Genomic DNA, 144,179 nt, shown 5'->3' on the forward strand with positions numbered 1-144,179 from the left:
CATATGGCAGGGGAGTGAGATCCTGTTAGACCCGTGCTGTGCTTGGCAGGAGCAAAGGGCGTGAATGTCTGCTCACTTAGTTCTTCCCACCCCCTCAGATGTGAATCTTAGCAGGAAGGGTACCTGTCATGCTTCCTGAAGTCCTGTAAGAAGGACAAACAGACAAACTACAACCAGAGCCATAGCTAAGAATGGATACAATATCAGGGCATGAGAGAGAGTTCTTGTGCTGAGAGTGGACCCCAAGACCCCAAGAAGGAAGCTTCATGGTCTCCTTCCAGGTGCCAAGGAGTGGCTGTTTTGATATGCTCATGGCTCCAGGAGTCTTGTGGTCTTTCCTGCCCATCAAAAGCCAAGTTCTAAATTCAATCTCCTTCTACACTCTCTGTTCTTGATTTGATAACCAACGGAAATGTGGTTTTAGGATTTGAAATGTCAGAAATGTGGAAGGCTGTTCCTTTTGCTGGGATGCTCTACCTCTCTCAGTAAGTCCCAGTTTATGTATCAACTGTCCAGGGAATAGGCACTGATTTCTTTTGTTCCCTATTTATTTATATTTAGCATGTGTGTGTTGCCTCAGGCATTATGTTGGTATGCAGGGCAGAGGACAACTGGCAGTAATAGAGTCTCTCCTGGCATGTGGATCATGGGAATTGAACTCAGGTTATCAGACCTGGCAGCAAGTGCCCACTGAGCCATCTTGCTGGCCCCAATTTTCAAGTCGTTACAATCCTTACTGTTAAAAAAAAACGTCTAGAATTTTGCACATTTTGTTTACTGTGACTGCTTAATACTTTTCCTCACTAAGTTACATGAGGCTTTTGGGGGGTTCACTATCATTTTCCTGAAGCCCATAAAAATACCCAGTGCATAGGATTTCATATGTTTGTTGACTATTTGGCAATCCAGTATTAACCTGCTTGAAACATCATTGGTTTATGAGTTTTCAATTTTGTTTTTTTGTGTGTTTGTTTTTTAAGAAAATGGCTTATTCTTGAAAAATGGAAGGGTTATGTTTGTTTTTTAAATAGATGTGACAGTGCTTGCATTTAATCCAAGCACTAGGGAGGCAGAGGCAACCAGAACTCTGTGAGTTGGAGGCCAGTCTGGTCTGTTTTGTTTGCAAGTTTCAGGTCAGCCAGGGCTACCTAGTGAGATGCTGTCTCAAAATAAAAAGAGTTTATGCGCTGGTGAGATGGCTCAGCAGGTAAAGGTACTTGCCTCTAAACCTTGCAACCTGATTTAACCACCAGGTCTCGCATGAAAAAAGGAGAGAACCAACTCTTACAAGTTGTCCTCTGGGGGCTGGGGATTTAGCTCAGTGGTAGAGAGCTTGCCTAGCAAGCGCAAGGCCCTGCGCAAGGCCCTGGGTTCGGTCCCCAGCTCTGAAAAAAAAAAAAAAAAAAAAAGAAAAGAAAAAACAAAACAAAACAAGTTGTCCTCTGAGTCCCACAAGTGTACTGTGGCATGCACATGCCCAAACATACACACAAAATAAATAAAAATGGAATTGAAAAAGATGAAACATTTCCTCAGATTTCATTTTACTTAGGAATTGATTTGTTTTTATTTCATGTATGTGGGTGTTTTGTTTGCATGCATGTCTGTGCATCATGTGCATGTCTGGTGTCCATGAAAGCCAGAAAAGGGCATAGAATTTCCTAGAACTGGAGTTACAGATGGCTGTGACCGTTCATCTGGGTGTTGGAAATTGAATCCAGGTCCTTTGGAAGAGCAGTCAGTGCTATTAACTGCCGAACCATCTCTCCAGCCACCTCATGGAGCTAATTTTTAAAATCCACACCATTCTCATTAAAAATACACAAAGGAAAGGAAGGTAATGAGGAGGGCAATTCAACAGAAAATGGGGATGGATATAAAGAGGCAATTTATTAAAGAAATCCATGTGGCCAACATGTAAGCAAAAAGATTAGTAAACAGGGAAACTTAAAATTGCAAATAGTATTTCTAGACTTCTATAGATAGCAGATTAGAACCTACATCTAAGTGATTCTGTGAGTGAGAATCCTGGTAAGAAAGGACAAATTATTCCAAAAAGAAAGAGAAGAACATTGATTGTCAAGAAAAGGATGACAGAGAAGCACACAGAAACAGAAAGGCTGCTGCAAACATAGGAAGAAACTTCTGGATCCAGTGCTGGATTCAGCCTCACTCTACAGGCAGAGAAACTGAAGCTATAGCCAGAAGGTGGGCCAGGCAGCCCTGGTCACCACAGACTGGCAGGGAGCTCCCAACGTGCAGTCAGTTAGTCTGTGGTGCTCATACAGATTGGCAGTCTAAACCACAGGACAAGTGCTGTTGGCTTAAGTCTTCAATCCAGTGGGGGACTTGTGACAGTGAGTTCTCCTGTGTGGCAGACCAGATATCCACTTTGTCACTCTCAGTGACATTTTCTTCTTGAGAGGGAGCCTATTGTTTGAGACTTAACATTTTCTGAAGACCTGAAAACAAGGGGCACTTGTAAGGTGGAAGCCTGGAGGCATTTCTAGAGTGATTGAGGGGGAGACAGCCACACAAGGCAGTGAGTGGAGGGAGAGGCAGACAGAGCTCTGTAAGTTCCAAGGTCAGACTTGTCTACATAGTGGGCTGTAGGACAGTCAGAATTGCATAGAGAGACCCTATCTCAAAACACACACACACACACACACACACACACACACACACACACACACACACACACACACACACAGAGTGCATGGTTTGGTGGTCCTAGCCCATAATCCTAGCAAAAGAGAGGATCTCAACGTCAAGGTCATCGTGGCCTATAGAGTGACACTGTCTTAAAATGGAACTGAGAAAGCAGCTCATGACGGGCTCTTTTGAGGTGTGAGGCCCTAGACTATAATGCTCAGTAACCACATGAAACAAAATACAAGATAAAAGAAAAATGCCAGGGATAAGAACAGAGAAGCAATATTAAAATCTGCAGTGGGTGAAAACGCCAACTGACGGTAGTAAAGTCATTAGAATAATACCAGATCATTCAGGAGAAACTCTAAATGCCAGGAAAACAATATGGAATGATACATTTCAAGTTCATAAAGTAACTGCCAACAAAGATTATTGTAGTTAGCAAAGTTATCTTTTTAAATGCATGGAGCAATAAAGACCCTTCTAGGATGTCTTAGGGTTTCTATTGCTGTGATAAAATACCGTGACCAAAAACAATTTTAGGAGAAAGGATTCGTTTCATTTTACACTTTCAGGTAACAATGCACATCATCCAGGGAAGTCAGTACAGGAACTCAAGGCAGAAGATAGGACCCGACGCAGAAGCCATGGAGGAGTACAGCTTCTGGCTTGTTCCTCCAGGATTGTTAAATTTGCCCAGGGGTGGCACTGCCCACAGTGGACTGGGCTTTCTTACATCAATCATTAGTGAAAAAGATTGCCATACATGCCAATGCCTTCCTCAATTAAGATTCCTTCTTCCCAGATGACTCTACCTGAGTCAAACAGACATAGAACGTAGACGGTTTGACAGAGCAAAGGTTTTTCCATTTTGTCTCAGCTGAAGCCATCTTTGGTTTTTACCCCCTGTCTTGAAAAGTCTCATGGGAGACACACAAACCTGCCCAAGAAATTCAGGGTTCAAATGTGCCAGATAAGGCATATTCTTGGCTCTTGTTAAACTTCTCGCTTGTTTCCCCAGCAACTGCCAATCAAGATGTAGTTTTTCTGTTTTTTTTTTTTTCTATAAGAATATCATCCTGAATGAGGTAACCCAGACTTAAGAAGGCAAGTACGGTATGTACTCATAAGTGGACATCAACCATAAAATGCAGGGTAATCATGCTATAATCTGTAGACCCAAAGAGAATGAGAATAAGGAGGACTCAAGGGAGGTTGTATGGATTTCACTCAGAAGGGGAAGCAAATAGTCATCAGAGGTGGATGGAGAGAGGGCTGGGTGGGAGAGGAGGTGAAGAGGATGGGGATCAGGTAAGAGAAGGGGGTTCAGGAGAGGGTTGGGAGATTGGAAATCAGTGGGGGCAGCCATCTTTAGGACTAGCTGGAGACCTGGGATGGGGGAGCACCTGGGGGATCTTATGGAGGTGACCCTAGCTGAGATTCCTACCAGCAGGATATGGAGACTGAAGTGGCCACCTCCTATAGTCAAGTGGGATTTCCAGTGGAGGGAAGGGGACATCAACCCTCCCACAAAACCTTCAACCCAAAATGCACAGGGATAAAGATGGAGCAGAGATTGAGGGAACCGCCATTCAATGACTGCCTTAAGACCCATCCAGTGAGAGAGCCAGCCGGCTCCTGACACTATTAATGATGCTCTGCTATGCTTGCAGACAGAAGCCTAGCATAACTGTCTCCTGAGTGGCCTCATCCATCAGTGGATGGAAAGAGATGCAGAGACCCACAGCCAAATACCAGGTAGAGATCGGAGAGTCTTGTGGAAGAGTGAGGAATAGAATTGATCAAGCTGGAAGGGCAAAGGTCACCACAGAAGGTACACACAGGCTGGACCTAGGCCCCCTGCATGTTTTTGTAGCAGATGTGCATCTTCATGTGAGTTCCCTGACAATTAGAGAAGGGGCTGTCTCTAACTCTGTTGCCTGCCATTAAATCCCCCTTCCCCTAAACAAACTGGTCTCAGTGGGAGAGTATGTGCTTAGTCCTACTGCAACTAGAGATCCCAGGGGAGGGTGGTACCCAAGAGGGGCTTCTCCTTATCTGAGAAAGGAAGAAGCTAGTGAGGAAAATTATTTGTAAGGGTGGGACTGAAAGGAGAGGAAAAAAGGGCTTTGTTCAGGATGTAAACTGAATAAATTATTGAAAAAAAGAAGAATTCCTCAACCAAGATAAGCCCAAGACCAGATGGATTTAGTGCTGTACTACTTGGCCTTTAAAGAAGAATTAACAGTCATGCCCCTTCCTACTTCATAAATAGAAAGAGAATGATTATCACTAAATTCATTCTACACTGGTAACAAACACAGATAAGGACAAAACAAAAAAGGAAAACTACTGACCAGCTTCCATGATAAATGCAAATGCAATATTTCCTTAGAAGATACTTGCAAACTGCCTGGGTTTGGTCTGCTGCCATGTATACAAATGCTGAATTCTGAACCCCAAGATCTGGTTGCCGTCTAGATGAGTGCGTCCTCACTTACACCTTTGTTGTGTAACTTTACTTCCCAGTTTAAACCTATTGGTTAATAAGGGAATAAAGCCTGTGATTGGGCAATAGAGAGAGAGGCGAGACCTGAGAGTTAAGTGAGGGCTCTCAAGAGAGGCCATGAAGCAAAGGAGAGAGAAGAGGAGAGAGTAGGAGGCAGTCTCCGTTAGACTCGATGGATCGGCAGCATGCGGCCAAGAGAAGTGCATCCTGAGGACAGACTGATGAAGCAAAAGCGGCCCACTGAGACTCAAACCACAAGTAACAAGGGCATATGGTATGGATTTGGTGAGAACAGCATGGAACCTGACCAATCTAGGCTTACAGCTTGTAATTAAAATATCAATGTTTTGTGTCTTTTATACAGGCCACATATTTAACAGCACATTAAAAAGTTCATGTGCGGGGCTGGGGATTTAGCTCAGTGGTAGAGCGCTTACCTAGGAAGCGCAGGGCCCTGGGTTCGGTCCCCAGCTCCGAAAAAAAAAAAAAAAAAAAAGTTCATGTGCTTGAGTATTTCTCAAGTTAATAAAAAAAAAAAAAGTTCATGTGCTGTGATCAGGTTGGTTTTATTTCAGGGATATAAGAAAATTTCAACCTATGCCAATCAGTCAGTGTAATAGAGCATGTAAATAGACTTGGGGCTAGAGGTCACATGGCCATCTCAATTGATGAGAATGCCTTTGGCAAAGGTTAGTGTCTCTTCATAATAAAAGTCCTGAAGAAGTGAGGACTATAACGGAGGCTAAATATGAGAAACCTGTAGCCAGTATTATACAAATGGGAGAAGGGTGAGAGAAAGTACACTAAATCCAGCAGCACGTAAAGTATTTTCTGTGTTCTTATTCATTGTGGTGCTTGAAGACTTAGGGAGAACAATAAGCAAGAGAAAGAAACAAGTGAGCCAAAAGTAAGAAAAAGTCAAATTATCTGTACTTGCCGATGATACATTGCCGATGATACATTGCTGATGATAGCATCTAATACTTAAAAATTCTAAAGACCACCAGAAAACCTTTATATCTGGTTAACATTTTTAGAAATGCAGAAAGAGGGGCTGGGGATTTAGCTCAGTGGTAGAGCGCTTACCTAGGAAGCGCAAGGCCCTGGGTTCGGTCCCCAGCTTCGAAAAAAAGAACCAAAAAAAAAAAAAAAAAAAAAAAAAGAAATGCAGAAAGATATAAAGTTAACATCCACAGAAGTCAGTAGCTCTTCTCTACAATGGTAGTAGTCATGCTGAGAAATATCTTAGGGGTAAAGTTTCCATTCACAATAGCTTAAGAAAAATAAAAGACAAACACCTAGAAATAAACCTAACTGTGCTGGTTTGAAGGAGAATGATCCTCATAGGTTCAGATGTTTGAATGCTTGGTCCCTAGGTAGTGGACTGTTTGGGAAGAATTAGGAGGTGTGGCCTTAGGGCTGGAGAGATGGCTCAGCAGTTAAGAGCACTGACTGCTCTTCCAGAGGTCCAGAGTTCAATTCCTAGCAACTACAGGGCATCTCACAACCATCTGTAATGAGATGCAATGCCCTCTTCTGGTGTGACTGAAGACAGTGACAGTGCACTCATATAAATAAAATAAATCTTAAAAAAAAAAAAAAAAAAGAAGAGATGTGGCCTTGTTAAAGGAAGTGTGTTGTTGGGATAGACTTTGAGGTTTCAAAAGTCCACAGCAGGCCCAATCTAGTTTGCTCTCTGCCTACAGCTTGCTGATTAGATGTGAGCTCTCAGGTACCACTCCAGCACCATGCCTGTCTGTGTGCTGCCATGCTCCCTACCACGATGGACATGGACTAACCTGAAACTGTAAGCAACCCCCAATTAAATGCTTTCTTCCAAAAGTTGCCTTAGTCATGATGTCTTATTACAGTAATAGAACAATAACTAAGACATTATCCAAGACAACAAAAATTTAGAACCCTGAAAAGGGAAAACAAAGGTCAGTGAAAGGGCTCTAGTGGACCTGACTGCAAGCTCAGCTCTGGTAGACCTGGCCCTTCCCCCATTTCCTCTTCCTTGCCAAAAATGGTCAGATTACATTCCTCAAGCTAACCTCCAAGTTCTATTCCCTAATTTGGCCACTTCCTCCTCGAGGCTAAATACCAAGGTCCAACTATCAAAGTACCGAAATCCAGCAATCAAAGGCTCCCTTTGGCTCACCTAAGTAACATGTCCAATCAAACAAGGCAAGTCATCCTAACACAGAGTTTTCCCTTTATACACTGCCATTTTCCTATGTGTTGCATGTCTCTTCTCTATCCAGAGGCAGTCCTTTGTCCTCTGAGACAAATATCCCTGCCCCCTCTCCCTTGTTCCATTTCCTTTCTCCTTTGTCCTCTATCTCCTGTCTTTGTTGCTTATTCCCTTACCTTTGTTCCTCTGAGGCAAATAAATCTTTGTGCTGAGAACTTGGTCTTGGAATATCTTGTGCTATTATGGTCTTTTCAGAGAGATCAAAGATAGAAAGACTTTCAGTGCTCATGAGTCCACAAAAATATTATTGTGTTAGTTCAAATGATCAATTCAATTCCTGACCAAGCCAGTTCAGTTAGTCAACAGGGTCTCAAAGGGAGGGAATGAGGATTGAAAAGGAAAAGACAATTAGGTAACATTATAACAGGACTCCAGCCAATGCGATGATGAAGAGGCTTTATTATTTTTTTTCCAGTCTGCTTTTATATCAATCTAGGTACATTCAAAGAATACAGTCAGTTCTCAGATCAAAGACAAAGTGAGCAAGCAAGGCAAAGAACAAAAAGATCACACCAGGTAGTAATCAAGCAAAGCAATCAGGTCCCCAGAGTCGCTGGGTCTGGGGGCTTAACAGGATTATCAAGACAAAAGGTAAGTCACACATTCCTTGGCTGTGTTTACTTTGATCTTTGCATTAGCCCAAATGTGAATATTCTTATCTGAGCCTACTTCCTTGAGCCCAAGTGACAGGTACTTGCCAAAATTTCTATGAGGGGAACCAAAAGCTCTCCACAAATTCCTATCAAAATTACAATGATATTGCGCAGAGAATTAGGAAAAACAATCCTAAATTTCATGTTATGTGACAAAACTTTTCCTGGGGAGATAAAACACAAACATCTTCTTACCTCAGACAGACTGCCTGCAACAGACCAAAGTACAAATACCACTGTGGTGATTTGAATATGCTTGGCCCAGTGAGTGGCACTATTAGGAGTCTAGGCCTTGTTGGAGTAGGTGTGGCCTTGTTGGAGGAAGTGTGTCACTGTAGGGATGGGCAATGAGACCTTCCTTCTAACCACATTGGGGCCAGTCTTCTCCTATTAGCCTTCAGATGAAGATGTAGAACTGTCAGTTCCTCCTGCACCATGCCTGCCTAGACACTGCCATAACCTCTGAACCTGTAAGATAGCCCCAATTAAATGTCGTCCTTACAATAGTTGCTTTGGTCAATGTGTCTGTTCACAGCACTAAAACCCTAACTAAGCCAACCACCAAAGTCCATCTTTGTGAACCTGAGTTTTATTGGAGTTACATATAAGAGTGTAGGTGAGAGGTTACTTATAGGAGCAGAAATAACTCAAAGACAGCTGCATTACCCATCCCAGCATTGGTGACAGCTCACAAAGCTGGAACACACTGTGCAGATTGGACAGTGTTCTTTTCAGATGCCTGAGTTGGTCTAAACCTCTTCTTGCCCCTTAAATGGTTTCTACTTCTTCCAGTCTGGTCTGAGAATTTTCTTTACAACTCGGTTTGTAAACTGAAAGTCTTTGCTGCTTTTACTGCTTTCTTTGGTAAGGAGTGGTTTAGTGAATCTGGTCAGTTTTAGGGACCTCCTGAAACTACAGAGTTTACCTTCCAGGTAACACAGCATCATAAGGACATAGAATTAGTTAAGGCTATTCTAAATAAAAATAGCCCAGCTAGAGATGTCCCCTACAGGATTTCAAATCACAATATAGATGCATAGCAATGTAAACAGCCTCACACTGGGACAAAAACAGACATACAGAGCAATGGACTTCAATAGAAGACAGGGAAAGACACTCATACACACAAGTACAGTTATCTGGAGCCCAGAGTATGCTTTGTTAAAAAACCATGTCTTATCAAACAATGGTGCTAAGAAAATGGAGAGCCACATGCCAAGGAATGAAAATAGATTCCTATCTCTTGCCTTGCACAAAAGTCAAAATGGATCATGGACCTTATTAGAAAACTTGAAACATTTAGAGGAAAATATAGAAAGAACACTTCAAAACATCCAGAAAATCTTTCAGTAAAGGACTCCAACCAGCCAGGAAATAGTTGTGATATCTGACAAATGAAATTGCATGAACTGATAAAGGTCTTGTATATCATAGGAAATACAGACTAAAGACATGGTCCACACTATGGGAGGAAACTTTTAACATTTCTACACAAGAGTATATCAAAGAACTCAAAAAATTAATTCAGGCAGTGTTTAATCTAAGAATGGGAAGGCAGAGGCAGGACAACATTTATGAGTTCCAGGCAAGCCAGGGTTATATAGTGAGACTCTAACTCAACAAACAAAAATAGGAATTCAAAAACGTAAACACACACACCAAACCAAGGAAAAACAAACCACGCCCAATGAACAAATGGGCAAATGAACTGAACGTAGTATTCTCACATAGGAGAAAAATGTCAAATCCTTGGACATTAATGACCTGTGAATTAGAACTACATAGAGATTTCTTCTCACAGCAACTGGGACAACGTTCTCTCAGAAAACACAGAAGTACCACCATGACACTACTGTTAGATATATGCAGAGCAATCTTAGCCTACCATAGCGATGCTTGTATGTCTCTATTTATTACAACAATATTAAAATAAACAGTTTACACAGTCAGTAGATGCCCACCAATGGAGCAGTGGACAAAGAAAATGTGGTGTAGATGCTCAATATAGTGTTACCAGCCATAAAGAAAAGCAAAACTAAATCATCAGCAGGGAAAAATGTATAGAACTGGAGTAATCTCACCCTAAACAAACATAATCAACCAATCCAAACAGCACAATCGCCCCTAAAAAACACACACACACACACACACACACACACACACACACACACACACACAAAACACCCTGAGTCTGAAACACAAACACAAGTCAGTCTCTCTCTCTCTCTCTCTCTCTCTCTCTCTCTCTCACACACACACACACACACACACACACACACACACACACAGAGAGAGAGAGAGAGAGAGAGAGAGAGACAGACAGACAGACAGACAGACACACAGACAGGCATGGCTCATAGGAATATGACAACTCATAAAGGTACAAGGGGAAGCCCTGCATTGCGTTAGATGAGGTGTTTAATTTTAATTGGGGCTTTTGATTGCTGGATTTCAATACTTTGATATCTAGACCTTAGTAGCCAGTTTCAGGAGGAGGGAGTGGCCAATTAAGGGAATAGACCTCAGTGGCTAGCTTTAGGAATGTAGTCTAATGGTTTTTGGTTTTTATGCAGAGGGAAGGGGGGGGGGAAGGGCAAGGCCTGACAGAGCCACGTTCATCACCCTCAAGCTGGCCAGAGTCCTTTCAGTAGGAAGGAATCACGAGAGAGAGAGAGAGAGAGAGAGAGAGAGAGAGAGAGAGAGAGAGAGAGAGAGAGACAGAGAGAGAGAGAGAGACAGAGAGACAGAGAGACAGACAGAGAGACAGAGACAGACAGAGACAGAGAGACAGAGACAGAGACAGAGAGACCGAGAGACAGAGAGACAGAGAGACTGAGAAAGGGAAGACAAGAGAAGCCAATGGGGTGAATATGAACAATTCTTATGATTCATTCACCTGAAAACATAAGAGTGAAGCCCCTCAGTTTGTAAAATGAACATATACTAATTTAAACATGTAAAGAAACACAAAATAGTATTTATGTTCACAGATTAGCAATACTGAAATGTTCTTTGAAGTTTCATTCATTTGTGTTTTACATGAAGGTTATTTTGCTTGTATTTACATCTGTGTGCTACCTGCCTGCTTGGTACTCTGGAATCCAGAAGAGGAATCTGAATCCCTGGGACTAGAATGACAGATGGTTGTGAACCATCGTGTGGGAGCTGAGGATTAAACCTGGGTCCTCTGGAAGAGCAACCAATGCCCTGAGCTGATGAGTCATCTCTCCAGACTCCAACACAGAACAGTTTCTTTCTTTCTTTTTTTCTATTGGATATTTTACTTGTTTACATTTCAAATGTTATCCCCTTTCCAGTTTCCCCTCAGGAAACCCACTATCCCATCCCCCCACCCCTACTTCTATGAGGTGCTCCCCACCTCCCTACTCATTTCTGCCTCCCTGCCCTGGCATTTTTCTACACTGGGGCATAGAGCCTTTCCAGGACCAAGGGCCTCTCCTCCTATTGTTGCCTGACAAGGCCACCCTCTGCTACATAAGCGGCTGGAGCCATGGGTGGCTCCATGTGTACTCTTTGGTTGGTGGTTTAGTCCCTGGGAGCTCTGGGGTGTCTGGTTGGGTGATATTGTTGCTCTTCCTATGGGGTTGCAAACCCCTTCAGCTCCTCCAGTCTTTTCTCTAACTCCTCCACTGGGGACCTCATTCTCAGTTCAGTGGTTGGCTGCCAGCATCTAACTCTGTATTTGTCAGGTTCTGGCAGAGCCCTCAGGAGACAGTTATATCAGGCTCCTGACAGCATGCACTTCTTGGCATCCCCAATAGTGACTGCGTTTGGTGACTGCATGTGGATAGATCCCCATGTGTGGCAGTCTCTGGATGGCCTTTCCTTCAGTCTCTGCCCCACCCTTTTTCTCCATATTTCCTCCTTTGAGTATTTTTGTTCCTCCTTCTAAGAAGGAATGAAGCACCTACACTTTGGTCTTCCTTCTTCTTGAGCTTCATGTGGTCTGTGCATTGTATCTTGGGTATTCTGAGCTTTTGGACTAATATTCATTTATCAGTGAGTACATACCATGTGTGTTCTTTTGTGACTGGGTTACCTCAATCAGGATGGTATTTTCTAGTTCCATCCATTTGCCTAAGAACTTCATGAAGTTAATGTTTTTAATAGTCCTATTCATTGTTAGCAAGGACTGGGAAGGTAGGGGGGAGAAGGTATTCCAAGTCCTAGTTTAGAAGGTCATAATATTATAATGCATATGTTCAGGTTACCTCTATTCCAAATAAATCTGTGATGGTTTCACTATGTCAAAGCCCTCGAAGAAAAGATAGTATAGCTTAAAATTTCAGCAGTGTCTACACTTTGAACAGTATTTAGTCAGGTAAAAATGGAAATAAGGTCATCAGGGAAATAATTAAATCATACATTTTCTTATAGAGTCATATAGCTATAAATATTGACATTGATGAAAACTTATGTAAGCAACTGAAAGAGACACAGAACACACACACACATGCACATGCATAGCACATGCACACACATGCACACATGAAAACCACCCTCCTAAATAAACATAAAATATTTAATGGGCTAAAAATGAGAATTTTGGGGGTAGGTAAGGTTTAATATAGATTTTTTCCAGTTTTGAAACTAGACTTAAACACTTCCATTATACCAAATAATGAGAAAATTGTGAAGTAGTCAAAGGCTAAGAAGGTTTGACACAGTGTATACATTTTCCTCATTAACTTCCTGTCCTTTACTGGCTCCACAATTTTGACAGCTTCCCAAAGCTCTGCTATGATCTCTTTTATCTAGGATCCCGTCTTTTCCTTTCTCAGATGCTTCTAAACTGTAAGTAGCATAGTCTGTCTGTGTCTAGTACTACTGCTTAGGCTCCTAGCTGAGGGCGAAGTCAGGAGCGACTATCACATGTTCTCCCATCCCTCAGTTTTTAATTGATTTTAAATTGATGTAACACTCAAACACAAACACCCTACAGTGTCAAATGGCAGCTTTTAACCAACTATTTTCTCTTTCTTTGATTTTCTGTTTCTCATTTTAGTGTATTTTTTCCTCCCTGAAAATTATAATTCTTATGTTAGTTGGATGGGCCTGTATTTTGGGTCAGATTTCTACATCAATTATAATCATAGCTGAGGTAGGTCTCAGCCTCAGGTGAGTTTTTTCAACAGTGTGTAGAAGTTAGATCTGGTTCTTCCCCCCAGACCCAAATGCCCAGTAATATGACTCAGACTCAAAATATATTCACACATACCTTGGCCATATAGCTAGACTCTTATCTGACTAGATCATAACTTAAAATAACAATTATTTTAACCTATATTCTGCCATGTAGCTGGTTACCTATACTCAGGTACCATGAGTCAGTGTGGTCACCTCTTCCCAGGTCAATCTCCCTTGCCTGGCTCTATCCCAGAATTCTTTCTGCCTCCAGGACATCCCATGTTCTACCCTACCCTGGGCCACAGATTTTTAACTGACAGGTGGTGCACCCATACGACACATAAAACAGCATCTCAGATTTATCCTGTAAATTTCATGGTATATAGAGGGGCTGAAGACAATGTGGTCATCCCCTATATGTGTCTTCCCAGCTGAACCAATATGGTGGTTCCTTTGAAGCAGAGCTGGGACTCATTGTCTTGGGCTTCTCCTTGAGGCTAGGACTTGTGCTGGGGAGACTCTTCTGACTCTCCCTTTGTTGCGATAGAGTAAGACGAATGCCTCATATCTGCAGTGTCTTTAAGATTAGGCACGGATAGACTTTCCAAATTAAAAGAGGCAAGTTTGCTATAAGTAGAATTAGTTGTTGGAGTAGGAGGAAACGGCTGAATTGGCAACAAATAAACAAATGCCCTAAAAGCAAGCAAAAGTAGACAAATCCTCCACCTGCATGCACTGAGAACAAAATAACAGGGCATCCAACCAGTTCAGAATGAACCAATGGCTCACGGACAAAACACAAGGACGGCCCAGACTTAGGAAGAATTCAACACCCACCTGAAGCGGTAGGGCAGCTAGGCACAGAGGAAAGCTTCGTGTTGCTACCTGGTGCCCATTCGGGTGAAAGTGAAAACTAAAATGGACAGCGCGGACTGCAGCTGGGTCCATAAACATGCCAGTTTAGTTCCTTTGTATTTTAAAAGAAATTAGGACACAAAAATCAGTAAAGGCCAAGGAAGGAGTAAGAGGAATGGATGTGGACAACACATTACATTCATGTATGAAATCTTCATAACAATACATTTTAAAACATGATAAAGAAAGGAGTCTGATTTCCTCTCCACCCAGACAGTGGCCATATTAGAATTTAAAGAAAGCTACGATACAAAAGCCAGAACATATGCAGACTTAACTGTAAGATACACTAACTTGTTCCTTTCCAGAGGAAATATGATGATGGCCCCAGGTTGCCTCTGTTCTGTTAGAGAGTATTTATTTTTATTTATCATTAAGGTTTCGGTGAAGAAAATAGGGTTTTTAAAGTTTTCTCCATTGTACTGGCTAGTTTTATGTGTCAACTTGACAGAAGTTGGAGTTATCACAAAAAAAGGAGCCTCAGTTATGGAAATGCTTCCATGAGATCCAGCTATTAGACATTTTCTCAATTAGTGATCAAGCAGGTAGGGTCCCTTGTGGCGGTACCATCCCTGGGCTGGTAATCTTGGGTTCTATAAGAAAGCAAACTGATCAAGCCAGGAGAAACAAGCCAGTGACATCTCTCCATGGCCTCTGCATCAGCTCCTACTTCTTTTCCTGTGTGAGTTCCAGTCCTGACTTCCTTTGGTGATGAACAGTAATGTGTCTGTATTCGTAAGAAACCCTTTCTTCCCAACTTGCTTCTTGGCCATCTTGGCCATGGTGTGTGTGTGTGTGTGTGTGTGTGTGTGTGTGTGTGTGTGTGTGTGTGTTTTAAATATTTATTTATTTTGTGTATGAGCATTCTGTCGCTGGGCATCAGATCTCATTACAGATGGTTGTGAGCCACCATGTGGTTGCTTGGAATTGAACTCAGGACCTCTGGAAGAGCAGTCAGTGCTCTTAACCGCTGAGCCATCTCTCCAGCCCCATGATGTGTTTTTTTAATGAGAGGCAGTAGAAGTAGCTTCCTCTTCTTCCAGGGACCCAAGTTCCCTTGCACAGTTCCTTGTCAATGAATCCATTTCTTCGATAGGTGCAGAATGGAAGTCTTTTGTGGTATCTTATTTAAAAGTTAGTTTCAGCTGGACTTGTGCAGGTCTGTTTAACCTTAATCTCACAAGTGTAACAGATGTTACAATCTGTTGAATCAATATTTCTTTTATGGCTTTAGCATAAGCTCATTGCTAGAACTTTTGAGACTTCCTAAAGAGGGGAAAGAAGGTGATGGTCAAGTTTTCGAATAGGTGCTAAGAGGAGTACAGATTTGCAGTCTGTGAGATGATTCCTAGCCATAAAGAGAAACCCATCCACAAATATCTGGGAAGTGACTGTAAATATGCGTGACAGCGTTGAGATACATATTTCTGGATTAGGTGACAGATTTTGGGTGTAGGCAATATATATCTTATATTAAGCCGCCCTCATCAAGCGCAACGGTGTCCCCGGCCTGTAGAACCCCACCCAACTTAACTCTGCGCCTGCGCTGCGCGCGTGCGTACTACCCTTGCTGCCGCCGCGCCCTTCTCTGGGCGTCTGATTCCCTTCCTCGCAGCCCCGCCCAGGCGGCTGCCCGTGACCTGCCTGGGCGCAGGGAACGGAAAGTCGGAAGGGATAGGAGGAGTTCAGTTCATCATGGGGCTGTTTGGAAAAACCCAAGAGAAGCCTCCCAAAGAGCTGGTAAGGGCCAGCGACCGGGGAAGCTACGCGCTGGGCAGCGGAGGTGGGAATAGCTAGCTGCGCTCTCCGGCTGGCCCCCATTTCCGGGGCCTTCCACTTGGCCGAGGGGCCGAGGGAAGAGTTTAGGATTGGGCTGTGAGGAAGAGTGCGCATTTGCTGCTCCGCGTCCAACCCGGGTGCGTAGGGCCGGAGTTAGCACCCCGGCCTCGCTCCTAGGCGCTTGAGGCGCCACACAGCCCGGCCCTGAGGAAGCACTCTCCCCTGCGTGCAGTGGTACGGGCCGCCCGGAACCTTTCTCAAGCGCAGGCCCCGCCCCCACGCCGGTCTGCAGACCACCCGGAGGACCTGCCCCGACCGGAAGGTTGTGTGCGTTGAACCGGGTCGGATCCCCAAAAGGTCCAGGCATTTGCTGGGCAGGTCCGTTTCGCATTCACCTCTTAGTGCAGGGAAGCCCGACTTTCTGTTTACTCCAAAAGCTCAGTAGTTCTGTCAGGATCCTACCCATAAGAATGCTACCGAAAATAGTTCTGCCCCTACTCTGAATTCTTAGATCTGCTTGTAAATTGAGTTATTTTAGGAACCAATAATCAGCCGCCTAAGTTTGAGTCCTACTTTCAGAGGTCTCGGCTCTCTGATCTCGAGAAACTTGTCCGAGACTTCTTCTCGCATGTCATGTAAGAAGAGTGCTACTGCAGTAATTGGCCATTAAAAGCCATGCAGCTTGAGCTGTGGTAGGGGTAGTGAAGGTGCGTTCTTTACACTCAGCCTAATTACTGAGTTGCTCCAACAGTACCTACCAACACCCAGCATATTGAACGTGTGGGGTCCCATTCCAGACCCATTGAATCAGATTTTAAATTAGGACTATCCCCAGTGCTTAGTATGTGCCCTGATGTTTGACAAGCATTGTGCAGAAGTCAAACTTGTCCTTCAAGTACTTTAGTTTGATTACGGAAGTGTAGCTGTCAAGCCAGCCTCATTAACTCTGCCATTTTCTAGTGCATGTTTTATTTTTTTAGATGGGTACTCTACCAGAGGAGAAATTGACATCACCTCCTTAGCATTCACATTTATTATTATTTAAAATAATGGAAATGTTAAACAAGTAATGTACATACCAGGCATAAATTTAAATAGTCATGAGATTGTTTTCTTTAGACTCTATCTCAACTTACGGATGACAAAGCTAAATCCATATCTTCAAGAAGAGTATACAAATACCACAAAATGGTCTACATAATGTTCTAACGTGAAATTGTATGCTTGTCTCATTTAAGTTCCACACGCTCAGTTTTATACTAGAGAGCAAAATGTAACAGGGAATGAATATTCTTAATAAGAAAAGGTTTTAAGAGATGCAGTGCGGCCTGCAGTTCAACTACTTGGGTCGTCTGGGAAGGAGTCTTCCTGAATGCAAGAGTTCAAGGCCAGACTGGACAGTGGCTCAGAACGCAAAGATTTTAGGGAAAAGTTTGGGTGTTGTAGAATTTTTGAGACATTACCATGCATTCATTTTAAAAATATAATCCCCACATTTAAAAAAAAGGTAACATTTAAAAAAAAAAGTAAAGACTTTAAAGTTGACCATTTATCATCCTGCAAGGTCTGTGCCTTGCTTTTAGCTTTTTCCTGTGTCATTTTATGTGAAATGGAAGTTGGCTATAAACTTGATGAGATCTAAATTAAACAAGTTAATCAAGAATTTCTCACAAGGAGGCTGTGAACTTTATACTATATACATGTTAAGAATTAGTTCTGGGTAGAAATGAAAGAGATCACCACCACTCCTGAAGCTTGTCATGTCTGGGCAAGGCAAACTTCTATTATCAACCACGAAGGTATGCTCAGAAGAGTCAACCAACAGAGACAGCAAGTGCAGCTGGTTCTTATTCTAACTCAGGTGGTGACTGTGTCTTTTCCACATTGGCTAGGGTCTGACTTCATAGTCTGATTCACTCAGCTTGTCTGAAAAAGAATTGTCACATCAGAAATGAAAGAAGAAAAGGATCACTGCTTTGTCTACTTCCTGGAGTGCAGTAGAAGGCCTTTGTGTAAACAAAGGTGTTGAGATGGGAGTTTGAAATATTTGTATAAAAGTCTTACAAGGTGGGGAAGACTAAAAGATTTGAATTCCTTCGAAACACAAGTTTAATATTTCTTTAATAATTTTATTACTAATATAACTAATAAATTATAATAAATTATAATTGATTAAGACTTATTTAATATTTCTAGCATATTCCATTAAAAGGCATATGATAAGTAGTTTCATTTTGTTTTTTGTAGACAGGTTCTTGCAAGTCTGTGGGGTATTGTAATGATGGGTGTGGGAGGCCTAGCTCTCTGAGCTATGCCCTCCCTAGACAGGTGGTCATGGGTGGTCCTCCATGGTCTCTATTGCAGTACCTGCCTCCAAGTTCCTTCTCCTGACGCATTACAACTGTAAGCTGAAAAGTGTACCCTTTTCCTCCCTAAGTTGCTTTTGGTCATGATGTTTATCACAACAATAGAAACCAAACTAAGACATCATGTATCCCCGCCTTGCTTGGAATTATTGATCCTTCTAAGATATTAAGAAAGCTGATATTACCAGTGTGTACCACTGTATTTGGCTGCTTGTCTCATTAAAAATATTCCTAGTAACTTTGGTCACCTGCTTTCAGGTCATGTAAACCAGGTATCTAAGGCATGGTTTTTCTTTTGCTGCTATTCAATTAAATAGCACAATGGGACATGGACTTGCATTGAACATCTAAATTGGACCCATTAGATTAGCATCTACCAAATCAATATAATTTAATCACAGTTTGATTAATTGTAAGAGATACTAAAGCCAATTAACTAGCAAAGTGGTAACCAGTTGACTTGTTAAGAAACTGTAGTACCTGCATAGTTTTCTGGCTCTCCTCCGTTTTCTGTAAATGTCATCTGATCATATTGGTTAGATTTCTCAGAACTTGCTCTTCTTGGAGTTGCCTGATTTGTGATTGGGTTTTGTTTTGCTTTACTTTAATAAACTGAATTTGATTGGTCTAAGGAGTTTTTCTCTAGTATTAGAGAGCAACTAAGGGCTGCACATGGATTGGCTCTGTAGTTTCTCATTAACACTTTCTTGAAATTCCTTAGCATCTATCTGTACCTCTTTTCTGAATTGAACTGTCTTTTAATGGTTTCTGATTGGTAATTTCTTTTCTAATTTCATCATTCCTGTCTTAGTTGTTAGCTGACAGTCTTCAATAATATTGTTAGGCATGCTTGGTTACCTGGACATGCCTACTTTGTGCTGAAAAGGCAAGAGAAGTGAGTGCCCAATTGCTCTTTCTTTAATCACTAATGTTTAGAATAAGGGACTGGCATAATGCTTTCCAGAGATGTGACATGCTTTTTCTCTCCAGTGCCATTTTAGTGTAGTAGATTTTACTATGTGTATATGTCATAGTCACTTTTCACCATTATTTTGTGCGATGTTGAAATACAAGTTGGTCAGTGGTGCTAAAGAGTTTCTGTCACTTTTAAACATAATCTTAATGATCTCTGAGTGTTTCCTTGCTTCCTAGTGCAATATATATCTTGGTGTGATTTGTATGTTCCCATCTTGGAACCCAAAATCCACTATTTCTTATAGTGGCACTTATAATGGCAGTGCTGTTTAGACCCCAGAGTTTGGGTGCATATATGTTTCTTGCTACTGGAATGTGTTCAATTCCAGGTCTTTTTATGAAACATGAGTTGGATGTATTAAATTAAAAAACTGTGATGGCAATTATGAATTATATTAAACTAACCCTTTGCCAAAAACAGCAGAAGTCAACAAAAAATACAACTAGTTGAAAGCATTTAAAGCAGTGGGATAGCATTATAGTCAGGGTCATAAAAGACTGGGATGCTCAGTGACAGGCGCTCTCTCATGCTTAGTGCATTGACCAAGAAATGGAGACTCTGAGGAGACCTGTTGACAGACTCTGCGGCTAACAGATTGAATTTTGTGATGAATCAAGGACTAAGGATTCTGGCACATAACTCTGAAAAAAAGACCTCAGAAGTGACTGGAAACAGACTGGCATTCGTAAATACTGGAGCTGGTTGTAGTCAATCCTCAGCAGATAACCAATTGCCAGCCCACTCACGTTAGATGTTTGGTAGAAGAAATAGAAGATTTCTCTGGAAGAAGATGAGGTCATGTTCAAAGACTTAAATTATCCTGAAAATTCCCACATATAATGTTCAGAATTGATTTTTTAAAAGAAGACATTTATGTATAAGAGACTTTCATATATCCTGGATGCAAATTTTTTATAAGTTTTATTGGGGACTTGTTCAGCACACACCTCTAAATAGGTTATATCTCAAATTCCTTACCTCAAGCTCAGGGAACCCTGTGAAAAAGGAGGCAGAGGGCATAGATAGAGGACACCAGGAGAACAAGGCCCTCTAGATTAACTGAGCCAAGCTCATATGACCTCACAGAGATTGAATGAAGCGGCAAGCACAGGGCCTAAATGGGCCTGCCCCAGGTCCTCTGTGTGTCTGTTCTAGCTTTCTGCTTAGTATTTTTGTGGGACTTGAGTGTGTGGTAAGTGAACTAACTGATTCTTGTGCCTTCTCTTAGGCTCTTTTCCTTCTGTTGTTGGCCTGCCTTGTCTAATTTCAATATGATGGTTTTATTTTATCTTACTATATATTTTGTTATATTTTGTTATCTCTGGGATAGTCTGTTCTTTTCTAATGAGAGAAAAGGAGTGGATCTGGATGGGAGAGGAGGTGGGGAGAAACTGGGAGGAGTAGATGGAAGAACCTGTAATTAGGATAGTGTATGAGAAAACTTATGTTGAAACTATATATTTATATGTTATATATTATGTAATAATATATTTATTATACACACAGATATATAGTACTTTGTTTGGTTCTCAGCTTTCTCACATGATACCTACAACCATCCCTAACTCTGGATCCAGGAGATCTGATGTCTTCTTCTGAACTCCTTGGGCACCAGGCATATATGTAGTACAAGACATGTAGGCAAAACACTCATACACATAAATCTAAATTTTTTTCAAAAACTAAAAAAATGTTTTTTTTATTTATTATTGGTATGGTTATATCTTTTTCCCATTTGTGTTGTTTTTCTTTAATTATAGTCTTATGCAAAATAAAAATTCATACCTTCAATTTAAATAAAAATGTCAGCCCTTTTTCTTTCTGATATTGCTTATGTTTTTTAAAACTTAATTTTAAAAATTATTTTTAAGTTAAGTGTGGGTGTCTGGGTGTGGGTGTATACATATAAGTGAGGTGGATCCCAGGGCCTTGGCAAGAGCATGTATCCTAACTAGGGCCAACTCTCCAGCCCCATTTCTTTGCTTTTAGTTTGTTTATTTGCTTTTTGTTTTGTATTTTTTGTGTTTTGCTTTTTTGTTTTGTTTTGTTTCTTGTTTTAAGAAATCCTCTAACTTGACAACATCAATTCTTAGACCTTGGGCTTGAAGAGAGGACTTCATGTTGTGTGGTAGGCAAGCCTTCTATCACTGACTGCGTCTCTAGCCTTCCAGTTAACACTGGTGTAATGAGTTTTATTTCATGGTTGTGTTTTGAATCCACCAGGAATTAGCTTCAGAGATTGATGGAACTAGGATTTGGACAATCAGTTTCTGTACGTCTTTTGTTTCAGCACTGGTTGTAGGTGATGCCTTCTTGCTGGTTTCAGTTTCCTTCACCTAGTTTGTATCTGGCATATAATAGCCTCAGTGAATGAATCTGATGGTCTCAACCATTCTGTAGGTTCCTTATGGTTTTCACAACATAGTCTAACTTACTATTGATTTTAAAAACCTTATTACTACATTCCTACTTATTTAAATACCTTAGATTTGTTAGTAAAGTACTGTTGAAACTAAATAAATATTTGTCTAAATTTCTTTTTTTTTTAAAGATTTATTCATTTATTATATATAAGTACATTGTAGCTGTCTTCAGACACACCAGAAGAGGGCATCAGATCCCATTACAGATGGTTGTGAGCCACCATGTGGTTGCTGGGAATTGAACTCAGGACCTCTGGAAGAGTAGTCGGGTGCTCTTAACCACTGAGCCATCTCTCCAGCCCCTAAATTTCTTTTTATCTATTTTGAATTTTCTTTACAGTATGTTTATATTTAGGAAACCTGTTTGTAGATTTTGTTGAACTCCTGGTCTCAGACTGTGTTTCTTAACCCTTAAGGAATATTAGAGTCATCTGGAAATGTCTAAAATGCTAAGTGTCATTTGGGCTGCCCCAGTCTAGTTAAATTGGTATTTTTTTTTTAAGATTTTATTTATTTGTTTATTATATATAAGTACATTGTAGCTGTCTTCGGACACACCAGAAGAGGGCATCAGATCCCATTACAGATGGTTGTGAGCCACCATGTGGTTGCTGGGAATTGAACTCAGGAACTCTGGAAGAGCAGTCAGTGCCCTTAAGCTGGGGAACCGAACCCAGGGCCTTGAGCTTCCTAGGCAAGCGCTCTACCACTGAGCTAAATCCCCAACCCCTAAATTGGTATTTTTTTATACATAAATATTAACAATAGCTAAAAGGTGGTGGCAAACTCAGATGACCATCAGCAGGTGAAGAGAGAACCAAGTTTGTGGTGTATGCATATAATGAGATGAAGGTAAAACATAAAAAAGATGACTTACATGCCACAACATGGGTGAACCTTGAAAACATACTATGAAGTGAAAGAATCTAGAACCAAAGGGCATGCACTGTATAAATGTTTTTATATCAAATAATCAGAACAACCAGTTCTATAAAGACAGAAAATAAAATCCTGGTTATCAAGGAGTTGGTAGATGGGGAGATAAGGGGTTATTTAAGGTGTGTACTATGTATGTTCCAAGGTGATGAAAAGATTTTAAGGGTTGGTAGCAAGTTGTACTAAATTTCACCATCAATTATATACTTTAACATGATTAGTTGCATATTATATAAATTTTGAATGTTAAACTTGAAATTTAATAGAAACACATCTAACTGATAGGAATTTTGAAACTGTTTAACTCATGTACTTGTGTGTGAATGTTACAAAGTTTTGTGTTCTGTTCCTTTACAATTAATATGGAATTTTTGATTAGATATAAATACTGAAAGCCCTTTCAGGAAGTGGCTGGTGGTGGAAGGGCATTGAAGTAGCAAAGCCACTCAGTTCTTCTGAGTCATGCACCAAAACACATCCAGTAATTTAATATAAATTTTACTTTTAATTATCCATCAGTGGACACCTCAGATTTTTCTTCAGTATGTTTGAAAAAAAAAAAAAAGAATTGGAGGGGTTGAGGATTTAGCTCAGTGGTAGAGCGCTTGCCAGGCAAGCACAAGCGCAAGGCCCTGGGTTCGGTCCTCAGCTCTGAGGAAAAAATAAATAAATAAATAAATAAATAAATAAAAGAATTGGAAAGCAGTTCTCTGCATGAGAATGTGTTAGTTATTAGAGTCCCTACACCCAGTATCTCCAGTTGGCTACATTTAGTGCCTCAGCGTTACCATGACAGAAGAAAAATAACATATAAAAAGATAAGTTCCCAACACAGGCAGAGTAGTTTTAAAAATAATTATGTATAAAGGATGAAGATCTTCTGCTGTCCTAAGGTTGTTCTTGCCCAGGTACCATGTAAAAAATACTAGCATACCTTCAAGTCTTCTAAAAGTGTTCTTCCTCCCTGCCAGACTGTAAACAGTTTGGAGTGCCTGTGTGCTGTGATCGAAGAGTTAGTTAAAAAGAAAAAAGAGGGGGCAGGAGAGATGGCTCAGAGGTTAAGAGCACCCGACTGCCCTTCCAGAGGTCCTGAGTTCAATTCCCAGCAACCACATGGTGGCTCACAACCATCTGTAAAGAGATCCGATGCCCTCGTCTGGTGTATCTGAAGACAGCTACAGTGTACTTATATATAATAAATAAATAAATAAACAAAGAAAGAAAGAAAGAAAGAAAGAAAGAAAGAAAAAAAGGAAAGAATGAAAGGAAGAAATGGCCCTAAAGATCTTTCTGCTGAATTAAAATAAATGTGTCTATACTCAATGTAGAATTAATATAGAATTTTTAAGAATGTGCAAAATTGTCTAGGAATGTTTGCTTTTCTGATGATTCCCTTTTAAAATTTTCCCCAGGTTAATGAATGGTCACTGAAGATCAGAAAGGAAATGAGAGTTGTAGACAGACAAATAAGAGGTAAATTACTATTTTAAGTTTTCTATTCTTATATTCTTATTCTTAATGCTCTGTTTCTTTTCAGTACATAAAAGTAAACTCACCTCTACATTGTAAGACACGGTTTATTCCCATACTGATTATGTGTAGATGTCCTCATTATTTTGTTTTCTTATTCTATACTCAGGATAAAAAAGATAATGATTGACACAAACTATTGTGAGGGAACAAAAGAAAGCTCTTGGTGCTTGCACATTAAATAAGTTGTGCATAAGAGAACAGCGCAATCCTATTATCTCTACTCTCTGCATATTTTAATATAACTTTAAATTCAGAACAATATATTTCAAAATAAAAGTTACTTTTTTTAGTACCATTTGAAATTAAGGTAAGTGACCAAGAAATGGTCATGCTTAAATTAAGGTTTTTTTTTTAAGTTTTATTTATCTTTGACAATTTCCTACATATAAGCAATGTATCTTGATTATACCTAACCCCAGATTGCCCTCCCATTCCTCTCAGGCAGTCCATGTCATCTTCCCCCATTTCATACTCATATCCACACTCCTCCCTGTAACCCATGGGGTCCAGTCAGTACTGTTTGTTGGGATTCTGACTGGTTTGATCTGTGCAGGTATACTTAGGCATCCATAGCTGTAATGAGTTCTGTGTGCAGTGGCTATGTCACATCCAGAAGAAGTATTTCACAGCAGTCCTCCACCTGCTTATATTCTTTCTACCTCTTCTTCTGAGGTATTCCCTGAGCTTTGAATGGGATGTTGATTTAGCTGTCATTTAGGGCTGGACACTCAGTAGTCATTTGTTCTCAGCATTTTGACCAGTTTTGAGTCCCAAGTTATGAGGCTATAGGAGAGTTCACTATTTATCACAAATCATGGTAGAATATCACTAATCTATCAACATGACTGTTTAGCAGGCCATCAATAGTTGGTTACCCTGTAGGACCTCAACATCCTAAGCCATAGTCTTTTGCCCAGGTGTAAAGTACCAGCTATGAATTCCCTTCTATGGATCAGATGACAAATCCAATTGAAAAGCTATTGGCTACCCCAGTATCCTTAAACTAGTGAGTGCTTTTTCTCTGGCAGGTCAGTATTGTAGTATGTAAGGTTTGCTGCTGAATAATGATATTGATGGCTTCCTTCCCTCCCCAAAGTGGCCTGTGTAGCACTTTCCAACACTGTAAAATTAGCCAGTAGGGAGGAAGTTCTCAGGTCAGTTATAGCTTGATTCCTCTATGTCTCATGGCCAAAATATCTCCTGCCTCAGCAATATGGCCTTACCATCTTGTTCTGGTGGGCAGCCAAAAGATAGTGACTATAGCCTGTGCTATTATAGTGCTTCTAGGGTCTCCCTGTTACCACAAGAAGTCATGTCTTCTGAGAGAAGTATTGTCGATCAATGCAGGTTAATCTGCATTTATATTTTTTGGAAATTAACTTTTAATTAACTTATAAAGTAATAAGGGTTTTTAGAGCCTTAGTTTTGGCTAATCACCTGCATGCTACTTCCCTGGTCTGTCCTATCCTTTCTTAAACCTCCAATATTCCCTTGCCTCTACTATTATACTGTAGGGGTTCTACTATCCTCTTCCTCCTTAAAGGATTTTTAAAAAAAAAACCTTGATGACCAGAAAAGTGTTGCAGGATTATTGTATCACGACTTTAAAAAAGAATTAAAGATGAGAATTCTATTCCCAGCTGTGTTCATTTTGGCTTTAACATTTCTACTTCAATTGTAAGTGAAAGTTTGAATGCATCAACTATGAAATAACTGCTTTTCACGGTAGACAGATGACCGTGAATACTGACAGAAGAAACAGAAAGAGAATCCTCATAGTCTTATCTTTTTGCTAGAGATACTTTCTTGAATGTGGCACATGGGAGGGATTCCAAAAAGAACATGGTGGTCTCGTTAAATTGAAGATTTGGAGATCAGGGCAAGGGAGGCTAAAATTTGTGGTAATGAGTAATAGAGAAGAGGAATATAACCAGGGAAAGAACTCAGATGATCTCCACAAGGTATGAGTCTGTGGCTGAATATGTACTTAGAGTGGTATTTGCAGAGACTGACAAAGAATAATTAACCAGACAGAACAACTACTAGGAAGTTTTAAGCTAAACAGTTCCTAAAGCTAACAAAGGGTTGGAAGATGGTTTAATTTTGCAAACACAGTAAAGAGATTTTGTTAAAATCTGGGACATTCAATACAGATTGAATTAAGGTAAGAATAAAGGCATATTTATGAGGAAAGCTTATGAACAGGTCTTGAAGTTGATCTGCAAGTGACTTAGCTGCCAGTCAGAATAAAACTTAATGCTCTTTAAAGGACAACAAAATTATGTCAGCTAACAGTCAGTCATTCTCAGTGCCAAGTAAAAAGGCTACTGCAGGGATATAGAAAAATGACCTACACAAGCCAAATAAATAAATTGGAAAATAGTAATAGATCAAAAAAAACCCAATTAAGCTTAAAAGGGATAAGAAAAATGAGGGTTTTTTCTCAGCCCTACTTTTAATAATGGTTCATAAATGCTTTTACCTGTCTTCTAGCCCACCACCCATCTCAGGTAGTGGAAAAGAAAGGTTATTAGGATACAGGGGCAGTGGACCGTTTAGAAATTGTTCTTTGGAGCCAATCCCATCTGTGTTGTCTGGAAATCAGCAGTTCAGTTCACAGGAATCATCATGGGCAGTTTGGTTTACTCACAAACCCTTCATGACTATACCAACAGTCCAGTTTAGTAGTGTCAGGATAGCAAACATGAACCAGCGGCAATAATACACTTAGCAGAGACAGCCAGGCTTCAGTGAATTGGCACAAGTCAGCAGGAGGGGCTAGGACCATCAGGGATGCCAGGAATTATATTGGCTATGTATCTCAAGCGAAGACTCAAGACCAAGAAGCATTGCAAAGCAAGCTAGATAAGCAAGCCAAGACCCATTCACTCTCTGTTGGTTCCTATTTATACCACCTCCAAATATGTGTCCTCCATGGGTCTTGCCTCACTGTTGTGTTGTGTCTCAGCATATGAGTCTGTATCAGCCAACATCACTCTGCCAATTGGCCTAAATCCACTGATGCAGCAAGAAGCAGCAAGAAGCAACAAGAACCTCCTGAGAAGTTTTTTTTTGGTGTGTTTTTATGGAGTTACAACAAATGGAACTCAGCAATGCATGTAAGGCAAACCAATACATCTGTATCATCAGTGAAGAATTGTTCATTACGTGTCCTTTCACATGTTTGCTTTAGCAGAACATCCTTTCACCTGTGTCTGCTTCAGTGAAACATTCTTTCATGTGTTTGCCCCAGCAACACATTATCCAACACACTGATTTTCTAAAGAAACCAGAAGTTTCCACTTCAGATATCTGTTAAATTTTGTTAATAAAACAATATAAAACCATAAGCCAAAAAAAAAGGAAAAGAAAAATTCCTAAGTTAAAGCAAAACTTCACTAAATGGATACAACAATATATTAGACACTATAAAAAAGATTGAAGATTGTAACACAAACTATGGTACCAAAAAAAAAAAAAAATCAACAAAGTTACTGTGCCTTCTGGATGTGGATGATGCTAAGTGGTTAATGTGTATAACTTGAGTATCAGAAGAATCAAGAGATCAGATGAAATTATAGCTGAATATTTTCAATAGGCCCATAGAGCCAAAAAAAATTATTCCAAAGCTGAATCAATTAGAGAAAACAACATTGAAGCACAGCATGTTTAGTTTACTGACTCATAGGACAGACAGCCTAAAAAGAAGCACATTAAATATAGGAAACCATGGTAGAACATTTGTTGCCCGAATATGTGAGGCTTGGGTTCAATCTGTAACACTGTAAGTAAATAACTACAGAAAACAGTAAGAATGGTTAAAACTTTATCAGAAATTATGTGAACCAGAGTATCTTCAATATGGTAAAGGAAGTTTTTTTTTTCTTTTCTTTTTTTTTTTGGAGCTGGGAACTGAACCCAGAGCTCTACCACTGAGCTAAATCCCCAACCCCTAGAAGAAAGTTTTATATTAAATTTCTATATATAAGCTGGGTGGTGGTGGTGCATGATTTTAATCCCACTAAATGCACTTGGGCTGCAGATGCAGGTGGATCTCTGAGTTCAAGGGCAGCCTGGTCTGCAGAGTGGGCTCAAGGACAGCTAGGCTTGCATGGAGAAACCATATCTTGGAAAAAAGAAAAAAACATTATATTCAGAGAGAATATTCTTCAAAGGTTAAAGTGAAGTTAAATATTTTTAAGCTAAAAGCCTGGCCTTTTGCCAGCATAAGAAATGTTAAAGAAACTGTAGCCTGGGACTATAGAGATGGCTCGGAGACTAAAAGCACTTACTGCTCCTGCAGAGGATCTGGGATTGGTTCTTGGCATCTATACTGAGCAGTAACTCCAACTCCAGGGATCTGATGCGCTGTTCTTGCTTCCAAGGGTACCTGCACACCTGATACTCAGTAGGCAAATATGCATATATGTAAATACAAAAAATCTTGCCCATGTGCTAGAGCCCAGGATCACAGGTGAGGAGACCACAACAATTGTCCCAACACGGTAGTAACTGGGACCCCTAGGATCCAAAGATGCATGAACTCCCGCTCAGCCAGTGGCACAGGTTCCTTCCAGTCTGAACCAGAGCCCTGAACAGACCTTGGGCACTGGCTATGCATCCACTTCTACCACATCTACAGGGAGCTTGACTCCCAGGTGTTCTGATAACAAGTAAGGAGGCCAAAACAACTGCCCCAACACCCAGAGCAACTGGGTCCCCCAGTATCCAGGGACCCAGGAACACCCACCCAGCCAGCAGTGCCGGTTCCTTCCAGTCTGAATCAGGACCTGGAGCAGACCTGGGGTGCTGGCTTTGCATCCACTCTTCTAACAACCAGAGAGCCTGACTCCCAGGTGCTCTGAAATGCCCAGGCTCACAAAGGAAGCTCAACTCCCAGGAGATTATACACAACCAGGAGTATTGGAGCTCTGACACACTCAAGATCACAGTTAAGGCCATAATATCTTTCCCAACACCCAGCATAACTGGGACCCCCACAGGAACCAGGGAAACCCAAACCCTGCCCAGCCAGAGACATGGTTCCTTCCAGCTTGCACCTGTGCCCAGAGCAAACCTAGAGCTCTGGCTCCCCATCCAGTCCTGTAGTACCCTGAGAAAGCTTTACTCCCAGGAGCTCTTGACACAACAGAATCTCAGGAGCTTGGTCACATCAGGATTTCAGATTCTAAGAGCAGCTTGACTCCCAGGAGCTCTGACACATTCAGGATCATAGGATCCCAGAATCACAGGATCACAAAGACAGCTAGAATCTGAGGAGTTCTAACACAACCAGGATCACAGGAGGGACAGGGTTCAGTCAGAGAGAGCAAGGACAGTAGCACTAGAGATAACCAGATGGTGATAGTCCAGTGCAAGAACATAAGCAACAGAAACCAAGGCTACATGGCATCATCAGAACCCAGTTCTACTACAGCAAGTCCTGGATACCCCACCTCACCAGAAAAGCAAGATTTGGATTTAAAGTCACATCTCATGATGAGAATAGAGGACTTTAGGAAGGACATAAATAACTCACTTAAAGAAATACAGGAGAACACGGATAAACAGGTGGAAGCTCTTAAAGAGGAAACAAGAAAAGTCCCTTAAAGAATTACAGGAAAACACAAGCAAACAGGTGAAGGAATTGAATAAAACCATCCAGGATCTAAAAATGGAAATAGAAACAATAAAGAAATCACAAAGGGAGACAATCCTGGAGATAGAAAACCTAGGAAAGATTCAGGAGTCATAGATGCACACATCATCAACAGAATACAAGAGATCGAAGAGAACACTCAGGTGCAGAAGATAACATAGAAAACATTGGCACAACAGTCAAAGAAAATGCAAAAGGAAAAAAACTCCTAACCCAAAACATCCAGGACACAATGAGAAGACCAAACCTATGGATAATAGGTATATGACATAGCAAAGATTCCCAATTAAAGGGCCAGTAAATATCTTCAATAAAATTATAGAAGAAAACTTCCCTAACCTAAAGAAAGAGATGCCCATGAACATACAAGAAGCCTACAGAACTCCACATAGACTAGACCAGAAAAGAAACTGCTGTCACATAATAGTGAAAGCACCAAATGCACTAAACAAAGGAATACTAAAGGGTAAGGAAAAAGTTCAAGTAACATATAAAGGCAGACCTATCAGAATGTCACCAGACTTCTCACCAGAGACTATGAAAGCCCGAAGATTCTGGGCAGATGTCATACAAGACTTTAAGAGAACACAAATGCCAGCCCAGGCTAATATACCCAGCAAAACTCTCAATTAACATAGATGAAGAAACCATGTTATTGCATGACAAAACCAAATTTATACAATATCTTTATACAAACTCAGTCCTACAAAGGATAATAGATGGAAAACTCCAACACAAGGAGGGAAACTACATCCTAGAAATAGCAAGCATGTAATCTTTTAACAAACCCAAAAGAAGACAGCCACACAAACATAATTCTACCTCTAACAACAAAAATAACAGGGAGCAACAATCACTTTTCCTTAATATCTCTTAACATCAGTGGACTCAATTCCCCAATAAAAAGACATAGACTGGGGTTGGGGATTTAGCTCAGTGGTAGAGCGCTTGCCAAGCAAACGCAAGGCCCTGGGTTCGGTCCCCAGCTCAAAAAAAAAAAATACATAGACTGACTGGATACATAAACAGGACCCAGCATTTTGCTGCATACAGGAAATGTACCTCAGTGACAAAGACAGACAGTACCTCAGAGTAAAAGGCTGGAAAACAATTTTCCAAGCAAATGTTCCCAAGAAGCAAGCTGGAGTAGCCATTCTAATAATGAATGAAATTCACTTTCAACCAAAAGTTATTAAAAAAGATAAGAAAGAACGCTTCATACTCCTCAAAGGAAAAAAATCTACCAAGATGAACTCTCAATTCTGAACATCTATGCTCCAAATGCAAGGGCACCCACATTCATAAGAGAAACTACTAAAGCTCAAAGCACATATTGCACCTTACACAGTAATAGTCTAATCAAGGGACAGATCATGGAAACAGACACAGTGAAACTACCAGAAGTTATGAACCAAATGGGTTTAACATATCTATAGAACATTTCACCCTAAAACAAAAGAATATACCTTCTTAGTTCCTCATAATACCTTCTCAAAAATTGACCATATAATTAATTGGTCACAAAACAGTCCTCAACAGATACAAGAAGATTGAAATGATCCCATGTATTCTTTCAGATCACCCCAGACTAAGGCAGGTCTTCAATAACAACAAAAACAACAGAAAGCCCACACATACATGGAAGCTGAAGAACACTCTACTCAGTGATATCTTGGTCAAGGAAGAAATAAAGAAATTAAAGGCTTTATAGAATTTAATGAAAATGAAGGTACATCATACCCAAACTTATGGGACACAATGAAAGCAGTGCTAAGAGGAAAACTTGTAGCTCTGAGTGCCTCCAAAAGGAGACTGGAGAAAGCATACACTAGCAGCTTGACAGCACACCTAAAAGCTCTAGAACAAAAAGAAGCAAATACACCCAAGAGGAGTAGATGGCAGGAAATAATCAAACTCAGGGCGGAAATCAATGAAGTAGAAACAAAAAGAACTATAAAATGAGTCAACAAAACTAGGAGCTGGTTCTTTGAGAAAATCAACAAAATGGGTAAACCCTTACCCAGACTAACCAGAGGGCACAGAAAGACTATCCAAATAAACAAAATCAGAAATGAAAAGGGAGACATAACAGAAACTGAGGAAATTAAAAATATCAGATTCTTCTACAAAAGCCTATATTCAACAAAACTGGAAAATCTGGATAAAATAGTCAATTTTATAGACAGATATCAAGTACCAAGTTAAACCAGGATCATATAAACCATCTAAACAGTCCCATAACCCCTAAAGCAATAGAAACAGTTATTAAAAGTCCCCCGACCATACTGGAAAAAATTTCCTGAACAAAACACCAATGGCTTATGCTCTAAGATCAAGAATCAACAAATGGGATCTCATAAAACTGCAAAGCTTCTGTAAGGCAAAGGACACTGTGGTTAGGACAAAACAGCAACCAACAGATTGGGAAGAGATCTTTACCAATCCTACAACAGATAGAGGGCTTATATCCAAAATATACAAAGAACTCAAGAAGTTAGACCGCAAGGAGACAAATAACCCTATTAAAAAATGGGGTTCAGAGCTAAACGAAGAATTCACAGCTGAGGAATGCCGAATGGCTGAGAAACACCTAAAGAAATGTTCAACATCTTTAGTCATAAAGGGAAATGCAAATCAAAACAACCCTGAGATTTCACCTCACATCAGTGAGAATGGCTAAGATCAAAAACTCAGGTGACAACAAATGCTGGCGAGGATGTGGAGAAAGAGGAACACTCCTCCATTGTTGGTGGGGTTGCAGACTGGTAAAACCATTCTGGAAATCAGTCTGGAGGTTCCTCAGAAAATTGGACATTGAATGGCCTGAGGACCCAGCTATTCCTCTCTTGGGCATATACCCACAAGATGCCCCAACATATAAAAAAGACACGTGCTCCACTATGTTCATAGTAGCCTTATTTATAATAGCCAGAAGCTGGAAAGAACCCAGATGCCCTTCAACAGAGAAATAGATACAGAAAACGTACATCTACACAATGGAATATTACTCAGCTATCAAAAACAATGTCTTTATGAAATTCATAGACAAATGGTTGGAACTGGAAAATATCATCCTGAGTGAGGTAACCCAATCACAGAAAAACACACATGGTATGCACTCATTGATAAGTGGCTATTAGCCCAAATGCTTGAATTACCCTAGATGCATAGAACAAGTGAAACTCAAGATGGATGATCAAAATGTGAATGCTTCACTCCTTCTTTAAAAGGGGAACAAGAATACCCTTGGCAGGGAATAGAGAGGCAAAGATTAAAACAGACACAGAAGGAACACCCATTCAGAGCCTGCCCCACATGTGGCCCACACATATACAGCCACCCAATTAGACAAGATGGATGAAGCAAAGAAGTGCAGACCGACAGGAGCCGGATGTAGATCTCTCCTGAGAGACACAGCCAGAATACAGCAAATACAGAGGCGAATGCCAGCAGCAAACCACTGAACTGAGAATAGGACCCCCGTTGAAGGAATCAGAGAAAGAACTGGAAGAGCTTGAAGGGGCTCGAGACCCCTTATGAACAACAATGCCAAGCAACCAGAGCTTCCAGGGACTAAGCCACTACCTAAAGACTATACATGGACTGATCCTGGACTCTGATCTCATAGGTAGCAATGAATAGCCTAGTAAGATCACCAGTGAAAGGGGAAGCCCTTGGTCCTGCTAAGACTGAACCCCCAGTGAACGTGATTGTTGGGGGGAGGGCGGCAATGGGGGGAGGATGGGGAGGGAAACACCCATAAAGAAGGGGAGGGGGAGGGATTAGGGGGATGTTTGCCCGGAAACCGGGAAAGGGAATAACATTCGAAATGTAAATAAGAAATACTCAAGTTAATAAAAAAAAAAAAAAAGGTCTCCCAACCAGAAAAAGCCCAGGACTAGATGGGTTTAGTGCAGAATCTATCAGCCTTTCAAAGAAGACCTAATACCAATATTCTTCAAACTATTCCACAAAATAGAAACAGAAGCAACACTGCCCAATTTGTTCTATGAAGCCACAATACGCTGATACCTAAACCACACAAAGACCAAACAAAGAAAGAGAACTTCAGACCAGTTTCCCTTATGAATATCGATGCAAAAATACTCAATAAAATTCTTGCAAATCAAATTGAAGAATACATGAAAATGATCATCCATCATGATCAAGTAGGCATCATCCCAGGGATAGATGGATGGTTCAGTATACGAGATCCATCAACTTAATTAACTTATAAACAAACTCAAAGAAAAAAAAAACCACATGATCATCTCATTAGATGCTGAGAAAGCATTTGACAAAATTCAATACCCCTTCATGATAAAAGTCTTGGAAAGATGAAGAATTCAAGGCCCATACCTAAACATAGAAAAAACAATATACAGCAAACTAGTAGTCAACATCAAACTAAATGGAGAGAAACTTGAAGCAATTCCACTAAAATCAGGGACTAGACAAGGCTGCCCATTGTCTCCCTACCTATTCAATATAGTACTTGAAGTTCTAGCCAGAGGAATTAGACAACAAAAGGAGGTCAAAGGGATACAAATTGGAAAGGAAGAAGTCAAAATATCACTATTTGCAGATGATCTCAAAAATTATACCAGAGAACTTCTACAGCTGATAAACAACTTCAGCAAAGTGGCTGGGTATAAAATTAACTCAAACAAATTAGTAGCCTTCCTCTACTCAAATGATAAATAGACTGAGAAAGAAATTAGGGAAATGATACCCTTCACAATAGTCACAAATAACATAAAATACCTTGGTGTGACTCTAACCAAGCAAGTGAAAGATCGTATGACAAGAACTTCAAGTCTCTGAAGAAAGAAATCAAAGAAGATTTCAGAAGATGGAAAGAGTCCCATGCTCATTAATTGGCAGGATTTATATAGTAAAAATGGCCATCATGCCGGAAGTAATCTACAGGTTCAATGCAATCCCCATCAAAATTCTAACTCAATTGTTCATAGAGTTAGAGCAGTTTGCAAATTCATTTGGGATAACAAAAAACCCTAGGATAGTGAAAACTATTCTCAACAATAAAAGAACTTCTGGGGGAATCACCATACCTATTCTCAAGCTGTATTACAGAGCAGTCGTGATAGAAATTGTATGGTATTGGTACTGAGACAGGCAGGTAGATCAATGGAATAGAATTGAAGACTGAGAAATGAACCCACATACCTATGGTCACTTGATCTTTAACAAAGTAACTAAAACCATCCAGTAGAAAGAAGACAGAATTTTCAACAAATGGTACTGCTTCAACTGGTGGGCAGCATGTAGCGGAATCAAATCAACTCATTCTTATCACCTTGTACAAAGCTCAAGTCCAAGTGGATCGAGGACCTCCCCTTAAAACCAGATACATTGAAACTAATAGAAAAGAAAGTGAGAAAAGCCTCAAACACATAGGCACAGGGGAAAATTTCCTGAACAGAACAATGGCTTATGCTCTAAGGTCAAATGGGACCTCATAAAATTGCAAAGCTTCTGTAAGGCAAAGGACACTGTCATTAGGACAAAAGAGCAACCAGAAGATTGGGAAAGGGTCTTTACCAATCCTACATTTGATAGAGAGCAATATCTAATATATACAAAGAACTCAAGAAGTTGGACTCTAGAAAATCAAATAACCCTATTAAGAAATGGGGTACAGGGGGTTGGGGATTTGGCTCAGTGGCAGAGCGCTTGCCTAGGAAGCGCAAGGCCCTGGGTTCGGTCCCCAGCTCCGAAAAAAAGAACCAAAAAAAAAAAAAAAAAAAAGAAATGGGGTACAGGGCTCTACAAAGAATTCTTAACTGAGAGATATCAAATGGCCACCAAGCCCCTAAAGAAATGTTCAACATCCTTAGTCATCAGGGAGATACAAATCAAAACAACCCTGAGATTCCACCTCACACCAGTCAGAATGGCTAAGATCAAAAACTCAGGTGACGGCAAATGCTGTCAAGGATGTGGAGAAAGAGGAACACTCCTCCATTGTTGGTGGTACAACCACTCTGGAAATCTTTCTGGTGGTTCCTCAGAAAATTGGACTATCTGAGGACCCAGCTATACCGTAACTCCTGGGTATATACCCAAAAGATGCTCCAAAATATAACAGGGCATATGCTCTACTATGTTCATAGCAGCCTTATTTATAATAGCCAGAAAATGGAAAGAACCCAGATGCCCTTCAACAGAGGAATGGATACAGAAAATGTGGTACATTTACACAGTGGAGTACTACTCAGCTATTAAAAACAATGACTTCATGCAATTCTTAGGCAAATGGATGAAACTAGAAAATATCCCGAGTGAGGTAACCCAACCACAAAAGAACACACATGATATGCACTTACTGATAAGTGGATATTACCTCAAAACTTGGAATAACCCAGATTAACTTCATAGACCACATGAATCTCATGAAGAAGGAAGACCAAAGTGTGGATGCGTCAGTCCTTCTTAGAAGGGGGAACAAAATACTCACAGGAGGAAATGTGGAGACAAAGCGTAGAGCAGAGACTGAAGGAAATACATCCAGAGACTCAATTCCCCAATAAAAACCTCATAGACTAACAGACTGGATATGTAAACAGTACCCAGCACTTCGTTGCATATAGGAAACACACCTCAGTGACAAAGACAGATACTACCCCTAGAGTAAAAGACTGGAAAAAAAAAATCTAAACAAATGGTTCCCAGAAACAAGCTGGAGTAGCCATTCTAATATAGAATAAAATTGACTTTCAACCAAAAGTTAATTAAAAAAGATAAGGAAGGACACATCATACTTTTCAACGGAAAAATCTACCAAGATGAATTCTCAATTCTGAACATCTGTGCTCCATGTGCAAGGGTACCCACATTCATAAAAGAATCCAGGGGTTGGGGATTTGGCTCAGTGGTACAGCGCTTGCCTAGCAACCGCAAGGTCCTGGGTTCGGTCCCCAGCTCCAAAAAAAAAAAAAGAATCCAGAGACCACCTCACTTGGGGATCCATCCCATATACAGACTCCAAACCCAGACTCTATTGTGGATGCCAAGAAGTGCTTGTTGACAGGAGCCTGATATAGCTGTCTCCTGAGAGGCTCTGTCAGAGCCTGACAAATAGAGATGCGGATTCTCTCAGCCCATCATAGCCCACCATTGGACTAAGCAAGAGGTTCCCAATGAAGGTGTTAGAGAAAGGACTGAAGGAGATGATGGGGTTTGCAACTTATAGGAAGAACAACAATATCAACCAACTAGACACCCCAGAGCTCCCAGAGGCTAACCCAGCAACCAAAGAGTACACATGGAGAGACCCATGGCTCCAGCCACATGTGTAGCAGAGGATGGCCTTGTTGGGCATCAGTGGGGGGAGAGGTTGTTGGTCCTGTGAAGGCTCAATGCCCCAGTGTAGGGGAATGCCAGGGTAGAAAGGTGGGAGTGAGTGAGTGGGTGGGTGGAGGAGCGTCCTCATAGAAGCAGGGGGAAGAGGAATAGGATAAGGGTTTTCCGGAGGGGAAACCAGGAAAGAGGATACCATTTGAAATGTAAGTAAAATATCCAAAACGAAAACAAACAAAACAAAACAAAAATCTTTAGAAATTGTTGGGCAAAGAAAAATCAAACCTAGAAAAATACAAAGAATGAAACATTCTGGTCATAATTAAATGCAATTAAACAATGTTTTTTCTTTCATTATTTAAAAATGTTTATAATAATGTATTGTGGCATATAATATACAGAAATAAAATATGTGATATTAGCACAAATAGTTCATTGGTATCATATACAGCCTATGTTACTGTTGATTTTTTTAAAAATTATTTTTGGGGTTGGGGATTTAGCTCAGCGGTAGAGCGCTTGCCTAGCGAGCGCAAGGCTCTGGGTTCGGTCCCCAGCTCCGAAAAAAAAAAAAGACATAAAAATTATTTTTATTTTATGTATTTTTGTGATTTGACTGCTTTTTGTCTGTGTGAGCATATCAGACCCATGGAATAGGAGTTATAGACAGTTATGAGTTGCTATGTGGGTGCTAGAAATTAAACCTAGGTCCTCTGGAAGAGTGGCCAGTGCTCATAACCTCTGAGCCTTCTCTCTCTGTTGCAGCTTATTTTAATTATGTACATACTCAACATACATAAGCATGAGCATTTCTTTTCTGAATGTTCACTCAGAAGACAGTTTACCTTACTATTATTCACACCCAAAACTAGTTCTGGACTGTGCCTTCAGTGCCTGGCTCTGTCCTGGTATATATTTGAACGGAAGCTGTTCACAAAAGGGGTGTTATTAAAGGCTGCTAAGGAGATAAGACTTATTGCATTGTTTGGAGCAGTGTGATTATGCAGCTTAATGCAGATGAGGGTCTTTCCTGGTTTGCTAGGTGCTTTGTTAGGAGAGGGATGTGTGCATAGCCCAAGCAAAATAGATGCCCAGCTTGCTAAGTTTTCCATATGCTTGCCTGTCTGACTTCTGCCTCACTCTCCAGTGCGCTGGTATTATAGGCATGAATCACAATATCTGTATTTAATTCATTTTTAAATATAGATGAACTAAACTATTTAATCAAAAGCATTAAAGGACAATGTTGAAGTATATGTGGTTTTACAGCAAATTCTGTTTAAATCCAAAACCACAAATAGATTGAGAATACAAAGTTAGAAAAAGATACTACATCACAGATTTAACCAAGAGGATGGGTGTAACTTTACATCATGGTAAACCAAACTCTAAACCATTAAAAATTTCCTGAGAAAAAGATCTTATTATATTAATAAAACTTCTAATATAATCTAATATGTACCTGATCATATATATTTTCCACCTAACTAAACCCTTAAAGAGAAAAGGGAAAAAGAATGGAAAGAATTAGTAGGATTTCAATAATAGTAGGAGACTTCACTTGTTTCAAATGGTTAAGTAAAGAAATGTATTAGGACAATGGAAGAAACCAGCCATATCTATTTAGATATGTATAGAATTTCCAGCAACAGCAGAATATGCATTTTCTTAGATGTGCATGGAACATCCTCTAAATAAGATTGCTTGTTTGTCCCTAATTCAAGTCTCATTTCTTAATCAACCTTGATTATTGAATCAATGATTACAAAAAGCCTTTCAACCACAATACTATCTTTGAATCTAATGGTTTCACTGATGAATTTTACCAAACATTCATGGAAGTGCTAATATTAGTTTGTGAGCTTATAAAAATGTACAGAGGGCTTTCTGACTCACTCCATAAGTCAGTATATCCAAAGATAGTTATAAGAAACCTGCCGTCTGATAAACCTTGTAAAGGTACTTAATATAATTAAGAAGTCAAATTTAACACCATCTTGAAACGATTCTACCTCCTGGCCATGTTAGACCTATCTTAGACTTCCTGTTCCTCTCTGTATTTGTTAATAATCTCGGGAAAGAGCAATGAAGATGGTGCTTCTTGTCCCATTTCAGGGTTTCAGGACAGAGTCTGAAGATGGAGAATATAGAGCTCCTTCACACATTCTTTCTGATTTTCACAACATACAAAGCAACTGCACCTAGATTTTTTCAAGCAACTTTTTTGGGAGTAAGTTAGCCCAAGTTGATTTAGAATTATCCTTCTCCCTCTGTCTTTTGAGTGCTGGGATTATAGGTGTGTACCACCATGCTTAAACCTTACAAATAATTTGAATTTCCTTTAAGTCTTGTCCAGTGCTGTAGAATAGGAAGTTGCCACTGAATAGTGCCCAATGTAGGAGTTGCTTTCTTTTTCCAAATATAAAATACTGTGTTTTTGTGGTACTTCCTCCTCCAAAATGAAGGTTGGTCTCCTTAGCTAACATTGATACAATCTTTCATCAGGTTCATTATCTCTGCCAGTTAAATAATTAAAATGCAGAAAAACAATCTGGTGTGTGGTAGGTAGTAGTGGAGAAATTACAAACACAAAGATAACAGCAGACAGACACAGGTATGTAGCAGATATACAGGGAAAAAGACCTGCAAAGCTGAGGGGGAATTTAGGAAGCCAGAAAATCCACTGTCTTCTTGGGTGTAGAGTTTCTGAAGTCTCTCAAGAGCTTTCCTCCCCTAATTTAGAGTTGCTCAGTTTAAAGAAAGGATGGGTGATTGGCCCACATCTCTGTCCTGATCCAGCCTTGGATTTACTCAGCCAGTTTATCATCAGGGAGCCCACTGGAGGGAGATGGGGGCCTTTGGTTTCAGATCCTGAGAAAGCAACTCTTCCCACTGCAAAAGAGCTGTGATTATCATTCCCAAGGCTGTTGTGCACTCAGTCTGTAATGTCCCATATGTGCAGCATTGTTTGATTAGTTTCTTGGTGGCCTAGTCCCACTCTACTAGAGCTCCTGCTGATGGTTTAATTTTTCTCCTAAAAATAGTATGTAAGATGCTGTACTTCTTAATAAATTTGGTTGTCATGAGACATAGCTTGTGTAAGACCTGGTCACAAATTTTATTATCTTCTATCTTTATCTTCTGATCTCCTAAACTTCCCCCTCATGACCCTGTCATAGAAGAATGACCTGCTGGTCCAGATCGCTGTTTAATTGTAGAATTATGAGTGGCCAAGATGGTAAATTGTGTTATATGTATTTTGATACAGTTTCTAAAATCCAGAAGTGTTTACTGGTTTATATATGGTATAAAGCATACTAATACAGACATGTCTTCACTCTAGTTGGTGCTGATACAATGCTTTAATGTGTTTGGCTTCTCTTTAAGTTGTAGATTTTTAACAATTACTGTTCAGAGATTGTGCTCACATACTAGTAAGAAAGCTCCATACGTCAGAGTAAGCTCCGAGATACGTGCACAGTGTCTTCTAAAGCTCCTTAGTACAGATAGGTACCAAGCAGTGTTAGAGCAGCCTCACAAAGGCTTTTAAGGTATTATACTTCAGGATTGTACTTCTGCTTATTGTCAAATTATGTTAGTCTTGTTTCAGGGAGTAATAAATACCCATGTATTAATATTTTATTTCATCTATATCCTCAGATAGTTTTCTACTTACAGATACATTTAGATTATAATAAAAACAGTTTGAGTGCTACCAAGCCCAGTTTGCCCTTCCCGTGTGTGTGTATGTGTATGTGTGTGGTGTGTGTGGGTGTATGTTTTTATATAAGTATGTGGGTGGCCAAAGAGGCCATAAGAGGGTATCATATTCCTTGGAGCTGGAGTTAGGTACTGTGAGCTCTCTGTTGTGGGTTGTGACTTCTGAACTCTGGTCTCAAGATTGGGAAGCAAGTACTTAATTGCAGAATCATCTCTCCAGCCCCTACACATGGCTTTTGACATTCTGTTCTAAATTTAGATATCCAAAGAGAAGAAGAGAAAGTAAAACGGTCTGTGAAAGATGCAGCCAAGAAGGGCCAAAAAGAAGTCTGTGTGGTTCTGGCCAAGGAGATGATCAGGTCAAGGAAGGCTGTGAGCAAGCTCTATGCATCCAAAGCACACATGAACTCTGTGCTCATGGGCATGAAGAACCAACTTGGTAAGGCCCAGGTACCTTACATCCCCCAATAATGCTGCTGCCATTGTTACGCCAACACTGGTTTCCTTGCATAGGAAGATGAGGCTCAAAGCTGCTTGTTTATTGTTGTTAACTTTTTACGTTGTCCTAAGTAGGGTACTGTACAAACGTAGAATATAATTGTTACTATTATTGTTAATCACTTTTTTGCCAATGGTTTTTGTAATAATAAATCTACATAGAAATCTTTGTTTAGACATTAGAACATATTGAATGTATATGTTCAGTTGCAATCCATACTCCACCCAGCCCTTGACGCTCTTCATAAATAACATCTGCTTTTGAGTATTCCGTTTAGGTGTTATGCCTTCTCATAGCATTTGATTAAAATTCAGATTTGGTTTGATCTTGCAAGTCCTATGTACTCGGACTTGATCTCTTCCTTGTCTACTTTCTTCCCTATATCCATCTGTACTGCTCTTTCTGTCCCTGGAACTGGATCAGCTTATGCTAATCTTAGAGCCTTTACATTTGAGGATCTCTCTGCAAATACATGGTGTCCCCATCTCTTTAAACGATTAGTTCTTGTCTTACAGGTCTCAATTAAGATGTTAGGCACACAATAAAGCCTTTTCTAAAGCTTCTGCCGACAACTTAACTCTCCCTCTCCCTCTCCCTCTCCCTCTCCCTCTCCCTCTCCCTCTCCCTCTCCCTCTCCCTCTCCCTCTCTCTCTCCCTCTCCCTCTCCCTCTCTCTCCTCTCCCTCTCTCCCTCTCTCCCTCTCTCCTTCTCTCCTTCTCTCCCTCTCCCTCTCTCCCTCTCCCTCTCTCCCTCTCCCCCTCCCCCTCTCCCTCTCCCTCTCCTCGTCCCTCTCCCTCTCCCTCTCCTCATCCCCCTCCCCCTCCCCTCCCCCTCCCCCTCCCTCTTCCTTTCCCTCTCCCTCTCCCTTCTTAATAGGATTTCTCTATGTGACAGTTCTGGCTGTCCCACAACTCACTTTATAGACCAAGTTGGCCTGAAACTCAGAGAGATCTGCCTGCCCCTGCCTCTCAAGTGCTGGGATTAAAGACTTGTGCTGCCAAGCCTGGCTTCTAAGTATTGATTTCTAATGAAATTAACTTGTTTGGTTAGTTTTTTAAAATAGTGCTAGGAATTGAACATAGAACCTTGTATTGGCTAGGCAAGTGATAGACCACTGAGCTATATCCCTAGTCTTGTTTATTTGTTTGTTTGTTTTGAGTCTCAATTGTGTAGACCTAGTTGGCCTTGAATTAAAAAAGGTCCATTTGCCTCTGCTTCCTGATTGCTGAATTGAAGGAATGGACCACCATGCCCAGCATGTATTCTTAATGTATACATTGTGTTCTACTGGAGCCAGACACCTTGTCTGTCTAACCATGGGTGTATCTCTAGCTTAGAAAAGAGTGTGAAGAGCACACTCAGAGGCAGGTTCAAACACTATTACTGTTTCTCTGTAGTATGTAGTTGTTTTCTTTATATACTTTTAATATTAAATGTGGAGCAGAGAACACTTGATTCATTATTTCACTTTTCAGAGACTTTTATTATATATTTTTAAACATTTTATTTAGCTTTCCTTTCTGTATGTGATTGTTTTGCCTGCATGTATGTCTGTGCAATATGTGTGTGGAATACCTGCATAAGAGGACATCCTGTCCAGTGGAACTGGAATTCTATAGACTATTAGTTGCCGTGTGCATATTGAGAATCAAACCCAGGTCTTCTACTATTGCAGCCAGTGCTTTAAACCACTGAGCCATATCTCCAGCCCTCTTTTATTTTATTTTTATTTATCTGTATATCTATGCACATGCTTGTGAGTGCTGGCAAAAGCCAGAAGAGGGTGTCTTATCTCCCCTGGGGCTAGCTAGAGTTACAAACAGTATCCTTTGCAAGAACAACAGATGTTCCTAACCACTAAACCATCCCTCCAGCTCTATTTATTAGTTCAGTTTTTCCAGCCAGTTTCTTTTTCTACCTCCCAGTTTTGATTTTATAACTCCTGAGTTTCAGGAAACCCTCTCAAGAAATGCAGACTATATGGTATCTCATTTTAGATCCCTTATCTACCAGGTGTCTAGGTCTAAATGTTCTGTACTAACCCTGTTTCCAGGTGAGACTTCCTTAAGTCACCTGGGCTCAGGCACCTTCACTGCCCATTTTCATTATAATTGCTTCTCATGTACATTGTCTGCTTATTTCTTAGGTATTTGTAAGATTTCTCAGCAATAGTGTGATATCCCCGTATTAACTAAAAGCTAAAATCTTGAATAGTGCCTTTGTACCTTTTCATCTCTTTGACTTAGGTCAAATGCATTAGGCTTAATTGGGGGGGGGTCGTCAGTCTTGTTAATGATGGTTGTCTTTGTTTTTTAAGATTTATTTATTTACTTTATGTATATAAGTACATTATAGCTGTCTTGAGACATACCAGAAGAGGGCATCAGATCTCATTGCAGATGGTTGTGAACTACCTTGTGGTTGCTGGGAATTGAACTTTGAAGGAACAATCAGTGTTCTTAACTGCTGAGCCATTTCTCCAGCTCCAATGATAGTTGTTTTTGAGACAAGGTCTTACACTGGCACGGAACTCATGATTTTCCTGCTTCCTCCTTTACCTTTTTTTTTTTCCTTAAATTCAGTTCAGTGTATTTGCTTCTGGTTTTCAAGTATATTTTGCTTACTGTGCACATAAAGCATTGTCATCCTAGAAATTCTAATATTTAGGCAGCTAAGAGACTCATATTCAGAAATAGCATGTATCTTTTTACTTTGAATTTTGAGTTAGGAAATTAGGAAACTATATCCTGCATTTAAATCTGCTTTAGGAATCCATCTGTTTTGCTAAAATAATTTCTGAATGGACCAAATATTGAAGATAAAAAATAAATTCACAGGGGTTGGGGATTTAACTCAGTGGTAGAGTGCTTGAGGCCCTGGGTTCGGTCCTCAGCTCCAGGAAAAAAAAATCACAAAAGCACTAGAAGAAAATATATTTAACATTTATAAGAAGATGAAATGAAAAAAATGTTTTCAGAGTCAAATATTAAATCTTATAAAGGAAAAGGTTGATAAATGGAACATAAAATGTTTTAAAGTTTCTGAACTAGTTTAAAATTATTCTCTACAAAGTCAAAAGAAGATGTGACTAAGCAATTGTAATAAGCAAAAGCTGATAGAGTGCAATCAAAAGCCTTCTGAAAACCATTTAAAAAATTACACCAAGACAGAGAAGAGTAAATGGATATATAAAAAATTCTCAATTCCAATAAGAAATTCAAGCTGTGCTGTTGGCTAGAGGAGCTCATGTAGCCCAAGCTGGCCTTGAACTCCTTATGTAGAAGATGACTTTGTACCTCTGTTCTCCTGCCTCTGCTTTTCCATAAGTACTGGGGTCACAGAACATGTGTCTCTGCGCCTGGTTTTATGTGAAGCTGGGGAATGGAACTAGGGTTTTGTGCGTCCTCAGCAAGTACCATATCAACTGAGCTATATCCCTAGCCCCCAAATATGCTTTGAAATGAAATAATCACATTTCTGTCCAAGGGTATAGGTTTCTGGAGGCTGGTGAGATGGCTCTCAGCAGATAAAGGTGTTTGTTGTCAAGTCTGACAACCCAGATTTGATCCTAAAAGTTATTCTCCAACATCCATCACTTACCAAGGTATAGCAACCTAAAGTAGACTCATGTGAAACATGACTTTCCAAATCAAAATCAACAGAAATGTCTTCGAGTCTGCGTTTACTCATCTCAATGTAATTAATAATTGATTCAAAATTTATGAAAGTCATTTTGGCTATATTAGGTTTTAAATATATACCTTCTTTCATGTCAGACATGCTCTCAAGCATGAAAGTATTTATAGGAATTGTTAGGTAGACAAGGTGCCACAGTGCCTGTAATGTCAGAACTTGGAAGGTAGAGACTAGTCAGTGAATTCACAGTCAACCTCTTCCTTTCCTTTCCTTTCCTTTCCTTTCCTTTCCTTTCCTTTCCTTTCCTTTCCTTTCCTTTCCTTTCCTCTCCTCTCCTCTCCTCTCCTCTCCTCTCCTCTCCTCTCCTTTTACTTTCTTTCCTTCCTTCTTTCCTTCCTATCCTATCCCCTCTCCTCTCCTTTCCTCCCCTCCTCTCCCCTCTTCTATATCCTCTCCCCTCTCCTATTTCCTCTCCCCTCTCCTATTTCCTCTCCTATCTCCTCTCCACTATCCTATCCTATCCCCTATCCTATCCTATCCCCTTTCCTATCTTATCCCCTATCCTATCCCCTATTCTATCCTATCTTATCCTATCCTATCCTATCCTATCCTATCTCCCATCCTATCCTATCCTATCCTATCCCCTATCCTATCCCCTATCCTATCCTATCTCCTATCCTATATCCTATATCCTATATCCTATATCCTATATCCTATATCCTATCCTATCCTCTATCCTATCCCCTCCCCTATCCTATCCCCTCCCCTATCCCATCCCCTATCCTATCCTATCCCCTATTCTATCCTATCCTATCCTATCTCCTATCCTATCCTATCCTATCCTATCCTATCCTATCCTATCCTATCCCCTATCCTATCCTATCCTATCCTATCCTCTATCCTATCCCCTCCCCTATCCTATCCTATCCTATCCCCTATCCTATCCTATCCTCTATCCTATCCCCTCCCCTCCCCTCCCCTCCCCTATCCTATCCTATCCTATCCTATCCCCTATCCTATCCTATCCTCTATCCTATCCCCTCCCCTCCCCTCCCCTATCCTATCCTATCCTATCCTATCCTATCCCCTATCCTATCCTCTATCCTAACCCCTCCCCTATCCTATCCTATCCTGTCCTGTCCTGTCCTGTCCTGTCCTGTCCTGTCCTGTCCTGTCCTGTCCTATCCTATCCTATCCCCTATCCTATCCTATCCCCTATCCTATGCTGGAACTGACTGTAGATCAGGTTGGCCTAGAACTCATAGAGATTCATCTGCCTCTGTCATCCAGTGCTAGGATCAAAGACATGGGCCATCACTCCTAGTAAGGCCAGCCATTTTCATTCTGGTAGATTTTACAGAGGAGTCAAAGAATATATTCTTTGTCTTGTGATTTTTCTTTGAGCATTAACCAAATTTTAAGTCATTTTTCACAATTGTTTATAAACTTGACATATGTGTCTATGGGTCATCTTAAAATCATTTACTTTCATGAAATTTTAACTTCCTCATTTGCATTTTTGACTTGGTACCAATTTTAATCATGGTAGTGTAACATGGAGAGAGCAAAGTTCTGACAGGCATGTTGGTGCACACCTTAATCTCTATACTTCCGATGCAGAGGCAGGTGGATGTCAGCGAGTTGGAGGTGACCTGGTCTACATAGCCAGTTCCAGGACAGCCAGGGCTGCATAGAAAGATCCTGTTTCAAGAAAATAACAATTAAAAAGAAAAAAATGGAGTCAAACCTACTGTATTTAATGGCCTTGCCAAGTAATTACCATTGAATGCAAGAATTTTCAGTAGTCATAAAAGAGAAGTGCAGTCAAACATACAAGACTTTGTGTAGACAGGGCTCTCCAGTGTTTTCCCACAGGATCACCCTCACTAAAGCAGTAGTTTAAGTGAAGCACCACATCATATACAATTTTTGTCATTCATGTTCATTTTACTTTAAATTTTTTTGATGTTTCTTTTGTTTTGCAATAATTTTGTAATTGTATATATTTGTAAACAGGAAAATTTACCGAGTGAGTAAAATGCAGATACTTAAAGCCAACACTGCAAAGACATTGCCAATAGTGGAACTGATAGTATTTTGGTTTTCTTCAGTGAGGGATTGACCCAATAAATTGTGGCATATTCAAGCTTGACATGCCACTTGGCAGCAGGAGGGTACTAGGAAAGCCATTTTCCTAGGAAAGCAAGGTTGAGGGCTGTAGGTATAGCATGTGCTGTGAGGGTAAATGGGAGAATGTGTTTGTGCAAGTGTGTAAATAAGTACAAGAGGGTCAACACATCAGAAAAGATGCTTCAAACTGAGGGCTCAGAATAAGGGAAGAAGAGTTTCACTTGTTCTGGTAAGTATTTCTGTGTTGAGCCTTTCTGAATTGTTTTTTAATATAATTCTTTATTATGGTAAAATGTAAGTCTACAAAGCTAGAGTAAACAGCCAGGTAGATTAGTAAGATCTGTCATTAGCTTACCAATGCATTTCCTGTCTGGTGTCCTCACCCAGTCCCTGTGTCCCCCCTGGCAATCTAGGTTACATTGCTTCTCTCCTCCTTTGGGTTTTCTAAGGGAAGAGTCCCATAGCTATTCCTGGATGTTATTTCCATTTGGGAACTTGAACCTTTCAGTTCTTTTGTATATGTTTCCTTTTACTGTCTTTTCTTCTGAAAGCAAGTGACTTTAGTCATTTGTTGGATTTTTCAGACTAACGTTTTCATTTCCTTTCATAACATTTGTTTTGTTTTGTTTTTAAGACAGAGTTTCTCTGTGTAACAACTCTTGCCTGACCCAAACCTTACTTTGTCAACCAGGCTGTCCTCAAACTCACAGAGATCCACCTGCCTCTACCTCCTTAAAATTTGAGGAGATTGAGGGAGGAATCTGAGTGGAAGGAGTAAGTGCACAGAGACAGCTGAAGTATTTCAGGCTGTGTTCAGGACACATGAGTGCACTAAGGAGAAAGTGGAAAGTGGGGCTGCAAAGGAAGGTTGCAGTCAAAGTTCTCACAGTTAGGTAAGGGAAGTAACTTCATACTGTGGGTATGGAGAACTAAGTCTGGGCTATTTGAACACTAACTACAGGCACAGGGAAGTCTCATGCCAAAGATGGAGGCCCTAGGGCCCGAGAGGAAATGGAATGGAATGAGTTTCTGAACCAGTGTGTGGACTGGAAGGTGAATCTGAATGCAGAGTGGAAAAGCCTTAGTGACGACTAAGCAAGCTTGAGGGAGGGAGCCTGGAAGACAGCAAGGACACAAGAACTCCGGAAGAAAACATGCTACAACAGAAAGGTTTACTTGGGACTGGCCAGGCCAGCTCCTTGAGATCTGTGACTGTGGTGGAATGTTTTATGTTGGGAGATTTAATACAGTTGAGGGGTAGCAGGATCAAATCCGAGAAGGAAGCAAAGGAAAGGCTCCATCCTAGGAGTAGGGAACAAGCAAGGCATATAACCAGTTTCTAAGCACCATTTGCCAGTCTTGGCCCTAGAGCTCTGTATCTAGCCCTAGTCTGTGACTGCTCGGAAGGGATTTTTTCCCCCTTAACATGTTCTCTTATTAAAATATAGCTGTCCCCAGGTGGGTGATGTTACCCTTTGCCAGCTATTAATATATTGTTGTGATTAGATACTTGGCAAGTACAGCTTTCTGACAGCAGCTGCTTGCAGAAAGACAGATGATGAGCATGTTTGAATGGGAGCAAGAGCTAAGGAAGAGGTTCAAAGGTGGGGCAGGAATAGCATTACCATGTGATCTCGCAGTTCTGCTTCTGGGTGTGTACTTGAGCATTGGAGGCAGAGGCATAAACAAATATGTGTACATCACATATCCGTATGTGATTGTAGTAGCCAAAGGGTGAAGCAGTGTAAAGGTCCATTGGTGGATGGAGAGATAAATAAAATGTTGCATATACATATTAGAATATTATTCAGTCTTAGGGCAGGGGAGATGGCTCAGTGGGTCAGAGTGCTTGCTATTCAAATAAGAGGACATGAATTTGAATTCCCAGCACCCATTAATAACTGAGCATGGCCACTCATGCCTATAACCCTAGTATGGGGTTGAGGGTGTTAAGAGACAGGGAGATCCCAGGAGCTCTCTGACCTGCCAGCCTATCCAAAACAGAAATGTTTAGTGAGAGACCCTGTCTCAAAATATAAAGTGAATAGCAATAGAGACAAAACCCGGTGTCTTCTGACTTCCTTTTGTACTCAGGGGATACACAACACACATTTGTACATACATACCATGTGCATACAAAATAATGCTCATCCTTAAAAATGGGGAAAACTCTGACGTAAGTTACAGTGCATGAGCCTTAAACAGACCTTCTAACAAAGTTTAGAGAATATCTGCACATATCTAAGTACTTGGAGTATGGGCTTATTTTAAAATACAACAGAAATACATAAAATGAAATGTTCATACTTTGGGCATCAACCCCACTTTCTCTGTATACAGAACCACTTTCTTGTTACAGAAGAGGAGGATGGTCCTACTGGGGTGACATTGTGGAGTAACACATACATAGTATAGGTCTATGATGTCCTTGGCTCAGGAAAGATGACCGTGTAAGTAGAAGACCACTGTCTCATTGGACTTTTACTTCTGGCATAGGCTGTCCTAGGAAGTCAGCTTCTCCATTTCCTGTGTGATTTTGAAATAGATGCAGCTATTGTCTACTTCCTTTCCTGTAAGTAATCACAATTTTGTCACCACATGTAAAAATGTAGTTCTCTTTGTCAGAGATGTCACCTTCCTGGCAGAATCTTACCTGTGGGGGCCACAGCCCCTTCTTAGTCATAACTCCTTTCAGGACAACATCCAAATTACCCTGCTATATTTTGATTTTACTCTAACATTTTTCACATGCACATGCACATACACACGTGAGCATATGCCTATGATTACAGAGCCTCAAATGAAATGCTTTCCCATGTACTTGGCATGCATTTATTTTCTGATTGACAGACCATAATTACATTTCCAGGATAAAATGTGGTTGTGATCTGCTAGGTCAGATAGTGTATTCTTCATCGCTCTTGCCTGGCTTTTTAACACAGCGACAGTGCTGAGGCTTGAACCCCAAGCTGTGCACATGCAAAGCAAGCCTCGACCCCTGGACTGTGCCCTTAGCCCCACCGCACATTACTGTATATGTTATTGTTGACTTATTACCCTGCTGTGCAATACATTCCAAAGCTGATTTCTCCTGACTCTGACCCTCACTACCTTTGGTCAGCAGTACTCCATATATCCCCTTCAGAAGTCCCTTCTGCTGGCATCTTCTGTAAACCACTATTCTCTACTTCTGTGATGTTAGCTCTATTAGAGTGCACATGTAGGTGCTCCGTGTGTCATCTGTTTTCCAGTCTGCCTTGTTCCACTGATTGTTATGTTTTCCAGACTCATCCATATGGTAATGAGTGACAGGACTTCCACCCCTTTAAGGCCTGTATTATTGTGTGTGTTATATTACTTTGGTGTCACTGTGACCAGGATACCTGAGTTATGGATGACCAGTTTATTTTTACTCTCTAAGACATTTCAGTCCATAAGGCAGAGAGGAAATGGAAGAACACATCAGAGTAAAGAGGTTACAGAGAGTGAGACAGAAACCAGAGGCTGGATCTAACCTGCAAAGGACTTCTCTTAGTAACCCGCTTCTGCCAGGCAGGCCCCAGTTCCCAGTCCAGTTACTCCCAAATAGTGCCACTACTAGTCACCTAGCATTTAAAACTAAGCTGAAACATAGGCGCTGGGGTTGAGGGTCAAGGTGGGAGAATGGCATTTCAGATTCAAACCAAGTAAGTGTGTAGTTTCTTTATCCATCTGTTTGTTGAGCATGTAAATATGCTTCCATGTCTGTATCATGAGGCTGCAATGAATGTAGGGATTCATATAGCCTTTGACCTTTTCATTTCACTAATTTTAATATATACCGGGAGTGGGGTTACTAGGCCACCTGCTCTTAGTTGTTTTTAAAGAATCTTTATATCATTTTATTGTTTTGTTGTTGTTGTTTGAGACTGAGTCTTTGTGCTGGCTAGTTTTATGTCAACCTGACACAAACTAAAGTTATCTGAGAGGAAGGAATCTCAATCAAGAAAGTGCCTCCATAAGATAGGGCTGTATGCAAGCCTGCAAGGCATTTTCTCAATTAGAGATTGATGAGGGAGGGCCAGCTCATTATGGGTGGTGCTATCCCTGGGCTGGTAGTCTGGAGTTCTATAAGAAAGTAGGCTGAGCAAGCCCACAAGCAGGACTCCTCCATAACTTCTCTATCAGCTGCTGCCTCCAAGTTCCTGTCCTGATTGAGTTCCTATGTTGGCTTCCCTCAGCAGATTATGACAGGATATATAAGCCAATTCAGCCCTTTCCTCCCCAAGTTGCTTTTCTTTGTTTCATGACAGTAATACTATCCCTAACAAAGACAGTTCTGTAACCTGGCTATTAGGTAGCCTAGTGGCCTAGGACTTACTGTGTGAGTTTAGGCTATCCTCAAGCTTAGGGTGATCCTCCTATTTCCACCTCCCAATTGCTGGAATTATTAGTTATGTGCCAACAGGGACAGCCTCCATACCGTTTTTCATAATAGCTGTACTAATTTGCATTCTTATGGTAAAAGTGCCTAAATACTTGAAATTTCATATTGCTGTTGTAAATGAGATTGTTTTATTTCTTTTGGGTGGCTCATTATTTGTTTGTAGAACCAGAATTGTTTTATTAGGATGTTTATTTTGATTCATGAATCTGGAGGTTTTTGTCCTTGGTTACTTGGCCCTGTTGGCTATGAGCTTTAGGTGAGACAAAACATTGGCCAGAAGCCAGGAAGCAAAAAGAAAGAACTGCTACAGATTTTTATATGTTGATTTTTTAATCCTGCAAGTTTACTGAATTTGCTAGTTCTAATAGTTTTCTCAGTTAAGAATTTCCCAGGATAAGATCATGACATCAACATACAGAAACTTCATTTCTTCCTTTCCTATTGGGTTGCATTATATTTTTCCCTTCAGTGTGAGCGCTAGGCTCTCAGTGCTATGCTGAAAAGTAGTGTGTGGGCATGGTGCTCATGCTTGGAACCCGAGCACCTGGGAGGCTAAGACAGAAGGGTTACCATGAGGTGAAAGTGAGTTCTGGGCCAGCCTGAGATATATAGTAAGACCGTGTCTATAAACAAAAACAAACTAAAACCAAAACGCCTCCAAAAGAAGCATTTCCCAGGCTGAAGCTACAGCTCAGGAGTACAGCCTGGTGTCCCAGAGCGCTAGTGTTAGCTAAGGGAGAGAGTGGGGAGAATGGACCTGTCGGTCTCCTTTTTCTACAGGTTTGCCATACATGGCCTTCATCCTCCTACCAAATCTCTCCCAGGTTTCTGCTGGTTTGTTTTTACCATGGGAGAGAGTGCTTTTCTCCATCTGTTGAGTTAAGTCCCCTTTTACCCTTTGTTTTATTAATACATGGTGTCACACTGTTTGTGTATGTTGAACTGCATCCCAAGGATAAATTCCACTTGATCATGGTGAACAATCTCATATGTAATCACCTCTGCTTTCTTCTTCCTTCTCTTCTTCCTCCTGCTCATATGTGTGCTTGACTTTGATTTACAATATTTTGTTGAGAAGTCTTGCATTTCTGTTTACTGGTGAGATTAGCTTATAGTTTTCCAGAAGTGCCCTAGTCTGACTTTGGTATCAGCTAAATAATTCTAGCCTCATAAAATGTGTTTTTACTTATTCACTTTAATTTTAAGAAACTTTAAAAATAGCTAACTCATCCAACTCTTGAGTAGAATATAGGAGTTAAACTGTCTAGTTCTGCGTGTTTCTATAGTGGAAGACATTTTATTACTGACTAAATCTTCTTGGTAAGTCATGTGTTGAGACGTTATCATGTTCATGGGTTACGTGATCTGAAAGCACACAGGTGGTATTGACACGCACTTCTTAGGAGTTTGTGTGTCAGTGGTATCTGGGCAAACATACCCCTAATCCCTCCCTATGAGGTCAGAGTCCAGGGTCAGTCCATGTATAGTCTTTGGGTAGTGGCTTAGTCCCTGGAAGCTCTGGTTGTTGGCATTGTTGTTCATATGGGGTCTCAAGCCTCTTCAAGCTCTTCCAGTCCTTCTCTGATTCCTTCAACAGGGGTCCCGTTCTCAGTTCAGTGGTTTGCTGCTGGCATTTGCCTATGTATGTGCTGTGTTCTGGGTGTGTCTCTCAGGAGAGATCTACATCTGGTTCGTGTCACCCTGCACTTCTTTGCTTCATCCATCTTATCTAGTTTGGTGGCTGTATATGTATGGGCCACATGTGGGGCAGGCTCTGAATGGGCGTTCCTTCAGCCTCTGTTCTAAACTTTGCCTCACTATTCCCTCCCAATCTGGCCTCAGATTTTGTGGCCTTAGTCACACTACTTTTATATATGTCTTAGTCCAGGGTATCTGAGGTGAGTACTTCATAGAGAGGTTTATGTAGCTCGTAGTTTTGGTGTCTGGCCTCTGGGAAGGCCTCATGATGAATGGCTTCATAAGGAGCAGTATGTCTCAGCAAAGCCACTGGGGAGCTGAGGAGCCAGGACTGCTCTGTTTTAGAGCAGCTGACTCTTAGAGCTAACATACTTCCTGAGTCCTGCACTACCCCATTACAGCATTACCCATACAGTCCACGGGCACTCCTTGCCGCCCCATCAGCTCAGCTCACCAAGCTCCACGTTTCCTGAACCAGCACAGCTATTAGCCTCCCCTTTCTTACATTCCATATCAATCATTAACCATAGTGTGTTGTACTCTGTGCTGCAAAGGTACAACAGGCCACAGAGACAACCACACGGGATTTGCCTCTCTCTCTCTCTCTCTCTCTCTCTCTCTCTCTCTCTCTCTCTCTCTCTGTGTGTGTGTGTGTGTGTGTGAGAGAGAGTGTGTGTGTACATTTGTGCTGGTGCGCACACCTATGGGTGTGCAGAGGCCAGAAGAGGATGTTGGGTATCCTGACCTATCAACTTCTACCCATTCCTTTGAAACAGAGTTCCTGGTCAGAGTTTTTAGTGCTGTGATGAAACACTATTGCCAAAAAACAAGCTGGGGAGGAAGGGTTTTTTCAGTTTACACTTACACAGCAGTGTTCACTGAAGGAAGTCAGGCCAAGAATTCAAACAGGGCAGGCAGAACTGATGCAGAGGCCATGGACGGGTGCTGCTTACTGGCTTGCTTTCCTGTATTTACTTAGCCTGCTTTCTTACAGAATCCATGACCAACAGCACAGGGATGGCACCACACATGATGGGCTACGCCCTTCCTCACTGATCACTAATTGAGAAAATGCCTTTCTGAATCTCACGGAGGCATTTACACAACTGAGGCTTCTTCCTCTCAGATGGCTGTAGCTTACATCACTTTGACAGAAAACCGGCCAGTACATTCTTTAATCCTGGAGCTAGGGTGGTGGCCAGCAAGCCCTAGGAATCCTCCTGTCTCTACCCCTACAACACTTTTTACAGGATCTGGGAATTTGAACTCAGATCTGCAGGCTTGTAGGGCAAGTCCATTTACTGCTGCGCCATCTCCCCAGCAGCTTTAGTATTTCCTAATACCGATCTTCTTATGTCCTCCTGATGGCATAGGTGCTTTACTGCTCGCTTCAGCTGCACGGATTCCTGAGCCGTCTTCTAATGCTACTTGTCATACATTAACATTCGGCTTTCCTATTCCAGTGGTCAGAGAATTGAAGCCATCTCCTTATCTGGGAAAATGCTCAGTGCAGGCTAGACAGGCCTGTTCGCTCATGTTTTCTGTTAGAGAAGAACAATTCCTAGGGTCTGGATTCTGCTGAAATTAAATGTTCAGTGCCTCCCGGCTTTCCAGACACTGCAGTACAGGACAAGTGTGTCACTGTTAGTGAGCAACTTGCTTTACAGTGAGTGAATGACCTCATGCAACTTCATAGCACATTGCGGAGGTTGTCCACTTGTTACTTGATGTGTTAGTAATGAACACAGAGAGGGAAATGGTCATTTGCTTCTATGACACTTTCTTGGAAAGAAGATGTATATAGTGTTTGTTTAACTACGGTTTTATAGCTGTGAGCAGACAGCATGACCAATGTAAGTTTTATAAAGGACAACATATAGTTGGGGCTGGCTGACAGGTTCAGAGGTTCAGTCCATTATCATCAAGGCGGGAGCATGGCAGCATCCAGGCAGGAATGGTGCAGGAGGAGCTGAGTTCTACATCTTCACCTGAAGGAAGCCAGAAACAGACTGAGCATCCTCAGGCAGCTAGGAGGAGGGTCTCCAAGCCCACCCCCATAGTGACACACTTCCTCCAACAAGGCCACACCTTCTAATAGTGCCACTCCCTGGGCCAAACATATGCAAACCATCACAGTGTTAGATCACCGAAGGCTTTTCCCTAGCAAGGAACTATAGCCCTGTGTTAACCACATAACGTACTTCATTTTACTTCTGTTTATTTCACTTTTCTGAGGATCAGCAGCAACAAGCTCTTCACAGAGCAGACATTATTACCTAGCGTAAACTGGAAGCCTTCTGTTTCCCACTGTGGGCCTAACCTTAGTCTTGAGCCCAGCCTTTTGTTTGTGACTTGTTTCCAGGTGTCACACTAAGTCTCCCTTCCTAATGGTCAGCTGCAGACCTTCAGGCCACTCCTCAGTGACTCATTGGTGAATCTCCGAGAATTCACACCGCAATGTCCTAGTGCTGTAGTTTGGGTTTCTATTGCTATGGTGAAACACCATAGCCAAAAGCAAGTTAGGGAGGAAAGGGTTCATTTAGTTTACGCTTCTACATCACAGTTTACCATCAAAGGACGTCAGGATAGGAACTCAGCAGTGCAGGAACCTGGAGGAGCACCTTATGGGGAAGCTCTGGAGGGGTGCTGTTTACAGGTTTGCTCAGCCTGCTTTCTTATAGAACCCAGGACCACCTGGGTATGTTCCCTGGGCTGGAGAGATGGCTCAGCGGTTAAGAGACTGACTGCTCTTCCAGGGGTCCTGAGTCCAGTCCTCAGCAACCACATGGTGGCTCACAATCATCTGTAATGGGATCTGATGCCCTCTTCTGGTGCGTCTAAAGACAGTGACAGTGTACCCACATACATGAAATAAATAAATCTTAAAAAAAAAAATACTCTACAGGCTTGAATACAACCCAGTCTTATGGTGGCATTTTCTTATTTGAGATTCTCTCCTCTCAGATGACTAGAAGATGACTTAAAACTGTCCAGCACATGTAGGTATGAGTCAGTTTCAAACATGACCTCTCACATCTAGCACAATAGCATATCATAAAGGCACGGCAGTAAGTTTGCCGTCCATGTGCTAGAGCAGTGCTGAGCTGGGCTCTCTCATCCTGTTCTCTGTGCTGGACGCTCCCGGGTGATGCAGCCTTTCCTTTCCAGCGGTCCTGAGAGTAGCGGGTTCCCTGCAGAAGAGCACGGAAGTGATGAAGGCAATGCAGAGTCTTGTGAAGATCCCAGAAATCCAGGCCACCATGAGGGAGCTGTCCAAAGAGATGATGAAGGTTAGTGTGGTGGCTCTGCTTTCTCTGATCTCCTCTGAGGGCCTGTGAGCTGGGGCTGTGTGGAGCGACTGACAGAGTGAGACTGCTCTGAGAAGTGTTTTGAGAAGAGGAGCAAACGTTATCTGATTGAAACTATTTTTTGCAAAGCATCTCAGAGGCTGAGTGGACTTGTTAGTGTTGAGAAGAGGCTTAAGAATACCCAGATCTCCAGACAGGGAACATCTAGCAGTGGGGTCTGTGGGTTGCAACAGGAGGGAAGCGACAATTAGTTATCTCACTGTCGGCTGTGAGAGTATTGGTGAAGTTGGCAAGTTCTACAGTGCTAGATAATAAATTGTGTTATGCCTTGGTGTCTATTCTTGTAGCCACTCATTTCTGCCTCTCAGTGTAAAAGTAGCCCTAGATAGCATTTCAACAGAATAACTGTGACCCAAACCCTTTGTTTAGGAACCCCAGATCTGGCCGCAGGCTGTAATCGGTGATGGCTTTTTTAGCCACAAAAAGGAGAAACTGAGAACCAAATGGAGGCAGTAGGTACCTCAGCTTCAGGATCAGGGTGCAGTAGTAACTACACTACTGACCTCCAGACAGGGCTGCAGGAGGGGGCATTGGCACTGAACCACAAGTGAGAGGCATTTCGGCCTGTCTTGATCTTCAGGTACTGTTGGTGTAGCTATTTCACACAGGGCATTGAATCTTGAAGCTCCCAGGCAGCCCAGGTCTCTTGGGTTATAAGTAAGGCTGGGACTGGGGCGCAGCTGTGCCTGCTCTTGTCATCTGAGCTGACGTCTTGTATAAGTGCTATTTTGTAGTTTAGAACTGTGGTCTGACAACCAAGAATATGCAACTCAAATTTTTGTACGTGGATCTCCACCTACCACCCAGAATGTTTAATCTCTGAATGTGAACCATATACTGGACACTAGGGGTGGGCAGAGGGAGGGGTGAAGGGGCTAGAGATGAACAGATGGAAAATATTATAAAAGCCCAGGGCCTAGCTCTTCAGAAGGAAAATGTTTGGGCAGTAGCAGTTAGCAGGGAGTAGATTAGAAGGGTATGTTCTTCATATGCTTTACATGCGATATGTACCCAAGCTGGAGATCATATGCTTATAGAGGTGGAGGTTTGGAGTAACTCCAGGCTGAACATTTTAACTTACAAAGCCACCAAGATACGAGGAGATGAGTTTATTACAACAAATCTCTAAGCTCTTTTTCACAGTGGTTTGTGAACACTAAAAGTACAGAATGGAGGAAACTTGTGTATTGCAGATTCTGGGGACTGAGTGCTAACAGTGGTACACGATTGGATGTATCTTTTTTGTATGGTTGAATTTTTGATTTTACTCAGTCTGTGGAGTTTTGTTTTGTTTTAGGACAGAATCTCACTGTATTAGCTGCTAAAACTTGCTGTGTAGTCCAGGATACAAACAGTCTTCATGCTATAGTCTCCAAAGTGCTATTTGTTGAACAGTAGACTTCAACATTGAGGTAACTTTCTACTAGCTAGGCTGTAGGGCTCTACCTTTGTGACCATGAATATGAGTTTGTTCATTTGGGTTAGGTAAGGGGTTATAATTAGACTAGATACTAGCTAAATTCATGAATACGGGAGTCACCTCAGGGGTCAGAAAGCACAAACACTGGAAGGTAAGTGGATTGCTGGAACAGGGACAGAGCTCAGAGCCATCTGCTCCAGGGTGTGCAGACAAGGCACTATGCCTCTTGATTTTGCAAGACTACTGGGGGTTCCCTTCTCTGACTGCTTTTCCGGGGCCTCTTTCTGACATAGGAGGGTGCTTTTCTGCCCCTTTTCTCTAACAGACACAAAATGGCCTCATTCATTGTTGGGTACACTGTTAAGTGTTAACTTGAGGACAATTGCAGGGCTTTGGAGGGCCACTTGTGCCACATGGCCCCTTGCTATTATTTAAAAAATTTGTGTGTGTGTGTGGGGGGGGTATTCACTCAGGAGAGGGGGAGGGTGGATTGGGGATGGTTGTGGGAGGGGGTGAGTAGGAGGAGGGCAGTGAGCATGATGTAAAGTGAGTAGGAAATTGTGCATGCGGGAGTGGGATGCGGTGTGTGAGCACTGTTTGTGTGTATGTGGAAGCAGAGAGAGGTTGACATCTCATGTCTTCCTCTGTCGCTTTCCACTTTTTTTCCTGAGACAGAATCTCACTGAACTTGAAGCTCATCAGTCTGGCCAAGTTGGCTGGCCAGTTGGCTGCTACCACTAAACTCCTTATCCCACTGCTGGGTATAGATGGGAGCTTGGAGATTTGAAATGGTCCTCAAGTTTTGTGGCACTTTACCAACTGAGCCCTCTCCCCACCTACTTGTTACTTTCTGGGAAAGAAGGCTGACTGGCAGATGGCCAGGCGCAGGCTTCTAGTGCAGTGACTGGTTTGCTTTGTAGGTCAGAAACCCTTGGCTTCTCTTAAGAGGAGATGATCAGTGCTTGGTGATTAATTGATTCTCAACTCACCCACCAGATTAACCTTCCTCCAGCAGCTGTGGCCTGACCTGCTGGGATGTTTGTTTTTGTTCCTGCTCATGCCTTTGTTATTCTGGTGTCTCTTGTAACTTCAACCAGTTTTTATCCTGTTTTAACCCTTGTCCCCTCAGGTTGTATTTGCAGTGTTAGGGAGTTGCTTTCCAAGCAGCTCAAGGGTCTTTGTCCATCTTCTCAGCATGTTCTGGAGGACTGTCAGAGTTAATACAGGAACTCCTGCTGTAGCTACAATCTCTGACCTCCTGCAGATTAGAGCACTGTGTCCTTCCTGCCTTGTCTGCAGAGGCCAGGATCTTCTTTGCCACCTGGGAAGGATGAGCTAGAGTCAGAGAGACTAGAACTTTCTCTGGTGTTATCTGGGGTGTTGGTGGGAGCAGCTGTAGCACTGAGGAGGTGGCGTTCTGTTCTTTGTTCAGGCTGGAATCATAGAAGAGATGTTAGAGGATACGTTTGAAAGCATGGATGATCAAGAGGAAATGGAAGAAGCAGCAGAAATGGAGATTGACAGGATCCTCTTTGAAATCACAGCAGGTATGAGCAGGAGAGCCCTTCAGCTCTTCCTCCCACCCTCTCCTCCCCAGCCACTCAACAGAGCTGCGTCTGCATTTGAAGTGTGGAAGTTGTTTCTTAAGGAATAAGTACAGTAAAGCTGTCTAACTAGTTTTCAAGAAATGAAGGATTTTTAGTTTCTAATTTTCACAATGAAAAGAGCTGTTAGGAATTTGACCTGACATTAGTGTAAAACATGTCTGTGTTAAATACAGAAATAAAAAGGGTTAACCTTTTTTGCTAATTTTTGGTTTTCTAAATTTTATGCTCAAGAAAATGGTGGAATTTAATTTTTATTTGTTTTAAATTATTGAGAAGAAGAAGGTAATTGTTTTGTTTTGGTTTTTGAAATGTTTAGCTTTTTTGTTCACTATCGTGGTTTATAACTATATTATAACCACTGTGGTGGTTAATGTTAATATTAATTAACATTAGGTACCCCACCTTAGATCATTTAGTTCCCAGACAAAGGACACAAAACCTTCATATTCATAATAAGCCTTAGTAGTACTAGAGCTAGGCCGACACCACCCTGTGCTGTCTGTCCGCTTCCTTGACAGTGACCCTGAGGCACGGACGTGGCATTTTCTGCCTGAGCCGATCCGTTCCATCTCAGCAACCTTTATGGCCAGTTCTCGAGATCCCTCACCGAGGCTTCTTCCTCTTTCTTTCCTGTCTGCTCCTTTGGTGGTCTCTCTTTAGACCCCAAGTCCTCAGAAGCAGAGCTCCACCTCCGTCTTCTGCCCAGCTATGGGCTGTAGGCGGCTTTATTCATCCTCTCGTTTTAAGTTCAGGAGCAAGGTTACGGCGGTGCACAGCACCACTTGGTGCACATGAGGATTCTCTTATCTCCAAGGCAGCACATCTCGGCGGCCAGTATACAGCATTACAGTGCATAGCAGCACACTCACCCTCGACCACTCACAGTGCTCTCACTCTTCCTGCCTCACTTGGCATACTGGACTACAGATGTGCACCCCACATCTTGTTTGGCTTTTTTATTTGCTGTGGCCCTGGGGATTGAGCTGCAGCCTCTCATGAAACAGGCAGTGCTGCTGAGCTCCGTTCTCAAGTTTTATTTTGAGATGGGGGCTCACTAAGTTGTTCATGCCGACCTCTGTAGCCTTGATTTCTATCCTCCTGTCTCAGCTTCCCAGTTAGCTGAGATTATAGGCCTGTGCACCCAGTCTGGCTTCAACATTTAAACTTTATCCAGAGAAAATAAGTTTAGGTTTTCAGTAGTATTTAGGAACTTAAATTAAGAACTTCAGAATTAATGGCTTTTTTTGTTTGTTTGTTGTTTTTTGTGAGATGAGGTCTCACTATTTTGCTCAAGATGGCCCCAAAATCCTGAACTAAAGTGACCCTTCTTCCCCAAGTATATGGACTCAAGTATACACCACTATACCTGATATTGTGGAAATGAAAATTTTTATGATTTGGGGGCATAGATGTGGTGTTACTGTGGTAGTATAGCTGATCGGAAGCCTGGGGCAGGCGGACCACTTGAAGGCAGCATAGCAAGTCAGTCTCCCAACCCAGCTGTTGTCTTCTCTCAGCTAAGATGTGCGTTGTCAGAGGAAGCAGATTTCCACTCTAGACAGCTGCTCCCTTGCCGTATAGGTGTGAGTGGAGGCTATAAAACCAAAGACCTTGTTCCTTACGCAGTGGGTTCTAAGCTGTTCACTCTCTCTTTAGGAGCCTTGGGCAAAGCACCCAGTAAAGTAACCGATGCCCTTCCTGAGCCTGAACCCGCAGGAGCGATGGCTGCCTCGGAAGGAGATGAGGAAGATGATGAAGAGGACCTGGAGGCTATGCAGTCCCGGCTGGCCACACTCAGAAGCTAGGGCCCCCCAGTTGGGGTCTCAGTTCTCTGGTGTTCTCTTCTAGGTGTGTATGCAGCCTCTGAGGAGTCACCATTTCCTATCTCTTGCACTACACCTCTGTTGTGAAGCATTGCATTTGGAGAGGGTTCTGTGCTAGTTTATCTTCACTGTCTGCAGAGGATTCGACGAGTGTGTTTATGAAGGTGGTATGATCAAATGTATTATTTCCAGGAGCGTAAATAGCAGAGGCATCTTCCTTGGGGGAGGGCAAAGAAACCCATTTTCTCATGAAGTAGTTCTGAGAAGAGTAGATTGAATGTTGAGGACTCTATATTTGGTGTGTGTGTGTAAAATACTATATAAGTGGATGTCAATAAACTTCTGCTTTAGCTCTTGGTCTCATCGTAAATGTCACATTCAATGAACTCAAGGTGTTGATCTCCCAGATTGTCTCAATGTTGGCCCTGGAAAGAGGAAGTGCCATCCCCAGGCATGGGGACATGGGAGCTCAGCAGAAGTGCCTTCTGCTCAGGAGCCACTGGTCCTGGTCTTCACAGCTGGCTGTGGGGACCACTCTTGTGCATTTTGTCCTTTGTTTAACCAGCGGGTGTTGTTAATGTGCCATGTTGGCTGAATGACCATATCCACTGGTGCGTACGTGGGAATCTTTGTAGTTTAGTCATTCTTCCCCACTGCAAGTGTCATGCAGAGCAGTTAGCTCTGGGGTCAGGACTCTACAGTCCCTCCCTGCTTGGAGCTACGTGTCTTGTGCACAGGGACATAGCCTTAACCATGAACACTAAGAGCTAACCAGTAAGAGATTTGAATTTTGCATCAAAACACACACCAGAACATGCTTCAGGGGCATTGAGAGATAACCCGGCAGTAGTGCTGTGTGTGTGGCACTTTGAAAAGCTCTCTGGTCTGCGTGGTCTGATGTGGTCCTCACAAATGAGGAAAGTTGTTATCTGAAGTTTCGAACCCTAAAGTGCAGCACCTGCCATCACTGTACAGAATGGCTTCGTTACCCCGAACAGCCCGTGTGCTGCTCATTGCTTCCTCTCTAGTCTCTTGGCAGCCACTAGCCTGGCTACTGTCTCCAAGGGTTTTCCTTTTGGGGTCTTTCAGCGTGGATTCCCTCATGTGGTGATAGGCATCTAGGTTTCCTCCATGGATTCACGACTCGATTGTTCAGCTCTTCTCATGAGCAGCGTTCCGTTTTCTGTCTGGACCACAGCTTGTCCTGAAGGCCACCTGGATGCTTCTGAGTTTGAGAGTTTGAAACAATGTCTGCAGCAGTTTTCCCTGTGTGTTTTTAATTCCACTGGACACCAGGGAGCTCAAGCGTGGGATCGTGTGGTCAGCACAGACCTGTGCTGTAAGAGGTAACCCATCCGTGTGAGCGTGTACTGTGCACCTCCCAAAAGGAAGGGCTCTGCCATTCTGTGTCCTTGGCAGAATTTGTCATGAGGGGTTTCCGTTGCAGTGCACGGGGCACCTGTTTTGATACTTGCCTTCTCTGTACCTTGTTTGAAAATGTTGAAATAGTGGCCTTGAACTCATGACCTGTCTGCTCTACCACCACGCCAAGCTTGCCACCTGTATTTCTCCGTTGTTGGTGTTTGCTCATTTTATAAACTGGATGTTTGTCTTCTGATTCAACTCTAAGGTCCTCTTACATACTTTGGACCAATCATCTATCAGATTTTATCCTGTTCTCTGTTCTGTTCTCTCATTGTTGACAGTTTTTCAAAGCTGAAGTTTTTTTTACTTTTAATAAAACTCTGCTTCTCAATTATTTTGTATATTATTATGCCTTTGGTGTTAAAAACAAAAGTATTGGGGGCTGGAGAGATGGCTCAGTAGTTAAGGGCACTGGGTGCTCTTCCAAAGGTCCTGAGTTCAATTCCCAGCACCCACATGTCTGTAACTCCAGTTCCAGAGAATCTGACATCCTCAAACACCAATGCACATAAAAATAAATTATAAAAGTATCACTACTGGGATGTAGTTCAGTTGTAGAATACTGGCCTGGCATGTCCAAGGTCCTGGGTTCAGTCTTCAAATACCAACAGACAGACAGACAGACAGACAGACACACACACACACACACACACACTGTTCATGCACACACACATGCAATGCACACTCCCATCCTAGTCCAGGATCATTTAAATTCTCTATGTTACATAGTAATCGATCTTGTTTAGTTACATGTATTTATTGTAGTGGAATGTGTTTGGAGGTCAGAAGACAATGTGCAGTTGGTTCTCTTTCTACTGTGTGGGCTCCAAGGTTTGGACTCACATGGTCAGGCTTGGAGGTAAGTGTGTTTTCTTCACTGAGCCAACTTGCTGGCCCTTGTGTTTTGTATTGAGGCCTGTAGTCCAGTTTCATTTTTATGAAGGATGTTAATGTTCTGTGTTCAGGCTTGTTGTCTTGTCTCATTTTTCATGTGAATACCCAGTAGTTCAGGAGCTTTCTTTGAAAAGACTTTCTGCCGGTGTGTGTGTGTGTGTGTGTGTGTGTGTGTGTGTGTGTGTGTGTGTGTGTGTGTTGTGTATTATATACTTGAAAATATGTATTACATATACATATATGGACATATATATTATGTTATCTTGTCTATTTAGATTGAGAGACACCACTGGATATTTCCAGAGAGAAGTGCCAAGGTATGGAAGACCCAAGCTCTCATAGTAGGGCATAGGAGGAATGAAAGGAAAGAATTGAGAATGCCCACCAGCCCTGGGCTCAGACTGAGCTAAGTAGTGTCTTTCCTCCTTTGCGCTGATTTTGTCAGGTGTTTGGTCTCAGGTGATTAAAGTAACACACGCTGCATTTGTTTGTTTGTTTTTACCAACATTAAGCAGGAGTATTGTTCGAATCTACTTCTGGGCTCCCTGTTCTGTAGCCCTTCCACTCCAAGCTGGATATGAGAAACACAGAAGGCCACACACAAACCACTCTGTCACTTGGGAAGCAAAGACAGGAGGATTTCCTGGGCTACATAATTAACTCTGGCTCAAACCAATCATCCAAATAAAGGCTGGTGGTGTAGCTCAGTGGCGCAGCAGTTACTTAGCACGGATTCAGTTCCCAGCACCACAAGAGTTAAGTCTCCCGATGGTCGAAGCATTATAGAAATTATCAGTCAGGACATCATCCTTTGACTTGTCTGAGATAGGCCATCACTATGTAGTCCTGGCTGGCTTGAACTTGTTGTGTAGCCCAGGCTAGTCCAAATTGATAGAAGTCTACTTCTGCCTTTGGAGTGCTGGGATTAAAGGTGTGAACCACCATGCCTGGTATTCTTTTTTTTTTTTAAAAAGTTGGGTTATTTATTCTGTCTCTTGCCTCTTCATATAAACTTTAGAACTAATTTACTGAGATTCAAAAGATAGTTCGCTCCTTTTCACTGCGCTGCCTAGAATCTGTGGGTTGCACGGGGAAGTACTGCTGTTTGGAATGCCACATGCTCGATATCGCTAGTGGGCCAGTGAGTGTCTTCACAGAGACCCTGGCATTAGCTCCCCTTATCCCTGGGCACTTTGGTTGTGTGTTGATAATCAGACTTTGGCTGGGTAGCCGACATGGACAGCCTCTCTTCCAAGCACTCAGTGAGCAGGCCATGGTCTCACATCCCCGCTTTCATTCTGAGCAGAGTGCTTTAGCTGTCTGTCACGTGCTCCTCTTTCTCGCATGCTTGGGTGGCATCACCAGAAACAGTTTAAACGAGGTGCAGCAACAGGAATACTGGCTTTTCTGCTACCCCATCAGGACCCACTTGCTGCCAATACAATTGGCACTTAATCCCAGGGCACTTGCATCACCACGGCTGCCCCAGCCTACTCTGTAAACTGAAGCATCCGCTCTCCAGCTCAGACTGTCCACCCGAGGCCGGTAGACACTCCTTTCTCTCACCCCTACCCCAGCCTCTTCCTTCACCTCCTGTCAGAGGTGCCTCCTTTCTGTCATAGGAGCAGATGAGAAAACTTCAACTTCCTATCCTGCTTTCTGTTCTCAAGTATTTAATTTATATGAACGACATCTGTCTAGAGTGTGAACACATTGAGCTCAATGCTACAAATGGCTGTCTCAACAGCGATAGTATTTGAAGAAATAATGCCTGAAACTTTCTTAAGCATGGGAAGGCTCATTCAGGAAGCAGGAAGCAAAAACAAACAAACAAACAACAACAAAAAAACCCCACAGCTTTGAAAAAGGTAGAAGACCAATTGTTACAACCTGACTCTGTGGTGTGTGAAGTGACTCACTACAGCACTGTCTGTACTGCCTCTGCCAAGCATGACTTGCCTTGCTACCTGGAGTTCTCACTTGCTTGCCCACCCCACCTGTGGCTTAGAGCATAAAATGAGAATTCAAACTGAATGCAGCACCGAGGCCTCTCAGGAGCTGTCCTCGAGGAGCTGTCCTTGCAGCTCCTCGTGCCATTTCATCGACTCTTCCCTGGTGTTGGAGTGCTTACCACCAAGATTCCCTCAACAGCATGCTGAACTATGGGGGCTCACTAGGACATTTAACGTTACAGGCCGCATAAGAAAAAGAATCTTTAAAGGCCAAAGAGAAGTGACTTAGGTGAAGGGATTGTCAGTAAGATTTAACACATTTTCTGATCACAGACCACTATGGGGAAACCCTGCTGTTTAAGGTAGCCATCTACAATGTCCAGGTAACTCCTCTGAGCTTGGGGCAAAATGGAGGACTCCCTTTTCCAGCAGGGCTTCCTCTTGTCTGCCTGACCTTATTTTGGGGAGCCCAACCCCTACATTCTCTCTCTGAGGAAGACCAGGTAGTCCTTGACAAACCTACAAGTTCAACCCCTTCCCCATAAGAACCTGCCCAGCAAATTAGTTATTCCCAGTACTTTAAAACACTCCAGCCAATCCTTCCAGCCTGGTGTGCAGCAGTGTCCAGTCATGTTGACAGAAGCAGCAGATCACAGAACTACTGACTACTGTGTCCAAGAAACAGTAGGTTAACATTTCCAGGGTGATTTTAAAAAGGTTGAAAAAAGTCTATGCAGCAACAGCCCCTTCAGAACGAAGGGAAAACTAAATGTTTGCTGACAGACAAAATCCAAAGGTATTTGGTGATCTTGCATCTGCCCGTCTAGTCCTCAAGGCTGATAGTTAAAGCTATGCCAACTAAGAGAAGGGGTAGGTGGAAGAGGGCAGAGGTGAAAAGGGAGTAGAGTAGGCCTGTGACAACAGTGACGTGCACCTTTAATCCCAGCACTCCAGACAGGCAGATAGGAATCCAAGGCCACTGTGGTCTACTCAGCAGGTTCCACGACAACCAGAGCTACATAGAACATGTCTCAGGAGGATGGGGGATTGCTGGGCACAGACGTCTGTATGAAGAGATGGACAATGCATACTGGGGCTTCCTACCCAAACTGAACATGGTGACCTTTGCATGTATGCTTGTTCAGACCAGATATTGTTTCTCATTTGGAGTTTAACATGTATTTTGTGTACGTGTATGGCGTGTATGCAGGTCAGTGGACAACTTGCAAGACTTGGCTTTCTCCACTGACCCATCTCTCCAGCTTCTCCAGTGTTTAAGTGTGTACTTTTAAATGATAGTTTATGTTCAGCCTGAACTGTAGGTTTGAAGATGTCTCAAAAAGAATGTAAAAAACTGGGCAGAGATGGCACACATCTTTAACCCCAGCACTTGGGAGGAAGGGGCAGTAGCAGGTGGATCTGAGTTTGAGGCCGGTCTGGTGAGCTCCTGGATGGCCAGAGGCACACAGAGAAACTCAGGGTAGTTAACCTGGCCTTACATGTTTCAATTTGTGTCATCCCACTTTTAACATCTTGCTGCATTTGAACTTCATATTTCTCATCTAGTTTTTCCGTGTGTATATTCATGTTGTATTGAGTTGTAATTTTCTCTTTTTTAAAAGATTTATGTGAGTACACTGTAACTGTCTTCAGACACACCAGAGGGCATGGAATCCCATTACAGATGGTTGTGAGCCACCATGTGGTTGCTGGGAATTGAACACAGGACATCTCTGCGAGAGCAGTCAGTACTTTAAACCGCTGAGCCATCTCTCTAGTCCTGTAATTTTCATTTAATACTTTGTGGGAGTTGACATTGAATCCACAAGGTTTTTGAAACGTGTTTGTTACTGTCTCTCTCCCTCATCCATGCACTTCTACCACAGCTGCCACCTCCCATGTAACCTTAACCAGAGGCCAGGCATCCATTGCTTCAGCCTCCAAAACTAAGGCTTTTCATTTAAAGTACCCACCTGGAGAATACAGCATTATCCAACAGAAAATGAACTGGTGTGAGGCAGGGGTGGGTGGATTTGAGTTAAGAGGCCAATCAAGGCCATTTTTGAAAAGAGGACAAGTTTTTGTGGCTTGTGAGTCTTGAGATCCTGTCAGTAGCTCTGATTTCACTGACAGCAGCAAGTCCCTGTTCCTGACTCACTGGCATGGGTTGGGCCAGGAGAAAACTCCACAGAGAGCAGCTGTACTGTGGGCTTCTGAGCTCAGGGAAGGCCGTGGCCTCGTCAAGACAGGTGCACCTCACAGGCCGTCTGCCTCCGGCAGACGGCCTCCATCCGTGGAAGTGGAAGGTTGTCACTGCTTTAAAGTCTTTAGAGATTTAACAACAAATAACATACTTCTTTGATCTTTTTTAATTTTTTCAAGACAAGTTCTATTCTGGAACTCAGAGAGGTGTACCTGCCTCTGCCTCCCAAGTGCTGGGATTACAGGCACATACTACTATTTCCGGTATATCATATCTTTTAAATATTTATTACTGTATCATAATTATTTTGCCAAGTTTGGTATAAACTTTCTCCTATGTCTGTGATGGCTTAGCTTGGCTGTTAATTTGACTATAGCTTAAGTCAACTAAAACCCAAGTTGCTGGGCCAGCCTGTGAGGAATTTCCTTAGATTATTTGAAGCACGAAGGCCCACTCTTAAATCTGGGTCACACTTTCTGGTGGCAGCCAGTTTTTCATGACTTGAACTTTTATATTATCAGTTACAAATACATTGCTTTCATTCTGATTTATTTTTCTTTTAATTGATGGCTTTGGTCACACTACTCTACTTACTAACATTTGAGGCACGGACTCTACAGAATGACTATTATTTTTGCAACATAAAGTGCTTTGGAGATATCACTAGGAAACCATTTTTAGATTATACTTATTTTGTGTAAACTGTATGTTCCTTGATGTGTGAAAGCCATGTCAATGTTGTATGTCTTCCTCAGTCATTCTCTTACCACGTTTTTAGACTTAAAAACTGTCTACTTACACATCACTTCATGTGCCTGAGTGTTTTGTCTGCCTGTCCGTATTAGGTGCTAGATGCCAGGGAGGATAGGAACGAATGCACCTAGCACCTGGAGCTCAGGTTGCAGGCAGTGGAAGCAGCTCTGTGGATCGTCTGCAACAGGTGCTTTCTGTTCCCATCTATGTGTGTTTGGAGAATTCGCATATCCAGTGTGGTGAATTACACTCTGTCTTGAGTATGACATTGAACTTGGGGCTCAGAAGTTGGTTAGGCTGTTCTCAGCAAACTAGGGCTACAGGTAGACTGCCGTGCCCAGGTTTTGCCTGTGCTGGTGGACCTGATCTCAAGTCAAGTACTTTAGACTCAGCTATCCCCCCGAAATTTAGACTTACTAGTACATTTTAGAAACACATCCTTACTGGTTTAGTCAGGTATGCTCAATCTGATGGCATGTCTTCAAATACTGGAAAATCAGCATCCCTTTTTATCCTGATATTCAACATAAATAGCCCCTCCCCTGTGATCTAGTTCACAGAAGTTTACTCTTGTATATTTGCATTATTACTGTTTTAGGTGACCAGAGCCATCTCACTGCCTCTCAGGTAAATTTCTAACTGCAACCATTCTGCTTTGCTGTAAGTTGCATGCAGAGTTTTCCCAAACATGGCCATTCTGACAATCCTTGACACATTTCCTACACTCTTCTTTGAACATACTAGAGATCCCAAAGCAGGAACTAGATCAGTCCAGAATCTCTAACATCAGGTATATATGAGGACGTGGAAGTTCTGGCTGGCTCCTGCCTTTTGTAGCCCTTTGTCATTACGTTAGGTTCACTCTGAGTAACCAACAGTCCTTTTAATTCTGTATGGAAACCTTTGACCGCAGGCTGAAGATGGCGTCTCCACTGTTCTGACATAGCTGATTTCTAAGCAACAGTGTACATTCTAGATCTAAATCTACCACGGGGCTTCTAGGAAATCCTCAGCGCGGTTTCCTATACACTCTCTTAGAGATGTACTAGGACTTGGAAGGTTAACACCTACACTCCGGGCCTTGTCTGCTTAGCACTGATGAGCAAACTCCTTCTGTAGTTACAGCAGCCCAGGAGAGGGACCACAGAGGGGTGCCTTCCTTACCAATGCTGCCCCTTCATGGAGATGGGGATTTTAGGTACAACTGTCCTAATAATCCTTCCAACACTGCCTCCTCTGCCTGTGAACACACGGGACTAGAAGACACACAATGTACTTCAGCCTCTCACTGTTCACAAGTAGTTACCAGTCAATATTTAGGTTTTGGTTAGTTCCTATTTTCAAACTGGTGGTGGCTCTTAACAAAAATAGGACAGATCAGCACTGTATTAGTCACTAAGAAATGATGATTATCTAATTCAATATTTTAACCCTATTATTTTCGAGGTGTGTAATCACAGAATAATGGCCAGAAAATAGAGCAAAAATATTATATGAATATTTTAATGCAAAATGCTTACCACTTAAAATTAGCAAAGCTTCATTTAAATTAAAATTCCATTAACTAAAGATGGTTAACCCCAAGAATTATACAGTAGTTATTTCTGCTATATGCCAGTCCTATGCAATATATTTAGAACTGCACCATTAGCTGTCACTTCCTCCATTGCTCTTCTGGGACCCTAGTGGGTGCGGGAGGGTGCTCTGAAGGACATAAAATAAAATCCAATGAAACTTCGAAGTGATCCCTAATAGTTAAAAATCCATTCGAATGAACTGTCCAAACAACAGCTGGGGAGTAACTGCAAGTACTGTTTCAGAGCAGCAGGTCTTCAGCTTGGTTGAAGATCTGTACTAGGTGAAGTCACAGTATAAGGATGCATGGTCTGTAAATAGTTACTACATATACACACTTAGTGTCTGTAAACACTAGAAATATACATTAGAGACAGTACCCTCCTAAGTCAGGTGTACTTTAAAAAAGAAGATGAGGTAACAGGAAATCTCAAAGTCCACAGGAATCCTGCCTGAAGAGTTTGATCAGCTGCCAATAATCATCTCCAATGTGCAGAGAGGAGTTAAGATTTGCCCAAACTGGATTCACTGGCTTTCAGCATAGCAACTGCATCTTTTACTGCATGGTAGATAACATTCTTTACCTAAAGCAACAGAAGAAAAAAAGAATGCTCCATCAAACCTAAAGTCCCTTACCAAGAATAATTTCACCACATACACGAACTTCTCTTAGAACTTAAGTCAATACTCAACATGTAATTTGAGGGCCTCTGGCTCCTGGAGACCAGTATGCCATACCAACACCATCCTTCTCTGAAGAACTTGCCATCAGTTTTGGCCAAGGTGAGCACACAGTGCTTTATCAGACTTTACCTACCACTGTAGTTTTCAAACATGAAGCAATATTAATTAATTAATTCACTGTTAGTTTAGTTTAAATTGTGATGTTGCTGTATGGCTCAGGGTGGCCTTCAAACCTTCCTCAGACTCTGGATTAGGGAAGCTGGGAATGCAATGTGAGCTGCCACACACACACTTGCACGATCCACCACTCACATGCCGAGAACAGCCCTGACTGACCCCAATCCTCAGTTCTCTCAATCCTGCTCTACCACAAGTAACAAAAGCACTGCAGTACAAAAGGTCAGGTGCTGTGCTGCAGAACACTGCTGGTGGCTAAGAAGTCAGGGGTAAAGAATTTCAGTGCTGGGTTGGGGATTTAGCTCAGTGGTAGAGTGCTTGCCTAGCAAGTGCAAGGCCCTGGGTTCGGTCCCCAGCTCCAAAAAAAAAAAAAAAAAAGAAAAGAAAAAAAAAAAAAAGAATTTCAGTGCTGAAGCAATGACCAGGATGAGGCTTCCTCCAGGCCTGTAGCTTTATCACTCAAGTGCACGGAAGGACTGGACAAAAAGCTATCCCAACTGTGACATAGCCAAGATGCTGAGTCTTTGTAAGGCCACTACTGGATCATGAGCCAGAGGCAGCAGATGCCCAGACCTGGTGTTGTTTTTACCTGCAGTTTATCTTCGTGGTTGGTATGAGTCTGTGACAAGTGACGGAATTCCTGAGTGAGCCAGAAGCAGTGTTTCACATGCTCTGGAGACACGAAGTCTTCAGCGACTTTGATACAGCTGTATAAGTTATGAACCTGGAAAACACCAAGTCACGTCTGTAAGAAGTCCACAAGGTCACCACAGAAAGGCAATAAATAGGAATTAATGACTGGTTCTGACCTGATGTGGAGCTCCTGCCGGGATAAACACCACATCGCCAAGAAATTGTACAATAGCCCAGCCTTGAACTCCATACTCTTGATAAAGGCGCTTTCTCAGTGATCGGTCTAAATACCAGCTCTGATCATGAATAGGATCATGGTCTGCGGGGTTTTCTTGACCCTGCTCTTCAGATACCTACAATACAGTAAAAATTGCGTGCAACTTAGCAAGTGTCAAAACCCAGTATGAGTGTTCTCCCTTCCCAAAATACAAGTAGTCAATAAATATCAATTACGTGTTCCCACTGGTGGAAATAGCCTTCAGCTCATTAACAGAATGAATCAAGAGAATCATAAAACCTTGCCTTCCTGCTATCATTCCTACAGTCTGTGTATTCTTTTGGACATTAACCTAGGTCCTCTTTTTAAATGTAATCGGATTCCTTATGAACCAACTTGTCTTGTACTTACTGAGTTATGAAACAGTCCCAAAGATATAGGTTAAACTTCTTTCATTTATTAAAAAAAAAGTGACATTATGAAGAGAATATGGTGACCAGAGGTCAAACAGTCAATCTTTAACTGATTTCTAGCAACGGTATTATTAAAGCACCTGCCTGGTGTCAGGACCACAAAAGGGCTAGGAATGTTCCGATGGTTCAGGTATGAGTTCAGTCACAAATCCCTGGTTTGTAATCAGCAGCCTCAACACTGAACAAGTTACAAGAGAGACAGCTCTATCTTTCCAGCTCTATGTTTCCAGAACATCCTTCACTTACAGTGAAACTGAGTTCTCCCAGCTCCTGCTATTCCTTTAAACGATAACCATCTAAGTTGGGTCTCTTACCAAATAAGAACAAAACCAACAGAGGCTTTAGCAACTTACTCAGAACATGAGAGCTTGGGGCCAAGGACTGACTCATGAACTAATGAGATGCTCATCGTCTCAAAGCAGTATTAACAATAATAAAGGTGTTACAATGTGATGGTCAGGCAGACTCAAGACAGAGCAAAAACCTCCAAGTGCATTAAAACTGAAAACAAACACAGAAGACAAGGCCTTCCCTTTTTTAGGATCCTTGTTTCTTAGCAACTACTGACAGCCCATCCAATTGATATGATTTTGCATCGTATGGGAATTTATAGTATTGCTATTCTTACGCTTTCCTCACATGGCACTGGGGAGCAGCGCACCTTTTTAAGGAATTCTCTTATCTTTTCTGTGTCTTTAGCAGCATATATGTGCCAAAGGGCGCCTGGCTTCTCTTTTCCTTCAATAAATCGCTTGATTGTGAGTTCATCCGAATCTCCATCTTGGATGGTTCTAAGGACTTCTAGAACAGGAGAAAAAGCAAGTGTGAACTGTGTATCCTGGCTTAGACAGTAAGCACAGCTTCAATATTTCAGACCGTACCTTCCTCTTGTTCACACTGTCCTTTGGGAATTCCCACATAAACCATGACATTGGCTGCATCAGATACATCTAAGTGAAGATTCGTGGTCCCATATTTCCGATCTTCTGGAGTGATCAATCCTTAAAAAAGAAAGAAAAAGCCTGAGTGTACCAGGATACTTAGAACTAAGAATACAAGCAAGAAATCAGTGGTAAAGTGCCCTGTAGGCAGAATTTGTGCAGAGGATGTTTACAGACGCAAACTAAGGCTCACAACCAATGAAGGCTCAGAGAGAAGTTACCAGTCAGCGTCACTCCAGGAGTCCACTGGCAGTTGCTTCCACTCACACTGAAACCACAGGCAGCAACGCTCAGTAGGAGGAACACTGCCCAGGGCACTGAATTCTCTTCAGTGTTCATCATGTGTCCGTAGAAAGCTGCTCACACCTTGCTCTATGGCCACTCTAGATTTCTGACACCAGCACTCTCCCTCTTGTACTAGGTAGGAAACTAAGCATGACAACCTCAGAAAGGGGTTGTACTATTTGGGGAAAGGTTTTAATTCTAGCTTGCTTGGTGGTTGCTATTTGAGAGAGGCTAAAACTGAGGCATGGTAGTCCTAGGACCCTAGGCTCAGCTCCACTGCTTTGTCTCCATCTTGCTGAAATACCAGCCCTACAAAACAGTAAAGCCTCGGGTATTTGGTTCAAATCATGGAGTTTGAGATGTGCTTTGAGTTGGTAAAAGAGCAAATAAAGGAAGACACAATGAAGCAATCTTAATGAAAGAGCCCACAGTGGTTTGCACTGGATGGTAGCATATGAGCACCTGTACTAGACACCGCAGCTTTCAATGCATTTAAAAGGTATTCTCTGGTTAAAAATAAAGTACCAAATGTAGGTTAAAAAAGCAATTAACATGTCAAAAGGAAGGTGAATGAAACAAGTTACATATGACCACATGAAAGAGTATCTTGAAAGTCGGTCTACTTAAAACATAAAAGCAGACTATAAACCAAATAAACTATGCGGAAAAGTAGATTATCTTCAAAACATTTTTTTTTCATGTTTTGGGTTTGTGTTGAGTGTGTCACATGTGTACATATACTCAGAGGTCAGGGGTTATGAGACCCTCTGGAGCTGGAGTTGCTAGCGGTATGAACTGCTGTGATCAGCACCTGATGGGTGCTGGGATCTGACCCAGATCCTCTGAAGAATAGCAAGGACTCTTAACCACTGAGCCATCTCTCCAGCGCCAGAAAAATGTATTGATAAAATTATAAATACAAGAGAATGATAAACATAGACCTGAAAGATAGTAACGTGTGTGTGTGTGTGTGTGTGTGTGTGTGAGTGAGTGAGAGAGTGTGTGAAGCTCTAAGGAAGAGGTCCCAAAGGCTGCTGTGGGTGCACAGCACTGTGTATCCCCCAAAGAGGGATAAACTGATTCAAACTCAACCTACCCATTGCAGCCATGGGTTATTCTGCTGAAACCCAGACTCTAAACTGAAGAAGCCTCAACTCAGATGGAACCAAGATTATACAATAATCCCCATCCCAAATCCCAAGGATTCCCACAAGCCTTTTCCTAAGAAAAGCTTTTGCAGACACTGCCATCTATTGGTGTCCAGGACAAACAGATCTACCTTTCGCTAAAATACTTAAACCAGAAACGTATCTTAAAACATTTTCAGATATTCACTTCTTCTACAGCATCATAACTTCTGCAAAACACACACACAGGCATGCAAACACACATGCACACACACTGTGTAATGTTAGTGGGAAACAACAGCAAAACTGACCTAGATATCCACTGAGACTGAAATGACCACACAATATAAAGTTTTAGCAATTACAGTTAGGCGAAAAAGACAGAAAAATATAAAATTGCAAGCGGCCTTAAAACAGCAGCTATGAAAACACATATACATGTGACCAAGAAATAGAGAAAGTACAAGAACGAAGGCAGTATCCAGCTACTGTCTAGCTAACCATTTTCCAAACACCATGTTTCATTTCCATTATGTTCCATTTCCTCCTTACCATAAGCATTGTACATCTTGGGGCCCAGGTCTGGCCGTACAAAGTAGTTTGGCAGTCTAGAGGCCAGGTTCAGTTTGCCATCTCGCCTGGTATACTCAGGCAGTGGAATGTTGGCCATCAGATCATCAAACCTAGAACAAGAAACCAATAATTTGTAAAGCAAGCTTGTTTTTCTACTCTAGTACACTAGGACTTCTTTGGTTTCTTCTATACAAAAAAGACCAAATCTGAGACCCAGATGGCTAGCCCTGGTATTGAACTATGTATGTCCTGTGCTACACTGATGTGTCCAAATGATCTGGAATGTTTCAGGCTATAGAGCTGAGAGGTATTCCCTGAGGGGAACTAGACTCTGGGATGACACATGAGTCTGGGTGTGTCTGATCCCAGGACTGTCAGAAAACCAGCCTGAGTTTTCAGGGCAGGGCACTGCCACATTAAATGTGCAGCCCACCCCTACCCAGATCTAAAGTCACCACTTTTTCAATCTCATTACAAATGTACCTATCTCCTAAAGGTACACACACGATATAAAATCATGAGAACCAATAAAACCATGACGCTGTCTTACACTTAAAAACTACCTTCCTGCTATCTGAGAGACTTTGTATTCCCCAAGTGAAGGACAAAATTAGCTCATCCTCATCTGAAAGTATACCTGGAAGGCATCATATCTCTAAAGTCTTCTCCTGGCGGCCAGTCCTTAAGTTTCAACACCATTGGTTCTTTTTCTTTTTCGTTTTTCAAACGGTCTGGAGAGAGTAAGCAGAATAAAGAAATTGTTATTCATAATTCAGAAACAAAAAGGGACAAGTTAGTTAATGTTGTAACATTGCAAATAAAGTATTTTATCTGAATCCTTTCAAAATCAAAAACCCCACTTGGCAGAAACAATGTAGCTCTCATTTTTATGGCAACAAGAAATAAAGCTGTAGCTTGGAGACAGAAAAATAAAGACTGCTCCTGTTTCTGAACACATAAAGCTTGTCTCTGGGACCGACTCTGCCTTCCTCACAGTGCTGTGCAAGTAAGTACCAGTGCCACTCAGTACTCATCTCCCCTCAAAACCCTTAGGGGATCAAACTCAATGAAATAGAAAGGACTTGTTTTGCTCTGATAAAAGTTGAGAGTACCTCCACTTCCTATTCTATCCAGGCACTTCAAGAAGGACCATCTGTGTCCTCTTCCCTACACCCCCACCCTCTCAACTCTACAGATCAGGATTAGTCAGAACTATTCTTACAAAAGCAGCAGTACCAGTGGCAGGCCAATACACCACTTCAAAGGCATAAACTTTGTAAAAAAACAAAATAAGAAAGACAGTTCCTTTTGAAGTCCTGAATCTTTAGGCTCCTGCAATTCTTATGCCATCCACTCTTTACACAGTTTTAACCCCCTTGAGCAGTCTTTAATACATACTTGGAACATCTTCAAATCCATCCCAGAAGTCTCCCACTGTGGCTCCTGTGATGATTTCATTGGTCCTACAATTGACTAGGTCTACTTCTTGCTCGCCAAACTCTTTCCTGAAGGACTCGGGTTTCCAGAGTTCAGTGTTTAATTTATGATGCACTCCCGACACCATCACTGGCTAAAGGAAGGAGGAGGAGATTAAGTCTGATCTCTACTAGATCTTTCCCTCTTCAAGCAGCTGGTCCTTAGTCTTAGCTGGTGAAATGACAGCTAAGCTCTCTACGCTTTCACAGTTGCTATATCTTCATTATTTATCTGCTACACACTTTGCTCTCAGGCTATGGAATAATCCCCAGATTATTGAGCTGCTAGAGAAGAGATCATTCTTCTGATATCCTCCTAGGCACAGTACCAGGTTAGGAGCGTATGAACATGACATATAGGCCAAGAAGTGTTACCCACAAGGCCATGAACACTGGGAATGGACCAACCATAACTGAAGAGCCAATGGTGCTGCCATTGACAGCAGGTACCGCAGGGGATGACACACAAATTTCAAGATGACACCATATGGCTATGACCCATGCAGAACTGCCTTCAGAGCACAGGGTTTTTTTCTTTTTTCTTTTACATTTGTTTTTATGTGCATACCCATGTGCCTCTGTGCAAGTCTTGCCACCTGTGTTCAGGTGCACTTAGAAGCTTGAAGATAGTGTCAGATATACGAGAAATGGAGCGAGGCAGTGGCAATACAAACATGGGTTCTGAGAACCAACTCAGGGCCTCTGCAAGAGCAGCAAACATTCTTAACCCACTCCAGCCCCTGGCACAGGTTTTACTCTATGAAAGTGGGATGTGATATTTTTTTTAAATTGCATTTTGTCAAATCTCTCAAATCTCAACAGTGTCATCTTTCACTTCTTCTGTTGAGGTTGACCACACAACATAACTGTCTCACTCATCAAACCCCAAGAAATACCTGGCTGGAAGCACTCAAATTCTGAGTAGGAAAAAATACAGTTGAGTCAGTTTATACAAAATAAAGACACAGCCACACACTGTCCTAATTACATCTACCCCAACAAACAAATACAAACACAGGAGGAGAGGAGATAACAAGACCAAGGAGTCTGCAAAGGAGCAAAGAGGGGACTGAAGTGGGGATTACCTGCCCCTGTTTCCAGCATTCCCTAAAGACATTCCAATTGCTCTTATTGTTGGGGTCTTGCAAGCACAGCAGGCGGTTGTCACACAGCCAGTAGTGAGGAGTGTCAAAACCAAGAATGCTAGGCTTGATCGTCAGTCCTTGAGGCCTCTTGGATAAGTCAGAAGAAGTCTTGTTTTGTACCAAAGAGGCAAAGATATCATCAAGGATTTTGGGTGTGTTTTTTAGTCCATTTTCTGTCTGAAATAAATTAAAAAAAAAATCTTAAATATGCCATTCTCTACTACTGAGAAAAAGCCCATCTCTATAATTGTATGATGAGCACACAGCACATCGAATTTCCACAAGAGACCAATCAGAAAACCCAGGTAAAGAGGCAAGGATTCAAGCAAATCACTCAGGTTTAAGAAAGTGAAAACCATGGAGCTGGGGATTTAGCTCAGTGGTAGAGCGCTTGCCTAGGAAGCGCAAGGCCCTGGGTTCGGTCCCCAGCTCCAAAAAAAAAAAAAGAACCAAAAAAAAAAAAAAAAAAAAAAAAAAGAAAGTGAAAACCAGAAAAAGAACGACAGTGTCCCAGCCACCCCTATGAACCCATGGAGCACCTGAGGTGACACGAGATTCATGTTATCTTCTCTACTCAACTTCATAGTAAAACAAGCACATACCTTTCCTGTGGATGAATTCAAAAGATTTCGAAGAAAACCAGAATTATTGTTGCTCACGGGTGTCAAAATTGTGCTGTTAAAAGTATGGAGGACAGTGCTGGACTTGTTCAGAGGAGGCAAGGGTGGAAGGCATTTGATTTCGTTCTTTAAAATTGGCATAGTCAGCTGTTTTTCTAAAGCAAAATGAAAACATTCAGATGTGCATTCAAGGCAAATCCCTTATTAGTTTCTATTAGCAGAATGACTTCAAGATATAGCTTTCTTCTCCAAAAACCAAGAAAAAAAAAAAAAACTAAAACAATAAAAAGTAATGGTTATGTGTTACATCAGGTTCCTAGTTGATATTTTACAACAGTCCAAATATTCAGGTGAAACCAGAAAACAGTATGGTGATTTTTCTATATCTACTTTATGGATGTGGGTGTTTTGCCTGCATGTATGTCTGATGCCCATAAAGGCCAGAAGAGGGTATTGGATCCCCTAAAACTGAAATTACAGATTTGTGAGCTGCCACATGAATGCTAGGAGCTGAACTCATGTCCTCTGAAAAAGCAGCAAGCACTCTGAAGCCCTGAGCCATCTCTCCAGCACTGTAAATAGTATTTTAAATTATTATTGTGTATAGCCTCACCACACTGGTTGGTACTCCTAGTAGAGTGCTTATAAGGAAAAAACCTTTATCTTATTCCCAAAAGAGTGAATCTCTTAAAATAATTTCAAAGTAAGTCATGCCAAGTGTAGTGGTGTTCACATGTGTCTCAGCTACTCAGGAGGCAGATACAGGATCAACTAAGCTCAGACTCAATTGGAGAACATAGTGAGACAAACCCTCAGTGCTGTGCCCTTCTAGTCTTACTTAACTCAGAGTGTGATTTGTAAACTTACCCAGAGTTAAATCTCACAGTTTCCTCCATCTCATCACACTACTTTCCTCTCCAACTTTTACATGTTCATGTACATGTCTGAGGAAGTTTTTTCTTACAAATCCTTTATGGATTCAAATCTCATTAAGGCTTTAAGACAGAGATTCTCTATGTAGTCCTACCTATCCTGGAACTCACTCTGTAGACCAGGCTGGTTTCAAACTCAGAGAACCCTGCCTCTGCCTCCCGAGTGCTGGGATTCAAGGCATGTACCACCATGATGAGGTTGATGCAGAAAAATTTTAAGATGTCTGCATGAAACAACTGACTTTCAATTTTTCTCTCTCTAGAAAGTAAAATGACCTAAATTCTTGTCTAATTTTATCTGATCCCAAAGTTCAGCTGTTGTAAGACAAGGATACAAGAGAGGGTACGCTGAGACTAAGACAAGACAGGACAACAGAAAGTAAACAAATACTTGAAACAAGTCTATCAACTCAGGCTCAGGGACACAGAAGGAAGAGGGAGCATAAAAAACATAAAACCAGAAATATGGAGAAGGCCTATAAAATGTCATCTAAGTACCACACAACCATGGGCATCAATCACAGCCTTATCTCCAACTGGCACTGGCCACACAGATCAGGCCACCCAACAATTAGCTATGGATGGATGGATGGATGGATGGATGGATGGATGGATGGATGGATATGTGTGTGTGTGTGTGTGTGTGTGTGTGTGTGTGTGTGTGTGTGTGTGTGTGTGTGTGTGTGTGTCCGCACGCGCGCGCATGAGGGAATGAGTGGTGGTTCACAGGGTTATGCCACTCAATAATGAACTAAGATTCGAAAGCAACTACTGGAGAGCCCACCAGGTTCTAACAGCTAGTTAGTTTCAAACCAATGACTATACAGACAGTCCTGGTTAAGCTCTATAGGACACAAAACATAAAGGCACTGAAAGAAATGTGTAGGGAAGAGGCAGGACTGACAGGGAGGAGAGATAAACAAGGGGAAAGGGACCGGAATGTGCCATTTTTGTGTACACTATGTCAGTAGTACTAGTAAAAGTCTCAGCACCACTCCACTCTCGCCAAACATGATTTCAACTTCGCCAGAGTTGTATGAGGAGGTGTCAGCCCCTTCTTAGGGGCTGCACTTCACAGTTTTATTGGTGGTTTGTACCTGAATGACAGCAGGGAACACTTCTGGTGTTGCGGCATCCCTAGTCCTGTTCTCACGGCAAGTTTAGCTGCTAAGTCTACAGTGAATGTGCTCGAGTAATCGGGAAGGGGGGCTCACCCTTGTTTTCCTTGTTGACATTGCCACTGGTCAGGTCAGCTAGCCAGTTTAAAGGGGATGTGTTGGCTGGACAGATGGGCTTCACATTGCTGGCTGGCTTGGAGGGTGCTTCCCCACACACGGCTGCTGGCTCCAACACAGGGGAGCTTTGCTGTACCATGGTGCCGAGACTTGGTTTTTCTCCAGACAAGGATGCCTGTGAATGTAAAAGGAGAATTAGGTGTAAGCTGAAGACTGACATTTTCCTTCTTCCCTAAAAGGCTGCCAGTAAAATACATAGCTAACACAAAGTCACTTAGCAGCCCCAGCTACTGTGACAATGATGCTCTTCTGGTAATACAAAGAACAAGGAGACAGAGATTTTAGTTTTCAGCTTTAATATTACTAATGAAAACAAAAGACATGGTGACAAACACACTTTGTAGTGCCCTTACTTACCAGGCAGGTTTGCACACACCCCTACAGCTCCAAACACCAATTGGCTTTAAAATGATTGATTCCTCTGTGCCTGCTTTCCCTCGGAACTCAGCAGACATCCAGAGCAGGCATTCGAAACATGCTCCCTGAGTCAACGCAGGAGGTGGGTAGTAAACTGAGGGGTTCAGCAGTCAGCACGCAGAGAGGACGCTTTCTGACTCTAGCTTTAAGTGTGATGAGCTGCTTTTCAAAGAACTCCGACACAAACAACTAGAACTTACCATTTACTGTCACTTACTTGTGGTGAGTTTACACAAATGATCAGAAAGAAGAAAAAAAGGAATATTCAGACTGCAGTGGTGGTCCTATAGCCCTCCTTTCTGTCCTCTCCAGTTAATAGTACTTTCTACCACTGTGTTCTTACTGGTGAGCAGGGTGAAGCACAAGAAAGTCAGTGTGTGAGAGCCAAAGTGACCCTGCCAGAAAATGGCAGAAAAGAATTTAAGTTCACCAGGCCTTTAAGCTTGACAACTGGCGAGGCAGGGGCAAAAGATCTCGGTGAGTCTGAGACCAGCCCAGACTACATACCCAGTTCTAAGACAGCCAGGACTAGGGAGACCTTGTCTTAAAACAAAAAGAATTCAGTTCTGGCACCAAGCGGCATAGCTTTTCTAAGCCCACGCTTCTTCAATACTACAGCTTTAGAAAACACACAAGAATTTGACTTCTGAACACAAGGTAGGGGAATAGAACTGGGTGGGGAAGGGGAAGAAGGCTCTGAGGTGTAATGGAAGGACACCACCAAGAAAAGGCATAAGGAGATCCAATACTAGGAACAAAAGGACTCATTTTTAAGAATTCTTTAACTTTTCTGATACTATAAAGAAAAAATACAGACATTTAAAAATTTAAACTTTGTTTTTCTTTTCAAGGAAGAAAAATGTCAAACATACTAAGAAGTCACAAATAAAGTACTCAAAGTGAAGAGGAGGGAGAGGGAGATGAACTGTAGCAGGCACGAACGAAGCCTCTCCCCAGACTTACTGCTGTGTTCCGTTTACACAGCGATGGATGCCCTTGGGCTGAGAGACAGATGAAATCCTGAGGACAGGGAACCACACATTAGCAGCAATACCTGCTTCAGGTCTTCCTTTAAGGCTGGCTTCGAGAAGAGCTTGAACTGCCTGTTGGAGCAGGGACAATTGGCCTTTATACCCCATTTTGCTCTGACAGAATGCACAATGTCTCCAACATCGTAGAGGGCTAAAACAGAGGACAGAGGCAAGTGTTGCAGACAGCTACCATGCAGTCTCGATAGCAGAAGACCCCTTTCCCACAGGAATGCTTTTCTTGGCGGCATGATGTTCTGTGCCTCGTCTGAGAGCTTTAAAGGTGCAGGGACATTATTTAACATGTTTCTTGAGTACTTTTAGGACAATACTAAAAGTTTTAAGATAATCAGACTACACAAAGTAAGAGCCCCTGAAGTTACCCAAGATAGCTGAGGGGGTGGGTGATCCCTGCCTCACAGGAAATACCTTTGCCAGGAATAATCTGCGTGGGCATCAGGTTCTCAGGCTCATGTATTTGACTCTTCACACACCTTATCCAAGAGAAAGTCTTGTAGGCAGCCCCTGCAAATTAACAGACTTGTGGTGACTGTTTTCCAGGAACCTTAAAACCCCAGTGCTTCAGAAACCATCAGCCATAAACCAACCTAAGTCCAGTGCATTGGGGTGGAGCAGATTACGTTCTCACTCACCCTGTTGGCAATTCTTCCTCTTCATCCGGTAGCAATCTACACACACTCCAAACCCACACCGAGGGCACACCCAGTGCAGGTTGAAAATGGTTGTGTCACACACATCACACATTTCTCTAACTCCTTTGACAGCTCGTTTCCAAGCAACCTGCCCTGCAAAAATCAATAAGCCATTTAGTCCTGAGGTACAGAGGAGTTTTCTGAAACCAAATATATGAGACTTCCCCATGCTTAGAGTTCCCATTTGGTCTGTTTAACCTCACCATAGATGCTGCTGCCCCATAACGCTCTCCTGTCCCTCAGCATGCCTGTCCAAGTGTGTCAGCATCATCTGCTCAGACATGCTGGCACCAGACATACTCAGACTTGTTCTCCCTCCTGGCAAAGTGACACTGTGCTTAAGCAGCAGGTACAGACCTGGAACTCTAAGATTCAAAAGCAACTACTGGAGAGCCCACCAGGTTCTAACAGCTAGTTTCAAACCAATGATTATACAGACAGTCCTGGTTAAGCTCTATAGGACACAAAACATAAAGGCACTGAAAGAAAATGTGTAGGGAAGAGGCAGGACTGACAGGGAAGAGAGATAAACAAACATTTTTGTGTACACTATGTCAGTAGTACTAGTAAAAGTCTCAGCACCACTCCACTCTCGCCAAACATGATTTCAACTTCACCCAAGTTGTATGAGGAGGTGACAGCCCCAGGTATCCTCAGCCCAGCTCCACCCTTACCAATTCTTTTAGAATCTCAAGGCTGCATGGGCCACACTTTCTCCAAGGGGGAAAATGTATTCAAATTGCAAGCCAATAATCAGAATTATTCACTCAATTCAAAGACTAAAAGTCCTGAAGAGAGCACTATATTAAGTTACTATAGGGTATAAAGTACCAAGGTCATGTCCTTCACTTGTCAGTTAGAAACCTCATTATGCCAGGGCCACAAATGACACTTGCTGGTACACAGGACTGATCCACAGTAACCAAATACCCAGCAAAATGAGAAACGACCCAGGACTCTACAAAGCCACATTTTCCATTCCATGAGCCAAGACCACACTGACTGGAGGAAGGGTTTCATGACTACACATACCAATTGGAAGTGCCTCCCCCGCAAAGGGAGGAGTAATAAGATGACCACATCAGGTATCAGAAAGCTTCTGGGAGTAGGAGCAGGGGAGCACTGGTTTGAATGGCAAGAGGCTCAATACTGTTGAACAGAACAGTCAAGTTGGTGTCCATTGGTTTAACACTGTTGCACTCTTCTTCCACAGAGACACCAAGTCTGTGGTGAATTGACTCTTTACTCTGAACACCAATGACATTTCAGTTTACACTGACTCATTCCAATACCAACAAAGAACTACTACTGTACTACAATGAAATGGGCCAGGCACAAGATACAACAGAGCTTGAGGCATTTTATAAAGTTTATGAGCTTCTGTTCTATTCCACTACTTACTAGATAATAAAGCCTGTGGTGGACACCTGCTCTTACTATCAGGAAGATAGTAAGGACTGACTAAGCCTTCTTGGCAGGATGATCTCTTTGACTATCACCCAATGCTATTTCATTTCCTTCTCTAATGCAACCAGCTTCTTATGTAAGAGGAACAGGATGATCAGAAAACCAAGAAAGAAAAATCCACTATGAAGAGAAAATTCCTTAATTCTGATCTTAAAAGACAACTCCCTGTACTTTTTTCAGTATGGGAAAATAAAAAACCAATAATAACAAAAAAAGAAAACCCCATTATCACTTTCTTAAAACCTAAGGCAGGTCTGATGAATCAGGAAGGAAGCAACTAATACATTTCAAAGAAGCGCCTTGCACTGCAGACAAATGTAGACGCCACAAGAGCAGCCACTGAGTCAGGCTTCTTTACATGCACTACTTTTACCCACATCCATTTCAGAAGGAACCCATCCCAGAGTGGAAAATGTGTGTCATTTATTCTATCCAGAGCACAGAGGAGAGTTTAAAAAGACCTCTGGCTTCTGAACCTAGACAGAAGCATAATTCTAAACCCGCCCCCACGCCCTTCGAAGTAACCCCAGCAGCTCCAGGAGTTCCTGAGCTCCAGGTACTTGTCTGGATTCCATTGCCCAAATCTAAGAAGTAGGTCAGGAGAGAGGGCTCGTCCTCATCAGTCAAGAGAACTTTCTGCTCTTGTAAAGAACTGATCACTCCCTCACATCCCCTTCTTTAGTCCTCTTACTTCACAAGAGACCCACTGTGGCTTTGATGTCATTTTTTCTTTTTCCAACTTAAGGTCTGCATGTAAGAGAAAACCTATGTTTGTAACTTTACAGAAAAACATGTTTCTATTGTGCTGTTTAAAAGCCAGATTCATTTTACTCAAATTCCTTTGTCATGAATGGTGTTCGGGTACAGATGAAGGTCAGATAGTACAGCTTCAGTTCTCAGCCCTTAGTGCATATAGGTTCAGCCCACACCCACATGGAGGCTCACAGCCATGTACAATACAGTTCCAGGGGTGGTTCTAGCCTCTGTGAGCACCAGCATATATGCTGTGCATTTGCAAACATGTAGGCAAAACACTCATACACATAAAATAAAAATAAATAAATCTTCTTAAAAATCTCGAGAAATAACAGGATTCACATTTATCAAAAGTATTTTGTGCTGAAACTAGCTTCAGTTGTTTATGGCAAGCACAACCGAAATACTTAAGAATGGTATAGACACAGCCATTCAAACATACATGGTTATTCAAAATCCAAAATGACAGACACCAGAGACCAATGGTACTTCTGGCTTGCTATCCCATTTCTTCAGACAGAAAGAAGTGTTCCTCTTCCAGACACTGCCTTGTAATGATACGAAGGCAGTCCACCTCTTCTCTGTCACCAACACCGACTCTGGGAGCTTACTAGGCTTCCTAATAGTGAAGGAGTGTTCCTAAGAGTAGATTCCTAATAGCGAAGGAGTGTTCCTAAGAGTAGATTCCTAATAGTGAAGGAGTGATCCTAAGAGTAGATTCCTAATAGTGAAGGAGTGATCCTAAGAGTAGATTCCTAATAGTGAAGGAGTGATCCTAAGAGTAGATTCCTAATAGTGAAGGAGTGATCCTAAGAGTAGATTCCTAATAGTGAAGGAGTGATCCTAAGAGTAGAGTGCAGTCTCACACTGACCTAGCATCTACAGCTATGTGCTTTCCAACCAGGATGTGGGAACAACTGACTCCATCTGAGCTGGTTCCACTCAAACACCTGGAACCTAACCCCACAGAGTAGACTCAGGAGGCTTCTGGTCTGTCTTTAATATGCACCATATAAATTAAGAATCTTTTGTTGTAATCAACCTGAGGTTTCACCCCACCTTCTGGTGAGCCTACACATCTGGTAAGGCTATGCAAATGCCACCAACAACTCATGATAGCCTTTCAAACCAAAAGGGATACTACACCTCTGAACTGTCCCACAACAAACTCTAGACAGAACATCTCAGAAGAAACTATTACAGAAGGAAGACCACAATGTCATGGTAGCGTCCACCTAGGCTGCTGGTGAAGATAGAATCCGTGCAGCTAAGGTGTCAGAAAGAAACAAAAGTCAAGCAGGACTCAAACACCCTGCCCTAAGAGATGCTCTTACTGTGTGGCTCAATAGTTGACATAGCCTCCTTCTCAGAAATCACCATTTGACAGAAGTGGTCTCCAATATTGGCCAGGATATACTTTGCTGTGTCCAAATCAGTCCCCACAACATTTTTGGTCAAAGGCAGCCACAAGCCAATCGCTTCACTGTCGTACTTGTTTGGTGTTAAGAAGCCTTCTACCCGCAGAACACCATGTTTGTTGAATTGTAACCTGGAAGTTGGAAAACACACAAGATTGATTTACCACATAAATACTATATTTCAGTCAACAAAGCCTCTCCTGCTTTTTTGTACTCTGCATGGCTAATGGCAGTCAATTACTTGCCAGTAAGTTGGAAGGATTTAAAAAACTACGCATAACAAACAATAATCACTTTTTCTTTTAAAAGCAGGCTAGACAGGGTATATGAGAGAGAGGTGTGTTTTGGACGCGACCCAAGTTTATCGTGTAGCTTCCAGAGACAATTTCTACTAGAACTGGATCTATACAGCAAAGACAGTAAGAAATAAAAATAAGTAAACCAACAACCATTAGAAACAGGTGGGAGGGTGTATGTGGACAGTAGACACTTTAGAGGCTCTTGAGAGTGTGAGCTCCTAAGACATGCAAAGGCAATGTTAAAATGGAACTCAGAACCTAAGAACTAGACAGGCAGGCTGAACACAGTCTCAGAATGCACTCTTAATATGTGGAAGGTTTGAGAAGCCGTGGATTGGGGTTGGGGATTTAGCTCAGTGGTAGAGCGCTTGCCTAGTAAGCGCAAGGCCCTGGGTTCGGTCCCCAGCTCTGGGGAAAAAAAAAAAAAAAAAAAGAAGCCGTGGATTACTTTTAATTATTTTTTAAAACCTGACATTTTCTTTGTAGCTGGAAGCAAAAGTTGACATAAAACACCCAAGTGTGGTCTGATGACCCGTACACTTAATCCAGCTCAGCAGTAATATTCAGCTTACATCCAAACTATACTTTAAATTAGATTAATAGGCAGAGACAACAAGAGGAGACAAAAGCACCAACTGCTTATAATGAGAACTAGCTGAACATGAAAATATCTCGACATCTGTACTCTCTATTCTTTATATGCAGAACATCATGTCTCAAAACAGAAAAAAAAAGTTGCTTCATGCTTCACTCTAGACAAAGGAATTTGAATAAAATGAATCTGATTTTTTAAACAGCACAATAAAAACATGGTAAAATTGCAAACATTTAAAAAAAAAAAAAAGACAAGCCAAAGAAGGATTCTTTGTGAAGTGGACGTGAAGGAGTGATCAGGAGAAATTACACATGTATGAAAAGGTCATCATAAACGCAAGTGCTTGTATAGTGGGAATATATGCTAATAGAAGTAAGATAATCCCACTGGTAGAGTAAGAGACATTATTCCAAAGTGAAGGTTAAGAGGACTTCAAATTTTAAATTATAAACAGCTGCCAAGCCATCAGATTCTAATACATTGTCTATACTCCTAGGGCAATTAATTTTTCTGACACTTGCTAGAAGACTCTGACATTCTAGTGAAGTTGTGTAAATTATTATTTAATTGTTAACAATCTATGGGAGGAGAGCATTATTAACGTACTGGTTTAGGAAATGCAGAATTTTCTTTTTGCCTACTTTTTAAACATCAGTTTATTAATGACTCATTTCTTCTGGTTACTCTAGAGTTCATGAAGTAAACAGTGAATGTGTCTACTTTATCTCACTGGAATACTGACAAATGTACTTAATAATTGTAATTAATCTAATTTAAATAGGAGTGGAACAAAACAGAGGCACCACACAAATAGAAAAGTCAACAAATTATATAATACGAACAAATTTTAATGGAAGAAAATAAAAAGAAAACAAAAAAATTATACACATGCCCCTCCATGCTGGCAAAAGAACAGCCCCGCAAGTGGGCATGCATAGTGGTGCACCCTTTCTCAGGGCAGTTTGGCAGGAGAGCCTTAACATACACCTGACCCTGACATCCCTTCAGAATATAGGGACAGACATGTGGGCAACTGTGTAATACATACATACAGTACAGAAATTCCAAAGTATTTGCAGAAGATGGATACTCCTTATGCTTTGGTGAAGAGTCAAAAGTTTATACAATACACCAACAAGGTGTGCCCAAACATACTTTCTGACCAAAGACTAAAAATGTACTATAAAGAGAAAATTACCCATGTACTTTCCTATGACAATTATCTGAAAAGTTTGTACTTTAATGTTTTTTACTACATATATGAAAAGGGGTTGGGGATTTAGCTCAGGTGGTAGAGTGCTTGTGTTTAACAGGCACTCGATTCTATTCCCAGCACCATATTAAGTCAAGTGTGGTTTCATAAGCCTGTAAATCCCAGCACTCTGAAAATGGAGACAGAGAGATCAGGAGTTTAAAGTCATTCTTGGCTACTCAGAGATTAAGGGCAGCCTGGGGTGTATGAGGAAAAGTGTAAAAGAGTAAGAGAAAGGTCTACATTACCAAACACATAGTAAAAATACAATTTCTATATTCTAGATGTCCTGTTGAGAAGAGAAAGTATGCAGAGACCAGATTACTTTAGCCTTTCCTCTTACCTCCTGAAGTGAAAAAAGCGACAGAACACTGGCGAGTCTTTCTGCTGGTCCTTATCCTTGCGCAGGCTGTCTAATCGACACTCCCGACACTTGGGCAGCTGTGCCACGATGTTAACACAGGAGTCATCCTGAACAAAGGCCTCTCCACTCTGCTGTAGCTTCTTGAGTTTATCTGGGTCTGTCAAAACTGACTTCCGGGCTGGGGCTAGGAAAATAAGAAAAAGGAAATAAAATCTCACATCTCTGAATAGAACAGAACATCAACATTTGACTGAATTCTAGTAAAGAGAGTCAACATTCCCAAAGTAAAGACACTTCTATTTTTGGTTCAGCTAAAATTTCTGAAAAATAGCCCAAGAAAAGATAATTTAAGCAACAACTAGCAAGTTCTGGTCTTTGTAAACAAACAAACAAACAAACAGATTGGCCATCTAAACCACCAAATTCAACAGTCGGACTTACAACTACAATTTAGTGCACCCATTTCTTCACAATGCTAGTTGCCAGGAGACCACCGCCTCTAAATATACTCAGTGCAGTCACAGCAGGCACACCCACAGGTCTGCCTCTGCAAATGGCTGCTCTGCTGATTTGCATGCTCAAAAAGAAACTATTTAACGAGAAAGTATTTCTCATAAAGTACCCTTAACAAAAACTATTCAAATAAAAACCTAATTGTTCTCCTGCTAGTCTACAAAACAAGAGCTAGTTTATCAATGCCTTCCCAAGGGATCGCTTGCCTTATACTTGCTGAACTTGCAACCAACCTCCTTGTAGGATTAAGAGCACTGGTTAAAAACAAGACCCCAAGTAAACTCAGGTTCTATGTTGTACGTGGTAATTGGCATAACATTAATATAGTTTCTAGAGGAAAAGGTAGAGCTGTCGCAGCAAACAAAGGGAATCAATTACTGTGGCCACCCAAATAATGCAGGAGGAACGTAACACAACCCAAGAGACTTAGGAAATATCTCACAGAAAAAGACCTTCCCTAAGGGTCCAAATGAAGTTGGGGTGTATGAGTTCTTAGACAAAAATAAACTCAAAACAAAAGCACACAGTAAAATGCTAAGCAATGCTGTCAGTCCTCACTCCAACCAACATTATGAAGAGTGAAAGAAAGAGCAAAAGAGGGAAAAACTGTAACATCAATTGAGACCCAGGACGTGTTTTTAAAGATAAAAACATGCTAGTTCAGTGAGAAAACTTTCTTTTCTTACCTATATACAAATAACTAGTTACAAGTAAGCTACTAGCTCTTTAGAAATCTCTATCAGTGTCATTCTATGGAGGAGCAAGTCTACCTTTTTCTTCAGCTCGCCAAACCCAAGAGGACTCCTTAGCTCTCTTTCCTAGAATCCTGCTTTACCTTGTGCCCCACTGATGGCTGTTTCTCTGTGGTTCTTATTAGCGCACAGAGAAAATCCCTATCTCTTACTGGGAGCTCCCTTCCATGGTGTTCTTCCAGTCCCCTCAAACATAGAGGGAGAGCCAGGGCCAGAAAGATCTCAAAGGTCTAATTTCTATAAAAGAAGTCTCTAGCTTCTCCCTATACCTTGGCAGGCTGAGACGGAGTCACCTTCATAGGGGGAGAAGGGGAGTCTAAGCCAAGTCAGTAGGGGCCAAACTATTTCACCTTATGGTGGGTCAACTAAAGGCCATCCATAGCCAGGACCTTTCCATTCTTTAGCATTCTTTTCTATGAAGGCTTTTAGAGGCATCCAAACTGCATCTCTTTGGGACACACCCAACTGCATCTGACTACGCTTTTTATATTTTGCTAGCAGTTAAATTTTCTATGTACAATAATCAAATATCCTGTAAAACTCAAAAAAAATAGTAGCAGTGATATAATTTTAATTATTCAGATACCTCAACACTATCTTTTTAGAGTTGGACCAGGCTTCAACATATTATAGATGGGTGAAATCCTAAGGTTATTTTATTTGATCTGGCTTAAAAGAAGTATCACAGATTAGTAAATTAAACTGTCCAAATGAAGCTTAATAAGGACAACAATCTCTTAGGAAGAGAAGTAGTGCCAAACTGAACACAGAGACAGGTACTTGACTGTACTTCTGCTTTGTGTAGCCCTAAGTGAAGCAGGGGGACAGAATCCTTTTCCAGAGTCTATCTGTACCCACAAACAACTGTAGTGGGCACAACCCAGCAATCCTAGTGGGCTGTGACCCTACTCTCGGTGACCCCACACTTGGTGTCAGCATGCGCTAGTCCACACAAGGGGCAGCTACGCTGCAGTGAGTAAGCTGAACTCCAGAGCCTGCTCGGGCACCTGCCACATGTTTACTCATCTAGGATTTTCACTGCCTCTTCACAGAAACTAAAGTGACTTGCTTCAAAAACGAGCTGTGAGGACTGATGACTCAAAAAGAATAAATAGAACAGATACATGGTTATGAATATTCACTTTCTCTTGGGAGTTACATAACTCTTAAGAAACAGTATGTGTTTTACATAATTAATTTTATGCAAGCTAACTGCTCTATCCAACTTGAACCTCAAGAATGACAAAGTTGGGTTGGAAGAATCCCTAGGCAAAGGTATTTCTCTATTTTAACCAACACTAGACTAACAAGATTGAGGAGTCAACTTAACCATTCTGCCTTCTGCTGTCAGAAGCCTCTAGCACATTAGTGTGGGTCTGGTTGTTCACACATACATCACAGCACACCTAGAGTTCAAAGGACAGCAAGGGAATCAGTCTCTCCTTACAACATGTAGCTTCTGGGGACTGAACTTGGGTCATCAAGTCTTGCCAGCAGACACCTTTACCCAACTGAGCCATCTTGCTAACAATGTTGTTTTGTTTTGCTTTTTTCTGAATGAGGTTTTTTTATTCATTTCATGGATTTAAATAACTTTATAAAATCCACGCTGACTTTTTTATATATAAGTCAGGTGTCAAAGGTTACGTTCTTGTAATAACTCTGAACCTTCTGACATGCTGAGGTCCTTCTGATCTTCTAATCATAGTAACAGACTTCTGATTACTATGCCCTCATTAGAATGGACTGACAGCACAAGGTGATAATCCTTACCCAAAATGCTTATGACCAGAAGTGTTGTCAATCTGCAGGTTTGGGGCTTGACTATTGCATATACTTAATTGAGATGGCTTGGGATAGGACCCAAGACCAAACTCAATCCACGTGTTTCTTATAGGCCTAAAGTGTTAGTACAACTTGAAGTCAGAATCAACTTGTCCACTTGGAGTATCTTGCTGGTGCCTTAAGTTCTGAATTTAAAACATTTATGAACTTTCAAATTAGGAAAGTTCAACTTGGAAGTAGGAACCAAGGTGTACCCTCTTCTCTGCACTAAGAGCACTTAGGTTGAAAACTGAGTATGCCAAGACCTAACTTTAAAAACTGTGCTCAGTGTTCCCAACCCTGTTCAACAAAGGGGACAGGAATGACACAGTGACACATATATGCGAACTACCTGTGTGAGACCACAAAGTTCCACCTCTCCTGTCCCAACCTGGATGCTACAAAGACAGCAACAGTATGAAGACAAAGCAACCACCAAAGCAGATTTAACCCATTTTAAGTCAAAGGTATGATGGCGTCCCTGCAGCATGAAAATGTTAATGAAGACTTACACTGGCCCTGCAGGGGGAAATTTCTAGTCATTCACATATTTTTATCACAGGGAAGAAACATATCATTTACCAATTGAGATTTGAAACACTTACGAGTCTGGGTTTTATTACTGCTTCTTGTACAACAGCTGTCATGATCGACTTTTACTGAAGTTTCCTTTAAATTCTGTGACTGCGAACCTAAATCTGAAGGTCCAACCTTCTTTTCTGAACAGCTATTAAGCCTAGTGACACCTGCTTCCACTTCTGGCTTGTCTGAAAGACCATCGGGTGTGGAAGCTGTGTGCTCTAGACGCTTCTGCAGTTCAGGAGCAGTGGCATTGTCCAGTTCTGCCTTAGAGGAAGTCTTTGTAACCAAGCACTCCTTTGTAAGGCCAGTGACTGGTTGTGGAGTAGACTCCAGTCTGCTCTCCTGATCAGTGTTTGTTTTAGGCTGGATACAGCTACCTTTGGGCTCACTCAGAATTTTCAAGTCTCCAGCTCCAACCTGAGAAGATTTTGAAGAAAGTAATCCTGCTTTGCAAACATCTGGTTTTGTTCTCAGTACTTCAGATTTTGTATTTAGACAGGAAGAAATTTCTTCTGGTAAACTCTGCTTGTGACATCTGAAAAACAGGAGGAGAAGTAGCATCTAGATCTCTCTTATCTCTTATCACCCTAAAACAATACAGGTTGCTGCTATGGCAACCGGCCAGAAAAAAGAAACTGCTGTGGTAGTAAATTTTGGAAAGGTTTCTGTGAGCTGAGGTTGAGAACCACCACCTGTGGCCCTGGGGAAGTGTCTTACACACTCAGGAAAACGCACTTTTAAATGCTCCCTGCACGCTCAGGACTTCTACTTCTTACAGCGTAATGAACTTAGCATTTGCTCAAAACAAACATTATCATATGGAACCAGGAAATGTATACAGCAGTTAGGAAATTCAGTTATTTTTAATGTGTCAAATTAAAAATTTACACAAGGCCAATTACCTAATCTCTTCTTTTTCTATTCCAGAAAAACCTGTACTAAAGTAATTATATAACAAAATAAAAATTATTTAAATTTGAAAGAGAAAACAAGTATTCTTATTTACCAAAACGTGAAAATGCAATCTCATGGCAGGCACATACATCAAGACAAAATCTTAAATGTGTATCAGAAGTAATAGAAATCCCCTCAACTACGAATCACATTTAACACTACAAACCATGGGCAGCATAAAACACTTTTCTGCTATTAATAACAAGCCACCGGGAGTGGCCAGGACCCAAAGCAAATAGGACAAACTAATTATTTGCTTGTACATGGGAAGTTATTCGTTATTTCCTCTACTTCTTAAAAAATATTTTTATTTATTCTTTGAAATTTCCATATATTTAAAAATGTATTGTTTTTATTAGATTTATTTTATGTGTTTTGCCTCAATGTATGTATGTGTACCACACCACCTGTGTGCCTGGTGCCCTTGGATTCCCCTGGAACTGGAGTTATAGATGATTCTGAACCACCATGTAGGTGCTGGGAATTGAGCCCATGTCTTCTATAAGAACAAGAGCTCTTAATTGCTGTGCAATCTTCCCAGTCCCCTCCCACTATTTATTGGGGAATTCATATTAGAGTTCTCTGCCTAGCCAAACAACACTCTTATTTCTATACTATTTCTTTTAGTGCTGTTGCTTCAAATCTGGTATTTTATTCTAGAGAAGTACTTCTCATTTACACTTTTAAATTAGAAATCTTTATTTAGGTATTATTAAACTTCCAACTGTTTCGCCCTTCAAGCATACATATGCACGTTAGTACATGTATGTATGTGTAGGTTTGCATACAAGTCAACCAACACTGTGCACTGCTCCTCAAGCTCCATCCCAGGCTGCCACCCACTTTTATCCTAGTTAATTAATGTACTCTCTCCCACATTTTTTACAGCTATCTTCCAACCTGACTTTTGTACATCAGAGTCACTCTGACCCATCTTCAAGTCTGTATCAACTGCACATACAACCATCACTTCCTCACAAGAGAAATCCTTCCCTCTGTCTACTTTAAATTTCTAACCTTCCCATTGTTTTCTTCACCTGTGAACTGACAGGCAAGGCACTGGTTCCATATATTTGTGTTCAGCTCTTCTCTATAACCACATTTTGACTAACACTGGGGTTCAATGCATGTGCCACCCTCTCCTTCACACCCCACTGATCAAAGTCTTCTACATATAACCAATTCGCTCCCTTTTCTTCCATGTTTGGGTGCCTCTAGTACTTGCACCACTGAAGGTCCCTGATCAATCTGACCCACGTAGCTCCTATGAAAATGCTCCAGGAATATGAGATACAGAAACAATGAGCTGTGAATAAAATGATTTACTTCTGTGATTGAACACTCTGAACAGAGCACTACTCACCCTTGAGGAAGTTTTGCTCCAATGTTAGGTGGAGAATTGGCTGCCTGGGGAGTGTTCTGCTGTCTTGGGCCCTTGCTAGATGGGGTTGCTGCAGTACAGCCAAGCAGGATCTCCTTACACACTGTTGTGGGAACAGACTGTACAGGACACATACTGGGAGAGACCTAGAAGATACCAAAACAACAGATATTAAATACAAGATCCCTAGTGGGCAGTTACCGTATGTTAATGAATTAAAAGTAATTTCCTTTGTTTACTACTAAGTAAGCACAACACCATTGCCAAATAAAGACCAGCAGAATGAACGTGATAAACTCAATACCAAGGACACTTATGCAATAATCTGTAAATACAGCACTCTATTTTTCATGAAATTTAAGTCATCCTATCTTTTTCGGAACTCTGTTACTGTATGAGGAAGAGATGTGGCAACTGCTTTATTAATGTGATGTGCAGAGCAGAGGTGAACTTTTACATGACAGCTTCAATGGTAGCTGTTTCACATGCACTCATCTGGACATGACTTGAGTGCCCACCACGCACTTACTGCGTAGATTGGCAGGAGACCAGACACTTAGGACTCTTGTAGGCAATGGAACCTACGGGGTACCACACAAGCCTTGGCAATGCAATAGAGACTGGGGACACGACTCTTGTTCTTATGTGGGTCATCACAAAGGTCACCCCAAGCTGGAAAAAATATTAAGTCATGACTGGCCTATGGGAAAAAGCTAGAATATCTTTCCCCCTTCCTTTTGCATACAATTTTACCTTTGTAAAAGTAAAAATATTGGATCCACATATTTCTATTAGCAATAGAAACAAAATTTCCTACCATGAGAAGAAGAAACAAAACTCAAAAACCTCCAGACCACTTCAGTCTATCTATCCACTTTTACCGTCTTACTCATCTGCACATCAGTCCTATGCCGTCCTCAGTCATGCCATTCTACCAGACCGCACATTCACCAACCCAAACCTAACAACACCTAAACAATGACACACAACTTTCCTCAAGTCTTTAAAACCTGACAACTGGGGTTGGAGATTTAGCTCAGTGGTAGAGTGCTTGCCTAGCAAACGCAAGGCCCTGGGTTCGGTCCCCAGCTCCGAAAAAAAGAAAAAAAAAACAAAAACAAAACCTGACAACTGTCAACAGACTAAATGCTGTCTAATCATAAATCATTTTTTCACTTATTCTGGCAACTTTGAAGACTATCTAGCACACAATAAAAAAACACCTGAAAATCAGAAATTTTTAATTTTTTCTGACTCTACTGTTTTCAACCTAACTCAACTTAACTTTCTGTTGGTTTTGTACTGCTTTTTAGGGCTGGGACGTTGACTACACTCTCAGGTCAGTCAACTTTATACCTCCGGGCTTGTCTCCTAATCTTTTAAATAAAGAAATTAGTTGAGTTTATTTTTTTAAAGGTGCTTTTGACATACAGTTCTTTGATAATCACTTATTAAATCAGTAGTCTCAAAAGCTGAATTACCAAATCATTAAAAATGCTTATTCAAGATTTCCTTTTTTCAAGTATCTCTTCCATCTGCCATCTCCCTTCCTTTGAATACATCTAGAGTTCCTATACTAATGTTTATTCTTAAATTACACTCCAAAACCAAACTACTTCAAAATTTAGATCATAAATTGTAGAATACATGTATTTTTACTTTGTAAAGTATCAATCTACTTAAGTCAAGAAACTCCTCATCTTCCTCATTCCCAATACCCAATCAATAATCAATCAATCATGACTCCATTTTCAATGTATCCATTTCTGTGACACTACTACTGTGTTTCTCCCAGACTAGACTGACTTCTCTTCATTCTTGCTAATCCCAATCCTGATGCTCCTACCCACCATAGACAAAGCTTTAGAATCCCATATGGTCCAGTCTTTGGGCAACTATCAGTCCCATCTCAATGAACCTATTTCAACTGAACTGGCTTCTCTTCAAACACACTAAAAGCCTGTTCTAGGTTGGGCTTTGTACCTGCTATTTCTTCTGCCAACTGTTTTCAGCGGCTGGCTGGTTCCATCTTCTTGCCCTTAAATTGACTAATGTCCTCACAATTTCAGGTTACTCACTGCAAAATAGTGTCCTATAGCCACTCCTTAGTTTTATCCAGCAGCCCTTTCTACAGCGCCTGTCACACTGTGAAAGTCTCTTTTACTTAGCTGTTCTCAGTGTCCTCACAATGTACATTTGGGCACAGGCCCGCTCCTTTATTTCCTTTATGTCTGACATAAGGCAAATAGCAGGAACCCTGGTGGAGAGATTTATGAATGACCAGGTGGATGACAGACACAGTAGCACCTCATCTTCTTCAGTAGCTATAGGTGTTAGAAGTTACTTGAGAAGTTGGGCAGTATTAATGCTCACCACAATACATTAATATCTCCTATACAGTATGCAGTAAATATTCCTTGGAAGGGAAGATGGTGAAGAGGGGGAAAAGGAGGAATCTGCTCTTTTTACAATGGTAATTCACCACAAAAAGGAAAGGATTTGAAGAAAAGTAACAAGTGCAACACAGAGGGTAAAATCACTGGATTCAGATATCAAACCTTGGTTTGAAATCAAGTTTTTGGTACTTCTTAGCCACTGTTCCTGTTTATATGGTGATAGTAACATTTACAACAGTGATTGGCACACAGGTAAATCAATCTTAGAGATAAGCTCTCTTAAAGCAATAAAATCTCATACAGATGTTCTCAATTATGTCACTGGGCAACAAAATCAGCCTTAACTGAGAGTGCTTTTTCTTCAGGAAATGAAGAATGAATGTCTCTCCGTACCCTGCCTAAGACTCCACTTAACAGGGACACAACTCTTGATCCACAACCATTTCACGCACACACTTCTGCACTGGCCTCTGACTTGACAAAGGTCAAAGTTTCTTCTTACCTGAAGAGTTTTCCCTGAAGGTCTTCTATACCAGTCATGGCAATAGTTCCTCCCTGCCAGCAGACGGAGATAATATAATTGAGTGTACGACAGTATTCTAAAAAAGTCACTGCTGGCTCACACTCCTCAGCAGACTCTCCCAATTAACCAAGCAGTGTCATAACTCTGAGGAATAGTCTGCTAGGCAGAGAAGACCTTCAAGGAGCCAGATATCACACTGGCAAGCATGTTTATCTTAACCACACCACAGCCAAACATCTCACCTACCTAATCCTAAGCTCTTGTCTTCCAAAGACCACGTTAAAAGTAAGCCTGTGCCAGTGCCATGTATTTGGGAAGTACAAGCACTGGGAGAATGGTGCCAAGAGTGTTACCGTATTCACTCGTCACTGACATCTATAGTAACTGCTTGCTTTTATTTGTTTCTTTACCTCTTCGGTTCTTGTAAAATTTAGGTCAGGCCAGTGTTTCTAAAGCTTTCTCAATTATAAAATCACACAGAATATAAAAGAATACTGATACAGGAAAATATTCACAAGGAATCAAGGAAAAAATCTTTTAATTTCAAAAGAGAATATTCTAACACCAGGCCTCTGTAATACACGAAAGGAAGGGTGCACAGAGGAATGGCTACCATTTCTTTGCTTTCCTATATTTTCTTGACTAATCATAAATTTTAAAGTAATAGCAGGTTCCTCAAGCCTCTAACACTCAAGTAAAAATAAACACTTCCAATTTCCTTTAGAGTAGCATGACTTTAGTTTAAGAACTAAAGTTGGTGTTTTTCTGCTAGTCTCTTACTCCAACAAGCTCACCTATACTGATGACAAACTTCATGTAGACATCCAATGAGCACAACACACTATAACCTGGGGAACTCAAAGGATCCTCTTGCCTCAGGCTTCTAAGTAACTGGGACAACAAAAGTGCCTAATGGACACTGGTATTTTTAAAGTAAGGAATGTTGTTCCTTTTTCTATGTAGAGATTAATACTCTATCTCTAGGCCTGAGCTCAGGCTTAAGTTTTAAAGTTTCTACTGTGTCCAACAATGGGTTCAAGATCACACAAACTTACTGAGCATGAGTAGACCATAGAGATGTGCCCAAAGATTAAGTCTTGCTTCCTTTCCTACCAGAGGGAGTCAGGCAGAGGATCATTATGCATATTTCTAAGTGTCTCCTTAAATGTGTTTACCAGATTTAACTACCTTATCCACACCCTAAAGAGCTGACACACACACCCCACCAAGAAGTCTCTACTGACCCCAATTCTGTCAGCATATCAGGACAATTTTTCTAATGTCCAAACAAGGTATACCATCCCCATTCCCTGACCCCTTCCCGACCTGACACTCATTCCTACCACACTTCTATGTAAGCAGATGCATTCTCCAGAACAGGGAGCATTCAGCTATCTGGCCTTTACTCACTTCTGTAACAGACTGTCAACAATTCCTCCAATGTCAAAATCTCACAGCTCTAATTCTCTCCACTTTTACATAGCCTCTAACAACACTGAATTACCAGGCAAGATCCTCTGTGAGCCTAACCATAAGACAGAGGCACTATAATCATTTCCTGTTTAGTCCTTTAATACTTCTTCCCCAAAAGACTTAATATCCATTTCTTTTAGAATAAGGATCTCTAAACAGCTCAGACCCTCCCTATACTGAGAAACTACACAGTACTGTACACAATCACCTGACCACCTAATTTGAGTTTTGTAAACTAGAGCTGGTGTATTCCAAGGCACAAACGTTCATATTGTTCAGGTCAGTTACTGTATCGGATATTCCCCTACTTCCTCAGTCCTATGTAGTCTTCCACCAAGCCAAATTAATGCTACCCTCTTGGATCACTTTACATCCTCTTACAGTAGCTAATACCATCAAGCGAACTAGTGCCCATGATTCTGCTGTCACTGCATCCCAAATCACACCATACACTCAAAACTAAACTAGGGCATCCCTCCTACCTCTGAAGGTGCTTCCTTTCTCTTCCCATGCCACTTGTCCTCCAGATATCTAGCACATAGTAAACATCTTTCTGGTTGCATAAATTGGTATATGTGAAATTAAATGAAAATACATAGTATTAATTTCTAATTAATTTCTACAATGACCTCTTTATTCTTTCCAAAACTATTTGAGTCTCCACTAAAGAGGTTCAAGCCGGGGTTGGGGATTTAGCTCAGTGGTAGAGCGCTTGCCTAGCAAGCACAAGGCCCTGGGTTCGGTCCCCAGCTCCGGAAAAAAAAAAAAAAAAAAAAGAGGTTCAAGCCTAGACATTTTATTTTTGCAAGAAAGAAAAATATTTCCATTACCTTCATTCAGGAACCTCTGGAAAAGTATCAATTCTAAACATACAAAAGGTACAGTAAAGGTCCTGTAGTCTATTCTGCCCTTGATCCAGAACCCTAGCTAGATTGTTTCCTTGAGTTTACTCTCCATGTCTTAATACCCTAATATTTAAGGGTCCTTCTTAAATCCTATAACCAGTCTGCTGGTATCATTCTAGCCAATTTCAGAGTTCTAACCCAGAACATAATGACATGGGAAATTGTTCACTTTGCACATACGCATTTGGAACCCTAAACTGTAAAATTTATTTGTCCTGCAACAAGTCCTAATGACAAAATGAGAAATAGCCCCAAAGAATATTTCAGAAAAGTAAATAAAACATCTGAACTTACATGGCATCCATAAAAGTCAGTTTTTTTTTTTTGAGCCAAAAATGCCATTTACTCTGAAAAGGTAATGCATCTGTATACTTAATCACAAATGAACAACACAAGCCATTTTCATGAGCTAAAGGTCCCATTTCAACAACCTTCTTCTCACAATCCTAAGGCTCTTCCCTTCCTCTCATGCCAGGCAAATTTCCAATTTAACTGTACAACTCAATTACCTTCAGAACCAACTCTAATGGTAAAATTGTCATGTACTGAAAATTTTAACCAAATAATTAAAAAAAAAAAAAAAGAGAGAGAGAGAGAGAAACTTTTAGATACCCAAAATAGTGAACTAGAAACTTATATTATCTCCATCTGCTTGGGTATAGAAATTATAGCCAAGATCTGGAACTTACAACAGCAGCAACAAAACAGCACAGAAGAACAGAACAAACTGCTCCATCACTATTAAAGACTAGCCATGCAATATTAAAGTTAAACAATGCTTCACACAGTGACAAAATAAGTTACCTCAGAGCAAGATTTTGCTTGTTTAGAAACTGAACTTCCATTATTCTCAGAAGACTTGCGTTTCACAGCTCCAATTCTTGTAGAATTACCTACAATATAGAATAGTGAGTAAATAAGCTTCCTTCTTTTGCTTAATGTGAGGAGAAAGAAAGAGAAAAGAAAGGTTTAATCAATGTATCTTACCACACGTTACAAAATTATCGTGTACAACTTCAACGTGAATCAGTGCTGGATCAACAATTTTCAGCGCTGGAATCTTAAAAAATAAAACAAAGATACTGGAAGAAATGTAATTGTTGAGAACAATACTTTAAAATTAACATAAATAACACAACAATAGGATACCAGACAAATAACTCCATTTTGTAACAACTGTAATGCCTTTTACTTCTAACTCTGCCACTTTATAAAAGAAGAAAGGGTTTAGCACCAAGAACACAGCGGCTCTGCACAGTGTCCTACTCTGTAAGATGACATCAATTATCACTGCTTTTACCTCCTCACAGTTGACTTGAAGAGTTTTGGATGAGGGGTTTCCATGTACAACAGTTGCTGAAAACCACTGAGTAGATGGATCCAAGCTATAAATTCTTACTTCTGAACCAACAAGGTTCTTGTCACCTTTAAAAAAAAGAGAAAAAAGAAAAAATTTCCACTCTCTCTCCTAGGAATGGCAATATATTTACATTACCATATTCTATGGAACCAAGAAGTACCAAACAGTTCATCAAAGGTGAACTCACCGTTCTTTGCAGTTTTAAAAAAAATCTAATGCAGGAATCGGCAAGAGAACTGCTAAGGGGCTAAAAGCTAAGGTTAAAAAAAAGAAAATAGAGCAAAAGCTATGGCTATGAAGCTGAGAAACTAACAACAGTAAATAAAAGGAAAAAAAACCCAACAACAACAGAGTACCACATTATGGCCTTTTGAGTTTTTTATAGTTTTTTGACAGGGTTTCTCTGTGTAGCCAATCTGGCCTCAAACTCGAACTCAAGAGATTCTCCTGCTTCTGCCTCCCAAATGCTGGGATTAAAGGCATGAGACACTAGTGCCCAGCTCTCAAATAATATATCAACTTTATTTAACAAAAATTCCAAATACAGCAAGTCTATGTCAAAATATAGCTGGGTTTTGTTAAGTACCACCTCTGAACTCTCAAATTTCCAGGAGCTTTAGTATTAAAAAAAAAAAATCTGTTGGTCACATAGTACCATATAGAAGGTAACAAACAAAATTTAAAAAGATTTTAAATTAGAAAGAAATTTCTAATCTCCAATATCCAAAAAAAGAAATGTTTCCTTCAAAAAACATTGTTTCTTTCAATGAAAAGTAAAAAGTCTAAATTCTAGCTTCTTATAGGTCTATCACTGGCTAACTCATGAACTGTCAACAGATCATTTGTGTACCTTGTAAAAGATGGCTTTCATCCAAATGTTTTACAATCAAAGCTTGAAACTCTTTACTGACCGTCTGATTATCAGTAAGGGAAAGCCGAAGACTGTTTACATCCTGTAAAATCAAAGACCAGAAGAGGACTTTATGAAAGTTAAAGATTGAATCAGATTAAACAGTATTTACTAACCATTTGACTGTATCAAACTACTGCAACTCCAGGGAACTAAACAGGTTAAAAGTCACACCACTAAACAATTACAAGTGTTTAACAGACTGAAGTTAAATCCCCCCGAGTTAGGAACACAAGAGGAACTTCAAGAGCAGGGAAGATGGCTCCGGGGTAAAAGCACTTGTTGCTCTTCTGGAAAAGTCTGGTTCCCAGAGCCTGTGCCAGCTGCCTGTTAGCTCAGGGACTCCAGTGCCTCCTTCTGGCCCCAAGGGCATTCACACAACAACTGGCACACACTCATTCGGACACAAATAAAATAATCTGTTTTCAAATAATACACTAGGAGTCAATGTGTAATTTTGGTTATGAGAATAATATACAAATCAAACTAATCAATCCAAATTTAAAAATATTCTATATCCCAAACCCTACGGAGAGGGAAAACCCAGAAAATACACGAGACTGGTGCATACCATCAGTTCGTTAAAATTGTTTTTAAAAATTATTTCACACAAACTCATGTAATCTAACTAGTATTCTAAATACACTTTTGTAATAAAAGATGGAAGGACAAACAGAAAATCTGAATGAATAGCCTAAGACTCCAGAGTAAGTCTCTTCTGAGACACTCTGTTCTTGGCAGTAGTTCTATCTTGGCACTATCCCACAGTTCCCTGGTTTTGTGAGCATACCCAGTTATGATAAATTTATACAGAAACTGCCAATAGGAATAACCCGCCAAACCCAACAGGACAAAGGGGGAAAAAAGCTGCTAAACACAGAGCCCTCAAGTAGCAGGCCTTCAGGCTTTCACCTGTGACTTGGTAGTCAAGAATGCTTTCCTTGTTTCTCCCACTGTAAACAACTAGTCTCGGAGTAAGGGGCCATGCTAGAAAAAAAATACCAAAACATTTCTTTGGCCAAATAACTTCAGATAAAATCTAGAGGCTCCACGTATGTTCAAAGTCATGTTCAAAGTCAATCCCTAAACATTCAGATGTGGGTGTTTTTACTGAAGGCATTTATTGCTCTTACCGTTAAGATGAGTCTCTAATTCCTACTCCAAAAGAACAAAGAGAGCCGCACAGGGCTCTCCAATGAGGCAGACTAACTCTAGTTCACCCAGGAGATTTTTAGGACCCAACTAGTATGTCAGTTGGCTCAGAAACCCCTTTCTTACTCACAGATCATCATATTCAATGTCAAGGCAAACCAAGAGTTTCAATTTTAACTTCTGCATATGTGAAAGAATTTTTCAGGCGTAACCCACATTACTTTACAGCAAGCAAGTAAATCATATGAATTATACAGAATTGTCACCGAATTATACAGAAGTGTCTAGCTACAAGATAATGCCCTAAAGAAACGAACTTTGACCATTCTTCAGCAAAAAGTAACAAAAAAAAATTATGTCCTTGATAGTAATATGTAGTTACATTCACACTGATAATCCAGTGCATTTTTCCTAAGAATAAAAATTTCAACCCGGATTTTTCAGTCTTAAGAAACAAAACTAAGAATTCTTTCACTGAAAAGCTAGGACACACGAAGCTATAAATTCTGAAAGCAATGCCAAAAATAAAAACTACTCTCACTTCTCAGAAAGTGAGACATCTGTATCACTGTTAGCAGTCCTTCCCTTTTAACAAATTCTTACCAATCACCTATGAGCAAGATCCAAGAGCTTTATCTTATGAGAGCTTTTTATGTTGTAAAAAAAGACCTGAGTTCTGCACACTGATTGTACATGAATTGTGACTAGTGAATACTGCTGATGGTGAGGACTGACTACCCAATTGCTAAAAATGTTGAACTAGGGAACATGGAACAACTGCTCTGAGGAGAAATACAGGGATTTTAAGAACTCTAGTCACATTTTCATCAACTGATCAATAGGCAACAGTTTTATCTTATATCTGTCCAAAGACAGATATCTTACTTGGAATATTGCTGCTGATCCATTAACCTTGAACCTCGTGGGTAAACCAAACTTAGTAGCTAATGTACATTTCCTTCTTGAATACTTTCCTGCAGACAGCATTGTAACATTTAGGGGCACTTAAAATAATGAAATTATCAAAAATTATTAGGGGCAAAACAAAGAGGATGAAAATGGAGTGGGAAAGAAACAACATTACTAAGCTGCACGATGAAATTTCTTTACACTATCAAAGCTGAAATAAAAAATGCAGAAGACTGTGTCTGACTTCAACTGAGACTGGCATCAGGAATCAGAAAACTGTTGCTCTGTGCAGGACTCCACACAGGGCCATGAATGATAACAACTGGGGGTTACAGCTACATTTGGGCAAATAGGCAGAGCTAAGACTCATGAATGAGGACCGCATAGAATACCCATATAAACAGTAACTTTGAAAAGTCACTGTGAGATCACCTACCTTTTTCCACACCACACCGTACATCATCAATGTGTCCCAAGAGACAGCCAAACCCACAGGCTACCTAAGAGATGCTACACAGCAACTCTGCTAAATTCTTCCCGTTGAGGTACAGGCACATAGGCAATGAGTAAGAGCATTTGACTTCTCCCATGAGCAGAACTTCTACTTGTGTGTTAAAGAACACGCCAAGAGTTTACCTGTATAGGTTTCAAAAGGTCTTTGGAAACAAATACACTTTGCTGATCTCCAAGGAAGCGAACAGAAGTTATGGATCCCAAGCCAGCTTTGTCTAGTAGAGATTTGTACATCTAAAAACAAACAAACAAAAAAAATTACAAAAACCAAGACAGAACAAAAAAAGTGTTATGTCATTTTAACTACTATCAACATCAATCTGGAAATAGGAACTGACAACTTTCTACACATAAAGAAGTAACAAAGCCAATAAGTTTTTATTTACTGCAAGGATTTCCTAACATTTATGCTGCCACCAGATTACAACATTTATTTAAACCCAGTAGTTTAAACCAGATGTACATTTGGAAGTTATTAACACACAGGTTTACAGATCCATGATTTCCCAAAACCTTATGTGGGAAAGAAGTGTATATATGTTTTTCTGAGAGACAGAGTATGTTTTTAGAAAATTCTTGGCTGGAAAAAAATAGAAAGGGTGAAATGTAACTACTGCCCTATATTGTTCAAACACCTAGAGTAGCTTTTCACTTCAGAGACAAAATCTGAACTTTTCTAGCATCCTGCAGAGTCTGGCCGTTTTCCACCTGCTTCCCGGCTTCTCCAAATACTCTATACCTGACTCTTCCTCCTTCAAGCTCCACCTTGTCTCTCATGAAATCTGGTATGTCCTCTCCAGGTCTATTTTTGCTGCCTGTCAGATGTACTTCAAAAAAGTCAGCAGCAAAACCTAATTTTCTTCAAATGCTGACTATCTAGCCAAACCAAAGAACTATGTGAATGTACATCTTGCTACTTTCTACCTCCATCCTGATTTTTAATAAGGTCCTAAAAAGTCATGGGACCTGCCTAAAACCACAGAGCTCCAACCAGGGTAGGCAGAAGGTCAGGAGTTGCCCCCCCAACTCTTCCACACTGCTATATGTATGACACTACTGTTTCAAAGGAACATTATGCTTCCTTTGTTTCACCCTCAATGGATTAAATATTCTCCATTTGTCAGTTCAATGAAACACAAGTTTTACTCACTATTGCAGGCCACTGAATAACTTGCTCAGGAATCTCAGGTGATTTTCGTTCTGCCAGAACCAGGTTATGTTCTACTAAAAATGCTCTTCTTAGAAGGCTGTAGACATCTATCCATCTTCTCTTTCTCCAAGACTCTCCATCAAACTCCACACAAACCTAAACACAGCAAAGCAAACTCAATTATAAATGAAGTTCTATACTTGCATTATCCTACTTGGAATGCAGGGTGTTTCCACCAGGTACTCGATCTCCGTTTCAAAGACTTCTTCCGGATGCAAAAGTCCAGAGCAACGCCCTCAACGTTCACTCAACGCCCTCAAGATGACCTCTGAAAGCCCAGAACTCAAAGAACCCCCAACAGAAGGGTTTTACATATGCTAATTAGAGTATGATCTCGGAGAGTTAGAAGGAATCTAAAACCCAAAGAAATACTTCCGGATGCAAAAGTCCAGAGCAACGCCCTCAAGATGACCTCTAAAAGCCCAGAACTCAAAGAACCTCCAACAGAAGGGTTTTACATATGCTAATTAGAGTATGATCTTGGAGAGTTAGAAGGAATTTAAAACCCAAAGAAATACTTATCACACTGCATTTTAATTCTGTCAACATTAAAAGTGGGTTTAAGATGACTCTTCCACCACCACAATCCACCTTCGGAGTTTCCCAGTATCAGAAGAACTTAGCACAAAGCCTTATATATCCCTTCCAACTAACCTGGAAAGTTCACCTCAGAGAAGCCTAAAGCTTATCTGGTTACTCACAGAAATCAGTATCTAAAGATGTGCTGCTGTCCTGTGCTTGCCAGTGCTGACCACGGAGCTCAGGGCAAGTGCTCGTCACTGAGCTGTGTCCACAACCCACAGAGTTTCAGGTATGAACGTTAAACTATCTTTGAAAGTTTCCCATGTATTGCAATGCCTTATGCTTCTGACATGCAAAATGTCTGAGAACCTTAACACTGTAACTACTACTACAGTTTGTATAAAGCTATTAAGACAAAACAAAAACATACAAACAAACAAACAAACACAAAAAAAAAAACAAAAAACAAACTCACCGCAAACCCAGAGCAGGTCTGTTAGCAACTCTGAGCCAGGAATTATTCATAAAATCTTGAAGATTATAAAATTTGCTAAAAACACCCTGCATTTCTCTAAGTCATTAATCTAGATCTTTAATCTTCTTTAACAGATTTCAATAAAATCACTTAATATGCAGTGCAGAAGATAAATTATTTTTATTTAAAATTCTTCCTCCTACAAACCAGTCTCTCACTTTGAATTTCAGTTTATCTTTTATCTAAGAATCTGATCGTGTCTCCTACTCCCCAACAGTGAGACACTAGCTCATTTGCTTCCACTCTTCGCTAGAAGCTAAAGAACCCTTTCTTTGGAAAGGCTTTTCCTTACCAGAGTCAACATCTGCTGTGGTAGATGGAATGAAGACATCTGTACCTTCTCTTCCTAATGCTCACGCACAGTTGGCTATTTGTGGAAGACTGACATATAAACTCTAGTAGGTCAAAGTCTGTGTCTGCTTTTGCTTGCCATCATGGATCACTGGCACACAATTTCTAATCATTAACAAAATTATTAAAATGAATAAATCAACATCTCTCTGAATTAATCTGAATTAATCTGTTTCTCTTATCTACCTACATAGATGGCAATAAGTTTCCACCTCAATACTGCTAACTCTAATACTAAACCTTGGCTAATCTACACAGTATCTTTTTAGACTCACTGAGACTGTGGGCCAAAGAGCTGGCTCAGCAGTTAAGAGAACTTGCTGTTCTTACTGAGGACTTGGGTTTGGTTGCCAGCGCTCAAATAGTGGCACCAACTTTTAACACCAACTTCATATTCAAAAACTGACATGTTCCTATTTCCTAGCCAGAGAATTTCATCTGTTCACATCAGCCTTATGTCTAATCCAGCTTTCAGTAACAGGTGTTTTTTTTTTCTGTATATCAGAAATACGGAAAAGAGATAACCATAAACAAAAAATACAGATTAGAGATCTGGGGTTTGACGCCCAGCTTTGATAAACCTTTATTATGGATGATTTTACATGAACAAAATCAATGTGAGACTATAAGGAAACTAACCTGAGCCTCAAGTCAAGAACCGTTATTCTGTATGATGTGTAATGATCTGACGTACAGCGTAAGGACTGATTTCACATTCCCGGCACCCACGAAATGAGACAACATGTGCCTATCATTCCAGTGCAAGGGAAGAGACAGGAGGATCTGGAAGTTTGGTGGCCACACAGTTTTTAGTCAGCAGGCTCCAGGGTCAGTGAGACCCTGTGTCAAAGAGTAAGGTGGAGGGTGATAAGTAAGGCATTCATCAACCTCTGATTCTACCACATACATGCACACAACATACACATATGCTCAAAAGAAAAGAAATATACTGGCTAAAAAAAACCCCTCTAAATCCTAAATTTAATCTTCTAAATCTTATTTTACTAGCTTCAAAACCATAATAGTAACATGCATCTCACTAAATTTAGATTAAAAAAAAAACATGCCATAAGTGGCTTCCCAAACCTTAAGATCACAATTATTACCCATTCAGATTATCCATTAAGATAACCTAATTTAAAAGTCACACAAGAGCACTCTCACATTAGAAATACTTAGAAGGGAAAACAAAAACAAAAACCTTAGCTACTCAAAACTCTCCAATTCTTTTAAACTGCAAAATGATATCATCATCTATAAACCTCAATTGCCCAAACAACACAATCATGATTTTTAAAAAGAAGAAAAAGCTCTCCTATTTTATAATTTTATTTTTGGCTGGGTTGTATTTATAGATATTCTGGGGCACATGCCAAAGGCTGGACAAATCTACGTGACTTTCAAGTATCAGGTTGTATTTGGCTAAAATTCATATTAGCTTTAAAAAATTAGGTTTAAAAAAATGACTTGCACAAAATATTTACTGTAATCTAAAACTTATGAGCTTTCCTCAACATTTTTTAGTTTCCTATCAAAACCATGCATATCTTTTAGAAGCTAGTGGACGTTAGTGTAGCATGCCTGAGGTCGGTCCTGAGTTAAGTCAGGCATGGTGATGGAAAAGCAAGGGTTAAAGCTCAAGGTCTTCTTCAGATACAAATTCAGTACATGAAACCTGTCTCAAGTTATCAAATAAAGGGCACTCCTTTTAAGATGTTCTGCCAATATTTCTATCAGATGATATGCAAAGATAACTAAAGTAACCCATACAAGTTTATGAGCTGATCGATCTACCTGGTTTCCATTGTGTTCTTTTCATGGGCATACAAACAAATGTTATTTGTGCTTAATAAACTATGGTTGATTACCTGTATTTTCCACATTTGCTTTTAATAGAGTATAAGTGGTGCCTATTAGTCTATCAAATATCTTGATTTTAGATAGTTCTAAATATTTCAAGCTAATTTTTCTCCCAACAATGAAGTCTGTATGTTACATGGAGCAATGTTACTTCTAATCAAGCTATTCTCCAAACCTACCAATTTTGGTTTAAACTCATCTCACCTGGTATATAATTGTAAAACCATTGAAACGCCAAGAAAAATGTTTCCAAGTTCAGAGAATGGTGTGGTTAGTGTAGTTTTGATTATATGTTGACTCTATGCCAACTTTATAATGTATAGAGCACTAGATGTTTCACCACTCCATAAATTCAAAAGAATTCAATGAGTGTGCATATATGTATATGTGCAATGCTACTTGAAAATTCTATAACCTAACATTCAATTGTAAGAGGTAAACTGTTTATTGCACTGTGCTATGAGTTTCTAGTTTCACACAGCTTCACTGGCAGTGGGATTCACAATTTTCCAGTTCTAACAGTTCAACAGGGCAGAGAACATCTAACTGCTGACAACAGTAAGAAACAGTTTATACTTATTTGCTAAAGATAGCCAAAGGAAGGAGCAGAAAACTCAAGAAAGCAGACAAAGAAACTAAAGACCTACATAGGCAAGTAGGGGTAGAGGACCTTCCCAACACGCAAATGTACCCTTCCCGCTCAAGAAGACACAGTAGGGTTAGATAAAACAAGTCCTTAAATCTAGGAAACGGTCTCTGCCTCATCAGTAAGTTATTCCTGTTTCCCCATAGCAAAGGAAAAGTTCTCCTAAGTCCTTCACTTATTCATCCAAGTATTTGAACACATACTAAATGCCAAGCAAAGTTCCATTGTTAGACATAAAGAAACTCGCATAATAATGCACCCTACCTCCACTCTAACTGAAACGAAAGCCACTGCCTAAGGTCTGGAGAGAAGCGTGAACAAGTTATTTAATTTCTTTCAATCTCACTTCCTACACTAAAAAAAAAAAAAAAAAAAAAAAAAAAAAAGAAAAGAAAAAAAAAGAAAAAAGAAAAAGAAAAAAGAAAACAAACAACAACAACAAAAAACCAAAACTTACCCAATTTGAGGACACTTAGAAGGGTTCAAAAGACACCACAGAATAATTATTTAACAATGACCTACTTTAACAATGTTTTCACCTTAACTTCTTCAAAATCCACTACTCTGGATATTGCTTTTCTAACCTATAAATTCCTTTTGTTACAAAGTGTTTTCCAGATGAAACAATGTTAAGCAGCCTTCGACTTGTTTTCCTTCATCCAGAAAAGCTGGACTTGCACACAGTAAATAAACAGTTGCATACAACCTGAAATTCTCTTTTATTTAGCCTAGTAACTCCATCACAAGACACCCTCAAACCATCAAGACCCCTAGGCCCAGATGTAAACATGGTTTTAATTACTGGTTGTTGCTTTATTCTCACTGAATATAACTTGGTTCTAGAGTTGTAAGATACATTTTTGTTAAATACAACTTAATTACTTTTGCGATCAACTAGGGAATGTAGCAGTAAATGCTTGGACAAACCGAAGCAGATTTGTACCTTAAGAGAAGGACTGAGTTGTAAGAGTTTCTCAGGCAAAACCCATAACAAAATTGTTTTTGAACTGAAATCCTAGAAGATACACTGTTAAAAACTGATTCAAGTCCTCCCATCATTATTTAGTAACTAATTACAGCAGCCCAGACCAAAGACTTGTCTGAAAGTGAAGCTCCCCCTAAAAGGGTTTTTTTTTTGGGAGGGGGGGAACAATATAAGTTAAAGACCTTTTACATTACATGTGAAGTCCAACAGGCCCTTAATCATGAGAAGGAAATCTAGTCTCTTGTCAACCTCCCAAGAACTAAGAACTATAAAGTTTAAATATTGCTCCCATTTAGATCAGATCAAATAAATATACTAGAATTTCTTCTTTAACTTGACAGACAAAACAAAAACAAAGACAAACCCCACAATTACGATTGAAATCTAGTACATGAGCCTATATTAGATACAAAGGTTATTAGCCTAGAGCAAACAGGCTGGTCATCTGCATACACCTGCCTCTAAACCTTGATTTGGTAGATAAGTGGAATGGAAGAGAAAAGACATGTTTCAGAGTCCAAGTAGTGGCAGCTCTGTGGCACAACTTTGACCAGGCAGCATGATGGCTAAGGGGGAAGTAGGGAAATTTCCTGGACTGGAGTACAGGCCATGTTAATTTCTAAGGATGGGGCCCATAGGCCATGAACCTCAGCCTTCCCCAGGCACAGGTCTTCATCAGTAACATGGGATCAACAACAAACAGTCCTTAGTAGCCCAAAGCACTGCTGTAAGGACCAAGTAGAGTGCAGTTGCTAGTGATCATTATGATGCCTGCAACGAGGTTAAATGCCCAGGGGTCATTTTTCCTTTGCAACACGAACACAAGGCACATGGTGGAAACTCTGAAAACACATAGGCAAGTAACTTTTTCCAATGATCCTCTCAAGACTCATAATAGTATAGGCATGAACTGAGTTCAAATGAAGTGTCTCAGAAATCAACATTTAACTCACAATGGCTAAAACCTGCTTCCTTTAAGTAGTTTTCAAGAAAATGGCAAAAACAGAAGATCCCAAGGCATGCACATTATTCAGAGTAGAAATATCTTCTGTCTTGACAAACTTTCTTTAAGTTATAATCACTATGGAGCCTTTGTTAGGAATCTTCTTTCAGATGTTTTTGCACAAGGAGTCTTTGTGGGCACAATGGCTTCCTCACTGGTTATTTCCCTACTATTTTGTCACACCAATATTTGTATCACAGAGTAGAATTCATTCCTTTCAAAAGATCTAACTGAAAAAGGTTCCTTCCAGAATGTGTTCGCTGGTCACACGGTTCCATTTCTCTCCTTCCTCTCAAACACCCTATATGGGACAGCTCCACCCAAGGCTTCCATACATGGCTGTACCCACAACAACCCAGCCTCATTAACAACCAGAGTCCCTCCCACTCCTGCCTCACTAACCACACATCCACAAATACCCACCGAACAAGCCAAACAGAACTAAAAAACACAACTAAGCTCCTTCCCTTACATTCACACTCCATTTCCACGTTGTAAAGTTTAAGAAGTTGAATGAAGAAATAAAAAGGAACACCCCACCTGAAATCTTCATTTTTGAAAGCACTTCCAAGCTAGCCCTCAATGGTGACTCTAAATGTCATCCACTTCTTTAACCTATTACTAATAAACAATATTCCTCCCGTTGAGGGCATAATCAGACTGTCCCAGCGGGACCCAGTGCCTGCGTTAATGAAGCATGTCTGAACAATCCTAAACCCACTATTGATCTCGGGCCACTGGAGCTCTAGGCCAAACACACCTTAACACTACACACCATTTCAAAGACTTTCATGGTCTAGAGTTCTGCACCTCCTGATCACCTGCCAACTTTCTAGTGGCCCATTTCAGAAAAGGGAGGGAGGGGCGCTTGACTGTCCCGTTACCAAGGTAACTGAAAACCGTCTGACTGCCCAGCCCCCAGAAGATGGTTTTGTTTGTTTGTTTAGGGGTTTTGTATTTTGTTTTCGTCTTTTTGCTTTTTTACCTTCAAATCTTTCTTGGTAACGTCAGTGTGAGAAACAGCTCGAATGGTCCCGGACAGCCAGGGCCACTCTGCAACGCGCTCCAAGTCCCAGTTGTCGTGGCCGCCGTCGCTGCCTTCAGCTGCGGACAGACTGAGGAATCGCTTCCCCACCAATACTGGCCAACTTTCTCCGAGCGTGAGCACCATGGTTTCCACGCCAGCAGGAAGGGCTCCTCCCTGCAGAAGGCACAAAAACAAAATGCGATGGGGGCGGCCGAGGTCGGAGGCGGCCCGAAAAGACGAAGCGCCGACGGGGACCGGTGGAGTGACACCCCCGCAGGTGGATTCCGCACCCCAAGCTGCCACCAGCGCCTCCCCACCCCCCCACTACTCCCCCCCGCAAACACCCGCCGGAGTGCCGCGTGACCCTCTCGCCCCAACAACTTTCGCTTTTTCCAAACCTTTCAAAGCTGGACACTGAGAGAGAGAAGGGAGGACTGAGCCGCAGCGCCAGTGCTTTTGCCTAAGTGTTCGTCCCCTCGCCCTGGCAAAGAAAAGGCTCCCTCAGTGCCTAGGGCCCGTCCCAGCGGCCGGTCCCCGCCCCGAGCGGCCTCGGAGCCGCCGTGGACTAGCTCGAGACTCGACACTTGCCGCGCCCCCGCCCCCCGCTTCCGGGCCGCCGACTCGGGCGCACCCCCGCCCGTCCTGAACCGTGAACCGAGAAGACGCGGCGACCGCCCGCGCGGGTCCTTCACCCTTCTCCCTCTGTCTCCCGCAGCCGAGGCCCGCGGAGCGCTTACCCCGCCTCCCGCCTCCCTGAGTCACCCGCGACGGCGGCAAGAGAGCCCAGCCGCCCAGCCGACTCTAGCTCTGACTTGGTTCAAGAGCTCTCTCACACAAGACACGCACAGCCTCCCGGGCCCGCCCCCTCGGAGCCGCTGCCACCGATGATTGGCTGAGTCGCGGGGGATAGGCGGGGCAGCCAAGGAAACTCTTGGTTCCTAATGGTTAAACTGAAGAGGGCGGGGTCGGGAAAAAAAAACAATTCCTTGGCTGCCTCCTCCCTTCCCCCCTCCCAGCACCGACTGGAAGCCGACCCCCATTAAAGCGCGCAGACTGCGATCAGCAGATCCTTCCGCCGCAGCTCCATTCTTCCATTTGTTGCCTCGCGCTACGCAAAAAAGTCCCGCCGAATCGGTTATCGACTTTGAGGCCAGAAAAGAAAATCACACAGGCTCACAGATAAGAGTGAATGGGGAGACCCAGGACCATGAGCGCCTATTGGATTGCACTTGAAGCGCGTAGGCTGTCGAGCAAAGACGGACCTTCCACTAGGCGGAAGAATCTCACGGGAAAGGGGCGGGGGCGGTACACAGCCTGCGGGGGAGGGACAGCACCGGGACGTGCGGTTTCAAGCGTACGCAGCTAGAGGGGGAGGAGCGACTGGGCTCCGGGGGCTCGTGCGCAGGCGCCAGAAGGGGCGGACTCTGGAGCTTGGGTTGATGGGTGAAATGGCCGCTGGAGGCGCAGGCGCACGTGGTATTGATCATGACTGTCTAGGTCCGCCATTTTGAAGGATAAATGAAGAAAGGCAAGGAGTTGCTGGAAAACGATGTTCATTAAATCTAAAGGCAAACAATTTATTCAAAACTATGTGGAATGCAGGGTTTCTTTAAAAAAAATGTAAGGTGGATATAAGATGTTTTGAGACAACAAAGAAATTGAAAAAGGAGATGAAGTTGATGATTAAAGAGCTAATGGAAGAGGTGACTTTGAAAGACAAAGGAGAGAAAAGACGATTTTGTGGTTTGGACCAGAGGATTCTTGGTTGAATCAGAAAATGGAATGAATAATTGAAGACTTCTTTATGAAGCCTGGTGTTTGACCTAGCATCGCACTTAATCTTTATTATAGAATGAAAGGAAATTTAATTTTAAAAGTATGAAAATGAGAATTAAGAAAAAGTTCAAAAAGTAGTAGAAAATGAATACACAATGCAAATTAGTGCCAGATGTTCATTTTGAAAAATACTTGGTTTGAATACATGACGTCAGGATGTTAAAGCTTAAATAATGCTGAAGTTGAATAAAACTGAATTCAATTTATGATATTCGAACCATTAAGAGATGGGAAATGGAATGAAGAAACCTATCCACTTCAACAAAAGGCAGAAATGGGAGCAAGAAAAACAAAAGAAAGAAGAAGAAAGTATGGTTAAAAATAAAATGACAGGAATAAGTCCATTTGTATTTACAATAAATATAAATGGGTTAATTTTATAAATAAACATGGAGAGGTTCTTAGTGGTTTAAAATTTTTTGACATAAGAATTAAGTACAGCATAAGAAGCTTGAAACTATTACGGTAAATTTTTTATAAGACTAATCAGAGGAAAACTACATTAGCATCTTTATACATTATTTAATGAGGATATATTCTGAGAAAAGGTGGTTAGGTGATTTCATCATATTGATAACGATATGCTTATAAAAACTACCATGTCACTGAGAAAACCTTATGGGATCACCATTGTATATGTAATGTGTCATTCACCATAATGTTGTTACACAGTGTATGACTAAGAGTAAAAGCATAAAAAGAAAAAAATTATATTAATAAAGGATTGGTTCTATAAAATAATATGTATTATTGAATTATTCTAACTGAAAGTATTAAGTTAATAGTACTAAATTACAAGAAGGTTTTGACAGCTTATAATCACATTAAATACTATAAATCTATCTCAGAAATTTTAAAAACAAGAGGATGTGGAAGACTTAGATTACATGACACATAACTTGAAATTAACTGCTAAAGACATAAATTCCACTAAAACATGAAAAACATTTTAGGCATACTTCTACTAAAACACATACAATATTTTTTTTTTATTCATGATTCCAGAACCAAGAAAAGTTGGAGAGCTATCCAGTATACTTTATGAACTTACAAAGTCTTATTACCAAATAAGAACCAAAAAAATACAGCAACAAAATACAAACATAGATGGAAAGTTCTTTTATTTAGTACAGGTATTGGGAAATAATCATGTTTATTGCTAACTATTAACTATAATCATTGTATAAAATAATGGATTTTATTTGGACATTTTCATATGTAATTCATTTTAGTAATGTTCTTTCCCATATTACCTCTCTTATTTTCCATTGCATTCCTGATAGAGCTGCCAGAAATATTAAAAAGAAATTAAATGTTCATGAGCTTAAAACTTTAATGAGCTTCCTAGAAACCAATGTGTGTGTTTGTGTGTGTATGTACATGTGGTAACCCTGAGAAAACAACTAACAGATAATGGACTGGAAGAAAGGGTAAGATCATTCAGTTGTCAGCATTGTACAAGTCATATCCAATGGATGTGGGAAGAAAAATGGAAATAATCTAAATGTACTTCAATTGGAAAATGAGTAAATAAAATGAATAAAAAGAACAAGGAATAATGGCTCCTTTACACACTAATCTCTGTACTTGGAAAATGGAGGCAGGAGAATCAAGAATTCAATATTAGCCTCAGGTATATAGGAGTTCAAAGCTGGTGGGGGGTTACCTGAAACTGAAAAATGAACAAAAGAAAGAAAAAGATGAAAAAAATAGATAAAAGAAATAAATGGAATGTGACATATAGTGAAGTTTCAGAGTACTTGAAAAAGAATCAAAAATTCTACACGTACCAACAGATTACCAAAGCTCTTTGAAGAAAAGTACTTCATGTGAAGTCATTACTTAACACACATATAAAAATATTTTATGTGGTCCATTAAATATATTAAACTTGTAACACTGGCTACCGGTATGTGAAGGCCTACATCAGAACTTAGGGAACTAGTTAATGGCGATCAGCATTGTTTACAGTGTGCTTTTTGGTTTTGCATTTTAGATCTTCACTTTAAATTAGCAACTGTCATCAGCACCACTGTCTCTATGCAGAGTGCTTGCATCACCCCCAGAAGGAACCTTTGTACACATTGAACATCTTTATTATTAGCTGTCAAATCCTAGCAACCATTAACTTGGCTTTTGTGTCTATAGAACGTCATATTTGTAAATTTCAAACTAATAAAATAATGTAATATTTGTCTGGCTACTCTCACTGAGCAAAATATTTCAAAGGTCTGATCATGTTGCAGATTTATAATATTTATGGCCTTAAATATAATCCACTATGTGGATAAGCCACATTTTGTTCATTCACTCAATAGATGATAGACATTTAGGATGTTTCTGCCTTTTTGATACCACAAATAAGCTATCTGTTAAAATACATATATAGTTAGGTCTGTCAAGATGGCACAATGGGTAAAGGTGCTAGTCACCAAGACCGAGGACCTGAATTGTATTCAGAACTTACACAAGGAAGGAGAGAACTGACTCCTGAGAGCTGTTTTCTGATCTCCTACATTCATACCATGGCAAGTGCACAGAAGTGGAATAGGGACAATACAAGTAGTGGCATTTTAATGTTTTAAATTTCATTTTATTTATTTATTTATTTATTTATTTATTTATTTATTTAGTTAGTTAGTTAGTTAGTTAGTTAGTTAGTTAGTATATGTTCCTGTGGAGGTGAGAGGACAACTTCTGGGTGTTAGTTCTCTCCTTCTGCCGTGTGGCTTCAGGAATCAAATTTGTCCATTCAGGACTGGCAGCAAGTGCCTTTACTTGCTGAGCCGCCTTGTCAAACTGCTCTTGGCATGTTTATGTTGGTTCTTAGCATCAAACTCTGGTCTTATTTCTTTCCAGGCAAACACTTTACCTATTGTGCTATCCTCCTGGCCCCCTCCTCTATCAATCTGGATTCTGGCAGGGCAGTATGCGAAGTTAGACACCTGAGGAGTGGGGTAAATGGCACATTTACAGAGTAAGGGCTGGTATGAAGAGCCACAGAACAATAAAGGAGACATACCCAATGTTGGTCACCACAGGAACCATTACAACCCACAGACTAAAGGGGCAAGAAGACAGAGAGTTGCTATTGGAGCCTAGAAGGACCAGCTATGATCTCAGGAGTGTAAAATACATCAGGCTCTGTGAGCTCTAGCAGAGACATACAGCTAATTAATTCTAGGCTCAGAAGGGAGAGTCAGCCTGAGAGAAAGTTCCTCAGTATCTGTCTCTGGTACCCTCTTGTCTTCCCAATAAGAGGTCAGTTTCCAGGCAGAGAAAGAAGAGGAACAAAGAACTTCAGGGTACAGAATAGCCTTCGAAGTTGACTTCAATGAGTCAAAGATCATTAGAATAAGAACTGTAACACCTGACCTTTAATTAAAATTGTGACTTAAAGGAATCCTGGTCTCATAAGCTTTTGCAATTCCTGTTGTAATTGACCTTGAATCTAATTCTGAAGAACTAGGACTTACCCATCACAAACACATTATAGATTTCTGTTTTCAGCAATGTATTTCTTACCATATTCCAAAAAGTATTTTGTTTACCATCTCTCTAGATAATTTCTCCTTGATGTGGCTTATTAACTAGAAATTAATAAAGAACTAATTAATTTCTTTTTCTAGTAAAATCAAAGTAAAAACAAAGCAAAACAAACCCTCTTTTTCAGCATAAGTCTGAAACTTCTAGTGAGATATTCTAAAATATATTCAAGGACTTTTGAGATGGCTTAGTGGTTAAGATCACAGGCTGGTCTTCAAGAAACCCAGGTTCAACTCCCAACACTGATTTGGCGCACTGGTCTCTAACTCTGGTTCTAGCGGTTCCAGTATCCTCTTCTGATGTCCCTAGCACCAGGTTTGCCCATGATACACAAACATATGCAAAGAAAACATCTATATGCATTAAGAATAAATAAGGCAATATTTAAAAAATATATTTGAAAGGGCTGGAGAGATGACTAGCAGTAAAGAGCACTTGCTGCTCTTCCAAAGAACCAGAGTTCAGTTTCTAGCACCCATATAGGGTGAGTGGTTCACAACCACCTGTAGATCTGTGTTCCAACCCCAGCACCCACATTAAAAAACCCAGCATTCTGTTCTTTAATCCTGCTGGGGAAGCAGAGACAGGAGTGTTGTGTGTAATAGTTAAAAATTAATCCACGCTATTGCAGGCTACTCTCTGGCAGCAGTCTTCCCCCCCACTTTGGGAGCTGCAATCTGCAGCCTTTCCTGTTTCCCTGGCACCTTCCTGTTTCTGCCTCTGAACAGCTTGAATCTCCCCAGCCGTCTGTCCCATGTGGCTAGCTGTCACAAATCCCCCATAACTCAGTAAAATCAAAACTCCAGAGGCTGGTAATTTATCAGTCAGATTTATAACAGTAAATTCTCAACCCACAAAATGCCCACACAAAGAATTCAAAACTCAATTGACATTGATACAAGCTGCCCACCTAGATTGGACAAATTGCCCTATATTATTCTATGCTCTTCTGTAATGTTCATAGCTACCTGCGGCTATTTCAAGACAATTGGATCCGGTTGGTCCTCTTCCTCCATCTTCCTCTATCCTTCGCCCTATTTGTCCCCTGTCCTCTGTCTCTGAAACTCTCAGCCCTGCCTTCCTCTTTCATTGCCCAATCAGAGCTTTATATTTCACTTGAACTCACCTGCATACAGACAGCAATCTACAAAGAGGATCCCTTATTTGAGACTGAGTAACTTCTTAAGCAAAGACATTTATTTGGCTCACAATTCTAGTAACCAAAAAGACCAAACTGCATGATATCATCAATGTGTTGGTGGGGGCCAAGGTGTGGGGTGGGTTTTGATGTTTTGCTTTTGAGACAGGGTCTCACTATATAGAGTGTGCTGGCTTGGAACTCACTACGTAGATGAGGCAGGCTTTGAACTTAGACATCAACCTGTGTTTATCTCCCAAGTCTTAAGATTAAAGGCATGTACCACCACACCCAGTCCAATTTGTTGCCCAAATAGTCATAGATGTATGGTGATCTATTAGAGCGTGCTTAACCTGCCTATACTGTTTAAGAGACTTTCTCCTTCCACAGAAGTCATCAATTGTCAGTAGCTCCCGGGCTAGGGGTAGGGTTGCTGAGCATCTAACACCTCCATCCTGAGACATCGACCGGCTTGGTTTTGTGCTGCACAATGTATCCTGATCATATCCACATCCCCCTTTGATTGTTTCTTGTTGTTTTTCAAAACCTTCCGCAACCTTCCACCTCTGCTGCCATCCACTTGGTTAAGCCACCATCTCCAGACTGTTGTTATCACTGCCTCCAACTTATAACTCATGATACAGCTGGACAGAGATTCTTCCAAATACAGATCTGCTTAGTTTCTTATCCAAAAGTTTTACTTTACCTTCAACATAAACTTTCCAACATGGTTTAAAAACCTCAACCCTTTCTACCTTAGAATTCCCCTGAAGACATGAAGAGCACAACAAAGAATCAAGGAGAAAGTTAGTAATTAGAAAATATAAGAGACGATGTAATGGTTCGAATGACATGTCTCCAAGTCTCTGGAATTTGAACACTCAGTCTCCAGTTGGTGGCTGTTTAGGGAGAGTTAGGAGGTATATAACCTTGCTAGAAAAGTATGTCACTGGTGGTGGACCTTGAGGTTTCAAAAGACTTGTGCCATTTAGAGTTAGCTCTCTCTTTCTCTTGTTTGTGGATTAAAATTTGAGTTCTCCACTGCTCCAGGCAGGAGCCACCTCTTACCTCCACTCTGCCATCACCGACTCTAGCCTTCTGGAAATATAAGCCTCAAACGAACACTTTCTTCTTTAAGTTGTCTTTGTCATGGTGTTTTATCAGAACAATAGACAAGCAGCAAATAGAGATTAATTCACTTAAAGACAGGTAAAACATAGAAATTAATGAACTTTAATGCAAAGCATTAAAGGTCACTTAAGCTGGAAAAAAGAAGGAGGAGGAAAGGAAGAGGAAGGAGAGGGCGAGGGAAGAAAAGGAGCTGGGGATGTATCTCAGTAGCAAAGCATTTGTTTAATACATATGAAGACATAGATTCCATCCTCAGTACAATTGGGGTGCGGGGGTATATGCAGAGACCAATGAGAGCCAGTGAGCATTTGAAGTGCATAGAACAATACCCAAGAGTTTCATATATACACGAATGTAGTCTCACAGAGGAGGAGAAAGATAAAGAAGTAGAAAACATTTGAGATAATAGCTGAGAAGCTTCCTGAAGCTAGACATTAACTCACAGATGTAAGGGGCTCAGTTGGCTAAATCCAAAGAAGACTACATGTAGGAATACCGGAGTCAAACACTGAAGATTACTGGGAGGACAATAGCGTCAAAGATCTTGGAAAGGACACACTGCATGCAGGGGGACGATGACTGAAGTTATGTTTGGCTACTGATCTGAGATAATAGAGACCAAAAGATAAGGCAACAGGCAAAGGAAAAGAATAGTTGTCAATGTAGACTGTTACATTCAGCAAGCGTGTCCTTCAAAACATGAAAGTGAGATGCAGATTTTGAAAATGTCCAAAAAATCTGGATGAACTCATCTAAAGATCCACTGAGAAAAGGCTTACTTGAGTTCAGTCCCTGGCGCCCACATGGTAGAAGGAGAGACTTGATTTCTAAGTTAACCTACACGTGCACATGCTTTCTTTTTTTCTTTCTTTTTTTTTTTTTTTTTTTTTTTTTTTTTTTGGAGCTGAGGACCGAACCCAGGGCCTTAAGCGCTCTACCACTGAGCTAAATCCCCAACCCCGTGCACATGCATTCTTGTGCATATACACACACAATAAACTAATTAACTAAACAAATACATTAAAACATTTAAAGAAAGATCACTAGTGTAGAGAGGTGTTGAACTTACCCTGAAAGATACATGAGTGAAGATACATTTACGACTTAGATAAATTTATAATAAACTGAGTGAAACCCTTCTTCTAAAAATTTAAGATGAAATCTGATTCTGCATTTGACTCATTCACTAGCTCCTTCCAATATAGCCTTGAAGTGGCAGCTGGTACTTTTCTGGTGAAGAAGCTTTTCAAAACCTTGTGTAGCCTGCGGGAAGGAAAAGAGAGACAACTCCTTGATGAACTTTTTCTGGGAGACAATTATCTTCTCTGGTTCATCACACTGAACTCCAAGTTCGCAGTGGTTTTCTGTTTCCAATGTTTTCCAAGTGTAATGAAAGGAATTTGTGTGCGCGTATATGTGTATGTGCACATACATGTGTGTGTTATGTAATATGTGTGTATGTGCATGTGCCTGTGTATGTATGTGTCTATATATATCTGTGTGCATGCACATGTATGTATGAATGTATTATTATGTTTGTGCATATGTGTGTGCGTGTGTAAAATTGTACATGAAGTATGTAGACCTCAGTGGCTACCTGAGTTCTGGGATCTGTCCTCATGCACACACTTTGCTTGTCGAGCTGTTAGCCCCTGGGTCCTATTTCTTTTTTTTTTTTTTTTTTGGTTCTTTTTTTCAGAGCTGGGGACCGAACCCAGGGCCTTGCGCTTCCTAGGCAAGCGCTCTACCACTGAGCTAAATCCCCAACCCCTGGAGAACTTAAAAAAAAAAAAAAAAAAAAAAAAAAGCCTGTCCTCTTGAGGTCTATACATACCTCTGATGTAAATTATTTCTCAACAGAAAAGTATTCAAAAACAAAAATCAGAAGCAAATGGGTTAGCCCTGCTGCTCATGGCTTCATTGTTACAGGTGTGTTAACAGGAACCGCAGCAGGCATTTAGATTTTCATAAACACAGGTTATTCCTGTCCTATTTAAGGGAAACAGATTTAGGAAGCAAAGTGGTATTCTAATTTTTTGGTAGTTGAAGAATCAAAATTCAAGCAGATTACACATTTCTAATTGCTAACAGTTTTAAAGGCTTTGGGGAACTTGGATATCTTTTGGAATAAAAGTCCACTCAGATGGCAGGGGTTTAATTTGAATGTATATAATGGAACTGAGACATATATCTACCATATATGTATATATGCTATATATATATATATATATATACCATAAATATCATATGGTATGAATATTTCTCACTGTGATGGCTATTCTTGGTTGTCAACTTGACTGTACCTGGAATGAACTACAATCCAGATATGGAGGGCACATCTGCGAGATATACTAGGCTTGGTTTGAAGTGAGTGACTCTACTTCTAGTCCAAACCTTTGATCTGGATCTTGAGTCCAGAAGACTCATGCCTTTAGTCCAGATCTTGAGGTAGGAAGACACACCTTTAATGTGGGCCACACCTTCTGCTGGAAGAAGCCTATATAAGAACATGGAAGAAGGAAGCTTTTTTTTTTTTTTTTTTTTGGTTCTTTTTTTCGGAGCTGGGGACCGAACCCGAACCCAGGGCCTTGCGCTTCCTAGGCAAGCGCTCTACCACTGAGCCAAATCCCCAACCCAGAAGGAAGCTTTTGTTATTTGCCCGATTGCCCTCACCTTGCTAGCATAGCACATCCATTCCTTCGCTGGCATTGGAACCTACTTCTTCAGGATTCCAGAATATACAGAAAACCAGCTGAGACACCTAGACTCATGGGACTGAAGAACTACTGGATTCTTGGCCCTTCCAATGGAGAGATGTATTCTATACAGTCTGTGACTCTAGAGAACCTTGACTAATAGATAGGCATATGAAAGATATATTACTGTTAGGTGTGATTTCTTTTCTTAAGCTATATTTTTATTTATTCATCATCCCACTTGGGCGTATGCTACCCCATGCTGGGCTGACTTGTGTTTATCTTTCTCCCATTTGGGCTCTGCCTATCCTGATCCTGGGTTCTTTTTTTTTTTTTTTTTTCAGCAACAAATCTCACAAAGGCAGCATTCTCCTTGTGATAAACCTCATTTTCCCTGTCTCTCCTAATGGCTTTAGGATTGAAATGTTCAGGAAAGAGAAAGGAAAAAAAATATTTGACTTGATTTTAATATAGAATCTGCTCCATTGGACCTTGCTTTCATGAGTTCTGATTTTATCATTTTCTCTAATGAGTAATCACTAGTCTTCAAAGTATTAGATAGTATTAGATTATTATTTGCCCTCACTAGAAACACCATGGTAATTATAAAGAAAATTTTCTATATTGGTCTATTTTGTATTTTCCAAACTATATAGAGATAACTTGGTTTTTCCTAACTCATTGCTCACCTTGAGGATTAATGCATCCCTGTGTGTATGTGCATATGTGTTTGTGTGCATGCACATGTATGTGGGCAAACATGCACATGCATGATTTCTTTCTTTTTTTTTTTTTTCGGAGCTGGGGATCGAACCCAGGGCCTTGCGCTTCCTAGGCAAGCGCTCTACCACTGAGCTAAATCCCCAGCCGCCATGATTTCTTATTTCTATCACATATTCTAATTGATGTCTGCTAAAGAAAAAAATCTTTTTTTTCATTTTGCTCTTTCTTTCTTCCTTTCTTTCTTTCTTTCTTTCTTTCTTTCTTTCTTTCTTTCTTTCTTTCTTTCTTTCTTTCCAGCTTTAAGGATCAAATTCAGGGCCTTGAGCTTACTAGGAAATACTGTACCAGTGAGCTACATCCACAGCCCATGGGAAGCCTGCTTTACTGCAGAGGTCTAACGTACTACACAGTCCTTTAAAGTAGTTCTGATCAGAATAATTTGCCTCTATTAAGTGTTATATTTAAAACCTAAACACATTAGAATGCATTTCAGATTAATCCATGTAGAAGACGTGAAAGTCAGAATAATCCCCTAGAGATCGCCGCAAAACCTGTGTACATATTATATCACCTTACTCAAGGGAGCTTTGTCTGGGTAGTTAAGATTTTGAAATAAGAAGATTGTTTTGATAAAATTACAAGGTTCTTTTTCAGATGCAAGACAAATGCAAAAGATATGAGGCTAAAAGGACACACATACAGATAAAACGGAGGGAGGGAGGGAAGGAGGGAGGGAGAATAGAGTTGTTGTTATATGCAATAAAATGGACTTTTCCCTCCTGACAAGTTAATAGGAAAGGCCACCCAGTGATTACTCATTACACAATTTACAACTTATTAAATCTTCAAAATACCAAAATATCAAGGTGGGTGTGTTTACTCCTGCTTTTCTGCTGAGAATATTGAGGAGTAGAAAAGACTCTTTTGAAGAACATAGAGAGGAAGTGAGTTTGTCTTCAAAGCCAGTACAAGAACCTAACTGCCCCTAACTGCCCCTAAGTAACTGTCCGTAACTGCCTCTAACTGCCCCTAACTGCCCCTAACTGCCCCAAGCTGGGTAGGCAGGTATAAGCTGTCTGTCTCTCCAAACATTCCACAGCTACAGCTGTGATGGGCACGGCGCATGGTGGGGAAGGACCTCCTGGACAGCACAGTTGTCTTGCTGGACTTTGTCTGTTAGTGACTGAGAATCGCAGCATCATTTCTCTGGAACTGGCTTTCAGAGGGTTCCCACAAAGGGCTGAAGCCGAATGCTGGAGACCTGCATCCTTCCTTTTCCTTTCTGTGTTCACCCGGGTCTCCTCTCACCTGAAGTAATTTTTTTTTTTCTATTTTAGTGCTGACTCGCTACGTGTTTGTTCTTTGACTTATTTCAAACTGCACTATTTTATTGTTTACTTTTGTTTTAAATTTTTTTAGTGCGTGTGCATGTGCCTGTGCCTGTGCCAATGCCTGTGAGTGAGTGCGTGCGTGTGTGTAGGTCAGAGAACAGAATGAGTACAGGCATCAGTTCTTTCTCTCTACCACGTGGGTCCGAAGGATTGCACTTAGGTTACCAGGTTTGGCAGCCCTAACCCTGACCTGTTGAGCCATCTTACCAGTCCGTTGCTTACCTTTAAATCCTTCTGTTTTTTGGAGCTGGAGCTCAATTGTCAGAGTGACACAACACAGAGCCCTAAGCCCAGTAAATAAAGCTGGAAGGGTGGTATTTGCCTGTGATCCTAGCCCTCAGGAGATTACAACAGGAGAGTCAAATGCTCAAGGCCAGAGTTAAGGTGGAGGCCAACCTGGTCTACATGAGTCTATCTCAAAAAGAAAAATCCTTTCTTTTCTAATTTTTTTGTTTGTTTTTTTGGCTTGTTCCTTTCTGGGTGTTTATTTTGTATGGAATTTCAAAAACACTTCCCCAACGTTTTATTTGATTTTGACTCTGTCTTTCTCTTTTTCTTCCTTTGACCTCCCCCGAACAACCCCCCACCACAAAAGGTGCTGGTTTTGATCTCCTGGTTTTGCTTGTTTCCGTCAGTATGATGTTGTTCTTGGGTGTTAACTTTTGCGCGCCTGTGAGAGATTTTTGCTTAGCTTGAGGTGGGAAGATACAGCTTTAATCCAGATCATTCGATCTGGGAAAAATCCATCTCCAATCTGGGCCACACCTTCTGCTGGAAGCCTATGTGAGGACAAGAAGAAGGAAGCTTCTGCTCTGTCTGCTTGCTCTGCCTTGCTAGCACATCCATTCCTTCCCTGACATCGGAGTCTACTTCTTCAGGGTTCCATGTATACTCAAGAGCAGCTGAGACATCCAGCCCCATGGCCTGCAAAATTAATAGATCCTTGGCCTTCCACTCATAGGCAGCCACTGTCAGATTATCTGGACCATAGCTTGTAAATTGTTCTAATACATTCCATATATCTCTATATATCTATATATATGCTTGCTATATATACTCACTCTATCTCTATCTATATACTATATATGTAAGTATAAAAATACTACAGAGTGAATATTATATATTTATCTCTATATAGATGAGTTTTTACTATGTAGTGATATATTCTATATATCTATATCTATATCTATATCTGTTACTCTGGAGAACCCCAATACTGTCAGCTTTGTTAAAAAAATACATTTAAACTCTTTATATTTGTTTTATAATTTCAACTATTAGTTTTTCCATATAGTTTACTTTCTGAACATGTTATTTTAGCTTTGGAATTTGCTGATTTTTTTATATGGGGGCACACATGTGTGCAGGTGCTCATGTTTGCACATGTGTGTTGAGGCCAGAATCCGCCTCAAGCGTCACTCCTAGGTGCCATTCACCTTGTTTGAGACAGTGTCTCCATGAGCCTGGAACAATTTAAGTAGGCTGCGCTGGCCTGCAAACAATCTCCAGGGACCCACTCCAGCTCTGGGATTCCAAGTAAACCATCTGGCTTTTTAATGTGAACTCTGGCAATGGAACTCATGTCTTTATGCTCAATAGGCAAGCACTTTACCTACTGAACAATCACTCCAGCACTACTTATGCATTCTTACAGGTTATTTTAGTACTGCAGGGGAATATTTGTTTTCATATTTTATTTGATTTTAAATGTGTGTGTGTGTTTCATCTGCATGCAGATGGGCATTTCCATGTGTACACTGAGGCCAGCGAAAGATGCCAGGTGTCCCACTATCATTCTACACCTGATTCCCTTGAGACAGGGTCTCTCACTGAACCTGGAGCTGGTGGTTAGCACACACCAGCCACCTTCCTATCTCTGTTACCCACTAAGTCAGAGCTACAGCCATGTGCCTGGCTTTAAAAAACAAAACCACAGTTCTGGAAGGTTAAAAACTCTGGTCCTCATGCTTACACAGCTTGTACTTTTGCCCACTGAACCTTATCTCCAGCCCTTTGAGTTTAAATTTCTTTGAAAACAATTTTACATTTGAACTGGATCACTAATATACATGAAGTATTAAGCCTCTGGTTTTCTGTTCTAAATTCTTTTCATGTGTCTGAACCGCAATTCTTTCTCTTTTATTTTATTTCCCTTTCACCTTAGAAAGGAAACGTTTCATAGCATAGTCCTTATTTCCTTCTTCCTTGAAAATTGTATTTATTTGTGTGTATGTGGCAGGAGCGGGGAGCATGTGTGTCTGAGACCAGCTTGCCTGAATTAGCTTTTCCATCTGTCATGTGGGTCCCAGAGATTAAGGCACCAGGTTTAGCAGTAAATGCCCTTTTCCTGCTGAGCCATTCCCAGCCAGTTCCCTCCCTCCCTCCCTCCCTCCCTCCCTCCCTTCCTTCCTTCCTTCCTTCCTTCCTTCCTTCCTTCCTTCCTTCCTTCCTCCCTCCCTCCCTTCCTTCCTTCCTTTGTTTCTTTCTGTGATAGGGTTTCAAAGTATTTTCCAGGTTGGCCTCAAGTTCCCAAACTCCAGCCATTTTCATCCTGCTCATCTCCCTAGAGGCTCCCACTGTGTGCTTGTGCAAACACGGCTCAGCCCCTCTCAGAAAAATCACTCCAGCTGCAGATAAACAAGAGAAGTCATCAGATGGGTAACTCTCCTGGGAAATCCTCAAGGATATAGTTAAGGATGAGAGATATCATAATTGACGGCTTTAAGACCCTGTGTAGTGCTACTTTAGATTTCTTGAAAATAGGAGGAAATTAAAATCTAATAAACGAAAATGAAATTGACTCAATACCGATTATGATTATCATCCTTTTGATATTTTATACTTTATTCTTAGTAGTAATAATGACTATTTCTGTATGCACTCAAAGAAAAAGTGGATTGATAAGATACAAGCCTTAAAAGGAAAATTAGAGAGACTTATAAATGAGAAAAAGAAAATACTCAGACACAGATGGAGGAATTTAGACAAATCTTAGAAAGACCTGAGAAAAATACTCAGACACAGAGGAATTTTTTTTTCTTCTTTTTTTCGGAGCTGGGGACCGAACCCAGGGCCTTGCGCTTGCTAGGCAAGCGCTCTACCACTGAGCTAAATCCCCAACCCCACAAACAGAGGAATTTAAACAAATCTTAGAAAAACCTATAAAAGAGAGTTAAAATATACTCAGATACAGACAGGGGAATTTAGACAAGAGTCTACCACACCACTGCATAATGAAATTGAAAGGGGGCCCAAGATTATTAGAAAATGAACCTTAGTTTATCCAGTTACAAGACCCACCAGTAGATGATAGCCACTCCTAAGGTTATAATGACATTAAATGAAATCTTAGCGATATATTTGATTTGAGAAGATTTAAGGAAATTGTTGTTTCATATAGTTTGTGTTCACCCTATATGAAGCAGATATTAAATTCATGGGAACCTCAGAATAGAATTATCACCCAGGACTGGAAAGATTTGGCAACAGCAATATTGGAAGCTGGCCCTCAGTTACGAGGGCAAACATGGTGGGAAGAACAAGCTAAGGCCATACAACAAGGAAATCAGGCAAGAGGCTTTGGTATTTCCCAAGGTCAGTTATCAGTTGCTTATTAAAAGTCAATATGCTGAGTTACAAAGGCAGCTTGAATGTGATGACCGTGCTATGCCATTTAGCAGCCTTAAATGTTTGGGACAAGGTTAAAGAATCAGGAAAGAGATCTGAGTCATTTACTAAAATTATACAAGTGTCAAAAGAAGCCTGATTTTTTTTTCTTTTTTTTTTTTTATTTATTAACTTGAGTATTTCTTATATACATTTCGAGTGTTATTCCCTTTCCCGGTTTCCGGGCAAACATCCCCCTCCCCCCTCCCCTTCCTTATGGGTGTTCCCCTCCCAACCCTCCCCCCATTGCCGCCCTCCCCCCATAGACTAGTTCACTGGGGGTTCAGTCTTAGCAGGACCCAGGGCTTCCCCTTCCACTGGTGCTCTTACTAGGATATTCATTGCTACCTATGGGGTCAGAGTCCAGGGTCAGTCCATGTATAGTCTTTAGGTAGTGGCTTAGTCCCTGGAAGCTCTGGTTGCTTGGCATTGTTGTACTTTTGGGGTCTCGAGCCCCTTCAAGCTCTTCCAGTTCTTTCTCTGATTCCTTCAATAGGGGACCTATTCTCAGTTCAGTGGTTTGCTGCTGGCATTCGCCTCTGTATTTGCTGTATTCTGGCTGTGTCTCTCAGGAGAGATCTACATCCGGCTCCTGTCGGTCTGCACTTCTTTGCTTCATCCATCTTGTCTAATTGGGTGGCTGTATATGTATGGGCCACATGTGGGGCAGGCTCTAAATGGGTGTTCCTTAAGTCTCTGTTTTAATCTTTGCCTCTCCCTTCCCTGCCAAGGGTATTCTTTTTCCTCATTTAAAGAAGGAGTGAAGCATTCACATTTTGATCATCCGTCTTGAGTTTCGTTTGTTCTAGGGATCTAAGGTAATTCAAGCATTTGGGCTAATAGCCACTTATCAATGAGTGCATACCATGTATGTCTTTCTGTGATTGGGTTAGCTCACTCAGGATGATATTTTCCAGTTCCAACCATTTGCCTACGAATTTCATAAAGTCGTTGTTTTTGATAGCTGAGTAATATTCCATTGTGTAGATGTACCACATTTTCTGTATCCATTCCTCTGTTGAAGGGCATCTGGGTTCTTTCCATTTTCTGGCTATTATAAATAAGGCTGCGATGAACATAGTGGAGCACGTGTCTCTTTTATATGTTGAGGCATCTTTTGGGTATATGCCCAAGAGAGGTATAGCTGGATCCTCAGGCAGTTCAATGTCCAATTTTCTGAGGAACCTCCAGACTGATTTCCAGAATGGTTGTACCAGTCTGCAATCCCACCAACAATGGAGGAGTGTTCCTCTTTCTCCACATCCTCGCCAGCATCTGCTGTCACCTGAGTTTTTGATCTTAGCCAATCGCACTGGTGTGAGGTGAAATCTCAGGGTTGTTTTGATTTGCATTTCCCTTATGACTAAAGATGTTGAACATTTCTTTAGGTGTTTCTCAGCCATTCAGCATTCCTCAGCTGTGAATTCTTTGTTTAGCTCTGAACCCCATTTTTTAATAGGGTTATTTGTTTCCCTGCGGTCTAACTTCTTGAGTTCTTTGTATATTTTGGATATAAGGCCTCTATCTGTTGTAGGATTGGTAAAGATCTTTTCCCAATCTGTTGGTTGCCGTTTTGTCCTAACCACAGTGTCCTTTGCCTTACAGAAGCTTTGCAGTTTTATGAGATCCCATTTGTCGATTCTTGATCTTAGAGCATAAGCCATTGGTGTTTTGTTCAGGAAATTTTTTCCAGTGCCCATGTGTTCCAGATGTTTCCCTAGTTTTTCTTCTATTAGTTTGAGTGTGTCTGGTTTGATGTGGAGGTCCTTGATCCACTTGGACTTAAGCTTTGTACAGGGTGATAAGCATGGATCGATCTGCATTCTTCTATATGTTGCCCTCCAGTTGAACCAGCACCATTTGCTGAAAATGCTATCTTTTTTCCATTGGATGGTTTTGGCTTCTTTGTCAAAAATCAAGTGACCATAGGTGTGTGGGTTCATTTCTGGGTCTTCAATTCTATTCCATTGGTCTATCTGTCTGTCCCTGTACCAATACCATGCAGTTTTTATCACTATTGCTCTGTAATACTGCTTGAGTTCAGGGATAGTGATTCCCCCTGAAGTCCTTTTATTGTTGAGGATTGCTTTAGCTATCCTGGGTTTTTTGTTATTCCAGATGAATTTGCAAATTGTTCTGTCTAACTCTTTGAAGAATTGGATTGGTATTTTGATGGGGATTGCATTGAATCTGTAGATTGCTTTTGGTAAAATGGCCATTTTTACTATATTACTCCTGCCAATCCATGAGCATGGGAGATCTTTCCATCTTCTGAGGTCTTCTTCAATTTCTTTCCTCAGTGTCTTGAAGTTCTTATTGTACAGATCTTTTACTTGCTTGGTTAAAGTCACACCGAGGTACTTTATATTATTTGGGTCTATTATGAAGGGTGTCGTTTCCCTAATTTCTTTCTCGGCTTGTTTCTCTTTTGTATAGAGGAAGGCAACTGATTTATTTAAGTTAATTTTATACCCAGCCACTTTGCTGAAGTTGTTTATCAGCTTTAGTAGTTCTCTGGTGGAACTTTTGGGATCACTTAAATATACTATCATGTCATCTGCAAATAGTGATATTTTGACCTCTTCTTTTCCGATCTGTATCCCTTTGATCTCCTTTTGTTGTCTGATTGCTCTGGCTAGAACTTCAAGAACTATATTGAATAAGTAGGGAGAGAGTGGGCAGCCTTGTCTAGTCCCTGATTTTAGTGGGATTGCTTCAAGTTTCTCTCCATTTAGTTTAATGTTAGCAACTGGTTTGCTGTATATGGCTTTTACTATGTTTAGGTATGGGCCTTGAATTCCTATTCTTTCCAGGACTTTTATCATGAAGGGGTGTTGAATTTTGTCAAATGCTTTCTCAGCATCTAATGAAATGATCATGTGGTTCTGTTCTTTCAGTTTGTTTATATGATGGATCACGTTGATGGTTTTCCGTATATTAAACCATCCCTGCATGCCTGGGATGAAGCCTACTTGATCATGGTGGATGATTGTTTTGATGTGCTCTTGAATTCGGTTTGCCAGAATTTTATTGAGTATTTTTGCGTCGATATTCATAAGGGAAATTGGTCTGAAGTTCTCTTTCTTTGTTGTGTCTTTGTGTGGTTTAGGTATAAGAGTAATTGTGGCTTCATAGAAGGAATTCGGTAGGGCTCCATCTGTTTCAATTTTGTGGAATAGTTTGGATAATATTGGTATGAGGTCTTCTATGAAGGTTTGATAGAATTCTGCACTAAACCCGTCTGGACCTGGGCTCTTTTTGGTTGGGAGACCTTTAATGACTGCTTCTATTTCCTTAGGAGTTATGGGGTTGTTTAACTGGTTTATCTGTTCCTGATTTAACTTCGATACCTGGTATCTGTCTAGGAAATTGTCCATTTCCTGAAGATTTTCAAATTTTGTTGAATATAGGTTTTTATAGTAAGATCTGATGATTTTTTGAATTTCCTCTGAATCTGTAGTTATGTCTCCCTTTTCATTTCTGATTTTGTTAATTTGGACGCACTCTCTGTGTCCTCTCGTTAGTCTGGCTAAGGGTTTATCTATCTTGTTGATTTTCTCAAAGAACCAACTTTTGGTTCTGTTGATTCTTTCTATGGTCCTTTTTGTTTCTACTTGGTTGATTTCAGCTCTGAGTTTGATTATTTCCTGCCTTCTACTCCTCCTGGGTGTATTTGCTTCTTTTTGTTCTAGAGCTTTTAGGTGTGCTGTCAAGCTGCTGACATATGCTCCTTCCTGTTTCTTTCTGCAGGCACTCAGCGCTATGAGTTTTCCTCTTAGCACAGCTTTCATTGTGTCCCATAAGTTTGGGTATGTTGTATCTTCATTTTCATTAAATTCTAAAAAGTTTTTAATTTCTTTCTTTATTTCTTCCTTGACCAGGTTATCATTGAGTAGAGCATTGTTCAATTTCCACGTATATGTGGGCATTCTTCCCTTATTGTTATTGAAGACCAGTTTTAGGCCGTGGTGGTCCGATAGCACGCATGGGATTATTTCTATCTTTCTGTACCTGTTGAGGCCCGTTTTTTGACCAATTATATGGTCAATTTTGGAGAAAGTACCATGAGGAGCTGAGAAGAAGGTATAGCCTTTTGCTTTAGGATAGAATGTTCTATAAATATCTGTTAAGTCCATTTGGCTCATGACTTCTCTTAGTCTGTCGACATCACTGTTTAATTTCTGTTTCCATGATCTGTCCATTGATGAGAGTGGGGTGTTGAAATCTCCCACTATTATTGTGTGAGGTGCAATGTGTGTTTTGAGCTTTAGTAAGGTTTCTTTTACGTATGTAGGTGCCCTTGTATTTGGGGCATAGATATTTAGGATTGAGAGTTCATCTTGGTGGATTTTTCCTTTGATGAATATGAAGTGTCCTTCCTTATCTTTTTTGATGACTTTTAGTTGGAAATTGATTTTATTTGATATTAGAATGGCTACTCCAGCTTGCTTCTTCTGACCATTTGCTTGGAAAGTTGTTTTCCAGCCTTTCACTCTGAGGTAGTGTCTGTCTTTGTCTCTGAGGTGTGTTTCCTGTAGGCAGCAGAATGCAGGGTCCTCGTTGCGTATCCAGTTTGTTAATCTATGTCTTTTTATTGGGGAGTTCAGGCCATTGATATTAAGAGATATTAAGGAATAGTGATTATTGTTTCCCTTTATATTCATATTTGGATGCGAGGTTATGTTTGTGTGCTTTCATTCTCTTTGTTTTGTTGCCAAGACGGTTAGTTTCTTGCTTCTTCTAGGGTATAGCTTGCCTCCTTATGTTGGGCTTTACCATTTATTATCCTTTGTAGTGCTGGATTTGTAGAAAGATATTGTGTAAATTTGGTTTTGTCGTGGAATATCTTGGTTTCTCCATCAATGTTAATTGAGAGTTTTGCTGGATACAGTAACCTGGGCTGGCATTTGTGTTCTCTTAGGGTCTGTATGACATCAGTCCAGGATCTTCTGGCCTTCATAGTTTCTGGCGAAAAGTCTGGTGTGATTCTGATAGGTCTCCCTTCATATGTTACTTGACCTTTTTCCCTTACTGCTTTTAATATTCTTTCTTTATTTTGTGCATTTTGTGTTTTGACAATTATGTGACGGGAGGTGTTTCTTTTCTGGTCCAGTCTATTTGGAGTTCTGTAGGCTTCATGTATGTCTATGGGTATCTCTTTTTTTAGGTTAGGGAAGTTTTCTTCTATGATTTTGTTGAAGATATTTACTGGTCCTTTGAGCTGGGAGTCTTCACTCTCTTCTATACCTATTATCCTTAGGTTTGATCTTCTCATTGAGTCCTGGATTTCCTGTATGTTTTGGACCAGTAGCTTTTTCCGCTTTACATTATCTTTGACAGTTGAGTCAATGATTTCTATGGAATCTTCTGCTCCTGAGATTCTCTCTTCCATCTCTTGTATTCTGTTGGTGAAGCTTGTATCTACAGCTCCTTGTCTCTTCTTTTGTTTTTCTATATCCAGGGTTGTTTCCATGTGTTCTTTCTTGATTGCTTCTATTTCCATTTTTAATTCCTTCAACTGTTTGATTGTGTTTTCCTGGAATTCTTTCAGGGATTTTTGCGATTCCTCTCTGTAGGCTTCTACTTGTTTATTAATGTTTTCCTGTGTTTCCCTAAGTGTGTTCATGTCTTTCTTGAAGTCCTCCAGCATCATGATCAAATATGATTTTGAAACTAGATCTTGCTTTTCTGGTGTGTTTGAATATTCCATGTTTGTTTTGGTGGGAGAATTGGGCTCCGATGATGGCATGTAGTCTTGGTTTCTGTTGCTTGGGTTCCTGTGCTTGCCTCTCGCCATCAGATTATCTCTAGTGTTACTTTGTTCTGCTATTTCTGACAGTGGCTAGACTGTCCTATAAGCCTGTGTGTCAGGAGTGCTGTAGACCTGTTTTCCTCTCTTTCAGTCAGTTATGGGGACAGAGTGTTCTGCTTTCGGGCGTGTAGTTTTTCCTCTCTACAGGTCTTCAGCTGTTCCTGTGGGCCTGTGTCTTGAGTTCACCAGGCAGCTTTCTTGCAGCAGAAAATTTGGTCTTACCTGTGGTCCCGAGGCTCAGGTTCGCTCGTGGGGTGCTGCCCAGGGGCTCTCTGCAGCGGCAGCAACCAGGAAGACCTGTGCCGCCCCTTCCGGGAGCTTCAGTGCACCAGGGTTCCAGATGGTCTTTGGCTTTTTCCTCTGGCGTCCGAGATGTGTGTGCAGGGAGCAGTCTCTTCTGGTTTCCCAGGCTTGTCTGCCTCTCTGAAGGTTTAGCTCTCCCTCCCACGGGATTTGGGTGCAGAGAACTGTTTATCCGGTCTGTTTCTTTCCGGTTCCGGTGGTGTCTCAGGCAGGTGTCCTGCTGCTCCTGGGCCCTCCTCCACGGGAGCCCAGAGGCCTTATACAGTTTCCTCTTGGGCCAGGGATATGGGCAGGGGTGAGCAGTGTTGTTGGTCTCTTCCGCTCTGCAGCCTCAGGAGTGCCCACCTGACCAGGCGGTTGGGTCTCTCTCTCACCGGGTCTGGGAGCAGAGAGCTGCTGCGGGCCGGGATCCGCGGGTGTGGGACTTCCGGTCGGTCTTCAAGAATCCGGAAACAGAAGTAGGATGGCCATTCCTGATTTTTTTTTAAAGATTGACTTCAGATGTAAATAGAATAGTATTAGATTCAGAAGTCAGAATCTTCTGACTACTGATTGAATCTTTGGCCTTTGAAATGTTAATTCAGAATTCAAAAGCAGGGTTAGACCTTTAAAGGCAAGTTCAGCATCAATAGAGAAACGGGTTAGAGATAGAGCTAATGATGGATCTCATGTTTATGATGCTAATCTGATAGAAGTAATTTCTAAAAGTCTTAAGAAAAATCAAAATGGCAGATGTTTTGATTGTGGTCAGCAAGGTCATTTGAAAAGGGATTATAGGCAAAGCATTCCTAGAAACAAATCTTTTCCTAGAAATAATCTGAAACGAAGGCCTCAGCCTTCTGGAATATGCAGAAGATTTGTCAAAGGCCAGCACTATACTAATGAATGCCCTAAGGAGTGTCCTGCAGGCCCAGATATCAAATTCGATTCAATCATTACCTGTCAGAATTGGAGAAACTTAGCCACATAGCAATTAAAAGATTAAAGTGCCTGTTATTAAACAGGAAACACTGTTCTGGATATAATCACAGAACAGCTCCAGTTGTTGACAAAAAACTCAGGATAGACCAGAAAACAAGTATTTCGGGAAACTGCTATAAATGATCAGAGGCCAAAGCTAAAATACAAATAAATGACATTGAAATTGGATGTTTAGTAGACACAGGAGCAGATGTAACAATATTTCCACCAAAATATTGGAGTCTAGATTAGCTTCTTCAGGAGGTAAACATTCAGTTTGTAGGGATTGGAACTTTAACTCAGGTAAAACAAAGTGCAAAATGGTTCAAGTGTATAGGGCCAGAAGGGCAAATAGGAAAGTTATAGCCATCTGTGACTAATGTAGTCATGAATTTAGATAATGTGATTTGTTGTACCAATGGAAAACACAGAATGATATTCCTCTAATCTCAGCCACAACCCATGCAAATACCGACTCAATCAGACATAGGTGGCTTATTGAATGTATACACTAATACTGATTGATTAGGACTGTAGCTCAGACAAGGATGAGCCATGGCATTGAACATCTTTCTCTGTCAGCTTATCATTGGCTTAGCTTTTTCAAAACCTGCTTTAATAAGGGTTCTTAACCTTCCTTCTAGCCCACCACCTACCAGAGATAGTGGAAAAGAAAGGTTATTAGGATACAGGGGAGGTGGCCATGTTTAGAAATTGTTATTGGAGAAAATCCAATCTGCACTGTCAGGAAATTGGCAGCTCAGTTCACGGGAGTCAGCAGCATAGGCTTATCCACTTGCAAACACTTCACAATATACCAGCAGTCCAGTTCAGGGGTGCCAGGATAGCAAACACAAATCAGCAGCAGTGTGGCATGACCTAGCAGAAACAGCCAGGCTTCAGTCTCAGCACAAGTCAGCAGGAGTGGTCAGGACCAGCAGAGACACCAGGAAAAGGTCTCTTCTGTGTGTCAACGAATCGAAGATCATCAAAAACAAAGACCAACAAGCTTTGCAAAGCTAGCTATGCAAGCCTGCTGTCACTGAGTCCTATTCATACTCCCTCCAAACATCACATGTTCTCGTACGAGTCTTGCCTCACCATATGAGTCTGTCTGAGCAAAATTCCACTTAAGTCTGTATCATCTGACATCACTGTCAATTGGTCAAGTCCATGTAAGCAATAAGAAGCCACCAGAACACTACACTACCAGAAATCTTTTGGTGTGTTTCTTTCTATGAAGTCACAATAAATAATCACCAGTAAACAATGGTAAGGCACACCAATACCAGCCAGTGTCATCCACTGTCTGTTGGGTTATTTTTATATTCCTTTTTAATATCATTTGTCCTTTTATGTGCTTTTTGCTTTAGCAAAACATCCTTTCACCTGTGTCTACTTAATCAAAACATTCTTTGATGTAACTGACTTTCCAAAGAAACCAGAAGTTTCCACTTCAGCTTATAAAGAAAAAAAAAATACATGAAAACCACAGTGAGTTCACACACAGGTGTAGGAAGTGCTGCCCAGTGGTCAGCTCTGACTCAAGCCACTTTAGACATAACAGTTCATACTGACCTTTAGCTTGCTGGATCCTATGTAAAGCTATGTGGAATTTCTTAAGATTAACAAACCTCGGAACATACAGAACATAACGGGATGTGATCAGCATGGCCTTGCTCTGAGTCTAGTTATTTTTCTGTGTCAATGACTGGCAGGCATATTACAGCAACAACACAAAATCGCTGGCAGACGTAGCATAAAATATACAGCTATGCTGGGGGAGGGGCAGATCTCAACAGCATTACCAAGAACAGTCACACACTGTCCAGGTTGTCCATAAGCAGAACATGACAGGTGTTGGTCTTTCAAATGTAACAGCTGCCCTACTTATAAAAGGGTAAACTGACAAACTTGTGGAACATTATTAGCTTTTTGAGTTGTCTTCTTAAATAGTGTATTTTTATTATTTAGTATTAAAAGCACAGGTAAGGGATTTAAAATGTTTTCAGTAAGTTCAAAGGGTTACTACAGTTCAAACTTGTTTTCTCAATCTCTTAAGAGTTACAATGATTTGGAACTAAGATTAAATACTTGAACGGGGAGGTGGTGGTCCATGCCTTGAATTCCAGCAGAGACAGGTGGATCTCTGTAAATTAGTCGGTTTCTAAACTCTAGAGGTAACGTGAGCAAGTGGTTGACACCTTTCATCCCAACACCTGTGAGTCAGAGGCAGGCATATAAGAATTACATTTAAAATTTTTAAGGCTACTTGCAAAAGGTAGGATAAAATTCAAAGTGAATTTCCTTTGTGATCTAAAATAAATAAATAAATATATATACATATATATAAATCTTGACTATATGTGGAAAATAAATATATTTATTCACTATGGTATATTTTGTTTCAAATTTCAAAAGAATTTTTAAAATTTCAATGGAAAGATGATTTTTTTTCTGTTGGCAAAAATCATTTTGCACTAGGAAAGGTATAACCTGCCCAAAAAGGGACCCTTTCCCCGAGAGTTAGGGTTGGGGCAGTGTTTTGCTTTTATCTTTCCAGAAGACTAAAAGCACCCAACTAAGGAATGACAAGTGAAACATCTGAAGAAAAGGGATGGATCATCAAGAAAGTACGTCCCAAGAAAAAGAGTAAATTGGTCAAGTGGTATTGCCCACCTCCATCTCTTCTGCCCTCCATAGACATGGTCTTTATATGGTCTCAATTAAATTAAAAATTAAAGCTGGACCTTGGGGTTGGAGCATGGCTCTCTCCTTCTCTACACCCATGCATGTTTGTTAAAGGAAAATCCAAAATCTCTATCTTGCATCAGAAGAGCCATCTGGTATGGGACAGAGGGAAACAAAAAATAAGGGACTATTTTATTGCCACTAATCCCATAGTCTTTTGGTTTTCATTTGACTCTCTAAAACTTCGATAAGATATAAATATTATCTCAAATGTATGATTATTGTTATATATATAATATATTTTTTCCTGTTGTGATACTAGTAGTCATACAGAGAACTAATTCTAGAGATAAGCTTCATCTAGCTTCCTGTACATGTTTTCAGGTTTGAGTCTGAAGCAAGTAACTAGGAACCAAGTTTGTGTACCTCAGATATACTTGGTCTGGTCCTCAAACCTTTCTGAGATCTGCTGAGTATGGCATTTAAAGCATTTAGGTTTTCTAACATTCCTAACAGTAACCTTGTAAGTTTCTAAGAAGGTGATAGGGACCCACAATGAGGAATTGGCCTGGATAATGCTACCACTGGAAAAAACTGCCCATGTTTCTGCTCTGTGTAAACAGACACCACCGGGTTGATTGCTGTGTTCTACCTAGCAAGGATTGCCCTGAGCTGAAAAACACCACCCAAAGATCAGCTTCAGACTACAAGCTGCTCAGGACATTCAAATTGCTGAGTTCATATAAGGTTGACACAAACATTCAACAGAACTTTGAATTCAAAATACTTAATCCAAGGACTGCCAAATACAACCAAGCTGGATATTGTGGAAAGTTTGGCAAAAATAGTTTTATTATTATAATTAATTTCACTTTATTAAAATCTGTCCTTTTTATTCAGACAAAAATTGGATATAGAAATAATATAGGAATGATAGAAAAAAGTGGATTATTGAATCTACTCTTATAGATCTTTGTATATTGATGCAAAATTAAGAATTTATTTGGTTACATTGGTATAGATCTTTGGAGATTGATACAGAATTAATGTTCTATTTTGGTTTTAACATACTTTGTATGAACTTTTTAAAAGGTATTGTACCTATGTTATTCTTAAAAATGCAATGTGAAGTTCTAGTACTTTTGAAAGCTAGTATTACAAATTGTTTTGGGTAATTTAAAAATGCAAGTTAATAGTCGATCAAACTTGTGGTTTTGTTAGGTACCATTTAGTTAATCATAGTTATTTTCTAAGTTAATCATATAGTAAGTAACTAAGCAAACACTTGCCTATTAAAATATACTGACATAGTTAGATGGTCTTCAGAAGCATCAGAGATCTGTAGGGTATGACATTTAAAGATTCATTGGATTCAATGAGATATGCCAGCTCCTGGCAGAACCCCCATTCTACTTCAGAGAAGATGGTAAGTATTGAAGAACCTTCTTATTGCATTTGTCTTTAATGTGGCAAGCTGCCCTCGCCTCAACTGCAGACAGTGAACTGTCCAAACTGTAGACAAGCAGGACACAAAGTAAACCAACGAACTCTACCATGGCAAGGTAGAGAAGTCCTTCATAATTTCAGTTTTACAGAAATATCAGTCGGATATTTTGGGTTAGTAGGCCAAAGAGCTGGATGTTGCAACATTGCAGAGAAATCTTGGGTAACTGTTAGCTAGCCAGCAGTCGCTGTCGTTTTTATAGTTTTGGAAGGTGCTTGCTTGGCACTTTGTTTACTCAGGTAATATTTATCTTTCTCAGGTCTCTGATAGCTATAATCTCACAGGGAAGCTTACATTGTTTAGGATTTAAGAAAATGTTTTAAGGTCTAATAAGATGTTTTTAGGTTGATAAATGCAAGTTATGATAGAAGGTGATTTAGATACAGAACTTTGGATTCACCAAGATAGGATCAATAGTAGAGTACGTTCTCCCTAGTTGCCAAGTACAAATGGTCGTTGTGAATGTAATTCTTACCAGGTAGTATATAGTTGATTGGTGTTAGAGAAAGCCTTTTATTTAGACGAAAGGGGGGAAAGTTGCAGGATATTTGGTCACAGTGTGAACCCCAAGATTACGAGCTGAAAAACTTGTTTCTTGTAGTGATGTGCTTCAACATGAGCCATACCTTTAACCCAAGAGCTTCCTGTAACAATTAAATAAAGCCAACAACAGGTCAAAAGACGGAGCAAGGGACCAGTTGAGAGCTAGTGAACATAAGGAAGAAGGAAGGAGGTGCATTGAGTTGAAGGGTATTTAAGACAGTGTGGAGGAGAAGGAACTTTTTCCTTCTGAGCTGTCAGTGAAGTAGGACGGTCAGCTATATGCTTTCAAAGTCTCTCTGCACTAGCAGGCTTTCACCACTATGCCTGGCTGCTGAGTCGTCATTTGGTAAAATTGAACATTTGGGATTTTGTTTTTAAAAACAACACACACACACACACACACACACACACACACATATGTATTTATGCATACATATATATGTATACACACAAGAGGTCTTATTTTGAGGCTGAGTTAGGAAAATCAAAGAACAGATTCCATTTTATGAGACTTGAATAAAGTCTGAATTTCTAATTTCCATTCCTGTAAATAAAGATTTTTGGCAAATGGCCATGCTTATGCATGCATACACTGCCCATGTCTGCAGTCGTACTGCAACAGCAAAGTTGGGCAGTGTGACGAGGGCCTAAGCTATTTGCTATCTGATTTTGTTGTTGTTTTAGATGTGTCTCCTGTAGCCCAGGCTGGCTTCATAATCACTGTGCAGCCAGTAATGAACCTGAACTTCTGATCTTCCTGCCCACACTTCCTGAGTGCTAGCAATAAGGTATTTGGTTTTTATTGGTGCTATGCATCAAACCCAGGGCATTGTGCATAGTCAGAGCACTTAATAAGCAGATTCAGAATGCCTACATCCACAGCTCCTGCCTGATCTTTAATAGAAAAGGTTTTCTGACCTCTGTGGAAGATCAGAGAAGGAGTCTTAAAGGCAAGGCAGAAAACTGCTTACCTTGTGTGAGCAGCAAGGTAAATAAGAAGTCTCAGAGGGAATCATCCACGAGTCCACATTTCATTCAGACAATAAACCATGGAAGAGAAAGATTCTATCCAGGCACCTTTGTCTGACAACTATGCTAATGTCAGGACAACTGGACATGTTAGAAACCAAAAAATGGTTATGCCAGTGCCTGAAGAATTATATTTCCAACAGGGGAAACACTTCTCTGAGTGAACTGCTTTGATCTTGAGTGCTTTGAATGATGTGGAAATGACACTGTAGCTTCCAAGATCAGATGGTAGGGAGCATTATAAACTTGTTTTCAGTGAAGTACTGCCCTGAATCCACCATTCTCTGAGGAAGCCTAGGCTAGCCTAGAAATCCACCATCCTCTGAGGGAAAGACCACAGGGAAAAGATCTCAGAAACCCAACCGACTCTAGCATGTCTCAAGTTGACCAAACCAAAACAAAACAAAACAAAACAACCTCCCAAACACACACACACACACACACACACACACACACACACACACACACACACACACACACAAGCAAACCATAAACCCTAACCAATACAATTACCTAGACTAGTTCTAAACTCACTGTGTAAACCTCACCCCACCCTACCCCATGAAGGTCCTGAACTTGTGATCTTTCTACTTCAGCCTTCCAAGTAGCATTGGACAAAATCATGTCTTTTGCTCCACCAATGACTCCTTGAAGAAAAGCCAATCTCCAATCCTCTCAAGAATTAGTAATACCCTGTAGACACCACCATTGTATTGTACCATTTTATTTTCACATTCTATTTTTCTCTCACATCCTATGCACTCACTAGACCACAGTCCATAAAGCTAAGATTGAGGTCTAATCTTTCCTGCATCTTTAGCCCTAAAGAAATTAGGTATTCTATAATTGTTAGTTAATTAAAACAAATGAAAATTTAAGTAAATGAAAAGATGTTGAAGAAATACAATTTTTTAATGTTCAAATGTATAATAAATGTCACTTATAGGGGTATATGTGTGCCATAGTGCTTAACATTGTGTATTTTGATGTCAGAGGACAACTTCTAGGAGTCAGCTCTTGCCTTCCACCATGTGGGGCCTGAGGATGGAATTTATGTGTATATATATTATTTACTATAATATATATATTAAAGCCTTTATGTCTAGCTTTATATGAAATGTTTCAGCAAAGCCTTTGATGTGTTTAAATCTATCAGTAGAGGCTGAGAAATTGTTTTGAGACTTTGAACCTTGAAGAAGTGTCTCTCTAGAGAATTTGAACTTGGTGTTATGTGAGAGCTTGCAGCTGCACTGACCTTGGCCCTAAGACACTCCTGACAAACCTGGAGTCCTTACTTTTGATTATGGCTAGCCATGGTCAAAAAAGACTGAGATTTATGTGGTTGTCTGCTCTTGCAGGCAGCAAGTTCAAGATAACTTTGATAGCTGGAACCTTTCCCAGCTCCAATTAACCTTGTGTAGTGTTTAAGTAATGTAACTAGAGTGAACTAGCTGGGTGTCAGTCTTTTCCAAGAAGGCTGAACCCCTCTGCTCCTTTGGAAAACAAAGACTTAGCATCTTGGTGAGGTTATCTCTCTACTGCAGCACCTACAACCAACATCAATCAATAAATTTAGTCTGTCATTGAACAATTCTGTATAGTACATGCCAAGTCTAACACCTCCCTCCCTTCAGGAGCCTCTGATCCAGTGTTTTTCAAGTTTGAATAGCATTTGCAACTGTTTTAACTGAAACAAACTGTTCTCAAGTCCCTTGAGACACACATGAACATCAAAAGTCCTTATCCCCCAATTTTAGGAAAAACTCACACCAGAATGTCATATTTT

General features: G+C 40.9%; 2 protein-coding genes across 6 annotated transcripts; one reads left to right on the top strand and one right to left on the bottom strand.

The window, feature by feature from the left end:
* The first annotated feature begins 15,805 nt into the window (after positions 1-15,805).
* Chmp3 (charged multivesicular body protein 3) lies at positions 15,806-61,808 on the top strand. Of its 2 annotated transcripts, none has more exon segments than NM_172331.1 (6): positions 15,806-15,871; positions 24,024-24,084; positions 41,103-41,282; positions 56,401-56,522; positions 59,453-59,567; positions 61,284-61,570. In NM_172331.1, coding segments are annotated over 6 exon segments (672 nt in total). In that variant the 5' UTR covers positions 15,806-15,826; the 3' UTR covers positions 61,433-61,570.
* Positions 61,809-70,153: 8,345 nt separating this feature from the next.
* On the bottom strand, positions 70,154-114,472 carry Kdm3a (lysine demethylase 3A). 4 transcript variants are annotated; one of them, XM_006236637.5, is made up of 27 exons: positions 114,162-114,472; positions 113,823-113,905; positions 113,383-113,598; positions 106,436-106,591; positions 105,409-105,519; positions 102,652-102,754; positions 101,742-101,866; positions 101,429-101,501; positions 101,246-101,334; positions 95,127-95,290; positions 92,833-93,344; positions 89,118-89,322; positions 86,545-86,759; positions 82,928-83,080; positions 82,704-82,799; positions 82,301-82,428; positions 80,749-80,944; positions 78,585-78,757; positions 77,923-78,159; positions 76,761-76,932; positions 76,000-76,093; positions 75,342-75,472; positions 73,318-73,437; positions 73,098-73,237; positions 71,923-72,099; positions 71,703-71,837; positions 70,165-70,836 (listed from the first exon to the last, which is right to left on the bottom strand). In XM_006236637.5, exons 3-27 carry the CDS (start codon positions 113,566-113,568, stop codon positions 70,756-70,758), a joined length of 3,972 nt encoding a protein of 1,323 aa, XP_006236699.1. In that variant the 5' UTR covers positions 113,569-113,598; positions 113,823-113,905; positions 114,162-114,472; the 3' UTR covers positions 70,165-70,755. The 4 variants fall into 4 exon arrangements, with proteins under 4 accessions (NP_001376169.1, XP_006236699.1, NP_786940.2 ...); NM_001389240.1 differs by lacking the exon at positions 113,823-113,905 and having other exon boundaries at positions 70,154-70,836; positions 114,162-114,316; NM_175764.3 differs by lacking the exons at positions 113,823-113,905; positions 114,162-114,472 and adding an exon at positions 114,031-114,057 and having other exon boundaries at positions 113,383-113,491.
* Positions 114,473-144,179: the final 29,707 nt, after the last annotated feature.

This window comes from Rattus norvegicus, chromosome 4 (assembly GCF_036323735.1).
Source record: "Rattus norvegicus strain BN/NHsdMcwi chromosome 4, GRCr8, whole genome shotgun sequence".
Classification (NCBI taxonomy): domain Eukaryota; kingdom Metazoa; phylum Chordata; class Mammalia; order Rodentia; family Muridae; genus Rattus; species Rattus norvegicus.

Bases quoted from the DNA above. Each gene is read 5' to 3' on its own strand.
- Chmp3 (XM_006236631.5), top strand. From the start codon at position 24,057: ATGAGAGTTGTAGACAGACAAATAAGAG. The intron at 56,523-59,452 runs GTTAGTGTGGTG...TTCTTTGTTCAG, and splicing joins TGTCCAAAGAGATGATGAAG to GCTGGAATCATAGAAGAGAT. The intron at 59,568-61,283 runs GTATGAGCAGGA...CTCTCTCTTTAG, and splicing joins CCTCTTTGAAATCACAGCAG to GAGCCTTGGGCAAAGCACCC.
- Kdm3a (NM_001389240.1), bottom strand. From the start codon at position 113,568: ATGGTGCTCACGCTCGGAGAAAGTTGGCCAGTATTGGTGGGGAAGCGA. The intron at 106,592-113,382 runs GTAAAAAAGCAA...TGCTGTGTTTAG, and splicing joins TTACCAAGAAAGATTTGAAG to GTTTGTGTGGAGTTTGATGG. The intron at 101,335-101,428 runs GTAAGATACATT...TCTATATTGTAG, and splicing joins CGATAATTTTGTAACGTGTG to GTAATTCTACAAGAATTGGA.